At 45.7% G+C, this 144,179-nt stretch overlaps 3 protein-coding genes across 4 annotated transcripts in view; 1 reads left to right on the forward strand and 2 right to left on the reverse strand.

Annotated features, from left to right (window-relative positions):
- USP49 (ubiquitin specific peptidase 49) overlaps positions 1–15,452 on the reverse strand; it is a 126,313-nt gene extending 110,861 nt beyond the window's left edge. Inside the window, exon 1 of one of the 2 annotated variants that reach the window (XM_082247041.1) lies at positions 15,331–15,452. The gene's annotated coding sequence lies outside the window, so the exon portion shown is untranslated. The remainder of the gene's footprint in view (positions 1–15,330) is intronic. The other variant, XM_082247042.1, reaches the window with a different exon arrangement.
- Positions 15,453–29,071: 13,619 nt separating this feature from the next.
- Positions 29,072–78,095, reverse strand: MED20 (mediator complex subunit 20). The gene is made up of 4 exons (XM_082244733.1): positions 77,970–78,095; positions 62,046–62,200; positions 50,674–50,927; positions 29,072–29,490 (listed from the first exon to the last, which is right to left on the reverse strand). Exons 1-4 carry the CDS (start codon positions 77,981–77,983, stop codon positions 29,272–29,274), a joined length of 642 nt encoding a protein of 213 aa, XP_082100859.1. The 5' UTR covers positions 77,984–78,095; the 3' UTR covers positions 29,072–29,271.
- Positions 78,096–78,246: 151 nt separating this feature from the next.
- Positions 78,247–101,274, forward strand: BYSL (bystin like). The gene is made up of 7 exons (XM_082246783.1): positions 78,247–78,546; positions 83,536–83,698; positions 87,075–87,213; positions 95,483–95,616; positions 95,713–95,873; positions 96,606–96,708; positions 100,797–101,274. Exons 1-7 carry the CDS (start codon positions 78,288–78,290, stop codon positions 101,143–101,145), a joined length of 1,308 nt encoding a protein of 435 aa, XP_082102909.1. The 5' UTR covers positions 78,247–78,287; the 3' UTR covers positions 101,146–101,274.
- Positions 101,275–144,179: the final 42,905 nt, after the last annotated feature.

Genomic DNA, 144,179 nt, shown 5'->3' on the forward strand with positions numbered 1-144,179 from the left:
ACTTTGCTGAAAACGGAAATGTACAGTTATATAATATATATATTATACACACGTGTGTGTGTGTGTGACGGTATGCAAGGTGAGGTAGTAGAAATCGGTATATTTCACCTCACATACGTTCAGTAATAAGAGACTAAACCGGAATCCGAACCGGGTTTTTCCAGCCTCTGTGACAGGCTAGGTTCCGGTCCAGAGATTGTGGGTCACTTGAGTCCATGCTCAGATGGACTTTAAGGCTGCATGCACACTTGAGCGTAGCGTTTTACCGCGTTTTTACTGCGATTTTCAGGCGTTTTTGGAGGCAGGCATTGACATCTATCAAAAACGCTGGTAATCAGCCCAAAAAGAAGCTCATGTACTTTTTTCAGCTACAGGCATTTTGCAAAACGCTCAGATGTGAACAGGGGCCATTTAAATGAATGGGGTTTTACTTGTTGGGTGTTTTGGAACGTTTTTTTTAGCGTTTTTGGAGCTGAAAAACACTCAAAACACCCAGGTGTGAATGGAGCCTTATGCCTCGTACACACGTACCGAACGATCGGCCGTCTTTTGTCCAGGGCTGTCGTGTCTGTTGAAAACTGCAAAAGACTGCACACGAATTTTGTCGGCCAACAACAGCCGACTGCAGAAGTGATGTCATGTGATGGTTAACTTTCCTTGTCTTTTTTCTTTTCTGAGCATGCCCAGTCTTGCTAATCTGTTGTCTGTCAGCCGAAATCTGTACTGACTGGTGAACAATCGGCCGTTCTGGTGTTGGCCAACAAAAATTTTAATGCTTGCACGACAAGATTCTTTTCAGCCGAAAGTGCACTGTCGGCTGTCGGAAGCATCATACTAACAAGCCGAAAATCGGCCAATCGGTCGAATATTTACGGCCGACAATCGGTACGTGTGTACGGGGCTTTAATGAACAGGAAGAGAGTACAGAAATGCTCTGGCCTGAGACTCAGAAGGGAATCTGAGAGAGGAGCTCTTTTTGGACTTTAAAAGAAAAGGTTTGCTTTACCATAGGTTTTGTGGGTGATGGGGACCAGTCCCACACTGTATGGTGAGGAAAATTCCTGTATAGTTTAGCGCCGGACGGGAAGGATTTATTTTGCGGTTTTGTTTTTTCATATTTGCAAACCTCTGCTGAATAAAGCTGGCAACCCACCAGACTTAAGAAAATACCTGCATGCTGGCCTAAAGCCCCGTACACACGTACCGATGGTCGGCTTACAAATGTTCCTCTTTTCTCCCCGGGATGTCGGTGTCTGCTGAAAAGTGCAAAGACAGCACAAGGACAGCACAAGAATTTTGTCCGCCGACTGCAGAAGTGATGTCATGTAATGGTTAACTTTCCCTGTGTTTTCTATTTTCTGAGCATGCCCAGTCTTGCAAATCTGCGGTCTGTCGGCCGAATTGTGTACTGACAGGCGAACAATCGTCCGTTCTGGTGTCGGCATACAAATATTTTCATGTTTGCACGAAAGACTTTTGTCCGCGGATTGTGCGCAGACATCTGTCGGAGGCACCATACTAACACGCGTACAATCGGCAGATCCTTCGTCCACCGACGTTTGTATGCCGACGATCGGTACGTGTGTACGGGCCTTTATTTTCCTGGAAAAGGTGATCCCTGTGAGCTAATCTCCCACAATATATATATATATATATATATATATATATATATAAATAAATTAAAAAAACTTGTATTATATTCGACTTTTTAGTTAATAGTTTTTAAAGCACAAGAAAAGCTCAAGAAAAGAAAAAGAAAAAATGCATTGCTTTAAATTCTATGTATGCCTTCACAGTGGTCTGTTGCGCTTCAATTGCGGTGTAATGCACCCCCCCTATTGAAAATACAGCAAAAGCGCATTCGTGTTGTGTCACATGACCTATGAAAATTACGACAAAATTGCACCCATTTTTGGTGGCCGTTATCGGCACCTTTTTTTTCTATTAGCAAAATGTTGATAACCCTATTTTCAGCCAATATATTGGTGCATCCCTAGTTTTCTAACACGTCCCTCCTGAAACAGCTGAATTTTGATCAGTGTATGGCAAGGTTAAAGAGCATGGCAACCCAACATTTCATATTTCTGATATGTGCCTGCTGTACCATGTACTTGTATGAAAATTTATCCTGTTCTCTTTGTGTTGCTTCCTTTGTGTGAAATCCCTGGTGTTTCTGCCAGTTTTCTCTGCTTCCTTGTTAAAAACTGACCACACTAGGCATGCAGGCACAGCGTGGTTATTTCTCTAGCTACGCTGGGAACTCAGTCTGGTCTTCTTCAATGATCAGATTTGTCCTGCCCCCCTCTTCACTGTGAAGATCAGTGTACTGTTGCTTCTTCTCCCCCTACCTCTTATGCAGCTGAGAACAGGGGGAATGTAATGGCATATATATATATATATATATATATATATATATATATATATATATTAAAAAAAAAAAATTATATATGGGGTGGGTGGGGGCGGTCATTTATAAAAGTTTTTTTTTTTGCGTTTTCATTTCTATTTTAAATTGAAAAGGTTGTTTTACAGGGGCCAGGCTTTACAATCACTTTACAGCCACTTTAAATAGTTTGATTAAGGGTCCTTTCACACGAACGACCGATCAGATCCGCCTGTCAGTTTTTCAGGCGGACCTGATAGGATGCTCCATGCATCCTTATGGAGCAGCGGATGTCAGCAGAGACATCTCCGCTGACACCCACCGCTATCCGCTGCCGATCCCGTCCGTGAAATCCGGACGGAAGGAAACCCTATTTTCCATCAGTCCAGCGGATCGGATGAGAACAGACAGGTGGTCCGTTCTCATCCGATCTCCCCATAGAGGACAGCAGGGATCTGACAACTCCATCTCCGCACACAGAGCGGAGATGAAGCTGTTATCCGCCTGCTCAGCAAGGATCGGCGGATCGATCCCCGCTGAGCACAACGGACTCCATCGGCTGATGCGGACCATGTGAAAGGACCCTTAGCCAAGCTGGTCAAAACTAACTAACTATTTCCAACACTAACAGGTGCGCTGTATACACTGTGTGTAGCTTCAGCTACATACAATATACAGCACTGTGTTCCGTTCCATGCCCAGAACAAAATGGTCTCAGGCTTAGCCATTCATAGGCAGCTCTGTATTTCTGAATGAATACAAAGCTTCCTCCGATTGGCTGAGATCATGAATTCATCTGCCCACCTCTTCGTCTCAGCCAATCAGAGGAAGCTTTATATTCAAAGAAAACAGAGCTGCCAGCAATGGCTAAGCATCTCTAGGACTGACTCCGGTTTTGGTCCGGGTGTGAGATAGGAAGTCTGTCTCACAGCCGAAACCTGGCACTGTATGCAGCTAAAGCTGCATACAGTGCTGAGAGCTGCTGCAGCAGTTAGCGAAGGAACTAGTTTGTTTTCACCAGCTCGGTCTAAAACAAACTGTTTAACTTTAAAGTGAGAGGAAACATGGAGATCAGCTTAGAGCCGGTTCACACTGAGGCGATCCGACTTTGGGGGGGCGACCTGTGAAGTCGCGTGCACCGCAACTTTGGCGGGACTTCACATAATGGAAGTCAATGCAAGTCGCTCCGAGGTCGCCCCAAAGTAGTACAGTACCCTTTTTCTAAGTCGGAGCGACTTGTGTCGCTCCTATTAGAACGGCTCCTGTACTATTCAATGGACCGCGACTTGTCAGCCAATCTGAATGAGCTCTTAAAGTGTTAGTAAACCTAGGACCCTGCATTCACTATATCTGGGCCTTCACAGAACATGGAAACACAATTATATTAGTAAATATATACTGCTAAACACATTTTTACAGCAGCAGTTAGAGCATCTTGTGATTTGAGTGACCGGTAAAAGCTTGTAGGAGGAGTTTTCATTCTCCCGCGATTGTCCTATGAGAATGCAGAACCCGACCCTTTGTCTGAACAGTGCTGATTGGCCCTGTGCTGATCACATGCACTCTACCAAGAAAAAAGAAAAACTCTAGCCATACACACCAAACTGAAAATGTGCAGCCTATCCTCTGGCTCTGTAAATATATTGGAGTCCGTGGAAGGAGATGATCCGATGAGACAGGATCAAACAGCCTTTTTACACAATGCAGAGGATTAACCCCTTAACTTCCACAGTGAGTATAACAAGCATGCTTTACTGCCTGTACAGACTGTTGTGGATTAAGGAATACTTTAATATAGGGATAGGGTAATGTTAGATGGTCTAGCAGATTTAAACTGACTTGACTAAGAAATTTAAAGCTGAGCTAACAAATTAACTACTTGCCAACCAGCTGCCGTACTTATACTGCAGTAAGTCGGCTCTGTCTCGCGAAACGACATACCTGTACGTCCCTTTGTGAGACAGCTAGTGGGGGAGCGCACATGCACCGATTGGCCACAGGAGGAGCCAATCAGTGGGTCCAGCAGACGCAATGTCCACCAGGCACCTGCAATCGCTCCCCATGGAGACAGAACGGCGGTCTGCTGATGTAAACACTGCAGACCGCTGTTCTGTCAGTGATGAACACAGGGATCCTGTGTTCCTCCTATTTAGGAACACAGGTCTCTGTGTTCATTCAGCAACTCCCTCCCCCACACAGTTAGAAAGCACCCCTAGGGGGACACATTTAACCCCTTTGATCGCCCCTGGTGTTAACCCCTTCCCTGCCAGTGTCATTAGTACAGTAACAGTGCATATTTTTTAGCACTGATTACTGTAGTAATGTCACTGCCCCCCCCCCAAAAGTGTCAAAAATATCAGTTAGGTGTCCAATCTGTCCGCCACAATGTCGCAGTCCCGCAAAAAAAAAAAAAAAAAAAAAAAATCGCTAATCGCCACCATTACTAGTAAACACAAAATAAAAATTACAAATCTTTCCCCCAGTTTGTGGATGCGATAACTTTTGGGCAAACCAATCAATATACACTTATTGGGAATTTTTTTTACCAAAAATTTGTAGCAGAATACATATTGGCCTAAAATGATGAAAAAAAATTTGATTTTTTTTTTATTTTTTATTGGGAATGTTCTATAGCAGAAAGTAAAAAATATTGTTTTTTTTTTCTTCCCAGAATTGTCATTTTTGTTTGTTTATAGCGCAAAAAATAAAAACTGCAGATGTGATCAAATACCACCAAAAGAAAGCTCTATTTGTGGAAAAAAAAGGACATCAATTTTATTTGGGTACAGCGTTGCACGATTACCTTTTACAGCTTGTTTTTTCCTTTTGGGATGAAGGTTTTACATAAATAAATAATACCTTATATTGGTTTGTCTCAACCATCTAACTACCACTTTTGCTGGACATACACCCTGCAATGAATAAGATTTTCCAATGGATCTCTCCTGATAGGGATAAAGCCCCGTACACACGTACCGAATGTCAGCCGATCGGCCGTCTTTTGTCCGGTGCTGTCCTGTCGGTTGAAAAGTGCTAAAGACTGCACACGAATTTTGTCGGCCAACAACAGCCGACTGCAGAAGTGATGTCATGTGATGGTTTACTTTCCGTGTATTTTTTCTTCTCTGAGCATGCCCAGTCTTGCTCATCTGCTGTTAGTCGGCCGAATTCTGTACTGACTGGCGAACAATCGGCCGTTCTGGTGACGGCCAACACAAATTTTAAAGCCTGCACACCAGATTCTGTTCGGCCGAAAAGTCGCAGTCGGTTGTTGGAAGCATCATACTAACAAGCCTACAATCAGCCGATCGGTCGGTGGCCGAATATTTACGGCCGACAATCGCTACGTGCGTACGGGGCTTAAGTGACCTATAGCCGACAACCTAACTGATCGATATGCTTTCACGGGAATGCTTTCACGGGAAGTAGATTCAGAACTATTTTTGGAAGATCAGATCAAGTTATTGGACCTTTACTTTCACCATGCAAACTCACAACATTCAAATACTTAAAATTATGATTGGATTCATGACCACAGCATCTCAGTGCTGCCAAATAGTTAATATTTTCTGCCATGGTCAATTGACTTGGATAGATTGAAGCTGAAAAAAGTAAAAAAAAAAAATGATCCTAAGAGAAGTTCCGGCTATTCAATTGTTTGCAGAGTCTGTCAAATTGCACATTGATTGGATAAGAAGATCAAAAACATGGGTGCACCATAACATTATAATGTGTGTACAAAGAACTTTAGATCTACCACAACTATGAGGGCCTACCTAAACTAACCAATCAAGCTTTATCCAAAGCAGACAGGCCTTTTCACTATACTTGTTTGTCAATCTAAAAGAGATTGTGCAATCAGATTATACCAGGTAACAAAGAAAAAAACACCCTGCACAAAAAGGAAGAATTAAAGCCTCGTACACACGCAACGATTATCGGCCGACCGATCGGCCGTCTTTTGTCCAGTGTTGTTGTGTTGGTTGAAATGTGCCTAGACTGCACACAAATTTTCTCGGCCAACAACAACCAACTTCAGAAGTGATGCCATGTGCTGGTTTACTTTCCGTGTGTTTTTTCTTCTCTGAGCATGCCCAGTCTTGCTCATCAGATTTTTGTCTGCCGAAATCTGTACTGACTGACGAACAATCGGCCGTTCTGTTGACGGCCAACAAAAATTTTATAGCATGCACACCAGATTTTGTTCGGCTGAAAAGTCGCAGTCGGTTGTCGAAAGCGTCATACTAACAAGCTGAAAATCGGCCGATCGGACGTTGGCCGAAAATTCACGGCCAACAATCGTTGCGTGTGTACGAGGCTTAATGCTGTCACCACATCTTCACATCTAAGGCCCCATTCACACTTGAGAGTTTTTAGTGCTTCAAGTAGAAAATGGCTCAACAAGGCAAATCCCATTCATTCCAATGGCCCCTGTTCACACCTGAATGTTCTGTCGCCTGTAGTACATGAGCTTCTTTTTATCAAATTTGGCCCCATGGACTTCAATAGGAACTTATGAAAACGGTGCGACGTGTGACATTAACCTTTCGCTGCACGTTTTCTGTTCTAACCTCCCCCTAGTGCTTTATATTGGCTAAACAATCTCCATCTTTGACGCTCTTCCTCATTTTCTCCAGTCTACCTGTTTGTGACTTTCTCTCTTCCCAACTCGACTTGGTCATTCTTTCTGGGTACGTTACTCATATGGTAGTGCATTTTACACATGTATAAGATTGCAGCATTGTGATAAATGTGAGATTCTGTCTTCCGGCATATGAAGTATTTTGTACAAAATAATTTCTTGATTTCATACATCTTGCATGTATATTATTACTGTGTATTTTCCATTCAGAAACATTTACACTCCAGCACTCTGGACTTCATGACTCACACCCCTGATGAAGGGTTTCCCGTAACGCGTAGGGTGATAGGTGTCCTTTACAAGTCCGTGCTTCCATTTTCTCTGAATTAACAAGCATTTTATTATGTCATGTTATTGTATCGTGTCATTTTTTTCTATACAGTTGATTTTATGTTAATCTAATAAATTCATGTTTTAATAATCCAATTTTTTGGTGTTATTATGGCCTCTAAAGTCCCATTCCCTCAGGGGGGGGTTCTCCTTTTTCTATTGGCTAAACAAAAACACCTGAAGCTGAAAAAAACGCTTGTAATATACTTCTAAAAAAATAAACACACCAAAAAAAACACACACCACGCCTGAAAAATTGCTCAGCTTTAGGTGTAAATGCAGCCCAAGAACTGGTAAGCCTAAAAATAAAAACATTTTTGTTTTTGGATTTAGGCTAAGCTCACACTTGTACAACTCACGAGCTGTGGGTGGAAAATGCTGCTAAAGAAGTTCCAGACCCCCCCTCTTTTTTTTTTTTTTTAAAATTGTACTGCATGGAATCGTTGTGGCTGCATGTGGTTTTGTGCCCATGAAAGGGCGGGCATTTTGCTGATGCTTGTGGGTGCCATTAAGAAATAATGGCACCCTTGTGTCTGCTAAAGAGCAGCTCGTTTCACCTGCGGGTCTAGAACACGCAAGTGGTTTTGTGCAAAGTGTGAACCTAGCCTTGATACAGCTTGTGATAATTTTCTCATGCAACTGTGTTCACAGGCTTCTTTATCCCTAAAGAAAAAGAAGACTTTAAAGTTTCCAGGACAAGCTTTAACACATTATGTAAGGCTGGCCATACATTTTAGAATTTTCTTCTGAGGAGCATAAAAAGTCAGGCAGACCACAAGTTAACCACTTAAGCCCCGGGAGATTTTACCCCCTTCCTGACCAGGGCCTATTTTGCGATTCGGCACTGCGTGATTTTAACGGACAATTGCGCGGTCGTGCGACGCTGTACCTAAACGAATTTGACGTCCTTTTTTTCCCCACAAACAGAGCTTTCTTTTGGTGGTATTTAATCACCTGTGCGATTTTTTGATCATGCGCTATAAACAAAAAAAAGAGCGCCAATTTTGCAAAAATAATATTTTTCACATTTTTTTATATGAAATTCCCCCCCAAAAAATGTAAAAATCCACATTTTTTTAACATTTTCGGCCAATTTGTTTTATGCTACATATGTTTGGTGAAAAAAAAAAAAACACAAAAAGCGTATTTTGATTGGTTTGCGCAAAAGTTATAGTGTTTACTAACAAAAGGGAAAGATTGTCGTTTTTTTTTAACGCGTAAGGGCGGCGATCTGCGATTTTTTTTGCGGTACTGCGACATTGCGGCGGACAGATCGGACCCTTGACTGACATTTTTGACACTTTTGGGGTTACCAGTGACATTACTACAGTAATCAGTGCTCTACATATGTACTGTTACTGTAAAATTACACTGGCAGTGAAGGGGTTAACTTTGAGAGGGAGGGGTTATGTGTGTCCCTAGGGGTGTGATTCTAACTGATTGGCTGTGCCTTGAGGTGTAGGAACAGTGATCAACGGTCCTACATAGTAGAACCGTATGATCACTATTCCTACACAGGGGAGAATGACAGGCGGCTTGTTTACATCAGCCGCCTGCCTTTCTCCCTCTGCCCCGACAATCGCCGAGTGACCGGCGGACATCGGGTCTGCCGGTCACACGCGGGGGGGGGGGGGGTTAAACGATCACTGATATAGATTATATAACTGAGTAATAAAACATTGTTTTTGTAATTTTTTTGTTTCCTAAAGTAATAAGGCAATTTAAAACAAGTGTGATATTTGACACGGTTTTTGATTAATTAATGCATCAATATTTGGTTGGATGAAGGTAAAAAAGTTTTTAGAATGAAAATGATTAATTTTCACAAAGTCTGCTGCTCAGTGTTTAGTATACCATAGTAACATCTGACAAAAAGATCTAAAGTATAAATTACAAGCATTTCATTGTCAAGGGTTTTTATTGACAATTACATTTACAAGTTTATGCAGAGCCAATATTTGCAGTGTTGATCCTTCTTTTTCAAGACCTTTGCAATTCCCCCTGGCATGCTGTCAATTTCTGGGCCTCATCCTGACTGATGGCAGCCCATTCTTGCATAAATCAATGCTTGGAGTTTGTGGGGAGTTTTTTTTTTTTGTTCACCTGCCTCTTAAAGATTGACCACAAGTTCTCAATGGGGTTAAGGTCTGGGGAGTTTCCTGGCCATGGACCCAAATGTTCCCCAAGCCACTTAGTTATCCATATGGCAAGGTGCTCCATCATGCTGGAAAAGGCATTAACCACTTGCCGACCAGTCACGTTGACTGTACTGCGGCAAAGTGTCTCGTTATCGTCTGGCGACGTAGACATTCCCCTCTCTCGGCGGCGCGCTGCCGGAGGCTCGCTCCCGCTGTATTCAGTTACAGCGGGAGTCGGGCCAGGGGAGGAGCGGCGGCGGTAACAAAGCGGCGGTGTAAACAAAGCGGGCGGATCTCCTAAGTGACAGACAGGGTCAGATTGCAGGATTCAGCATAGCTGAAAATGCGATCTGTCCCTGTGTCACTCAGTCACCTCCCCCCACACACGTTAGTAAGCACCAGGCATACATTAACCCCTTCCCTGCCAGTGTCATTTTTACAGTAACCGTGCATATGTATAGCACTGATTACTGTAGTAATGTCACTGGTACCCCCAAAAGTGTCAAAAATGTCAGTCAAGGGTCCGATCTGTCCGCTGCAATGTCGCAGTCCCGCAAAAAAACAAAAATGACATAAATCTTTCCCTTAGTTAGGAAACGCAATAACTTTTGCGCAAACCAATCAAAATACGCTTATTGCGATTTTTTTTTTTACCAAAAATGTAGCAGAAAACAAATTGGCCTAAAATGATGAAAATTTTTGATTTTTACATTTTTTGGGGGGGGGATTTCATATTAAAAAAAAATTGTCACTCTTTTTTTGTTTTTAGCGCAAACTTAAAATCGCACAGGTGATCAAATACCACCAAAAGAAAGCTCTATTTGTGGGGAAAAAAAGGACATAAATTTAATTTGGATACAGCATTGCACGATTGCGCAATTGTCCGTTAAAATAACGCAGTGCCGAATCGCAAAATATGGCCTGGTCAGGAATGGGGTAAAACCTTCCGGTCATAAAGCGGTTAAAAAAACGCTCACTGAGAATTTTTTTGTCAAAGACATGTAGCTAAATGCATTTTGGCCTAAATATATGACAAAAATTGAATATATTGGATATTTTTTAACTGTCAAAGTAGAAAAATATTATTTTTTCAAAATTGTCGCTTTTTTTAATTAATATCGCAAAAAATGAAAATCGCACAGGTGATCAAATACCACCAAAAGAAAGCTCTGTTTGTGGGAAAAAAAGGACGTAAATTTCGTTTTGGGCACGGCGTTGCATGACTGCGCAACTGTCAGTCGCACAGTGCCGAATCGCAAAAAGTGGCCTGGACGTAAGACAGCAAAATCCTCCGGTGGTAAAGTGGTTAAACAGTTTGGTGACAAAGTTGCTCTCTTAAGAGGTTTTTATACCATTCTTTATTCATGGCTGTGTCCTTAGGCAAAATTTGGAGCAACCGCACACATGAATGGTCTCAGGATGCTTTACTGTTGGCATGACACAGGACTGATGGTAGCGCTCACCTTTTCTTCTCTGGATAACGTTTTTTCCTGGATGCCCCAAACAATCAGAAAGGGAATTCATCAGAGAAAGTGACTTTAACCCAGTCCTCTGCAGTCCAATCCCTGCACCTTTTGCAGAATATCAGTCTCTGCCTGATGTTTTTTCTGGAGAGAAGTGACTTCTTTGCTGCCCTTCTTGACACCAGGCCATCTTCCAAAAGTCTTGGCCTCGCTTTGTGCAGATGTACCCACACCTGCCTGCTGCCATTCCTGAGGAAGCTCTGCACTGGTGATGCCCCGACCCCACAGCTGAATCAACTGTAGGAGACGGTCCTGACGCTTGCTGGACTTGCTTGTGCGCCCTGAAGCCTTCTTCACAAATGCAGTGGAAATGTTTTTTTTTTATGGGATGAAATTAATTTGTATGCCAATTGCAATTCCTATGGTCATTATAAGGCCCCACACTAGTGTGACCTGTCCCGCGATTTTGGACCGGAAAAAAAAAAAAAAAAAAAAAAAAAAATAAATAAATCGCATGACAAGTCGTTTTCCATTATTTTCAATGAGCCCCATTCATATCAGTGCGTTTTGAAGTCGCACCGACTTCAAAGTAGTTCCTGCACTACTTTGCCACAATTTGATTGCGTTTTGAGCCATAGCCATTGCTTTCAAAATCGCGGCAAAGTCGCGTCAAAATTGCGCTGCAAAATAGCGGTAAAATCTCATCGCATAAGTGTGAAAGGGGCCTTAAGAACATTCTGGAGTATATAAAAATTGGCATCATGAAAACTCAGGCAGCAGACTTTGTGAAAATAAACATTTTTGTCATTTTCAAAATTTTAGACCATGGCTGTAGTAGCAATTCTCAATGAATTCTCAAGCTGCTCATGTGATAGTTTGGTTCTACTCTTGCCCTTCGTGTGCTTCATCCTTGCCAATAGTTGCTCACAAATATACAGTAGGTGCTGCCGAAAACGGAGGACGTGAATACGGCGCGATTGGGAAGAGTAGAAGATTTTTCTTTGGGAAGAAAAAAAAAAACCCATAAAAGTCCAGGACTTCTCCAGAGCTCCTCTGGAACACTCCATCTCATTATATCCATATATTATATTATATCATACTCAGGCCACTTTTACTTCTCTCTTCAGGGAAGTCTATCACACCTCCAACTAACTGGACTTTTATCACTTCCATCTGCTTATCCCCCACAGGTAGAACCTTTTGTACCCCTACTCCATGTAGTGTGAATGCTGTCCGAGTTGCATGCGGTTTCCCTCACTGCTCCTGTGTTGAAGGCTGAAAGCACTAGGACAAGCCTGGGTTCGCATAAGAGTGCTGGGGAAAACTACATGCAAAATCGGCCAGGAATTGGACCGCATTCCCGTTTAACCACTTGCCGACCAATTACATTGACTGTACTGCGGCAAAGTGGCTCGTTATCGTCTGGCGACGTAGACCTACGTCACCAAACATTCCCCTCTCTCGGCGCGCGCCCCGCCGGAGGCTCGCTCCCGCTGTATTCAGTTACAGCGGGAGTTCGGGCCAGGGGAGGAGCATAGCTGAACCTGCGATCTGTCCCTGTATCACTCAGTCACCTCCCCCCACACATATCAGTAAGCACCAGGCATACATTAACCCCTCCCTCTCCAATAAAAACTAACCCCTTCCCTGCCAGTGTCATCTTTACAGTAACAGTGCATATGTATAGCACTGATTACTGTAGTAATGTCACTGGTAACCCCAAAAGTGTCAAAAATGTCAGTCAAGGGTCCGATCTGTCTGCCGCAATGTCGCAGTTCCGAAAAAAAAAAAAAATAATAAAATCGCAGATCGACGCCATTACTCGTTAAAAAAAAACACCAAAAATGACATAAATCTTTACCTTAGTAAACGCAATAACTTTTGCGCAAACCAATCAAAATACGCTTATTGCAATTTTTTTTTACCAAAAATATGTAGCAGAAAACAAATTGGCCTAAAATGATAAAAAATTTTAAATTTTTACATTTTTTTGGAGGGGAATTTCATATATTGTTATTTTTTCAAAATTGTCGCTCTTTTTTTGTTTATAGCGCAAAAAGTAAAAAAAAAAAAAAAAAAAAAAAAAAAAAAAAAAAAAAAAAAAAAAAAAAAAAAAAAAAATCGCACAGGTGATCAAATACCACCAAAAGAAAGCTCTGTTTGTGGGAAAAAAAGGACGTCAATTTCGTTTGGGTATGACCGCGCAATTGTCAGTTAAATTCGCACAGTGACGAATTTCAAAAAGTGGCCTGGACGTAAGACAGCAAAATCCTCCGGTGGTAAAGTGGTTAAAACACATCTGATCCTTTGCAATGCGATTTGAGTCCATACAATATGAATGGGCTCATTCATATTGTAAAGCGCTGTGTAAGCTGTTGGTGCTATATAAATCCTGTAGAATAACAAAACTTTGCAAATTCTTAGGATCGCCACCAATACCAGTATAATAAACAGGGATGAGCTTGATCGTGTTTGTAAGTTGCTGATCCCGCCAGGAAGCCGACACTGCACTCCACTAATCACAGGCAGTGAGACATTTCCTGATCCGCAGCTGTGCAGACCGGGAAATGTCTCGCTGTCCGTGATTAGTGGAGTGCAGTGTCGGCTTCCTACATAGCAACTCGAACACGCCTGGGCTCATCTCTAATAATAAAGAGGCACTGTCAAATTTTTCTTCGACTGCATTTGTTTGCCAAGTGCAAATGCATTTTTATTTTTTTACAAAAATCAACATTTTTAAGAAAGTTTACGATTCTGTTTTGGGCCCCAATCATTGCTGTCTTGGTTGGACACTCCTGGTATACATAGTAAAGCCCCGTACACACGTACCGATGGTCGGCTTACAAATGTTCCTCTTTTCTCCCCGGGATGTTGGTGTCTGCTGAAAAGTGCAAAGACAGCACAAGGACAGCACAAGAATTTTGTCCGCCGACTGCAGAAGTGATGTCATGTAATGGTTAACTTTCCCTGTGTTTTCTATTTTCTGAGCATGCCCAGTCTTGCAAATCTGCGGTCTGTCGGCCGAATTGTGTACTGACAGGCGAACAATCGTCCGTTCTGGTGTCGGCATACAAATATTTTCATGTTTGCACGAAAGACTTTTGTCCGCGGATTGTGCGCAGACATCTGTCGGAGGCACCATACTAACACGCGTACAATCGGCAGATCCTTCGTCCACCGACGTTTGTATGCCGACGATCGGTACGTGTGTACGGGCCTTAATACAACAAACAATGCCCAGCCAGTGTCTGTGTACTGGACGCGGTACTAGCTGTCTCATGCCTCGTACACACGCAACGATTATCAGCCGACCGATCGTCCGTCTTTTGTCCAGTGTTGTTGTGTTGGTTGGAATGTGCCTAGACTGCACACGAATTTTCTCACCCAACAAGAATCTACTTCAGAAGTGATGTCATGTGTTGGTTAACTTTCCGTGTGTTTTTTCTTCTCTGAGCATGCCCAGTCTTGCTCATCAGATTTTTGTCTGCCGAAATCTGTACTGACTGACGGAAAATCGGCCGTTGTGTTGACGGCCAACAAAAATTTTATAGTCTGCACGCCAGATTTTTTTCGGCCGAAAAGTCGGAGTCGGTTGTCGGAAGCATCATACTAACAAGCCGAAAATCAGCCGATCGGACGTTGGCTGAAAATTCCCGACCAACAATCGTTGCGTGTGTACGAGGCATAACTTCGGCGTTTCTCAATGCTGCCGGCGAATTGTCATTTCCGGGGGGGGGGGGGGGGGGGAAATCACCTTTACGGACCAGGTTTAAACTAGAGCATCTAATTAAATCAGGCCACCATCTTAGTTGTGACATCTGATATTGAATTCCTAAATTGCAGACTGTCCATTGAAAAGTTTCCATGTCACACCAAGGCCTAGTCCCCCCAATCACACCAGAGTCCATGTTTTCTGCTCCCCAACACTGTAGCCACTACAGATCCGGATGGGGGGGGGGGTGTAATATTAGTGAAGAGGACAGATTTGGATCTATGACATCTGGGCTGTCAGCAGCCAGGACATCTGTGCACACAGAATGACCACAATCCTGCTTTTTACAACACTCTCTGTGTTGTGTAGTCACACTGATATATTGATAGGGATCTAAGTAGGGACACAACAAAGCAGCCCGCTTAAAATCCCCCCAACTGGACAGAAACACACACATATAGACTTCTGATCTCCAGCAGCTGATAATGAGAATTCATCAGCACAATGACGATTGAGTATGAATACCTGCACTTCTGTCTTTGTATTATTTACATGTGCCTGTATACAAAATCTGTGTGTGCCTCCCCCGGTACCACCTCCTCCGCTCCTCCCCTCAAACCCCCCCCTCCACCATCCGCACCCCGCCCCTCTTGGCCCGGTACCTGCTTGTCCGGTGCCCGCCCCTCTCCTTCCACCTTGTCTCCGCCTCATGTCTCCACCGATGCCGCTCTTTATTCCGTTATTCGCAGTACACTCGGCCTGTCACCCGGTTGTTACCGCACAAGTCTCCGCCCCCCCGGCTCGCTCTCCTGTGTTCCCATAGGCTCCCGCCGCCGGCGCCTGTCCCCTCCGCCACCTGTGATTGGAGGAGAAGGCCGCCGGTCAAAGCGTCACCTCCTTCTTCCTCCACGTTCAGCACACGCAGGCCGTGCTCTGGGTATTATTTCGGATGTGCGCTAAGTGCGTAACAAAAGTGGCGGACATCCCTTCCGGGAAGCGTAGCTCTGTTTGTGAATACGGACGGCTGTGGAAAGTGTGGTTGAGCCGCAAAAGGGTAAATAAGGTTGCTGGAGACAAAGGACTCTTAAAGGCGCAGACTGTTCTAGTTTGGCATTCAAACAAGCAGACAGCTCTCTGTTTGTTTACCACTTAAAAAAAGAGTGAGGTATGGAAAAGAGCCTGATACGAAAGTGGCCAGTCGAGTTTGGTTACTTTAGTTTTGCTTTGCCAGACACAGCTGAGAGCTTCTGGAAGGTTCACTCTACAGCTTGTACGTGCGTTTTTCATTTGTGCGAAAAATACACCTAGCAGCGCAATTTGACGGGTCAAATCGGAGTCTTCTGCCAAGGATGGGAGCGTCGCCGACTTCGCGGGGCCGCACCAATTTCCAAAAGTAGTTCCTGCGCTACTTTTGACGACTTCGGGGGCGACTTCAATATACATCTGTGCATGAACCCGCACAGATGTCTTTCAAGTCACCCTAAAATGGTGGGAGAAGTCACACAATTTCAAAGCCGCGTTCAATGTGAATGAGGGCTTATACGCATTTTCAGGTGTTCTTATTGAAGTCTATAGGGGCCAAAACATCCAGCTGTGGCCCCAAGAACTTAACTACCTCAATACTGGGCACTTAAACCCCCTTCCTTCCCAGGCCAATTTTCAGCTTTTAGCGCTGTTGCATTTTGAATGACAATTGCGCGGTCATGCAACACTGTACCTAAACCAAATTTGTGTCATTTTTTCCCCACAAATAGAGCTTTCTTTTGGTGATATTTGATCACGCAAGGTTTTTTTCTTTTTTGATGCACAAATAAAAAAAGCCCGAAAAGTTTGAAAAAAAAAAAGTTTTTTTTGTTTGGGTTACAAAATTTTGTAAATAGATATGTTTTTTCCTGCACTGACGAAGAGACACTAATGGGGTGGCACTGATATGCACTGATAGGTAGCACTGATATGCAGCATTGGTGGGCACTGATAGGCAGCGCTGATGGGCACTAATAGGCAGCACTGATGGGGGACACTGATAGGCAGCACTGGTGGGCGGCACTGATAGATGGCAATAATGGGCACTGGTGGGCAGCACTGATAGGGAGGGAACCACCGGCAGGCTCTCTGAGCCCTGAATGCCATCCCTGGTGGCTCTAGTGGCAAAGCCCCCCCCCCCCCCCCCCCAGGGCTGCACTGGCAATCAATGTTCTGATTACCAGCACAGACCCCCCCCCCCCTGTGATCAGAGAGTAATTAGAAAAACTCACTGATCCCCTTACTGCAGCACAGATCATCTTCTTCTCCTCACTGACAGGATCTGTGTGAGGAGAAGAAGAGATCAAAGCCGTTACAACGGCTGTATTTAAATTACATGACAGCTGTGATTGGACACAGCCGTCATGTGATCAGGAGGGCCAATCACAGGGCTTTCCTGCCGCATCTTGTTGCTCTGTGTCCGAGGGACACAGGCACATCGAGATCGCGCCGCTGCGCGTGCCCGCGGCAGCGTGATCTCGCTCCTTCTCAAGGACGTTGCGGAACGTCCGATCAGAAGGACGGGACTCCCACGCGGCCGTATATGTACAGTGGCCGGGTTGCAGGTGGTTAATGTACACCTGTTCACACCTGCAGCACGATGCTCAGGTGTGAACAGAGGCCATTCGGTATAGCAGAAACCCTGATGTTGAGCATTGAAGCGACTCAGAAAACGCACTGCAAACAGCCTAGGTGTTAACTGGATCTTAAAGGGTAACTCCACTTTCATGAGGAAAAACATAACAAATAAAGAAGAAATATAGCGTGTACAATTGCGACACAAGTCATTTGTAATTGAATGTTACTAAAAAAATACCTTTCCTTTTACATAGTTAGTTTGAAAAAAGACAAGACCATCCAGTTCAACCAATAAAAAAAAAAAAAAAAGAAAAAAACAACCATACAATCCCATATACACAATCCTATACCCACAGTTGATCCAGAGGAAGGTGAAAAACCCCAGGAAGCATGATCCAGTTTGCTCCAGCAGGGGAAAAAGTTTCTCCTGATCCCCCAACAGGCAATCGGATATTCTTAGTATCAACGTTTCCTATAAGCGCCGGTTCACATTACCGCGACGCTACTTGCAGGGGCGACCTCGGAGCGGCCGCCACGGACTTCATAACATTGAAGTCTATGGCGGTCGCCTCCTGGTCGCCCCAAAGAAGCTCCGGATCCTTTTTCTAGGTCGGAGCGACTTGTGTCGCTCCTATTAGAAAGGGTCCGCAGCTTCCCTATGGGAGGCGACCTGCGGCGACCTGTGATACTCCCCCCCTAACGTGGAGTCTAGAGATCTGGTAAGCTCACATCCTGTTTATTATCACGGTGGAGGTGCAACCAATTGGAAATTCATCTAAACAATCACATTTCTTTGGATATTACTTCAATGGACTTTCTTTTCATCTGTCACTATGCACTTTAGTGTTCAAGCGCTATATTGGTTTATTTTTTAATGATTTACTTTGAAATTCATTTATTTAGCGCTGCAATTGTTATCATGTATGTTTTTGCACAATCGGTTCTGTTGTGATATTGCAAGCAGCTTTATTTCACTTAGGTTATCACCTGTGCAGTAATATTTTTTACTTTTTGCTGAGGAGAAACGCGTGTTATTAGTGTTGTGGTGTGAACAGGGCACATAGGGAAGAATTGCTTGTTTCTTTCTTTTTGTGCTCTCGTACAGAAAAACTGTTGTCACTGTACATGATGTGAACAAGGCCTTAATTGACACTGGGTGGGAACTGACTAACTGCCACTGACCACACCAGTGACACTAAGATAGTGATCAGTGCTAAAAATATACATTGTTACTGTACTAATGACACTGGCTGGAAAAGGGTAACATCTAGGTCGATCAAGGCCTAATGCCCCGTACACACGTGCAGATTATCTGCAGACTTTTGTCTGCAGACTTACCTTTTCTATGTAGTGCAAGGGCCTGCCGGATTGCATACAAATTGAAAGTGTTTAGGTTTGACCTCATATTATATGGTTTTGGTAAGTCTGCAGACAAAAGTCTGCAGATAATCTGCACGTGTGTATGGGGCATAACACTCTGTAATGTGTTTACTGTGTCCTGTTTTCACTAAGCAATGTTCCAATTTTTACTCCCTGCACATGTGGATCTGGAAGAAAGACGCAACATACAGGTTTGTGATTGTGCCTGTACAAGCCAACTTGCCACAATAAATGTACTGCAGAGGGTTGGCAAGCAGTTAAAGTAGCTGCTGAATTTTAATAAAAAGGACACTTATCAGTCCAGGGATCCATCCTCACCGGGGCCGATTCCTACACATTTACTGTGGCACATTTACTAGTACCTAGTACATTTACTGTGGCAGGTCGACTCATACATGCACAATCATGTACCTATATCTCACACCCTTCTTCCGGGTCCGTTCACGCGAACCCGGAAGACTGTGCTGTCATTTGCTGCAGCACAAGCCAATCAGTGGGTGCCGGTCAATGGTAAAAGCAGCACACAGTAAATACACTAAATATTCTTAGGCACACATTTAACCCCTTGCCAGTCAGTGTCATTAGTAAAGTGACAGTCTATAATACTATCACTGATTACTGTATTAGTGTCAGTTAGTGCCAGATTTTCCACCACATCACAGTCCCACAAGTCACTGATCACCACCGTTACTAGTATAAAAAAAACAAACAGTTTGTATCCCATAGTTTGTAGACGCTGAGCCTCGGTTCACACTAGGGCGACCTGTGAGGCGACCTGGTCGCCTCACAGGTCGCCTCCCATAGGGAAGCTGCGGACCCGTTCTAATAGGAGCGGTCCAGAGCTTCTTTGGGGTGACCAGGAGGCGACCGCCATAGACTTCAATGTTATGAAGTCCGTGGCGGCCGCTCCAAGGTCGCGGCACGCTGCTCGCACCGCGATCTCGGAGGTCGCCCCGGGAAGTAGCGTCGCGGTAGTGTGAACAGGCGCTATAACTTTCATGCAAACCAATCAATATACACTCATTGGGATTTTTTTCTTACTAAAGACATGTAGCAGAATACATTTTGGCCATAACGTATGAAGAAATGTGATTTTTTTTTTTAATGGATATTATAGTAGAATATTTATATATTATATATATATATACACACAGATTTATATATATATATATATATATATATATATATATATATATATATATATATATATATATATATATATACAGTGGGTACGGAAAGTATTCAGACCCCCTTAAATTTTTCACTCTTTGTTATATTGCAGCCATTTGCTAAAATCATTTAAGTTCACAAGTACACATAGCACCCCATACTGACAGAAAAACACAGAATTGTTGACATTGTTGCAGATTTATTAAAAAAGAAAAACTGAAATATCACATGGTCCTAAGTATTCAGACCCTTTGCTGAGACACTCATATATTTAACTCAGGTGCTTTCCATTTCTTCTGATCATCCTTGAGATGGTTCTACGCCTTCATTTGAGTCCAGCTGTGTTTGATTATACTGATTGGACTTGATTAGGAAAGCCACACACCTGTCTATATAAGACCTTCCAGATCACAATGCATGTCAGAGCAAATGAGAATCATGAGGTCAAAGGAACTGCCTGAAGAGCTCAGAGACAGAATTGTGGCAAGGCACAGATCTGGCCAAGGTTACAAAAAGATTTCTGCTGCACTTAAGGTTCCTAAGAGCACAGTGGCCTCCATAATCCTCAAATGGAAGACGTTTGGGACGACCAGAACCCTTCCTAGAGCTGGCCGTCCGGCCAAACTGAGCTATTGTAGAAAGTCAACCATCACTGCAGCCCTCCACCAGTCGGGGCTTTATGGCAGAGTGGCCCGACGGAAACCTCTCCTCAGTGTAAGACACATGAAAGCCTGCATGGAGTTTGCTAAAAAACACCTGAAGGACTCCAAGATGGTGAGAAATAAGATTCTCTGGTCTGATGAGACCAAAATAGAACTTTTTGGCCTTAATTCTAAGCGTTATGTGTGGAGAAAACCAGGCACTGCTCATCACCTGTCCAGTACAGTCCCAACAGTGAAGCATGGTGGTGGCAGCATCATGCTGTGGGGGTGTTTTTCAGCTGCAGGGACAGGACGACTGGTTGCAATCGAGGGAAAGATGAATGCGGCCAAGTACAGGGATATCCTGGACAAAAACCTTCTCCAGAGTGCTCTGGACCTCAGACTGGGCCGAAGGTTTACCTTCCAACAAGACAATGACCCTAAGCACACAGCTAAAATAACGAATGAGTGGCTTCACAACAACTCCGTGACTGTTCTTGAATGGCCCAGCCAGAGCCCTGACTTAAACCCAATTGAGCATCTCTGGAGAGACCTTAAAATGGCTGTCCACCAACGTTTACCGACCATGTGATATTTCAGTTTTTCTTTTTTAATAAATCTGCAACAATGTCAACAATTCTGTGTTTTTCTGTCAGTATGGGGTGCTATGTGTACATTCATGAGGAAGAAGAATGAACCTAAATGATTTTAGTAAATGGCTGCAATATAACAAAGAGTGAAAAATTTAAGGGGGTCTGAATACTTTCCGTACCCACTATATATATATATATATATATATATATATATATATATATATAAATAATATAATTTTTTTTTTTTTTTTAACGAAAAAAGACCTAACAAACAATGGTGATCAAATACTGCCAAAAGAAAGCTCTATTTGTGTGGAAAAATTGATATACATTTCGTTTGGGTACAGCATTGCATGCCCACGCAATTACCAGTTAAAGTAGCACAGTGCTAAATAGCAAAAATGGCCTGGTCATGAAGGGGGTAAAATCTTTTGAAGCTCAAGTGGTTAAGTGAAGCCAGCTGTGATTCTTTGCAACTTCACAGCCGGTTTCCCACTGCACATGCGCAAGCTATGCTGTGCTTTTTAAATGGTCCCGCAGCCTTCTGGGACCTGTCACGAGTCCAAGAAGGCTGCGGGCAAAGCGAGGGAGCTGAACTTCTGCTCGGATCACCTAGGCGATCTGAGTGGGAGCAGGTATCTATCAAACCTAGGTACCCACTTCCAAAAAAAAAAATTGATTGTGCCAAATGTGGTAGAGGAAGGGAGAGGAGGACATACCTCCCCTTTAGGCTCCACTCCCACTTCTAGGAATTTGGACGGGTGCATCATGAATACAACTTTGGCTTAAAACATATGATAATGATAATGGTCAACTGTTGCATTTTATAACATTCAGGTACAACTTTCATGCAACTTTTAAAGGGTTAACATTGAACTCTATGGCCCTCAAATTTCATGAAAGCCATAACAACTTTGAAGTCGCTGCAACTTTAAGTCACACATATATGAATGGTTATCATTGGAAAACATGGGGAGCGACTTGTCATGCTACTTTGATGTCAAACATTGCATGACAAGTCACACAAGTGTGAATGGAGCCTTATACTCACCTTTCCTCCAATAGTCCCTTTTACACATCTGCATCTTTTCTGTATGCCAGTTTTTGGCCATCTTCATCAGATGGTGCAGACTGTCATCACTCATGCACAGGAAGGCATCATTCCGGCACACAGGGAATAGGCCAGCCACTATAGGCTGAGCTGCGCATGCCGGGGGACACTGCGAACAGGCAGGTAAGTATACTTTATTGCAGAAGAGACAGTGCATATCTCTTCTGTAATATAAAAACATGCCTGCTCACTATGAAAGCTGAACTCCACGATAAATATAAATGCTCCTATGCAGCAAGGGTTAAATGCTCATTTAGTTCCAAGGGGCTGCTAAAAAGACTTTTACTTACCCAATCCTCCACTACCACAAGATCCTCCAGCATGTAAGACTGGTTCCCACAGACACCTCCCCCTTATGCTCCAGTGGTGGGATGCCCCATAATGTCCTTAAATATGATGCAGGGCCCAAAGGCTTGTATTGAATTTGGGGATGCTGAGGAACAGTCCATTGCTGGAGTGTAGGGGAGTAGAGGACCAGCTGCTGGGGGAGTCTATGATCAGGAAGAACTGCTTTTTGTGGTCCCTAGACTTAAAGTGAATGTAAACCTAATTCATGAAATTTGACCTGGCCACATATACAGTATCTGTCATGTGTTTACCTAAGTCCCCTGGCTTTTTTCTACTCTGTTCTTCTGTTATCAGCATGATAACTTCTGACAAGTTCTCCAACTGAGCTAAAACCAGGCTGATCTTTGTGTGGAGTGGGTGCTATAAATCGATTAGCAGAGAGCTGGTTTATTCACAGCACAGCTCTTCCTGTTTCTGCCTATGTGGAGAGAGGGTGTGCACCTTTCCTCCAAATAGCTGTCTCATAGTGTATGGCCAAACATCCCTCCCACAGGGGAATCAGGAAGAGAAAATTCTAATAGGAGGTGCACTTTCTAAACAGTTTAGAAAGCTGAAGACAGCACATATACAAATAAAACGTATGTATGGAGAATTGTCTCATCTCCGTGTATCACCTGAGTCTGTTCACTTCACTGGGTATATGTGAGGGTTTACATCAGTGTTTCTCAACTCCAGTCCTCAGGCAGGGCACACTAACAGGCCAGATTTTTTAAGTATTACCTTGGGGAGATGCAGACTAGAATACTGCAATCACTGAGCAACAAACAATATCACCTGTGATGTATCTCAGTTTTCTTGCAAACCTGGCCTGTTAGTGTGCCCTGCGGACCGGAGTTAAGAAACTGGTTACATCCACTTTAATAAAGCGGATCTTCACACTGAAAAACAACTTTCCTCCTCTCAAACCCCGCTCCTCTACACAAATACGTACCTTTTTTTTTTTTACTTTTTACGATGACTATTTTTATTCCTTATGTTACTAGCATTCGTAAATAGGATAGGAAAGTATATCATATTACCTTGTTTTAAAAAAAAATAATTTATTTACATTTCGTCAGTTACTTCCTGGTTTTCATACCTAGGCAAATGATGTCATACATTTCAAGAGTCTTCAGGAGGGGAGGAGAGGAGGAGGGGTTTTCTCAGCTAACCATACCCTTTTGCCTGCATACCTGAGCTGAGGGTGGATGGATTCCAGGAAGTAAACTCTACATGAATTATTTGCCCTTACTCGTGCTGGCCACACCCAGAAATGCTAGGGGGTGATTTTCAAAAGGTTTTCTCAACAAAATAAAGCATGGAGACATGAATGGATGGGTGAGTTTGCTTTGAATATAAAAAGTGTATTAATTAGTGTTTTGGGTTTGTGGTGCTCAGATGCAGTGTAGTTCCGCTTTAACCTTTTTTCATTGCAGAGATTTTGGTCCTGCCCCACAGACGAATGACATGCTCCCTGTGCCTCCTGGGATATTCACGTCACATATCTGTTTCATAAAAAGGAGGGAATTTAAATGGAATCAAACGTGGAAACTAAAAATGCTAACAGGTAAGATTTATATGACAGGAGACCAGACTCTGCTGTCATAACTGATTCTCTCTATTTGTAAGCATTTGTGTACTTTGAGCCGCACAGCATACATTTAGTGCACAGCTCTGTGTCGTGACAATGTGACTCCCGTGCGCATGCACAAGGGTGACAACATTGAAGTCCACCCACTCAAGCATGCAAAGAGTTGGAACCTGGAAGGAGGATCAGAAGATGCAAGCGCCAATGACAATGACCGGAGTGCTGACACTGTAGCACTGGAGATGATCTTCTGCCAGGTAAGTCTGCCATAATGTGCCATTATGCTTTGCATACTGGCAGATTGTGATTAAAATCTCCTGGGAGCTCAGTTGTTTGGGGGAAGGTTTAATTTCATTTTAAGAAAGTTTTAAAGCTACTAGATTAGCACAACGGCAAGGCAGCGAGCATTTTCAGCACTAGTAGTCTACTAATTTCTCTTAATTCATGTCTCTCAACAGAGTCAGGGCATTATAAAAACGTGATCATACCCTGGTTTAGGCATTGATAGCTGGCTAGCTGGGCTGGGCTAGTAACGCCCCTTGCACATTGGGTTTCTAGCCCATGTGCGTAGAATCCTAACATTTCCCAGGAGGCACAGGTGCAGCATCCAGCCCCACTGCCTGCAGCCTGTCAAAGTCTATAGCAGGTTGAAATATGCTATGGTTGAACAGGGTAGGACCAAGTGGTACACATGTTTAAGACCCTATGTATTCAAAAGCAAATGCCTGGAGCACTGGTATTCTGCGTTTCTGGTATTTGTTCCTGAATCCATAGGGTATTGCTCAGAGGTCTCTCCGAACCTTAAGTGCACTATCAATCCACCTTAACAGGCATACCACACAACAGGTTGCAGGTGTACTAAACTTTATGGATTTCACTGACAAAATAATTATATGCCTTGTCTTAGCGATGACTTTGAGTTATGAAATTATTTCAGAACTAAAGTTAAAGCTCCTAAAGAGCACACTGCCTTCATTGGGTTAAGTCCCTGCTTCATTGAATATTTGGAAAAAATGTCTGAAGCCATGCTCTTTAGCTGTATTGGCCTAGTGTGTGCATGTAAGCCTATTTCCCCCATGGCACCGATGTTGGTTCACCTGCTCAGGCTGCTATGGATGCGTGACTGGCTTGCAGATAATACATCCACTGACCTTCTGACCTTGTCGTCTGTCAAGAGATAGGGTCCTGCGCTTGACACTATCATTAAAAATGGCACTGGTGGTCAGAGTATGCTTCTGCCTCAACACAGATCATCTGTGGAAGGGTGAATGACCTGCCTCTTCTTACATCTACTACAGCACATACAGCATTAGTAGCATGCAGTCAATCTTATCTCCCATGCAAACCATGGGGCTTGAAGCTAGAGGTCCTTTAACCTTTGTTCATTTTCTGCATTAAGGTGTGCCCCCAATCATGTCTTGGTGGGTTTGCAGTTGTGCCATACTCTTTCCATTTTTGGATGATGGATTGAACAATGATCGGTAAAGATGTTCAAAGCTTGGGGATTTTTTTTGAGGAACCCGCCAGCAACTTTAAAAAAAAAAAAAAGGCAAAAATGACTTTTATTTATTTTTTTAAGCGGCCCCACAGCTCCTCCCGGAGGTCAGGCGCGCGCTAACAGACCCCCACAGAGAGGGAGAGACCACCCTCATAACACACTGTCCTCCAGGCACTCCCACTGGCCTCCACAGCAAAAAATCGACCACAAAATGGCTGAAAACGGGTGTGCCAAGATGGCCGCTCCCATAGAAGCAGACAGAGGCTACAACAAAATGGCAGCCCCGCGAATCGCAGGCCACAGGGGGACCCCCCCAAACGCCCATCCACAGCAGAAAACCCCACCAAGGGCCCCCCCCTGCAGGATCAGTCGAGCGCCGCGGACAGCGCATTCCCAGGCCCCCCATGCGGCCTGCAAACTAGGCCCCCACCTCAGGTAGGCCCAAAGAGTCCCCCACGTGGGAGGGGGGGTAAGGTGGGGTGGTGGAGAGGAGGGGGGTCACAACAGGACAGAGGGAACCCAGGAGTGTGAGGGTCCGACCATCCCAGAGAGAGGGCCCGCGTCCACCCCAAAATCTGCCAGGGAAGGGGGGGGGGGGGACGTTTGCTTACCATACCGGGAACGCAGGCCGGCACCATCTCATGACAGGACCCCACGCCACCAGAGTAGGGGGGCTGCCGGCCAAATAGGAACGCTGCAACATCAGCCTAGACTCTGTCGTGTGCGTCCTGGCGAGACGTTTAACTCGCGGGGCCAGTCCCCGTCCAGCGGGACCATGTCGCAGCCGACCCAGCACGGAGCTAAGGCCTGCAAGCGCTCGGAAAAAAAAGACTAGCTAAAAAAAAAAATCTACATAAAAAAAATTACTTCTATGCCAGGACCAAAGATCCCAAGCAAGGAACTAGGTCCTTAATCCTGACTAGACAGATTAAAACTGGCATCCTATGCAGGAAGAGAGAGGGTATACCCTCCGGGACTGCCCAAAGGCATAGCCAGAACTTTTTTCTGCCTAGTGTCCTACTCTTGTAGGGGGCAGTATTACCCTACTGATATGAATCAGAGAGAACTGTGTCCGTCAATGAACGATAGAGAAAATAAATTTACGTTTTTGGTTTTAACATGACAAAATGTGGAACATTTCAAAGGGTATGAATACTTTTTCAAGGCACTGGACATACACAAAAAAACAATAATACAGTAGTGTTCCAATATTGACCTTGAGCACCAACTCACAATTTGTGTGTGGTCACTGTAACCAAAAATACCAATGGATATCATGGATAATTATTGCATGGGTGAGAGAAGAGGGAATTATCTTATTACTCCAGAATATTTGCACACCTAATGCTTCCTGATAAAAGTGCACCTACAGGAATTGTATTTGAAGGACTGTAATAAATACTCAAACTGAAGATGTCAAAGTTCATTCACTGAAGACGAATGTGGCATACAGTATATCTTATGCAGCGTATTCATTTCCAGTTATGTGAGGAAATCACTATGTGAACACGTTTGCTGTGAGTTAGAGTTGTAACCAGGAATGATCAAAATAGATGTCACATAGCATATTAAAGCATTCTGTCATATAGATCACAGTGATAAGGAAATTGCAGCAATATGCAGAGGTGCAAGCAATAAATACACGCTCTGTTGTATTTAATAGCATTTGCAGGAGTTAGCAGGTAATTATTGAAGCAGATTGTGGCAGAGTACAGAAGTGCCAGCATAAAAAAAAAGGCTGAAGTAAATGGGTTTGAAGAAGTTAGTAGGTAAGCAGGTTAGTAAACAGTAAATGCAGTTTGAGCAGCTTATCTCCGTTCATGAGACTGGGGGAATATATATACTGAATGTGAGCCACTGTATGAGCTTTAGAGTCAGTGCAGTATTTAAATCAATGGAGCATCAAGCTCATAAACTGTAAAACTGGTAGGTGTATCAAGGGTTAAATGGATCTGTGTGCTGGGAGCAAACAGTGGCCTGGGCCTGCCAGGGATAGCAAGTGCACAGATAAGAGTCTGGACAAGATATATACACTGTCACTCGATTTAGACACGGGAGTCTGTGTAAGGAGTAAATACCAGCTCACCAGACCCGATCCTTTGATGTTCATCTTCACCGCTGCTTCAGATTTCCTCCTTAACACCCGCCAAATCCCTAAGACCTGCTTTTCCCAGCCACCTTCACTTACCCTTCCGCTGCTGCCCACTTTCAAAACGGACCATAGCTGCAGTGTGCTAATCCCGCTATTAACTCCCTGCGGGGGCCCCCTACTGGCCCTGCCCGAGTGCCAGAATGGTCAGTCCGCCCAAAACGGGCCCAAACGGAGTGTAGTGGCTTCAGTCATCCTCACTGGGGCCACCCCACATAGTTTCCGACCAGTAGGCCGCAAAGCCACGGCCTAAATATTAGGCACGGACCCGTAGTTGCTAAACCATCCGCTCCCCCAGCCCAACATCTGCAGCGGGGAGCCCAGAGGACATCCCTGCCCTAGTCACCAACCCCCAGGGTGGCGTGGAAACCTGCTTAACCTCCCGTTGCGCACCAGGAAAAACCCGGCCAGCAGCAACTCCCAACAAGCCCCCCTTAAGAGCATGTGGCAAAAGCCGGCTCATAACCTCACCGGGGGGGGGGGGGGGGAGAGGGGGCCCACCACAAAACCCTCCAGGGGAAGAGGGGGTATAGCTACTTACCATACCAGGAACAGGGTGGGCATCAATCTTGAAAAACCACCGCTTAATCGGAATGTGGGTGGCTGTTGGCTAGGAGGAACGTTGAATCTAAGGCGAGGCCAGGTCGTATGCACCCTTGCGAAACGTTTAACTTGCAGACCAGAGCCCGTCCAGGGCTATGTCAGGGCCGACCTAGTGCAGAGCTGAAGCCCGCACGCGCTCGCTGGCCAGACGGGGGGACCCTCTGGATCTAGATTATCCAATCCGACGCCGAGTCCGGCAGTTGATTGTAGAGTCTCACAGGAACAAAATAACAAAAGATAGGAAAAAATTAATCTTAAAAAGGAAAAAAAATTGCCAGGACTAGAGATCCTAGCAAGGAATTAGGTCCTTACTCCTGACCAAGCAGAAAAAGACAGAGTGCCTATAGCTGAGAGTGGGAGTATACTCCCTGGGACTGCCCCATAGGCGTAGTCAAGCTTTTTCCTGCCTAGTGTCCTACCCATACAGGGGGCAGTATAACCCATAGGTGAAGATGATAAGGAGCTGTTTTCGTCAATGAACAAAAGAGAAAAACAAACAACCAACCGCAATTTAGGAACCTTAAGGTTCAATTTTAAGAAATCCTTGTTGAATTCCTGGAGAACACTAAAAGGTATCACAAAAAGCCTGAGACAAAACCTAAACTTAAAATGTCTCTAAGCACCAAGTCTCATAAACCATATTAGTGACAAATTACTATTTTTAAGGTTAGGATTTCTTGTTCAAGTGATTGGTTGAAGTGATTTGAGAACCAAGTGGTAATGAGGTTCTGAGTCAGTAACATCTGTTCAAATGTAGAAGACTTTATTTCAGCTAACTTAACCAGGTGTCCAAGCTGGTCTTCCTAGGTCCCATACATTAGATCATCAGTCTTAAGGAAATCGTCATTTGCTGTTTAGCACATATCCAAGAATACAGAAGAGCATGGAGTAACAGCATATTTGTCCACATTCCAGCATAAAAGTTAGATGGCTGAGACCCTGTCATAATCTCATTCCAGCAACTGTACCCTGCTGTTGCTTGCGGATCTTGTTTAGGAGCTCCATGTACTGCATCATAGTGTCTCCAGGGGTGTAAAGTGCATCATGTTTGGCACTAAAAACAGGGGGAACAGATGGAGCATGACTGCCCATAAACATCTGCATAAATTCCATCATGAGGTTCCAGCAGTCACCTGGCACAGCACAGGGACAGTAATCCACCTGGGGAAAAAAACAAAATAGTAGATGAGTTATAATCATGATCCTTTACCATGTCTACTTAAATATGCAGTGCATAATAGGATTTAAAAGATCACACTAAATCTGTTCTTGGAGTTCGTTTAGGGATACAAGATTCAGAGAAATTTGGGTTATACGGCTGTCTTGGACACTGGCAAACAAAAAACAAGCAATGACCAGGCTGGTATAGCCCTTCCCACTCCCAGCATACAGTGCATCCGGAAAGTATTCCCAGCACAAAATTCTACAAACAATACCCCATAACCACGACGGGAAAGACGTTTGTTTGAAATCTTTGCAAATGTATTAAAAATAAAAATTGAATTAAAAAAAAATAAATCACATGTACATAAGTATTCAAAGCCTATGCCATGACACTCAAAATTAAGCTCAGGTGCATCCTGTTTTCACTGATCATCCTTGAGAGGTTTCTACAACTTGGTGTCCACCTGTGGTAAATGCAGTTGACTGGACATGATTTGGAAAGGCAGACACCTGTCTATATAAGGTCCCACAGTTAACATGTCAGAACACAGACCAAGCCATGAAGTCCAATGAATTGACTGTAGATCTCTGAGACAGGATTGTATGGAGGCACAGATCTGGGGAAGGATACAGCAAAATTTCTGAAGCATTGGAGGTCCCAGTGAGCGCAATGGCCTGCATCATCCATAAATGGAAGAAGTCTGGAACCACCAGGACTCTTGCTGGAGCAGGCCGCCAGGCAAAACTGATCGATCAGGGGAGAAGGGCTTAGTCAAGGAGGTGACCAAGAACCCGATGGTCACTCTTCCAGAGCTCCAGCATTTCTTTGTGAAGAGAGGAGAACCTTCCAGAAGAACAACCATCTCTGCAGTACTCCACCAATCAGGCCTATATCTTAGAGTGGCAAGACAGAAGCCAATCCTCAGTAAAAGGCACATGACAGCCCATCTGGAGTTTGCCAAAAGGCACCTGAAGGACTCTCAGACATTTTTTCAGCCTCGCTAACTATGTAACTATGAGAAACAAAATTCTCTGGTCTGAATGGTAAGCGTCATGTCTGGAGGAAACCATGCACTGCTCATTACCTGGCCAATACCATCCTTACAGTGAAGCATGATGGTGGCAGCATCATACTGTGGGGATGTTTTTCAGCGGCAGGAATTGTGAGACTAGTCAGGAACGAGGGAAAGATGAATGCAGCAATGTACAGAGACATCCCTGATGAAAACAGAGCGCTCTGGACCTCAGACTGGGGTGAAAGTTAATCTTCCAACAGGACAACAACCCTATGCACACAGCCAAAATAACAAAGGAGTGGCTACGGGACAACTCTGTGAATGTCTTGAGTGGCCCAGCCAGAGCCTAGACTTTAACCCAATTGAACATCTCTAGAGCGATTTGAAAATGGCTGTGCACTGATGCTCCCCATCCAACCTAATGGAGCTTGAGAGGTCTTGCAAAGAATGGGAGAAACTGCCCAAAAATAGGTGTGCCAAGTTTGTAGCATCATACTCAAAAAGACTTGAGGCTGTAATCGGTGCCAAAGGTGCTTCAAAGTATTGAGCAAAGGCTGTGAATACTTATGTACATGTGATTTGTTTCCCTTTTTATTTTGAATAAAATCTGCAAAGTTTTCAAACTTCTTTCACGTTGTCATTATGGAGTATTGTTTGTAGAATTTCTGAGGAAAATAATGAATAGAATCCATTTTGGAATAAGGCTGTAACAGAACAAAATGTGGAACAAGTGAAGCGATGTTAATACTTTCCAGATACACTGTACCTGGATTTTGTAACAAAGCAGTGCCAAGAGCATCACAAACACAGAAGGGTTGGATCTGTGTCCCTTAGTAAACTCTGAGAAAATAATTTTACAGTGAGTACAAAAATCTCCTATTTTCTTGTTTTGTTTTGGTGCATCTAAAAAGGAAGTGTTACGATATAACCAGAATTCAGTAAAAATCTAAAATATTTCTGCGCTAAATAAATGTGAATAAGGTGATAGAAAAAAGAAAAAGCTGCTAACCAGGCCCCGGAAGAAGTCAACCTATGACGAAACTAGTCGGGTGGTTCCAGACGTGACGAAGCCACGCACCCAACATTCGGTCCGAGCCTCCATTGTATCTGCGGGACGCCGCAGCCTTGTCTCTGCCTATGCTATATGCCGTTACACGCTGCTGACATGTCCTTTTTATCTAGTAAGTGCAATTTTAAATAAACAGTGTCATAATTTTAAACGGTATCACGCTATGTGCCCCTTTCTTTTCTCCTTGGGACCATATATGGGCTATATTCTCATGATAACTCTCCATTATACCATCATTGGAGCCTGGTCCCTACATATGAGAAGTGTATTCCTGATGAATCCTTTACCTATGATATCTGCCTGTCTGTGATTGTCCATATGCCTGAAGACCTTAAGGGTCTGGTAAGCAGCTCATTGTATTAATTACTCACGGGTGATACAAGGATCGTCCTATTGGATTCTATTGGGACTATTTTGCCATCTTCTTCTATTCTTTTTGAGCACATTATTTCCATTTTTTCTTTGGACTGTTTTAATATAGAAATTTTTTATATCATCTATGGAATTTTTTCACTGCTTTTCATGAGTGGGATTTACAACATTTTTGAGTTTTATTATTATATATTTTTTGGTTTCACACGCCAATTGTATATGCATTAGCGCTACACATTTGTATATATATATATATATATATATATATATATATATATATATATATATATATATATATATATATATAAAACCAGAATTGACTGGATATCTTAAATACGGATAATTACCTCTATACACTACATTTCTGAATGCAACAAAAATATCTCCGAGGGTTATTACAGTTTAAGAATCAGGTCCCTGGTTTTCCATTTTCTGAATTATTTTGTCAAACCTATTTGAACTGGCCAAAAGGTATAGAATCGTATAGTTGAGAATATTTTTTTCACACACTAAAATCACATCTTATTGCACATTTTCCATCTTTATATGAAATCTGCCTGTGAGTGGATCCACTGTTTAAAGCTGGTTTTTGCAACCCTTTGTTTGCGATCCACCTGTGGACTGCATGCACATGACAAGTGGATGGCAAACAGATCCCCAGGTTGCCGACACTGTGTTCTTTCCCCGACAGCGGGGTGGGGAAAGCCTCTGAAATAGCTAGGGAAAGTTTGGGCTTGTGGCCGAACATGCCTGAGCTCTTCCACTGACTGCAATGCGTGCCTCTACCTGCCCTCTCCCTCCTATCCAGCCAAGGCACTTGTGGGTGATATGTGAGAGGAGGGCCAGTGCCAGTGGGGATCTGAACATGCAACTCTGTAGTGACAGCTTCCCTGCGCCACTCTGCATAAGTAAAAAAAAAAAAAAAAAAACTTTTGTACCTTACTGACCCCCCCCCCCCCCCAATACTATACCCTCCTAACCCCCCTGCACCATGCCTTCCTCCTGACCTTTTTGAACCATGTCCTCCTGACTTCCCCCCATAGTGTCATCCTGGGCCCCTGCACCATACCCTCCTGACCCCTGTACTCTGCACTCTTGAGCTCCCAGTACCATGGCCTTCTAGCCCCCCTAATACCATACCCTCCTAACCATCCTGTACTGTTCTCCTGTTCCCCCCAGTACTCTGCCCTCCTGAGGTCCTAGTACCGTGCCCTCCCCCCCCCCCCCCACACACAACATACAGTGCCTTGCGAAAGTATTCGGCCCCCTTGAACTTTGCAACCTTTTCTTTTTATCATCATTGGTCATTTAGGTCAACATTGGATCATTCAGAGATCCTCACTGAACTTCTGGCGAGAGTTTGCTGCATTGAAAGTAAAGGGGCTGAATAATTTTGCACGCCCAATTTTTCAGTTTTTTATTTGTTAAAGTTTGAAATAGCCAATAAATTTCGTTCCACTTCATGATTGTGTCCCACTTGTTGTTGATTCTTCACAAAAAATTACAGTTTTACATCTTTAGGTTTGAAGCCTGAAATGTGGCAAAAAGGTTGCAAAGTTCAAGGGGGCCGAATACTTTCGCAAGGCACTGTACCCTCCTGACCCCCGTCTTCTGCCCTACTGATCCCTATACACTGCTCTTCATACCGCTGACCTCTGTACACTTTTTCTTTATCCTACTGACCTATGTACACTGCCCTACCTAGTGATGACCTCTGTACACTGCCTTACCCTACTACTGACCTCTGAACCTTTGGCACCAGATTTTGCATCCTTCGGTTTTATTACTTCCTGGTTTCCATGCCTAGACAAATGATGTCATACATCCCAGGAGTCTTCAGGAGGGTTTTCTCAGCTAAGCACACCTTCCTGCCTGCATGCCTGAGCTAAGAGGAGAAGTAATTTCACAGCAAAATAAAGCATGGAGACATGGATGGATGGCGCATTACATTGATACCGGGTGTTACACTGAAGAAGTGGAGTAGGATAAAAGGGAGACGTCATTTGTTCTGAATATCTCATATGCTCATATGACTCCGTGAGTCTACCACTATTGACCTGTTTTATGTGCATCCACTCCTGAAGAAGTAAGCGGTAGCTCATGAAACGCGTTGAATTTTAAAGATGCCTCTGTACCATCATGTGTCAACACAATTGTAATCTTCAAGCATGTATTATACCATGTAATTATTACTAATCAATTTGGCATTTTTTCTATGCACTTTGTATATGAGGATTATCCTGTTTACTTTTGAATGAATTCAGTCAATATGTTTACTTCTCATTGGCCACCAGTGTTCACCTCATTTAAAGTCCCACGGCTAAATCCTCCTCTGTTGCATATGTTTATAGGGATGGAGGTGTGTCACTGGCAGGGCCGTCTTTAACTCAGGTCAAAAGGGGCATCTGCCCAGGACCCTGGTATTGTTGGGGGCCCAAAGCAGCTTGCTCCTGGAGCCCGTGCTGCCCTCAAATAGCTCTTCTGGTTTAGCAGTCACAAATATAGCTGTCCCGTCCTCCCCTGTTTTCTCTTCCAGGCAGGTTAACACAAGCGGACACACTGACAGGGAAGAAGCACAGCTGTGGGCTTTATGTGTAGAGCCGGCTCGTCCTGTCAGGGAGTGAGTCAGAGCAGCTCGCCGTGCTCCCCCGCCCCCACCCTGCCTCTCAGACATCTATAGCACAGAACAGAGTGAAGTGTTCTGGCTGTATGCTACAGATCTGATAGGTTGAGACTGCACTGTGTGTGCTGGAAAAAGAGTGCGCACACACATAACAGAATGGTGCAGCATCGCTGTGAGGATGAGAAGGAGGGGGGTGAATTTGTTTTTAAATACTTTACCACCGGAGGATTTTCCTGCTTTACGTCCAGGCCACTTTATGCAACTTGTCACTGTGCGACTAACTGACAATTGCGCGGTCATGCAACGCCGTACCCAAACGAAATGTACGTCCTTTTTTTCCCACAAACCAAGCTTTCTTTTGGTGGTATTTGATCACCTCTGCGCTTTTCATTTTGTGCGATAATAAAAAAAAGAGCAACAATTTTAAAAAAATAACAATATTTTTCTACTTTGACAGTTAAAAAATATCCAATATATTCAATTTTTGTCATATATTTAGCTACATGTCTTTGACAAAAAAATTCTCAAAGAGCATATTTTTAACCGCTTTAAAACTGGAAGATTTTACCCCATTCCTGACCAGGCCATATTTTGCGATTTGTCACTGTGTTACTTTAATGGACAATTGCGCGGTCCTGTGACGCTGTACCCAAATTAGATTGATGTCCTTTTCCCCCCCCCACAAATAGAGCTTTCTTTTGGTGGTATTTGATCACCTGTGCGATTTTTACTTTTTGCGCTAGAAACAAAAAAAGAGCAACAATTTTGAAAAAATAAATATTTTTCACATTTTTTTTTTTTTATATGAAATTTAACATTTTAGGCCAATTTGTTTTCTGCTACATATGTTTGGTAAAGAAAAAAAAAAAAAAAAAAATCGCAATAAGCGTATTTTGATTGGTTTGCGCAAAAGTTATCGCAGCTACTAACTACGGGAAAGATGTCATTTTTATTGTTTTTTTTTTTTAACTAGTAATGGCGGCAATCTGCGATTTTGTTTTGCGGGACTGCGACAATACGGCGGACACATCGGACCCTTGACTGACATTTTTGACACTTTTGGGGGGACCAGTGACATTACTACAGTAATCAGTGCTATAAATATGCACTGTTACTGTAATAATGACACTGGCAGGGAAGGGGTTAACTTTATTGGTGATCAAGGGGTTAAATGTATGCCTGGTGCTTACTGACGTGTGTGGGGGGAGGGGATTGTGTGACACAGGCACAGATCGCAGGTTCAGCTATGCTGAATCCTGTAATCTGTCCGTGCCTGTCACATAGGAGATCCGCCCGCTTTGTTTACACAAGCGGGCGGATTTCCTCACTCGGTCCCCGACGATCGGGGAAGAGCGGCAGTGATCACCGCCTCTCCTCCCTTGGTCCGACTCCCGCTGTGTCTGAATACAGTGGGAGCGAGCCTCCGGCGGCGAGCGCACGCCGCCCAGGAGGAGAGGAGTCCAGCGACGTAGGTCTACGTCACTGGACGGAATCGAGCCACTTTGCCGCAGTACACTCAATGTGAGCGGTCGGCAAGTGGTTAAAAGAGGTGAGAACTACAAAAGGGGAATACAGAGGTGGTTGTGGAAAAGGGGGGGGGGGGGTTCAGAGGTGGCTGTGGACAGGGTGGAGGGTACAGAGGTGGCTGTGGTACAGAGGTGGCTATGGCAAGGTGGGGGGGGGGGGGGGTACAGAGGTGGCTGTGGACAGGAGGGGGGTCCAGAGATGGCTGTGGTACAAAGGTGGCTGTGGACAGGGGGCATACAGAGGTGGCTGTGGACGGGGGGGGGGGTTTAAGAGGTGGCTGTGGATGGGGGGGGGGAGGGGGTTGTACAGAGGTGGCTGTGGATGGGTGTACAGAGGTGGCTGTGGACAGGGGGGTACAGAGCGTGTGTTTGTTTTTTGAGGTGGGGAGCGAAGTTGCATGTGTGGGGGGCCCAAGAAAATGCTTTCCCAGGGCCCAAACAATATTAAAGACGACCCTGGTCACTGGCAGCACCAGACCTTTCATTTTTAATTATTACTGACCTCTGTACACTGCCCTACCATCCTACTGACCTTTGTACACTACCCAACATCCTACTGATCCTACTGACCTCTCTTCACTGCCCTACATACTATTTAATAAATAAATATAATACATCAGGCAGTGGGCTTGTACGGAGATAATAATAACATAGAAGCATAGTAATATAGCAGTAATTATTGTACATCAGTACATTGGAGCCCACTGCCTACAAAAAGGTACAAAAATGGGGGAACGGTAAAAGAAGGGGGGAAAATGGGACTTTAAATGAAGTGTGAGGACATGCAGTTGGTAATAATTGTTTAGAGAACATTGATAAAAAATAAAACAGGTTTATTATTACATATAAACTTGTGTAACATTGCATCAATTGCATAGTACATGCATATTGTATTGGCAGATCATGGTACAGTACAGAGCATAATATCGAAAACACATGATGTAATAGACTTGTACATAGGTTCCTTGGTAGCTATGGGTACATATTGTAGAATCCAAATCGTAGTAGAGTAGATGCATCGATAAAAAGCTCGACGCGTTTCGTGGACATGACCACTTTATCAAGAGCAGGTGCATCATAGAATATATATAAATATACAGCAGTAGAATCAGTATGCAAGACTAAGAGAACATCATGTAGCTTGGGTCAAGAGGGCAAACCAACTGCATGTCCTCACACTTCATTTAAAGTCCCATTTTCCCCCCTTCTTTTACCGTTCCCCCATTTTTGTACCTTTTTGTAGGCAGTGGGCTCCAATGTACTGATGTACAATAATTACTGCTATATTACTATGCTTCTATGTTATTATTATCTCCGTACAAGCCCACTGCCTGATGTATTATATTTATTTATTGCTTTGTTATGATATTCCCCTCATATTCAACATGAATAGGGATGGAGGCATCTTGCCCCTACTAGGTAGAGCCTCATTTAAAGTCCCACCTTCTGAACCTCGGTTCAATTCTTTGTTTAATGATTTAGGGATGGAAGTGTGTGGCTGCAGTTTGGTTGTAATGTCAGGCGGTTTGCCTGCATTGTATTCCCTATTGGCTTTACAGCTGGTCCTATCAATATGTGTACAGTGACATGTTCTGTTTTGCTATAATTTGGTCCTATCAGATAGGCATTGTTCCATGCCGGGAGCTGCGATGCGCTCTGGCGGCCCCCCTCCTCCCCCTTCGCCCTGTTTGGACGCGGGCGATGTGGGCGGTCCTATCACGGCGCATCGGCGTCACGCCATCACTGCCGCACGCGTGACGTCTGTTGACGCCACTACGCTCGGCACGTGATTCCATCTCGCGCCCCTATATGGGGAGGATTGTTCGCCGCCTTCCGGGATGATGCTTTGTCCGGGAGGCGACGACTTCCTTCCCACTGCAAGCGTGGACGTGACGCTGGGAGCTCAACCATGACTGACTCGGGTACTTGATTTGGACACTCCCCCCCCCTTTTTGTTCACTAGCTTTTCTGGTCTCACTCTCATTATTGGGTCTCTTGGCAGTGGTACTCTTTCTATGTCAATGCCTATTGGTTCCTATGGTACTCCATACCTATCTTCTCTATGTTCACTTTTTCCCCATACTTATCACCATACCTCTTTGGCATAGGCCACTTACATCACTGTTTTGGTATCCTACCTTTTTGTAAGAAACCTTCTTTACCTATCATTCTTTAAGTCACACTACTATTAATGTCACCATTTTTTGAATATTTATTCATATTTTTGTACTCACCCCTACAGATTACTTTGGTGACTGCTATTTTGAAACCGCCCCCTTGTTAATATCTTGGATACACTTCCTCTCTATGAATGTCCTCTTGATGTACCCCATGTGGCTGCTGGTTGGACTCCCTCAGCTCCCGGTGTGGACATGTTGCCCTCTTGACCCAAGCTACATGATGTTCTCTTAGTCTTGCATACTGATTCTACTGCTGTATATTTATATATATTCTATGATGCACCTGCTCTTGATAAAGTGGTCATGTCCACGAAACGCGTCGAGCTTTTTATCGATGCATCTACTCTACTACGATTTGGATTCTACAATATGTACCCATAGCTACCAAGGAACCTATGTACAAGTCTATTACATCATGTGTTTTCGATATTATGCTCTGTACTGTACCATGATCTGCCAATACAATATGCATGTACTATGCAATTGATGCAATGTTACACAAGTTTATATGTAATAATAAACCTGTTTTATTTTTTATCAATGTTCTCTAAACAATTATTACCAACTGCATGTCCTCACACTTCATTTAAAGTCCCATTTTCCCCCCTTCTTTTACCGTTCCCCCATTTTTGTACCTTTTTGTAGGCAGTGGGCTCCAATGTACTGATGTACAATAATTACTGCTATATTACTATGCTTCTATGTTATTATTATCTCCGTACAAGCCCACTGCCTGATGTATTATATTTATTTATTGCTTTGTTATGATATTCCCCTCATATTCAACATGAATAGGGATGGAGGCATCTTGCCCCTATTAGGTAGAGCCTCATTTAAAGTCCCACCTTCTGAACCTCGGTTCAATTCTTTGTTTAATGATTTAGGGATGGAAGTGTGTGGCTGCAGTTTGGTTGTAATGTCAGGCGGTTTGCCTGCATTGTATTCCCTATTGGCTTTACAGCTGGTCCTATCAATATGTGTACAGTGACATGTTCTGTTTTGCTATAATTTGGTCCTATCAGATAGGCATTGTTCCATGCCGGGAGCTGCGATGCGCTCTGGCGGCCCCCCTCCTCCCCCTTCGCCCTGTTTGGACGCGGGCGATGTGGGCGGTCCTATCACGGCGCATCGGCGTCACGCCATCACTGCCGCACGCGTGACGTCTGTTGACGCCACTACGCTCGGCACGTGATTCCATCTCGCGCCCCTATATGGGGAGGATTGTTCGCCGCCTTCCGGGATGATGCTTTGTCCGGGAGGCGACGACTTCCTTCCCACTGCAAGCGTGGACGTGACGCTGGGAGCTCAACCATGACTGACTCGGGTACTTGATTTGGACACTCCCCCCCCCTTTTTGTTCACTAGCTTTTCTGGTCTCACTCTCATTATTGGGTCTCTTGGCAGTGGTACTCTTTCTATGTCAATGCCTATTGGTTCCTATGGTACTCCATACCTATCTTCTCTATGTTCACTTTTTCCCCATACTTATCACCATACCTCTTTGGCATAGGCCACTTACATCACTGTTTTGGTATCCTACCTTTTTGTAAGAAACCTTCTTTACCTATCATTCTTTAAGTCACACTACTATTAATGTCACCATTTTTTGAATATTTATTCATATTTTTGTACTCACCCCTACAGATTACTTTGGTGACTGCTATTTTGAAACCGCCCCCTTGTTAATATCTTGGATACACTTCCTCTCTATGAATGTCCTCTTGATGTACCCCATGTGGCTGCTGGTTGGACTCCCTCAGCTCCCGGTGTGGACATGTTGCCCTCTTGACCCAAGCTACATGATGTTCTCTTAGTCTTGCATACTGATTCTACTGCTGTATATTTATATATATTCTATGATGCACCTGCTCTTGATAAAGTGGTCATGTCCACGAAACGCGTCGAGCTTTTTATCGATGCATCTACTCTACTACGATTTGGATTCTACAATATGTACCCATAGCTACCAAGGAACCTATGTACAAGTCTATTACATCATGTGTTTTCGATATTATGCTCTGTACTGTACCATGATCTGCCAATACAATATGCATGTACTATGCAATTGATGCAATGTTACACAAGTTTATATGTAATAATAAACCTGTTTTATTTTTTATCAATGTTCTCTAAACAATTATTACCAACTGCATGTCCTCACACTTCATTTAAAGTCCCATTTTCCCCCCTTCTTTTACCGTTCCCCCATTTTTGTACCTTTTTGTAGGCAGTGGGCTCCAATGTACTGATGTACAATAATTACTGCTATATTACTATGCTTCTATGTTATTATTATCTCCGTACAAGCCCACTGCCTGATGTATTATATTTATTTATTGCTTTGTTATGATATTCCCCTCATATTCAACATGAATAGGGATGGAGGCATCTTGCCCCTATTAGGTAGAGCCTCATTTAAAGTCCCACCTTCTGAACCTCGGTTCAATTCTTTGTTTAATGATTTAGGGATGGAAGTGTGTGGCTGCAGTTTGGTTGTAATGTCAGGCGGTTTGCCTGCATTGTATTCCCTATTGGCTTTACAGCTGGTCCTATCAATATGTGTACAGTGACATGTTCTGTTTTGCTATAATTTGGTCCTATCAGATAGGCATTGTTCCATGCCGGGAGCTGCGATGCGCTCTGGCGGCCCCCCTCCTCCCCCTTCGCCCTGTTTGGACGCGGGCGATGTGGGCGGTCCTATCACGGCGCATCGGCGTCACGCCATCACTGCCGCACGCGTGACGTCTGTTGACGCCACTACGCTCGGCACGTGATTCCATCTCGCGCCCCTATATGGGGAGGATTGTTCGCCGCCTTCCGGGATGATGCTTTGTCCGGGAGGCGACGACTTCCTTCCCACTGCAAGCGTGGACGTGACGCTGGGAGCTCAACCATGACTGACTCGGGTACTTGATTTGGACACTCCCCCCCCCTTTTTGTTCACTAGCTTTTCTGGTCTCACTCTCATTATTGGGTCTCTTGGCAGTGGTACTCTTTCTATGTCAATGCCTATTGGTTCCTATGGTACTCCATACCTATCTTCTCTATGTTCACTTTTTCCCCATACTTATCACCATACCTCTTTGGCATAGGCCACTTACATCACTGTTTTGGTATCCTACCTTTTTGTAAGAAACCTTCTTTACCTATCATTCTTTAAGTCACACTACTATTAATGTCACCATTTTTTGAATATTTATTCATATTTTTGTACTCACCCCTACAGATTACTTTGGTGACTGCTATTTTGAAACCGCCCCCTTGTTAATATCTTGGATACACTTCCTCTCTATGAATGTCCTCTTGATGTACCCCATGTGGCTGCTGGTTGGACTCCCTCAGCTCCCGGTGTGGACATGTTGCCCTCTTGACCCAAGCTACATGATGTTCTCTTAGTCTTGCATACTGATTCTACTGCTGTATATTTATATATATTCTATGATGCACCTGCTCTTGATAAAGTGGTCATGTCCACGAAACGCGTCGAGCTTTTTATCGATGCATCTACTCTACTACGATTTGGATTCTACAATATGTACCCATAGCTACCAAGGAACCTATGTACAAGTCTATTACATCATGTGTTTTCGATATTATGCTCTGTACTGTACCATGATCTGCCAATACAATATGCATGTACTATGCAATTGATGCAATGTTACACAAGTTTATATGTAATAATAAACCTGTTTTATTTTTTATCAATGTTCTCTAAACAATTATTACCAACTGCATGTCCTCACACTTCATTTAAAGTCCCATTTTCCCCCCTTCTTTTACCGTTCCCCCATTTTTGTACCTTTTTGTAGGCAGTGGGCTCCAATGTACTGATGTACAATAATTACTGCTATATTACTATGCTTCTATGTTATTATTATCTCCGTACAAGCCCACTGCCTGATGTATTATATTTATTTATTGCTTTGTTATGATATTCCCCTCATATTCAACATGAATAGGGATGGAGGCATCTTGCCCCTATTAGGTAGAGCCTCATTTAAAGTCCCACCTTCTGAACCTCGGTTCAATTCTTTGTTTAATGATTTAGGGATGGAAGTGTGTGGCTGCAGTTTGGTTGTAATGTCAGGCGGTTTGCCTGCATTGTATTCCCTATTGGCTTTACAGCTGGTCCTATCAATATGTGTACAGTGACATGTTCTGTTTTGCTATAATTTGGTCCTATCAGATAGGCATTGTTCCATGCCGGGAGCTGCGATGCGCTCTGGCGGCCCCCCTCCTCCCCCTTCGCCCTGTTTGGACGCGGGCGATGTGGGCGGTCCTATCACGGCGCATCGGCGTCACGCCATCACTGCCGCACGCGTGACGTCTGTTGACGCCACTACGCTCGGCACGTGATTCCATCTCGCGCCCCTATATGGGGAGGATTGTTCGCCGCCTTCCGGGATGATGCTTTGTCCGGGAGGCGACGACTTCCTTCCCACTGCAAGCGTGGACGTGACGCTGGGAGCTCAACCATGACTGACTCGGGTACTTGATTTGGACACTCCCCCCCCCTTTTTGTTCACTAGCTTTTCTGGTCTCACTCTCATTATTGGGTCTCTTGGCAGTGGTACTCTTTCTATGTCAATGCCTATTGGTTCCTATGGTACTCCATACCTATCTTCTCTATGTTCACTTTTTCCCCATACTTATCACCATACCTCTTTGGCATAGGCCACTTACATCACTGTTTTGGTATCCTACCTTTTTGTAAGAAACCTTCTTTACCTATCATTCTTTAAGTCACACTACTATTAATGTCACCATTTTTTGAATATTTATTCATATTTTTGTACTCACCCCTACAGATTACTTTGGTGACTGCTATTTTGAAACCGCCCCCTTGTTAATATCTTGGATACACTTCCTCTCTATGAATGTCCTCTTGATGTACCCCATGTGGCTGCTGGTTGGACTCCCTCAGCTCCCGGTGTGGACATGTTGCCCTCTTGACCCAAGCTACATGATGTTCTCTTAGTCTTGCATACTGATTCTACTGCTGTATATTTATATATATTCTATGATGCACCTGCTCTTGATAAAGTGGTCATGTCCACGAAACGCGTCGAGCTTTTTATCGATGCATCTACTCTACTACGATTTGGATTCTACAATATGTACCCATAGCTACCAAGGAACCTATGTACAAGTCTATTACATCATGTGTTTTCGATATTATGCTCTGTACTGTACCATGATCTGCCAATACAATATGCATGTACTATGCAATTGATGCAATGTTACACAAGTTTATATGTAATAATAAACCTGTTTTATTTTTTATCAATGTTCTCTAAACAATTATTACCAACTGCATGTCCTCACACTTCATTTAAAGTCCCATTTTCCCCCCTTCTTTTACCGTTCCCCCATTTTTGTACCTTTTTGTAGGCAGTGGGCTCCAATGTACTGATGTACAATAATTACTGCTATATTACTATGCTTCTATGTTATTATTATCTCCGTACAAGCCCACTGCCTGATGTATTATATTTATTTATTGCTTTGTTATGATATTCCCCTCATATTCAACATGAATAGGGATGGAGGCATCTTGCCCCTATTAGGTAGAGCCTCATTTAAAGTCCCACCTTCTGAACCTCGGTTCAATTCTTTGTTTAATGATTTAGGGATGGAAGTGTGTGGCTGCAGTTTGGTTGTAATGTCAGGCGGTTTGCCTGCATTGTATTCCCTATTGGCTTTACAGCTGGTCCTATCAATATGTGTACAGTGACATGTTCTGTTTTGCTATAATTTGGTCCTATCAGATAGGCATTGTTCCATGCCGGGAGCTGCGATGCGCTCTGGCGGCCCCCCTCCTCCCCCTTCGCCCTGTTTGGACGCGGGCGATGTGGGCGGTCCTATCACGGCGCATCGGCGTCACGCCATCACTGCCGCACGCGTGACGTCTGTTGACGCCACTACGCTCGGCACGTGATTCCATCTCGCGCCCCTATATGGGGAGGATTGTTCGCCGCCTTCCGGGATGATGCTTTGTCCGGGAGGCGACGACTTCCTTCCCACTGCAAGCGTGGACGTGACGCTGGGAGCTCAACCATGACTGACTCGGGTACTTGATTTGGACACTCCCCCCCCCTTTTTGTTCACTAGCTTTTCTGGTCTCACTCTCATTATTGGGTCTCTTGGCAGTGGTACTCTTTCTATGTCAATGCCTATTGGTTCCTATGGTACTCCATACCTATCTTCTCTATGTTCACTTTTTCCCCATACTTATCACCATACCTCTTTGGCATAGGCCACTTACATCACTGTTTTGGTATCCTACCTTTTTGTAAGAAACCTTCTTTACCTATCATTCTTTAAGTCACACTACTATTAATGTCACCATTTTTTGAATATTTATTCATATTTTTGTACTCACCCCTACAGATTACTTTGGTGACTGCTATTTTGAAACCGCCCCCTTGTTAATATCTTGGATACACTTCCTCTCTATGAATGTCCTCTTGATGTACCCCATGTGGCTGCTGGTTGGACTCCCTCAGCTCCCGGTGTGGACATGTTGCCCTCTTGACCCAAGCTACATGATGTTCTCTTAGTCTTGCATACTGATTCTACTGCTGTATATTTATATATATTCTATGATGCACCTGCTCTTGATAAAGTGGTCATGTCCACGAAACGCGTCGAGCTTTTTATCGATGCATCTACTCTACTACGATTTGGATTCTACAATATGTACCCATAGCTACCAAGGAACCTATGTACAAGTCTATTACATCATGTGTTTTCGATATTATGCTCTGTACTGTACCATGATCTGCCAATACAATATGCATGTACTATGCAATTGATGCAATGTTACACAAGTTTATATGTAATAATAAACCTGTTTTATTTTTTATCAATGTTCTCTAAACAATTATTACCAACTGCATGTCCTCACACTTCATTTAAAGTCCCATTTTCCCCCCTTCTTTTACCGTTCCCCCATTTTTGTACCTTTTTGTAGGCAGTGGGCTCCAATGTACTGATGTACAATAATTACTGCTATATTACTATGCTTCTATGTTATTATTATCTCCGTACAAGCCCACTGCCTGATGTATTATATTTATTTATTGCTTTGTTATGATATTCCCCTCATATTCAACATGAATAGGGATGGAGGCATCTTGCCCCTATTAGGTAGAGCCTCATTTAAAGTCCCACCTTCTGAACCTCGGTTCAATTCTTTGCTACATACTATTTACACTGACCAGAAATCAGAGAAGATAGCCAGGCCTGAAACTAGTCAAAGAAATTAGCCTGCCATACCAGATGTTCTGCTTTCATGATAAATTCCAGCATCAGCCTTGTGAGGGTAACCACTTACTCCCCAGATATGAAAAAAATATATAGTGAATGAAAATGAATGCCTAGTTTCTCACTGAAGCTAAATTTTATGGAAGGCTACATTTATATTTCTACAGTGACAATAGTTTTATAAGATTTTCCTAAGTTTTCTTTATGCTGTCTTTACTTTTCATTGGGGGCTTGCTAGTTAATTTCCCTTTTTGTTTTCTTTTCTTTAATGGGTGTGTCAGTACTTGTAGTTCATTCATGTACAGAGTGTGTACACTTGCTGTTTTTTTTAGCTGCTATAAAATGCATTGTAGTTATAATCCCACAGTTGAAAGTTTGATCCTCAGATCAAGCTTTTTTTTTATATTAATCACACCTCAGTTAAAACTTCTTGTACGATTGTAGGCACATACTGTAGATGTGACAAAAACATCCCCCAGTCACCCCTTTGTCTCCGAAGACCTTCAGAATGATTTTAAATGGAGCAATAAAATGTGTCCTGAGGTCATTTGCTTGGGGGGAGGTGGGGGGTTAGAATGGCCAAAGTCTACAGATGTACCATAGGAACTGTACTTGATCTGAAAGTGGTTGTAAAGCCTTAGGGCGTTTTTTTTGTTTGTTTATATCTTACTATGCATTAAGGTTAAAAAACCTTCTGTGTTGCATATGTCCCCCCAGCTCCCCCTTATACTTACCTGAGCCCAACCCTGATCCAGCAATGTACATGAGAGCAGCGGCCCTACCCACTCTGTCTCTTCTCACCTTACTGTACAGATCGATGGCTTCTGCTGCTGCCAATCAAATTCTATGATGGGGCGGGGCCTAGTCAGCCTGTCTGTGTCAATGGACACAGACTAGGCAGCCCAGGAGCAAGCCTGCACAAGTGCCCCCATGGGACAAAGCTACCTATAAGGGAGCTCGCAGAAAAGGAGGAACCAGGAGTGGAGGCAGGGGACAGCAGAAGATGAGGCTCAGGGCTGCTCTGCAAAACCATTGCACAGAGCAGGCAAGTATGATATGCTTGTTTTTTTAAAGGAGAAAATAAAAATGAACCTTTAGGCCTCGTGCTCAGACCTTTTAGCAGCATCCGGCGTTTTCTTGGTTTTTTTTTCAGCTACAAAACAACAAAAAAACGTTATAAGCTTTAAAGAAAAACCCTAGGGCCAGCGAGCTCTGTCCATTGTTTAGCAGAGTTTTTTCTTTTTAAAGGCCGCCAGCACCCTTAACCAACGAGTAGTAGGTTGATTTTACATTCAGTTGCCAGCGGGGAAGCCCACTGGCAGCTGATGACTCATCTGTTGTAAAGGACGAGTCGGGCGGCTTCCCAGCCCCCTTTTCACTGGTTGTGAAGGACGCCACTGGCCCCGCTCCTTAACACTGCAGGTACTAAATGTAGCTGACACACTAGGCTTTGGGTCCTCAATAGGCGGACTCCGGGCCGCGTCCGGACCCAGAGGCGCTTAGGTCTGGACCGCGGTGGTCTGTGCTGAAACTACCTATTTCTTTTATCACTGGTTGCTAGATCACCAGCCGCCCGGTGTCTAGCAATTAGTGATGTCACACGCCCGCCGCCCAGCATTCACAGCAGAGGAGGAACTTATTCCTCCTCGCGCTTAAGCACCCCCACCGTGCTGCATTCCGGGAGTTGTAGTCCCCCATAATAGTCCGTGGACACATGGAGTTGAGGGAAGCCGGGCTTCGGCAGCAGGCGGTGAAGAGACATCTACTCAGGGCACTGTGCAGCCACAATGAGAGACTGCACCTGTCAAATTCAAGCTGTGATGTCGGGAATGGGCGGGACTGCTATCCAGACACGCCCCCTGTGTCAAGCAACACATGCATAGGGAAGAAGGAGAAGGAAGATATGGCAGCCAGCAACAGAAAGGTATTTTATAAAGGTAATCATGTGGGAAGATGGGGGACCTTTGGGGAAGATGAGGGCAGAGGAGAGGTGTGTGTGTTGCAGAGGTTGTAGCAGCTGGGAAGAGGTGCAGTACAGAGGCATTTACGTACATTCGCTACTATGGACAGATTGGTATGGCACTACTCCCGATTTTAACATTGGCCTCAATGAGAAATCTTGGTCAGCTTGGTAAATCACTACTCCCAGTTTTAACATTGGCCTCAATGGGAAATCTTGGTCAGCTTGGTATGGCACTGCTCCCTATCTAACAAAGGTGTCACCTTTCACACCACATTTTTTTGTGTGTAGTTCAAAAGTTTTGGGGAATACCTTTTTTTGTTGTTGGTGTTCTGCATTTGGAATTTGACGGTCACTTTTCCGGACCTCGGACTGAATGAAAAATTGGTAAGTGGACCTTTCAATTTTATATTGGAGTACCCCTGCACTAGGCTAAACACTGCTTAACGCTGGAAAGAAAGCGCTAAAACATTAGCGTTTTTTGTCCTGTGTTTTTAGGCTCTATAGACACTAGGGTTTTTTTAAGATCCTAGAATCCGTTATTAGCATTTTTTTCTGCTCCTAGAAGCTAAATAGTGTTATCCTATGTGTCCATGCACATTACTTTAGGCTATTAGCGTTTTTTGAGCTTCAGTGTCTAGCAGCAGAAAAAAATTGTTGTAAAATTTCTTGGAGCGTTTTTATAGCTTTGTTTTTTTTTTTAAAGGAACTGCAAAAAACACAAATAAAATGCTACCGCAAAAAGCTATTACCAGAATTTTTTCCCACTTTTTTTAGCCTAAAAAACGCTAGTGTGCATGGAGCCTTAAAGCACTTTTTAGCTTTTTAGTGTGCAAGAGGGCCCAATGATACTTGAAGTGGGATTATTGATTGGATAGCTTTTTACTCAGATTAAATACAGACTAGCCTTTCTGTCATTTTGGTCCTGCACAAGACCCTATCTTAAATGTACCATGCTTTTAATTATATCCCTGAGGAAGTCAAGTGATTGTGACGATATGTATTGGAGGAGTTGGGTGATAGAGGACTGTGTTTGTGGAACATAGGAGGGCATACAGGAGCTGCTGCCCCATCGGATGATTTTTTAAAGCGCACTGTCTCAAGTTTTATTGTAATTGGTTATTATGCAATAAATGGGAAACCTTTATATACTACTACACAATGTGAGTGTATCTTTTATACTGAGGGGACGTGGAGGAAAGGAAGTTCAGACAAAGCCAGCTCAGTGAGGAAAGTGGAACAAGAATGAACAGCTGAGGACCCCGGAATTAACCCCAGCAGGGAAAGGTGTTTTTAGACCTAAAAAACAGGTCTAAACTGGAGGGGAGCGCAGTGGTGAAAGGTGGCAAGAGTCACTGCACAATTGTATTAACTGAAATCCACAAGGATGAAGGTGGAAAAACTGTGGGATATGAGAAGCACATTTAAAAGGGAAAAAATATTTGAAAGAAAAAAAAGCACCACTATTTGAAACATAGTCATTTGGGACAGTCACATTTGTTTTGTTTTACTGTACACAAGAAAGTTTGTCACTGAATAATGATTGCTGTTTTGTGGTTTGAAATTGAGGTTTTGGTTTAAAAACATTAATTGGATTGCACATGGATAGGCATTTTTGATTTTATTCTAAATTATTACCATTGTGTTATAGCTGCATGATTAAAGATCACAATTCTTGGCATAACATCATCTTTCACCTTATAAATAAAAATCGGGCTAACTTTAGTTTTTTTTTTTTTTTTTAATTCATTGAAGTGGATGTTTTCCCCAAAAATTTGCTTTTGAAAGACTGCTGCGCAAATACAGTGTGACAGAAAATATTGCAATGACTGTCATTTTATTCTCTAGGGTCTCTGCTAAAAAATATATATATGATGTTTGGGGGTTCAAAGTAATTTTCTAGCAAAAAATACAGATTTTTAACTTGTAAGCAACAAGTGTCAGAAAAAGGCTTAGTCTTTAAGTGGTTAAACTGACCTCATTTGCAGACCAAAGTTCATCCCTTTGATCTAAAAGAACCAAATGATACAATGTTTCTTTTTATCTCAAGCTGAGCAATGTTGTGATAAACTTTGCTGGCTGCCTTTTTTTTCCCCATAGCTATGAGCAGAGAACGGCTCTGCACTTGTTCAACATGAATCGTGGAAATGCCGGATTAAGATCGTTCGGGGAGTTGAATCGCAATTTTTTAACGATTAATTGTGCAGCTCTATATTGGTTGTAAGAGTACTTTGGTGTGATGTCTAGGTCCACTCATACTTCTAAACACTATACACGTAGCAAAAATTGATAATTCAATGAGATGGCTGAAAGCGCAAAAGGGTCCGTAGAGAGTCAATATCAAGTCTTTTCTATATTTGATTTTTTGCCCTGGTCATCTGCCAAAGAAATGTGATGGGCAGTTTGGGGCACTGGAGCCATAAACCTTTGTGGGACAGGAAGCTGATCAGAAAAGTCCAGGGATGCTAGAAAGGTAGATCGGGATTCTATGATTCATTTTTTTTTTTTCTACAGTAAATGTAATCTTTTCAAGATCAAGTGCCAGAGTGAGTTTTTTTTCAGGACAAATGTTTTGCTCCCCGTCAGGGCCAGCACAGAAAGGGGCAATGAGCAGAAGACAATCAAAATTAATTTTAATTTGTAGTGTTCCTCTGGAGATCAAATGCTATTCTAGTCTCTGAAACAACATATTACGCAAACATTGCCTAAATAAGATTACACGGTTGGCCACTTCTGTAGTATTATGCTTCTATGGAAATGCTAAATATCAGATCATGTACACAATGCGTCATTTTATGTAGATGATTGGCTTACTACATCAGACAAAATGTTCAGCTAAGCATCTGCTTTACGTTCAAATACCATGTGTATCAGTGCTTCAGCTTTGATCTTCTAGTTCACTCCCAGAATAGAAGCAGATGTAAGTGGACATACTGCATGATGGGGTTTACAAATTCTGGATGCACATCTGTATTTAGTGATCTTGTGTGCGTACCCCGATCAGCTACTACAAAACAAGGAGATTGTAGCTAAACTAGAAACATGTTTGACATTACAGTATCTAAATTTAATTATTTAGCTTGACTTCTTTTGAAGCATCCTTATTGGATGGCAAATTTTGTCACAGAAAACAAAGTCTTTCAATAGAAGAAATTCAGATGTACTTACCTCCACAGATATTCCTCGACCACTCTGTCCCATAGTGACTGTACCAATCTTGATAAGGAAATCACAATACTGGTAGCGTGTCCCTCTTGTCTCCATCTTATTAGCCTTTGCGTTTTGAAAGAATCCTTTTAATTTAATCATAAGTACGTCAAAGTTTTGGTCCGCAACCAAGCAGGGTCCATTCTCAAACAAAGCAAATATACTGAGTGGGTGTTCTGAACTGTGCATAATGTATAGGAGCTTCCCGGGTTGACCTAAAAGTGATTAGAAAAATCCCTGTGAGATAAAACCCAATACAATGTGCCTGGTGTACTAGTACTAAACAGTATAATCCACCTTTTGTCATGCAAGTTTAAGAAGTTAGGAAAAGTACAGTAGATATACAAAGTCTACACACCCCTGTAAAAATGCCAGGTATTAAAATGTGACCTGTAATATGTGAAGTCAATTAAAAATTTAACAAAATAAAATTGTTTACTGGAGGAAATAAAATAACGTGGATGCATAAAAGAGTACACACCCTCTTATAATTATATAATGACCTATAATCTATGCAATTCAAAGCAAGCTGTAATCTTTAAAAGGGGAAAAAAATTTTTTTTGATACTTTGTTGAAGCACCTTTTGATTTGATGACAGGATTTAGTCTTTTGGGGTAGGGGAGTCTAGAAGCATATCACATTTTACCTTGGGAATCTCTGATCACTCTTCCTTGCAAAAGAGCTCTAATTCTGTTAGATTGTAAGGGCATCTCCTTGTGTGTAGCCCTCTTCAGGTCACACCACAGATTTTCAATTGGATTCAGGTCCGAACCCTGGCTGGGCCATTCCAAAACTTTGATCTTCCAGGGAAGCTATTTTTTGTTGATTTGGAGATATGCTTTGGGTCGTTGTCATGCTGAAAGGTGAAATTCCTTTTCATCTTTTTATCAAAGGCTTGAAGGTTTTGTTCCCAAAACTAACTGATATTTGGAACTGTTCATAAGTCCCTCCATCTTGCCCCAGTACCAACTGGGGAAAAGCAACCTGAAAGCATAATGCTGCCACCAATATGCTTCCTGTGAGTTTGGTATTTTTTGGTAATGCATGGTGTTGGTTTTGCTGTTTTGTCTTTTGGAATCATGGCCAAAAAGTTCAAAATTGGTCTCATTAGACCATAACACATTTTTCCACATGGTTTTGGCAGACCTGATGTAGGGTTTTGAAAAACGAAGCTAGGCTTTGATGTTTTTCTTAGTAAGAAAAGGCTTATGTCATGCCACCCTACCCCACAGCCCAGACATATTATTATTCATTTACAGGTACTTCTATAGCTCCATCAATTTATACAGCTATTTACACACACACATACATATATATATATATATATATACACACACACACACACACTATATATATTATATACACATACATATACATACATATATACACAGTGGGTACGGAAAGTATTCAGACCCCCTTAAATTTTTCACTCTTTGTTATATTGCAGCCATTTGCTAAAATCATTTAAATTCATTCTTCTTCCTCATGAATGTACACATAGCACCCCATACTGACAGAAAAACACAGAATTGTTGACATTGTTGCAGATTTATTAAAAAAGAAAAACTGAAATATCACATGGTCCTAAGTATTCAGACCCTTTGCTGTGACACTCATATATTTAACTCAGGTGCTTTCCAATTCTTCTGATCATCATTGAGATGGTTCTACACCTTCATTTGAGTCCAGCTGTGTTTGATTATACTGATTGGACTTGATTAGGAAAGCCACACACCTGTCTATATAAGACCTTCCAGATCACAATGCATGTCAGAGCAAATGAGAATCATGAGGTCAAAGGAACTGCCTGAATAGCTCAGAGACAGAATTGTGGCAAGGCACAGATCTGGCCAAGGTTACAAAAAGATTTCTGCTGCACTTAAGGTTCCTAAGAGCACAGTGGCCTCCATAATCCTCAAATCGAAGACGTTTGGGACGACCAGAACCCTTCCTAGAGCTGGTCGTCCGGCCAAACTGAGCTATCGGGGGAGAAGAGCCTTGGGGAGAGAGGTAAAGAAGAACCCAAAGATCACTGTGGCTGAGCTCCAGAGATGCAGTCAGGAGATGGGAGAAAGTTGTAGAAAGTCAACCATCACTGCAGCCCTCCACCAGTCGGAGCTTTATGGCAGAGTGGCCCGACGGAAGCCTCTCCTCAGTGTAAGACACATGAAAGCCTGCATGGGGTTTGCTAAAAAACACCTGAAGGACTCCAAGATGGTGAGAAATAAGATTCTCTGGTCTGATGAGACCAAAATAGAACTTTTTGGCCTTAATTCTAAGCGGTATGTGTGGAGAAAACCAGGCACTGCTCATCACCTGTCCAATACAGTCCCAACAGTGAAGCATGGTGGTGGCAGCATCATGCTGTGGGGGTGTTTTTCAGCTGCAGGGACAGGACGACTGGTTGCAATCGAGGGAAAGATGAATGCGGCCAAGTACAGGGATATCCTGGACAAAAAACCTTCTCCAGAGTGCTCTGGACCTCAGACTGGGCCGAAGGTTTACCTTCCAACAAGACAATGACCCTAAGCACACAGCTAAAATAACGAAGGAGTGGCTTCACAACAACTCCGTGACTGTTCTTGAATGGCCCAGCCAGAGCCCTGACTTAAACTAGAGCTGCACGATTCTGGCCAAAATGAGAATCACGATTTTTTAGCTTGGAATAAAGATCACGATTCTCTCACGATTCTCTGTGTAACAAAAAAAAAATTGGGATAACTTTACTGTTGCGTTTTTTTTTTTATTCATTAAAGTTTATTAATTGCGTTTGAAAGACTGCTGCGCAAATACAGTGTGACAAAATATTACAACAATCGCCATTTTATTCTGTAGGGTCTCTGCTAAAAAAATATATAAAATGTTTGGGGGTTCTAAGTACTTTTCTAGCAAAAAAAAATGATTATAACTTGCAAGCAACAAGTGTCAGAGAAAGGTCTAGTCTTTAAGAGGTTAAACTTCCTTTTTCCCTGGCAGAGGGAAGGAAAAGATACAAATGTAATCATTTTGTTTATAGTTACTGGGAGACTTTAATGCTGATAGGCGTTTGCGGGAGGAAAGATACAATGTAATCATTTTGTTTATAGTTACTGGGAGTTTTCCACAGCTGTTTTCTCTGCTCACTCAGCTATGCAAAGAATCGAGAATATGTCAGGTTTAGATCGTCAGGGGGGGTGAATCGAGATCGCGATTTTCATACGATTAATCGTGCAGCTCTAACTTAAACCCAATTGAGCATCTCTGGAGAGACCTAAAAATGGCTGTCCACCAATGTTTACCATCCAACCTGACAGAACTGGAGAGGATCTGCAAGGAGGAATGGCAGAGGATCCCCAAATCCAGGTGTGAAAGACTTGTTGCATCTTTCCCAAAAAGACTCCTGGCTGTATTAGATCAAAAGGGGGCTTCTACTAAATACTGAGCAAAGGGTCTGAATACTTAGGACCATGTGATATTTCAGTTTTTCATTTTTAATAACTCTGCAACAATGTCAACAATTCTGTGTTTTTCTGTCAGTATGGGGTGCTATGTGTACATTCATGAGGAAGAAGAATGAACCTAAATGATTTTAGCAAATGGCTGCAATATAACAAAGAGTGAAAAATTTAAGGGGGTCTGAATACTTTCCGTACCCACTGTATATATATAATACATACATACACACACATATACATACACACATATACATATATTTTTATTTATTCGACAGTCACATAAGTCCCTGCCCTCAAGGAGCTTACAATCTAAAGGTCCCTAACTCGCATTCATTCACACACACACCGATTTAGACAAGGGCCAATTACCCTACCAGTAGGTCTTTGGAGTGTGGGAGGAAACTGGAGTATATAGGATAGGTGTGTGAACCTCTACTGTTGTAGTCAGCGCCCAATAGGCTTAGATGTAACGCGTATAGGGGCGAAGCCTTCCCTGCTGCTCGGTGTATCCTCTCAGCTGTGCGATCTCATTGTTACAAGCATGACTCCAAGTGGCTGTTTGTGAGAATATTGATTTTAATAAACGGCTGTTACCAGATTATCCGCACGGAGAGCATTAGATTTCTTTTTGTTTCTTTGCTTATGTGGTGATCTCTATGTGCCCTGTGTGAAAGCGGCACCATCGCTGTTACCTTGTCCCTGTGCATCCGTCTGAGACCTCCTTACCATTTGGCGACATCTGCCTGTGACCCCAGAAGGGTAAAAAAGCTGTTTTTGACTCAGTGTTCTGGGTCAAATCTTAAGGTGAGAGGCTTTGATCTCTGGTGGCGGTGGAGTGAAGCACAATATCATATATTAATCACGTCTGTGGTGGCCATTACTTTGAGGATTGAAATGCACCTATTTATGGACATTTAATTTCATGGTTTTGAGTGCATGCACATATTGATTTATTGACACTTATTTATTTTCTGATTTTTTTGTGTGATATTGGGAAGCACTTATGATTTAAGGTCATTGAGTTTGCTTATTATTTACACATATTGTCATTATACATATAATTTTTTTTTTTTACATATTCACTATTCATTTTTCTGGCGCAGCACCTGTTTGTTTTGAATTACTTATATTGTGGAAGTGGATAAGGGCTCTTTCACACGGGCGGTCCGATCAGATCCGCCTGTCAGTTTTTTAGGCGGATCTGATCGGATCCTCCTTGTATCCCTATGGGGCAGCAGATGTCAGCGGAGACACCTCCGCTGACACCCGCTGCCATCCGTATCCGATCCTGTCCGTGAAATCCGGACAGATGGAAACCCTATTTTCCATCCGTCCTGGGGATTGGATCGGATGAGAGCGGATAGGCGGTCCGCTCTCATCCGATCCCCCATAGAGAGCAGCGGGGGCTGAGACACCTCCCTCTCCGCTCTGCAAGCGGAGACGGAGCTGTCATCCGCCGGCTCAGCGGGGATCGCGGATCGATCCCCGCTGAGCAGCACAGATCCGCCTACGGAGGCGGACCGTGTGAAAAAGGCCTAACACTATCTGGTGGTGGCTGCCGGATATTTTTTTCAAAAAAACTTTTTTTTATTTATTACACATAACTGCGCTGATAGCTTTTTTGCACATATGTGTGTGAGCCGCTAAGGCTGTATGGGGACAAAGTCCTGTGCCCACTGCTGCGAGTGCTGGCCGGGAAGAGAGCTAGTCTATGCTTCAGGAAATGGTAGAGAGTGACTGGGTGTCTCGGGAGCCACACTTCAAGTCAAGACCTGCTGTATGGTAGTGAGTTCACTTAGGAAAGATTAGGTCTTGTCTATTTCTGCATTCATATAAGCTGTACTATATGGGTAGTGGCTGCACTGGGGAGCAGTATTACACCAATTGACCCATTCCGAGTTTCCAGGGATGTGAACCTTTGTTTGGCCTCCTTATTTAGGGAGACCGTGGTCCACACACTGGTGGGTTTAGTGAGGAGAGTCTGGTGCCACCCTACTTCATTGACATGCTGGCAATTTTAGGTGGATTTGCATTGTTGTGGGTGTGTGTGGGCATGCACACGTTTATATCACATATTTAGCACCACTAATTGTCATCCATCAGAGAGACACTTGTCCCGTAAGGACAACTTTTTGTTTGTGGTCATCTCAACCCTCCCTTTAGGACAAGGACAATTAGGTCCTTCTTGAATTTGTTCTGGTTTTTTACTGGTTTTTCATTAATTTTATTTATTTAAAAATCAGGACAGGTAGGCGATACGTACTTATTCATCTGTCCCCCATTTTTTTTTTTTATTAAAAGTCATATCACCTTTGGCCTTTTTTTATATATATTTTTACATACATACATACATACATACATACACATATTTTTTTTTTATTATTATTATTATTATTAGGATGGATTTTTTTTTTATGTTATATTAAATTTGTTCTTTTGATTTTAGGATCCAGGAAGAATATGGCTTTAAGATATTATACAGATATGAATGACCCCTATATTTTCTAATTCTGCAAGAATGCAGTGAGACTGCCATGTGTTTACTCCTGGATTAGCCCCAGTTGGTGCATATCTTTATTGGTAGGGAGTGACAGTGGTTAACTAATATCAGGTCCGCCTCTGCTGCTCGCCACCCATACCATCTATTACAGCCTAGCTCCTAGATGAGACCGGATATGATGCTGCCAGATACCTGGAAGTGACGTATATGCCGGTGGAACGCAGATCAGCCCACACTTCCGAATCTACGAGTGTAGAGTGTGCTCCACCAATGTTAAAGGCGGCTTGTAACCGCGCCATAGGTTCCACCAAAGTACTTCTGTTATGCCGGTGGGGATTGGCAGCATCAACAGCAGCTTTTTTTGCAACTCCAACAGAGGAACCATATATATATATATTATATATATATATATATATATATATATTTATATTTATATTTCAAGGAGGTAACAGTGGGTACACTGATGGGAGCCTATTGCTTGGATAAAAAATACTTGATGTCTCGTATCTCACACCCTCACATTTTTGTAAATATATTATAACTTTTAATGTGACAACAATGAATAAATGACACTGCTACAATGTAAAGTAATGCGTGTACAGCTTGTATAACAGTGTACATTTGCTGTCCACTCAAAATAACTCAACACACAGCCATTAATGTCTAAACCGCTGGCAACAAAAATGAGTACACCCCTAAGTGAAAGTGTCCAAATTCGGCCCAATTAGCCATTTTCCCTCCCCGATGTCATGTGACTCATTAGTGTTACAAGGTCTCAATGTCCAAATTGAGCCCAAAGTGTCAATATTTTGTGTGCCCACCATTATTTTCCAGCACTGCCTTAACCCTCTTGGAGCTGGTGGATGTTAGAGACTTTGCGCTCTTTCACCTTCCGGTTGAGGATACCCCACAGATAGGGTTTAGGTCTGGAGACATGCTTGGCCAGTCCATCACCGTTACCCTCAGCTTCTTTAGCAAGGCAGTGGTGGTCTTGGAGGTTTGTTTGGGGTCGTTATGTTGGAATACTGCTCTGCGGCCCAGTCTCTGAAGGGAGGGGGGATCATGCTCTGCTTTAGTATGTCACAGTACATGTTGGCATTCATGGTTCCCTCAGTGCCGGCAGCACTCATGCAGCCCCAGACCATGACACTCCCACCACCATGCTTGACTGTAGGCAAGACATACTTGTCTTTGTATTCCTCATCTGGCTGCCGCCACGTATGCTTGACACCATCTGAACCAAATAAGTTTATCTTGGTCTCATCAGACCACAGGACATGGTTCCAGTAATCCATGTCCTAATCTGCTTGTCTTCAGCAAATTGTTTGCGGGCTCTCTTGTGCATCAGCTTTAGAAGAGGATTCCTTCTGGGGGCGACAGCCATGCAGACCAATTTAATGAAGTATGCATCTTATGGTCTGAGCACTGACAGGCTGACCCCCCACAGCTTCATCGTCTGCAGCAAAGCTGGCAGCACTCATACGTCTATTTCCCAAAGACAACCTCTGGATATGATGCTGAGCATGTGCACTCAACTTCTTTGGTCGACCTTGGCGAGGCCTTTTCTGAGTGGAACCTGTTCTGGTAAACTGCTGTACAGTCTTGGCCACTGTGCTGCAACTCAGTTTCAGGTACTTGGCAATCTTCATATAGCCTAGGCCATCTTTATGTAGAGCAACAATTCTTTTTTTTTTCAGATCCTGAGAGGGTTCTTTGCCATGAGGTGCTATGTTGAACTTCCAGTGACCAGTATGAGAGAGTGAGAGCGATAACATCAAATTTAACACACCTGCTCCCCATTCACGACTGAGACCTTGTAACACTAATGAGTCACATGACATCGGGGAGGGAAAATGGCTAATTGGGCCGAATTTGGACACTTTCACTTAGGGGTGTATTCACTTTTGTTGCCAGCGGTTTAGACATTAATGGCTGTGTGTTGCGTTATTTAGAAGGGAACAGCAAATATACACTATTATACAAGCTGTACACTCACTACTTTACATTGTAGCAAAGTGTCATTTCTTCAGTATTGTCACATGAAAAGTTATAATAAAATATTTACAAAAATGTGAGGGGTGTACTCACTTTTGGGAGATACTGTATTTGTATGTACTGAAAACTGTTATATTATGGTTTTGTATATTGCATGTTATTTCCTGAGGGTGAATGTTGATCTGTGATTGGACCCTGGAGCAACACACACTACCATTGATGTATGACGGGCTGGACCTACCAATGAGGGTGATCCAAATTGCAGATACAAATGTATGGTGGGTCATTTGTTCTTTTGGCCCAAAGTACAATATGAACAAGTTGCCTCCAGGACTGCTCCAATAATGCAAGGAGACCAGATGGTGTCTGTGATGGCTAGGCTGATGCGTTTCAAGCAGTGGCGGCTGGTGCTCCAAATTTTTGGGGAGGCGCAAAAAGAAAAATGTAATAGGTATTGCTTCGCGGCAAAAACGCGGTCATGGTAAGGGCATGGCACAGGTCATCGTACAGGAGATGGTATAGGCATGGCACAGGTCATGGTAAGGGCATGGCACAGATGATGGTAAGGGCATGGCACAGATGATGGTACGGGCATGGCACAGGACATGGTACGGGCATGGCACAGGACATGGTACGGGCATGGCACAGGACATGGTAAGGGCACGGCATAGGTCATGGCACAGATGATGGTATAGGCATGTCACAGGTCATGGTACAGGAGATGGTACGGGCATGGCACAGGTCATGGTACGGGCATGGCACAGGTCATGGTACGGGCATGGCACAGGTCATGGTACGGGCATGGCACAGGTCATGGTACGGGCATGGCACAGGTCATCGTACAGGAGATGGTACGGGCATGGCACAGGATATGGTACGGGCATGGCACAGGACATGGTACGGGCATGGCACAGGACATGGTACGGGCATGGCACAGGACATGGTACGGGCATGGCACAGGACATGGTACGGGCATGGCACAGGACATGGTACGGGCATGGCACAGGTCATGGTAAGGGCATAGCACAGGTCATGGCACAGATGATGGTATAGGCATGTCACAGGTCATGCTACAGGAGATGGTACGGGCATGGTACAGGAGATGGCACAGGTCATGGTACGGGCATGGCACAGGTCATGGTACGGGCATGGCACAGGTCATGGTACGGGCATGGCACAGGTCATGGTACAGGAGATGGTATAGGCATGGCACAGGTCATGGTAAGGGCATGGCACAGATGATGGTATAGGCATGTCACAGGTCATGGTACAGGAGATGGTACGGGCATGGCACAGGTCATGGTACGGGCATGGCACAGGTCATGGTACGGGCATGGCACAGGTCATCGTACAGGAGATGGTACGGGCATGGCACAGGTCATGGTACGGGCATGGCACAGGTCATGGGCTGGCTCGCTAACTCGACTCCTGTCCTGTGACTCCACACTCTGTGAGACGTCCACAGTGCGCTGCTCCTCTCTCTTCACTCTGACGGCGGCGGGAACCGGCGGGAAGGTGACGGAGTCGGGCGGTGACGGTGAGTGACTGCCGCACGCACCGGCACCGCCCCCAACGACGTCAGCCAGGATGTCCTGAATGATTGGTCCAGGCTGGAGTCTGGACCAAACACAGCCAGGACAGGACTAGTGAGGAGTGTCGGGCGCATTGCTCTGCGCCCCGGTGACACCCAGAACGGCCGCTAATCGGCGCCTCTGCCTGGCACCACGTGGGATGCCAAACCCCTCCCCCCATAGCCAGCAATAGGTCCGGCGCCCATAGTGGACTTTACATGGTAATTTTTTTTTTCTTTGAAGATGATTCCCCAATCATCTGCGCCCCTGCGCCCCCTATCGACCGGCCGCCACTGGTTTCAAGTGAAAACCCTCTGCTGGAAGTTTACTAGTTAGTTAGTCAGGAAGTTTACTTCAAGCATCAACTACCCTTTCAGTAAAATTATACTTTGCTGGCGGGGAAATGCTGGTCATGTGGGTACTGCTGGAAGAAGCAGCGGCTGCAGTAGAGTGCAGAGCCGCTGCTTCCTGTAGGACTCCTGTCACAGGCATTTCATATCACTCTGCCTGTGACAGAGCCAGAACTATCCAGGAAGCAGCGGCTCTGTCACAGACTGCAGACATCCTAAGTCTCCTGCAGCAGCCGGGAGATCGCACAGCACCTGCAGCCTAGTGCGTGCCCATCCAATGCAGCCTAAACAGTGCCCATCCAATGCAGCTTCACCAGTGCATGCCCATCCAATACAGCCTGATCAGTGCCCATCCAATGCAGCCTCACCAGGGCAAGCCCATCCAATGCAGCCTGACCAGTGCCCATCCAATGCAGCCTCACCAGTGCGTGCCCATCCAATGCAGTCTGCAATGAAGAGAGAGGAGAGCCGCAGAATTACACAGAGCGGGGAACTCCCGCTTACCCGGTGACCGCTGTCCTACAAAGTCCTGCCTCCTGGACCAGCTCCTATGATAGATGTCACCAATGTGCTATCATAGGAGCCGGTCCAGGAGGCGGGCTTTATATGACAGCGGCCGCCGGGTAAGCAGGAGATCCCCGCTCTGCTTGTAATCTGGCCACGCTCTCCTCCCTTCCCAGGCAGCCTTTGCCTATAGTCAGATGGTAGCTGCTGTGGCCGTGCCCCCCGACACGACTTCCTTCCTCCCCAGCAAAAAAAATTAAATTGTCAGAGTGGGCAGTGGGCCACATTGCCTGCAGTTCCGGGCCACATGTTGGACATGCCTGCTCTAGACTGTACATATTAAGTTCCTGAAGTTGCTCTCGATAGGTTTTATCCCCCAGACCTTTTACCTTTTTTGTTACCCGTCCCATGCACAAATAGGGTTCATAAAGACAAGGATGAGGGAGTTTGAGGTAGAGGAACTTGACTGGCCTGCACCTCAACCTGACAGAATACCTTTGGGATGAATTATAGTGGAGACTGCAAGCCATATCTTATTGTCCAACATCGGTGCCTGACCTCACAAAATGTGCTTCTGGAAGAATGGTCAAAAATTCCCATAGACACAATCCTAAACCTTGTGGACAGCCTTTTCCAGAAGAATTGAAGCTGTTCAAGCTGCAGAGTGTGGGCAAACTCAATATTGAACCCTACAGACTAAGACTGGGATGCCACAAGGTGACATGCAAATAATTAGACTTAACCCATTGTAATCCAGCACATTTTAGTAAATGGCTTGAAGTCCTGAGGCTCAGCTTTAAAGTATACATACAGTACTTTGCTTCAACTTGCAGAAAAGCAGTGACCCCCTAAAAAATGGAAACAGGTATATGGTGTCTTACATATTCCACTTGTCATACAGTATATATTTACCCACATCTGTAATCAGGGCACGTTATTCTAAAGCAAAGGTTAGAATTATTGAGCATCTTTCTGTACCTGTCGTTCCAACATTGGCCCCTGCGGTGTGATATGTCTCACAGTCCACATAGAATGTTCCTTGCTTCTCTGCTCCCAGCTGCTCCAGCCTGCGAGTAAGAAGTTCCACAGTCTGCTGCACGCTCTTCCCTTCTGCTAAAGGAACTTGAGCCACACTGAGGGAAAACACAAACAAATTTTATCATTTATAAGCATTAAAAACTGCTTTAGTACAAGAAGAATGCACAAATTATATTGCCTGACTGTAAATATCACAAGAATATAAAAAATGAAAAGGAGAATGTAGAATTTTTGAGAAAAAGTGGCTAGCCCAACAAGTATAACCACTCCAATCATGATTCAGTTTCAGATTCAGTAGTAGAAGTGATCCTAAGACGGAGGTGGGACTTGTTTCCTCTACAGAAATTCAAGAAAAGGATTTTATGGTCAAACAAAATCTGTTTTCGCCATCATTCATTAAAGTGGTTTTAAAGGCTAATTATTTTTCTTTTTAAATAACAAACATGTTGTACTTACCTGTTCTGTGCAGTGGATTTGCACAGAGCAATCCCGATCCTTCTCTTCGCTGGTCCCCTGCTGGTGCTCCTAGCTTTACCCTCCTCCCGAATCGCTGCTCTATCTGGCCATTCAGAAACAGAGTACAGCTCGACCCCACTCTTGTAGGTAAGTGCCTACAGAACCAAATTAAGATCCCACAGGTAGACATAGGGGTGAAATTATATAAACTACACCCTATAAAAAAGGCCTTTACCAAAGAATGAGATCTTTTTCAAATCATGCAAAAAAACAGTGAGCCTCAAAAGGCCTACAAAATAAAGCAGTTACACAGCTTGGATTCCTCCCAATAAGGAGCGACAAAACATAGAAATACCAAGTATAGTATTGTTGGACTACGCAGAGCCCAAAGGATTTCCATCCGGTCCTACTTACAGTGTAAAGAACAACCACACAAACACACATACAACACTTATACCCCCACCACCTCCCCCCTAATAATAAGACAGGAGAGCTGAGAAGCCCAGAGCATGGTATTAGCAAGCCAGCAAAAGAATGAGATCTTTGATAGTACTCAAGGCCAAATGTTGATCCAAACTGAATGGGAGAAAAGTCAGAATTTGTCTCACAGAGTATTTCCTGGAATTAAACTTCACTGCCTCACAAAAAGCTACATATGCTTTCCAAATGCCACAGTGAACCTTGCAAGCAGTGGATTTCCTGGGTTTGATGAGTGTAACAGATAGGCGCTATCCTTTAGTATCTGGGCTGCAACAGCTATGCTGTCAAAGCCAGCATCTGTGAAGCAGGGTGGTAAGCAGGTCCTTGGGACAAAAAAATCTGGGCGATTTGAAAAAGCCCACTAGGAGCCTGCAAGGAGCCCAATAAGGTCCAGTTACAACTTCAGTGGAGCAAACGAGGAAGGAGTTTCAGAGGAGGAAAAGCATAGAGAAGGTTGAACTGATCCCACATAGTCACCAGAGGACCCACTGCTATATCTAGAGGATCACTGAACCCAGAGACAAACCTGGAAGCCACGTCCACTTCCAGCTTCCCCCACTTGAGGGAGAGGTCTTAAATCACCTCCGAGTAAAGAGACCAATCCGTGTGGTTGTGAGGTTCAGCTCATAGTTTCAGTATATTGACTCGGGAGACAGGTTTCCTCTGGTAACCAAGTCCCCTGCACCAATAGGGTGTCCAAAACTCTTCCCCAGCCTGTCAGGCTGACATCTATCATGAGAATCTTCAAAACCAATGGAAGCAAGTATTTCCCCAGGGGTGGGTTTGTGAGCCACCAAGCCAGAGATAACCTGGTCCTGGGTGTCAGGCAAATCTGCAAATACAAAGGTTAGATAAACAGCCACCAAACATACCAGAAGTTATGTCTTTGCAGCAAGTAGCTTTTGAAAAAAAAAATGTACATCATTGTAGGGTAAGGATAAGGCTGATTCGATCAGGTCTGCCTGTCAGTTTTTTAGGTGGACCTAATCAGATGTTACATTCACCCCAATAGACCGGCAGATGTAAATCTCCGGTCTAATCCACTAAAAACAAACCTCTATGTAAGTGGACTGGAGGTGATCAGGTGTAAATAGACAGCGGAGTCTGTTTATACCCGACCAAATACAGAGGAGCGCGGGCTCTGTCCGTGTCCATTCTGAATAAACTGAGGGGACAGAAACCTGTCATCCGCCCGCTCTGCTCTGATCAACAAGGGATCAGTGGCCAGATCCCCTGCTGATCAAAACAGATGGTGCTCGTATGAAAGGAGCTTAAAAAAGGAGCAGAAATTGGAGATTATATATCTAGCCCTATGTTTTCCTGAGGTGCATTGCTGCTGGGTTAGACTAAAGAAAACAATGTAAGTTTCAATAATAGAAAATACCTTTTTAAAAATGCATTCTTAACAATAAAGGCAAGTGTATGCAAGTAAACCTACCTATTTAGACACTAAAGATATGTAACATTGCACCTTTAAAAGGGCCACTATAGCAAAAAAACTGAATTTTTGTAAAATCTTACCGTAAAATTCCTTTCTCTGAGTCCTCTGACAGTCGTCGCCCACTCATACAGTCATCACCAATGGGTATTGACCTCTTATCCATAGGAGCAAGCTAGGCAGAAGACTTGTTAAAAACAAAGCAATTTACATAGACACACCTATGGGGGCTGTCCCACTGGTCCAATACCCCCCTGCAATCAGCCATCCCAACTCAGTTTGGTAGCAAGCAGTTAAAGTCCAAAGAACCCCAATAGAGGGGCGGCGACTGTCAGAGGACTCAGAGAAAGGAATTTTACGGTAAGATTTTACAAAAATTCCATTTTCTCTTACGTCCTCCTACAGTCACCGCCCACTCATACAGTCTTCACCGATGGGATGTCCCAAAGCAGTGTAGACATGAGGGGTGGGAAACGCAACCGTCAGAAAAGGCAACGCAGCACCCACAGCAGAGAAAGGAACCTTACGAGAACAGAAAGGTATCCTCCAGTAACATAAAAGCGCAACTGGAGCAATAACCCAGGAAAGCAAATAAACAAGGGGGAAAAAAGACAACCCCAACAGTCAGGGCTCTGCAAAACTAGGGTCCCCTTAAGATACTGCCGAACACAGAACTTTGCGGCCAAAAGAGGCATCTGCTGATGCCAGAACATCAAGTTTATAGAACTTTGAAAAGGTGTGCACAGACGACCAAGTTGCAGCCTTGCACACCTGGGCCACCGAAGCCTGATGCCGGTAGGCCCACGACGCACTCACCGCTCTGGTAGAGTGCGCCTTGACAGGGAGGGGCGGAACCCATTCCTTAATCGAATAGGCCTGTACAATCGTCTGTCTGATCCATTTTGAAATGGTCGCCGCAGACGCAGCCATACCCTTCCGAGGTCCCTCAGGAAGGACAAAAGAGAATCCGACTTCCGAAAGGATTCAGTGGACGACAGGTAAACCCTGATCGCCCTGACAACATCCAAGGAATGAAAAGCAAACTTCTTAGGATGGTTGGGATTCGCACAGAGCGAAGGCAAAACAATGTCCTCATTAAGGTGAAAGTCAGATACCACCTTTGGAAGGAAAGACCGGTTAGGTCGTAAAACCACAAGCCCGCCAACTCCGATACTCTGCGGGCAGAAGTGATCGCCAGTAGAAAGGCAACCTTCTTAGACAGCAGAGGCAAAGAAATTTCCCTGATGTTTTCAAAAGGGAGAATGTTGTAGAATGGACAGAACCAAGTTCAAGTCCCATGGAGGTAGAGACGCCCTCCGAGGAGGGGGCCAAGTGATGCACACCTTGAATAAAGGTGCGAATCAGAGAGTTAGACGCCAAGGGGCGCTGAAAAAGAACAGCCAGTGCAGACAACTGGCCCTTAATCGTGGACAACGCCAGGCGTTAAAGCCAGCGACTGTAAAGCAGGATGGAAGATCGGTCCCTGAGACAGTAGATCGTCTCGTAACAGGAGCCGCCATGGAGGCTCGACGTCTAGTTGAATGATGTCCACATACCAAGACCGGCGCGGCCAGTCTGGTGCCACCAGAATCACCAACGTTGGTTCCGAGACCAACCTGCGAAGGAACCTGGACAACAACTGAATCGGAGGAAAGGCATACAACAACTGAATCAGAGGAAAGGCATACATTAGACGATATCGGTGCCAAGGCACCACCAGCGCATCCGAGGCGTCTGCCAGAGTATCACGCATCTGTGCCACGAACCTTCCCACCTTGTTCTTTAGCCGGGACGCGAACAGATCCACGTCCGGGGATCACCATTTTGCACACAGCATTTGAAACACCTCCGGGTGCAGGGACCATTCCCCCTGGTCCAGGGTCTGGAGGCTCAGATAATCGGCCTGCCAGTTCTCCACACCCGGAATGTGAACTGCCGAGATCGCCGGGACGTGAGTCTCGGCCCAAGACAGAATGCTGGTCACTTCCTGGGCCGCCCGGGCACTCCTGGTGCCCCCTTGGTGGTTGATGTAAGCCACCGCAGTGGCATTGTCCGTCTGCACCCATACAGAGCGGCCCTGAAGACGATCCGACCAATGTAGCAGGCACAGCCTGATCGCTCTCAACTCCAAGATGTTGATCGGTAGAGAGGACTCCTCCGCCGACCAAGTGCCCTGGGCAGACAGGTTGCCCAGGACGTCCACAGCAACGGCCGGAAGGATTTTCCCTCCACTACAGCCGGAGACTGGAGCCACCACAGAAGATCCAATCTGGTTTGGCGACTCAGAGACACCCTCAGGTCCAAGGACTGAGGATGCCTGTCCCAACTGGCCAGGATCTTCTCTTGGAGAGCCCGCGTGTGAAACTGAGCAAACGGTATCGCCTCGAAGGCTGAAACCATCAATCCCAGGGACCGCATACAGGTCCTTAGCGACGAGGACTCATTGTCCCTGAAGGACCTGACCTCGTTCTGCAGGGTCCGGAACTTGTCCTCCGGCAGAAACACCTTCGCTTGGGCGGAGTCCATGACCATTCCCAAGTATGGGACATGAACCGAAGGAGACAAAGTCGACTTCTGAACGTTGATGGTCCATCCGAACAACCGTGGTGGACAGATCGCGCATCAGGCTCTGACTGGCACTCGATCTTAACAGGAGATCGTCCAGATATCCCAAGACCGCAATGCCCTGTGCCCTCAATAGGCCCAGAACAGGAGCCAGAACTTTGGTAAAGACCCTTGGAGCTGAAGTGAGACCGAAAGGTAACGCCACGAACTGATCGGAGGTACCTCTGATGACCCTCGAATATGGGGATGTGTAAATACACATCCTTCAGGTCGATGGAGGCCAGGAAATCTCCCGGACTCAAAGAGGCCACAACCGAGCGGAGCGATTCCATTCTGAACTTTTGAACGCGCACAAAGCGGTTCAGAGCTTTCAAGTCCAGAATCGGACGCACCTTACCCTCCTTTCTGGGCACAGTGAACAGATTCGAGTAAAACCCCCGAAATCTGTCCCGATGTGGCACCAGGACGATTACCCCCTGGGCGAGCAGATCCTGCACCGCCCGATGAAGATCTTGCAATCGATCTGGGGTCAAATGAAGATTTGAGGGAAAGAATCTGTCCGCCGGTCGCGAAAAAGGAATTCGATCTTGTAACCCGATCGAATGATTTCCTGAACCCACCTGTCCGGAATCCGGAGCAGCCAAGGTTGGAGGAAACCGCGCAGACATCCCCCCACCCCTGAAACGGGTGAGGGCGCCCCTTCAGGCAGTGGCGGACTGGGCCGCCGCACCAACCTGGGCGGCTTTTGGCTTGCCCGCCCAGGGTTTTCTCTGGCCACCCTGGCCCTTGAAGGGTTTCCCCTTGCCCTGCGCCTTGAAGGCACGAAAGGGCCCCTGGTTTGGTTTAAAGGAGGGGCCCCGCTTACCACGGAAGAACTTACCCTTAGGATTCTGGGGCAACAGAGTGCTTTTGCCGCCAGTGACACCCTTAACCAACTCATCCAGGGATTCCCCAAAAAGGCGAGACCCCGCATAGGGGATGTCGGACACCGTTTTCTGGGAAGTCTGGTCAGCAGACCAACTTTTCAGCCAAATCAGGCGACGGTTAAGCACCGCGACACTGGATAGGTGCACAGCTAACGGGGCCTCATTTAGGGCCGCATCGCACAAGTACATGACCCCTTGATAAATCTGGTCCACCATCTCCAGTGTAGTAGGGGGAGCAGAATCAGCCACGAGGGTGCGTCTAAGCCAGGGCTCGACAATCCCTGGGCGCCAGATCGCATTTGTGACTAGAATTAGCGACCTGGCGCCTGGGGTGCCCTGCAGGAGGTGTCCTGTCCCTTTTGCGCCCCCACCTCCTTCCCCCAGTGCACGGACTTCCGCGCCGTCTGAAAATTGAGGCCCCGGCTTTTTGGCCTTCTTCTGTGAGATGAGAGAGGCTGGGGAACTGGCGCCCTCTTGTGGTGGCCGGGAGTAATGCCTGTTCTCAATGCCTTTCAAACAGGAGAGGAGAGGGAAGTTTTTGCAGGCTTCATCTCTCTGTCCAGTTACCTTTGCTTAAAGGTAAGTGGACAGGGAGTAGGGTTATTATTATTAATTTATTTTTTAAATTTAAAAAAAAATAAATAATATTTTTTCTTTTTTTTTTTTCTTCAATTATTATTAAAAAAAAAATGATATATATATATATATATATATATATATATATATATATATATATATATATATATAATCGTTTTTTTTTCCTCATCACCGTGCCACAGCCGAAGGCCCCTTCCACAATTTTGTCAGTTTTTCAGGCAGACCTGATCGGACCCTTCATTCTCCTCTATGGAGCAGTAATCTGCCGCCATCTGATCCTGTCTGCCAAAAACAGACGGATGGTGGTTCTATTTTCTATCCATCCCGTGGATCGGATCAGATGGCATCAGATGGATAGAGACAGACAGTCTGTTTCCATTCAATTGCGCTATAGAGGAGAGTGGGGTTCTATCCGTTTTATTAAATAAAGCTTGGTTGTTAGTTTAAAAAAAAAAAAAAAAAACTGGCTTCTAACTTTTTTAGCTGGCTCCTAGATTTCAGGCAAATTTGTCAAGCCCTGGTCTAAGCACCTTGGTCCAATCCGCCACGGCTTGAGCCACCATTGCAGAGGCCAAGATAGGTTTTAGCATGGAACCCGCCACCATGTAAGCATGGCGGGCAAGAGATTCCAGCCTCCTATCCGTAGGATCCCTAAAGATCGGAGAATCCTCGGTGGGTACTAGAGTAGCCTTGTTTAACCTGGCCACAGTGAGATCCACAGTAGGAGCCACACACCAGCCCGAATCAGTAGGAGACGCAAAGGGGTAAAGAAGTTGAAACATTTTGGGCACCACAAAAGTGCGCTTTTAGTTACGCCATTGTTCATTCACAGTTGCGTGATACTCAGCGGGGCAAGGAAAAACCTGTGCCGCCTTACGGGATCTGCGTGTACCAAAAGAAGACACTATCCCCGGAGGATTGGGCTCATCCTCTAAATGCAGTGTTTCCTTAATGGAAAGGATCAGCACATCTATAGCTGCGCGGTCCTTGGCCGTCCCAGGGGGGGGGAAGCATCCACCCCCACAACCTCCGCCTCCCCCTCAGACTGAGAAGAGCGAGACCCTTCAAGGGGCATGCTACCTACGGCAACCATGTCAGACTAAGAATCAGATTAAAAAGAGAGCCTGAGCCTAGGCCTTTTTCCAGTACGCTGTGCGGACATCAGAAAATCCACTTTTGACGTCAAAGTCGCAAGTGCAGCAGACAGAGTAGTCAGAGCAGAGGATTCAGAGGACCCTGAACCCTCCACCAAGGCTGGGGGAAATTTGCAGTCCTGGGACTCCATAATAAAAAACTTTTTTTTTTTTTTTTTTTTAAAGTACTAGCCCTTTAAGCGCACCGCGATCCCCCACAGTACACCGCTATGAGGGACTATGCAAAACGACCCCCCCAAACAGGAATAAGCTGACAGCCAGAGGTATTACCACAAAAAAGACAGCCAAACAGACCCCACAAGTGTTACCTACACGCCTGCCGATCCCCTCTATGCAGAAAGAGGAAGTGATGTCACCGCAATAGGCTGAACTAGGATTTTAGACCAAGGAAAAATGGTTGCCCATAGAAAGTAATGGGAGGCTTCGGGAAAATGGACACCGACATGTGCTCAGCAAAAAACACATTGCCACACACAAGATGGCACCGCAAGGCGCCAAAACACACTACATACACTGCTGTACAAGCGCCCACAGTGAAGCCAGCATGCTGCCCACACACCGCACGTGTCTGCACCTCCAAAAGCACCAGAAAGTGACATAGGAGAGGGACCCCCACAAACCCACATAGCGTACCAGCTGTGAGAGAGCCCCCGCAGGGACCGGGATCAGGGAGCCCAAAAACGCACAGACATGAGGGGATAACACAGACACACAGGATTGCCAGCCCAAAACAGAGGCCCCACACAGAGTGTACTTACCGTACCCGATGGCATGGGGTGCCTCTCCATGACGGGAAACCTCCCACCCTCAGATGGCAGGGGTGCAGTCAGCCAAAAACGCAGGACGCTAGCAGTGCACGGAGAACCGTGGGGTGATGTCCAGGTGAGGTAGCCACCTCGCAGGCTGCATCCCTGAGGACAGGGATGGGTCATTTGCGAAGCCAGGGCGAACACATAGCCCGCTAAATGCTCGATGGCGGGCTGGGATTCCATAAGGCCCACTGTCCTGGAACACCAGGACGACCAGTGCGACTCCCAGCTCCGCAACGCCTTCATCGTCTTGAAGAAGTGACTAACTAAACGCTGATAAAATAAACAGCTTGTAGTGCAAAGAAAAAACACATATTTCAGAAATAAAATCATAAAAACAGAAGAAAAGGCTGAGACTGTAGCCCCAGCACAGGGAGAGCCTATCTCACTCCTAACTAGGCAGAAGACAAACGGAGTTGGGATTGCTGATTGCAGGGGGGTATTGGACCAGTGGGACAGCCCCCATAGGTGTGTCTATGGAAATTACTTTGTTTTTAACAAGTCTTATGCCTAGCTTGCTCCTATGGATAAGAGGTCAATACCCATTGGTGAAGACTGTATGAGTGGGCGGCGACTGTCAGAGGACGTAAGAGAAATATTGTTTCAGGTAGCTGTGTGTGGTTGATACTTGTAAGAAAAAGTATTTAGTATGCGATTGTCTTTTTTTTCACAATTCTTTATTGATAAATTTCCCCACGTTTACATTCATACCGAGCCGTTTAACATACACTTGCCTTCAATTTGTACTTGTATACTACACCATGGGGCTTTCTTTGTTTTGAGCATCCAGATTGGACCCGCATCCGGAGGATCCTCCTGAGGTTTGCCCATCCAAAAAGACTGAACCCCGAAGTTTGTTTTACCTACTGTTACATAGTTAGTGAGGTTGAAAAGACATCAGTCCATCCAGTTCTACCTATGATGTGTGTGTGTGTTTGCTGTTAACCATACATTGTATACCCCTCTATGTTGTGGTCTTTAAGGTGCCCATCTAATAGTTTTTTTAAACCATCAATGCTCCCTGCTGATACGACGGTTTACGGAAGAGAATTCCACATCCTTACTGCTCTTACAGTGAAGAACCCCCTGCGTATTTTAAAGGTTAAACCGCCTTTCCTCTAGTTTTAGTGAGTGGCCATGTGTCTTATTGTATTCCCTTTCTCTGAATAGGTTTTTCCATATGCTAGGTTTGCCAGTACAATATTTGTACATTGATATCATATCCCCCCCTCAATCGTCTCTTCTCCAGAGAGAATAAGTTCAGTGCTTGTAGTCTTTCCTCATAGCTGATGTCCTCCTTTCCCCTAATTATTTTTGTTGCCCTTCTCTGGACTTTCTCCAGTTCCAGCACATCCTTCCTGAGGACCGGTGCCCAGAACTGGACAGCATACTCCAGATGTGGCCGGACCAGAGTCTTGTAGAGTGGGAGAATAATCTCTTTATTTCTGGAGTGAATCCCCTTTTTTATATATCCCAGTATTCTTTCCTTTGCTTGCAGCGGCTTGGCATTGAATGCCACTGCCAAGTCTGTTGTCTACCAGTACCCCCAGGTCCTTTTCCATCCTAGACTCACCCAGAGGTTCCCCCCCCTAGTAGTGAGTAGCTTGCTTTTTGGTTTCTGGCACCCAAGTGCATTACTTTACATTTTTCAACATTAAACCTCATTTGCCATGTAGTTGTCCACCCCATTATTCTGTTCAGGTCCGCTTGTAAGGTTTCCACATCCTGCCCAGAAGATATTGGCATGCTTAGTTTAGTATCATCCGCAAATACTGAGATTTTACTCGATATCCCCTCCTCTAGATCATTTATGAATAAATTAAACAGGATTGGCCCCAGAACAGAGCCCTGGGGGACCCCACTTTCCACACCCGCCCAATCCGAGTACTCCCCATTAATCACCACCCTTTGCACTCTCCCCTGGAGCCAGTTCTCTATCCAGGTACTCACCTTATGGTCCATACCTACCTTCCTTAGTTTGTACAGTAAGCGTTTGTGGGGGAACGGTGTCAAAGGCCTTTGCAAAATCCAGATACACCACATCCACTGGCTTACCTTTATCTAGGTGGCAGCTCACTTCATCATAGAAGGTTAATAGATTGGTTTGGCAAAAACGATTTTTCATGAATCCATGCTGATTACTACTAATAATATAATTTTAGACTAAAGTCTTGTATGTGGTCCCTTAACATCCCCTCAAAAATCTTGCAGACTACTGATGTTAGGCTGACCGGCCTATAATTACCCGGGATATATCTCTGCCCCTTTTTTAAATATTGGTACCACGTTGGCTTTTTTCCAATCAGCTGGCACCATACCCGTCTGTAAGCTATAAAGATCAAGAATAATGGTCTGGCAATCACCTGGCTGAGCTCTTTAAGAACCCTTGGGTGCAAGCCATCTGGTCCCGGTGATTTATTTATGTTAAGTTTCTCTAGTTTAGTTCTAAGTCTATCTTCTGTTAGCCATGGCGGTATTTCCTGAGGTGTGTTGTTTAGTTTGGCCTTACAAGCTGGGTTAGTGTAGCCCCCCAATTCTTTTGTGAAGACCGAAGAGAAGAAATTATTTAACACTACCGCCTTTTCCCTGTCCTCTGTGGCCAAAACTCCCTTATCGTCTCTTATGGGGCCAATGTGTTCTGGCCTCGCTTTCTTACTGTTTATATACTTAACCACTTGCCGACCGCCGCACGCCGATCTACGTCGGCGGTCAGCCCCTCACAGGCAAAGTGACGTAGGGCTACGTCACTAGCTTGTGAGGGTCTAGGGAGCGAGCGCGCGCCGCCGGAGGTGCGCTCCCGCTCCCGCGTGGTCACGGACCCCCCCGCGCGTGTGACCGGCGGACCCGATGTCCGCCGGTCACTCTGCGATCGGCGGGGGAGAGGGAGAAAGTCAGGCAGCTTGTGTAAACAAGCTGCCTGTCATTCTCCCCTCTGTATGAGAGCTGATCATATGGATCTACTATGTAGATCCGTTGATCACTCTGCATACAGCTGAAGCCACAGCCAATCACAGTAAGAATCACACCCCTAGGGACACACACAGCCCCTCCCTCTCAAATAAAGTTAACCCCTTCACTACCAGTGTATTTTTACAGTAACAGTGCATATATATAGCACTGATTACTGTAGAAATGTCACTGGTAACCCCAAAAGTGTCAAAAATGTCAGTCAAGGGTCCGATCTGTCCGCCGCAATGTCGCAGTACCGCAAAAAAAATCGCAGATCGCCGCCATTACGCGTTAAAAAAAAAAACAACAAAAATTACAAAAATCTTTCCCTTAGTCAGTAAACGCAATAACTTTTGCGCAAACCAATCAAAATACGCTTTTTGCGATTTTTTTTACCAAACATAGGTAGCATAAAACAAATTGGCCGAAAATGTTAAAAAATTTTGATTTTTACATTTTTTTGGGGGGGAATTTCATATTAAAAAAAAGGGGAAAATATTGCTATTTTTGCAAAATTGACGCTCTTTTTTTGTTTATAGCGCGTGATCAAAAAATCGCACAGGTGATCAAATACCGCCAAAAGAAAGCTCTGTTTGTGGGAAAAAAAGGACGCCAAATTCGTTTAGGTACAGCGTCGCATGACCGCGCAATTGTCCGTTAAAGTCACGCAGTGCCGAATCGCAAAATACCCCCTGGTCGTTTAGCAGCCAAATCCTCCGGGGCTTAAGTGGTTAAAGAATTTCACTCATTTTACTCTCTTCCGCTATATGTCTCTCATGTTCTATTTTAGCCGCCCTGATTTTGTCTTTACATTTTTTATTACACTCTTTGCAATACTTGAATGCTGCCAATGACTCCTCAGCCTTGTATTTTTTTGAAGGCCTTTCCTTTAGCACTAATATGCATTTTTATGTTGGAGTTAAGCCACCCAGGGTTTAGTTTTGCTCTTTTAAATTTATTTCCCTTTGGAATGCACTGGCCAATCCCCTTGTTAAGTATGCTCTTGAAGCACTCCCATTTTTCCTCCGTGTTCTTTGTTCCCAGGGTTCTATCCTATTTGATATTTTCTAGCAGAGAGCGCAGCTTTGGGAAATTGGCTCTTTTGAAATTCAGTGTCCTTATATTGCCCTTGTGTTTCCTATTACTGTAATTAATACTGAAACTAATTGACCTATGGTCACTGTTTCCTAAGTTGTCCCGTATTTCTATATCCGTGAGCAGGTCTGTATTGTTGGTAATCAGTAGGTCAAGTACCGCATTGTTTCTTGTTGGTGCATTCACCATCTGACCCATGAAATTGTCCTGCAAAACATTTAGGAGGAACTGCCGAGCCTTGGCTGAATGCGCGGTTCCTTCTGCCCAGTCTATATCTGGATAATTAAAGTCCCCCATTATAATGACATTTCCCGTCCTTGCTGCCAATCCTATCTGTAAAATGAGGTCCGCCTCCCCCTCCTCCCTCTGGTTGGGGGGCCTATAGCATACGCCCAATATTACCTTCCCCTCAGTGCGTTCCCTTTGAAGTTCTACCCATAGGGATTCTGCCTCGTCCATAGCTCCATTATTAATATCATCCCTCATATTTACCTGTACACTGTTCTTAATATACAGACATACCCCTCCCCCTTTTTTACCTTCTCTATCTCTGTGATAAAGGGAATACCCCTGAATGGTCGCCATCCAGTCATGAGAGCTGTCAAACCAAGTCTCTGTTATCCCCACAAAATCTAAGTCCTCCTCAAACATCAGCAGCTCCAGCTCTCCCATTTTGTTAGCCTGGCTTCTGGCATTGGTATACAAGCCTCTTAATTTTGACCGGTTACATATATCCTCATTTGATGTTTTAAGGCTGCTCTTGTGATTTTTCCCCATACCCACCCTGGGTTTAGGAGCTCCAAACACCCTACCGCTAATGTCCCCATTTGTGCCCTCTGAATCTTGCTTTCCACTGGCTAATTCTACATCTGTACCCTCCCTCCCATCACCTAGTTTAAAAGCCCCTCTAACCTTATGGCCATCTTCTCACCCAGTACGGCTGCACCCTCCCCATTTAGGTGCAATGCATCCCTACCAAAGAGTCGGTGGCCGACTGAAAAGTCGGCCCAGTTCTCCAGAAACCCGAAACCCTCCTTACTACACCAGCTCCTCAGCCACTCGTTAACTTCCCTAATCTCCCGCTGCCTCTCTGGTGTGGCTCGAGGTACAGGTAGTATTTCGGAAAATACTACCTTGGAGGTCCTAGTCCTCAACTTAGCTCCTAGGTCCCTGAAATCGTTTAGGACTCTCCATCTTCCTCTGCCTATGTCATTGGTACCCACGTGTACCATGACAGCTGGGTCTTCCCCAGCCCCACCCAGTAACAGTAATCTGTCCACCCGATCCGCGATGTGCCGAACCCGAGCGCCCGGTAAACAGCAGACTGTTTAGCGCTCACGGTCTTTGTGGCAGATTGTACTGTCTGTCCTTCTAATAATGAGTCCCCTACCACCAGCACCTGTCTTTCCTTTCCCTTTCTCCCGGCCTCACTGGAGGAGTTCTTCCCCTGGCAGCTAGGGGGCTTCGCTCTGCTCCAGCAATGCTGGTCCCTGACTGGTTTCCCCAACATCACGCAACGGGGCGTATTTATTGGGGTGCTCCAGCCCAGGATCAGCCTCCTTGCCTTGTCCCCTTCTACCCCTCCTAACCGTCACCCCTCTACTCTGCTCTGATGCCTGCACCTCCAATACTCCACCCACCTCTGTGCAGGCCCCAGCCTGCGTCTGACTGGTACGATCCCAGCTCTCCTTCGGTATGGACATTCGTCTCAGTGTTGCCAGCTGCCACCCTAGATTCAGGACCTGAGCTTCCAGGGAAGCAACGTGCTTACATTTTGCGCATTTGTATTCGCCCTCGATCGCATCATCGAGGAAAGCATACATACCACAAGATGTACACTGAGTCGCATCTCCACACCCACGGGGCATTGTATCTACTAATCTAATCTAATGGGGATTTAGTAATTAAAGTCTGTCCTGTGTGGCTGTTTCCTGGCTTCCTAACTCTACCTTCTCACCCTCTGGTACTCCGCTACACTCACTTGACACTCAGTTGAACAACACTCACAATCGCACAGCCCAGTCAGACGCGCAACACTCTCAGTCGCGCAACACTCTCAGTCGCGGTCGTACTGTGTGTGTGGAGATCTTCCCTGCCTGCATTTAATACCGATACTGAGGGGGAAAAGGGTGAGTGCGATACCTAGTGCATCTCACAGGTACTAGCACCTTTGTCACTAACCTCAGTTATTCCACCACCTTTTTCCTTTGCACCAGCACTGCTCCCAGCACAGTAAGGTAAAAAGGTTTACCTTTGTTTTTGGACAACACTTTTACTTTGATTTAATACCCGCACTAAAATTGCACCTTTTTGAAATAAATAGATCTGCGCCTTATATTTGATATGTTTCACATTTATTTCTAGCACTAAGCACTTTCCTGGGCATATATATATATATATATATATATATATATATACTCTTAGCCCAAATACAGATCCTGCTATTTTGCACTTGCACTTTATTATCACTTGCGAATTTATCTATACTCCTTATATTTTATGTTTACCACCTACATACACCTATAGGATCTAGTGCAATACACTTTTATAACAGGTAGCGCCAATACCAATCCTTTCACACCCCTCATTTTACCTGCCGCAGTATAACTGTGGCGGGCCGTCGTAAAGCAGTTAAAAATATTTATGAGCGCTGCAATTTTATATTTTGACTTTATCTGAGATTTTGTGCTGATCTTTACTATCGTTTTTATTAACTAAATATACACCACACTTTTAGGCCCCGTTCACACTGGGGCGATCCGACTTCCCGGGGCGACCGCGGAGTGGCCGGCACGGACTTCATAACATTGAAGTCAATGCAGGTCGCTCCGGGTCGCCCCAAAGAAGCTCCGGACCCTTTTTCTAAGTCGGAGCGACTTGTGTCGCTCCTATTAGAACGGGTCCACAGCTTCTCTATGGCAGGCGACCTATCAGGCGACCAGGTCGCGCCAGTGTGAACGGGGGCTTAAAGTTATTATCCAATTAATTGAAACAATAATCGGCCAACTAATAAATTATAAAAATAATGGTTAGTTGCAGCCCTCACAATAACACAGGGTTGGTGGATGGGGTAATCCATTCATTTTTCTTTTGATCAGCCTAGTAAACCATCTATGGGCAGCCCTGGGGTGACCTTACACACTGCAATCTGATTGCTCAATCCTTGTACAATCTCACTGTAATAGAAGAACACACTTATACAATCCAATCAGTGTCTATTCCAATTTCCCTACATAGTTAAACTACATAATTGATGATAGAGTGAAATAAGATCAGCCAAAGCCTTCCAGTTAGCACTGAATACAAGTAGATGATGTAAACGAAGAACCATCCAGAACAGATAACCCGGGGCACACACCCCTTACTATTCACAGCAGTCTCTTGTATTTACTCACCATGTTACCCCCATGTCGGTCTCTCCAGAAGGCGCCTACCAATGTCGTACGTCGCATATGTACAAACGTAATGAATTTAAACATGAGCCATAAGAAAAATTGTCTGCGGAGCCCGATGTTAATGTTGGCGAGGTGGCCATTTTCATGAAGCCTCATCTAATGACGAACGTTTACTGTTGTCTATCACAACATGGCGGAAGTCAGAGACTCTTCCGCTCTGACAAATCCATCCTCAGTATTTGCGTTCCACCAACTCGAGTGGGGCTGTAAAGACACTCGGCGCATGCGCAGTAGCAGCTTGTCAGCACGTGTGTAGATATGCCCAAGCAGCGCAGCTCCCGGGGCTCGGCTCCCCGTCATGCGGCGCTGGCCGACCAGATCCTACAAGATGGGGCGGTCAGAGTCACGAATAGAAGCAAGAAAAGAGGGCAAGGGGACGAGGACACGCAGGAGGAGAGCTATGTGGACGAGAAGCTGTCACGGAAGATTCTGGAGCAGGCCCGGCTACAGCAGGAAGAACTGGAGGCCGAGCATGGACCGGGAAGGCAGGACGCTAAGCAGAAGACAACTGTCCTCGGTATGGCCTAGTCCATGTACTACTGATCGCCTCTAGTTATCCCATCACTCATCTCTTCAGAAAAGTACTTTTATTTCAGTGTAGGGGGGTGCTTAGAAGTATATAGTGTCTGTCCTCTCCAGGAGACATTCCACCATTGTCAGAGACTTAAAGTTCCAGTCATTTAAAGCAGAGCTCCACCCAAAAGTGGAACTTTCGCTCATTTGCTTCCTCCCCCCCCTCCGGTGCCACATGGGCACCTTTCAGGGGGGAACAGGTACCTGTTTTTTACAGGTACTATTCCCCACTTCCGGGAGACGGTGCCGCGGCGCCCTCCCTCTGAAGTTTGCACCCCCCTCCTTCCCCCGCCACCGAGCCAATCTGAATGCGCACTTCGCGCATGCGCAGTAGGGACCCGCCCGTGAAGCCGCAAGGCTTCACTGCCGGGTTGTCTGACCAGCAATGGCGGCGGCAGCACCCGACAGCCGATGGAAACATCGGCTGCGGTGCCGACATCGCTGGACTCCAGGAGGCTTCACTGCCGGGCTGTCTGACCAGCAATGGCGGCGGCAGCACCCGACAGCCGATGGAAACATCGGCTGCAGTGCTGACATCGCTGGACTCCAGGACAGGTTTTGGCCATTCACCGCTACGTTACTTTAATGGACAGTTGCGCGACAATGTACCCAAAGAAAATTGATGTCTTTTTTTCCCCACAAATAGAGCTTTATTTTGGTGGGACTTAATCACCTGTGCGATTTATTTTTTTTATTTTTTGCGCTATAAACAAAAAAAGCGACAATTCTGGAGAAAAAAAAAAAAAAAAAAAATATATATATATATATATATATATATATATATATATATATATATATATATATATATATATATATATTTTTTTTTTTTCATATTCTGCTATAAAACATTCCTAATAAAAAAAGTAAACTAATTATTTCATCATTTTATGCCAGTTTGTATTCTGCTACATATTTTTGGTAAAAAAAAGAAATCCCAATAAGTGAATATTGATTGGTTTGCGCAAAAGTTATCACATCTACAAACTAGGGGAAAGATTTGTCATTTTTTATTTTGTACTAGTAATGGCGGTGATCTGCAATTTTTAGCGGGATTGCAGCGGACAGATCGGAACCCTAACTGACATTTTTGACACTTTTGAGATGACCAGTGACATTACTACAGTAATCGGTGCTAAAAATATGCAGTTACTGTAATGATACTGGCAGGGAAGGGGTTAATCCAGGGGTGGTCAAAGGGTTTAGTGTGAGCCTAGGGGAGTGTTTTCTAACTGTATGGGGGAGGGACTTGTGAAATGAACACAGAGACCTGTGATCCAGGTGCTCTGTGTTCATTCCAGAGAGACAAACGGTCTGTGGTGTTTACAACAGCAGACCGTCGTCTTCTCTCAGCGGGTGTCCGGCGGCAATCGCGGTCGCAGGTCTCGTGGATCGGCTTCACTGCTTTCTAATGGGGGCTGAGAGAGGACGACGGGCAGCTTTTGTAAACACAGCAGACAGTTGTTCTCTCGGAAATGATCACAGTGCGCCTGTGATCCTCCTATATAATCAGTATATCTGCAGCGGGCTGTCAGCAAGTGGTTAATAAAAACAACCTTTCCTTTTCAGTCTGCAGCCACTGTAGTTTTCTGTAAAATGCAATATGGCAACCTGCAGACGTTCTCTACACGATTGGAGTACAGAACGCCCCCAGAAATGTAATTTCCTACTTGTTTGACTCAATGATTTTCTCCAAAGTCTGCATGAAGATACAAGTCAGATTTTCAGCTCCCCCTGTAATAGGTATTTCAGTGAGCTACTCCCTAAAAGGTTAATATTTCTAAAGGGATGCACATACTGCAACTTTTCTCAAAACACTGAGAGTTTACCAGCTGATTATAACAAATCAGACCCTTTCATTCAGAATCCATATCCAAATGATGTGAGACAAACCGCTTGAACCAGGTAGGAATCTGCAAAGTTTTCTAAAATCCCTTCAATGTACAAAGATCACCCAGAGGGGATTGTTTTGGAGGTTTTTTTCCAGCAAAAGTGGAGGTACTCTATTAAGTGGAACTATAATGGTCTGACATCCGCAAAGGGTCCCAGTCTTCAGTTGTCTTGGCTGGTGTTGGATGACGTAACTCCTGTGTTGGTCATCTTGGTACACAAGGACGGTGTTGCCAATGTACATTTTTGAGCCGTGCATGCGCAGCTCAGTTTACATAGCACAGAGGACAAAGCAAGTAGGTTTATTTTATTGCAGAGAAGACATTGCAAGTCACTTCTGTGATTAAAAGCTTGCAAGAAGGCACTTTAATTCTGCCTTTAGTCCCATTTTTATTACCTGGCTGCCATGATGATCTAGCAGCTTTAGTACCCTCTAGTGATGCACCGAAATGAAAATTCTGGGCCGAAACTGAAACCGAAACTGCAGGATGCCCTTGGCCGAAAACCAAAAATGACTTTTTCCCCCAAATTTTTTTTAAAATAGATAGAAGAGAGGCATACACCAAAAACAGGCAGCGACGTACACCTGTCGCTGCCACCCTGTCACAGTATATGTACTGTGATGGATTGGCAAGAGGTTAATTGAATTACCAATGGTATTTGTATTATGCAGCATGAGGGGGTTAATGTATTGCCACTGCTGTGCATTAGTGACCGACCAGTGGCAGTTAATTAACCCCTTTGTGCTGCATTAGTGCAACCAGTATCAGTGTTAATTAACACTGGTTGCACTGATACTGGTTGCACTAATGCAGCACAAAGAGGTTAATTAACTGCCACTTGTCAGTCACTAATGCATCAGTGACCACCAGTGGCAATACATTAACCCCTCATGCTGCATAATACTAATACAATTGGTAAGCTGCCTCAGCTCCCCCCCCCCCTCTGGCTCAGCGTCCCTCCCCATCCCAACGATTCAATCTCCTACTCACTCTGCTGAGTGCTCCTCCGGTGCCCTTCATTCAAAAGAAGCGCCTCTGGCCGGCGGCCCGCCTCCCGGTGATGTCACTACTACGATGTGTGTATGAATGAAGTGACACACCGGGTGGGAGGATGGGCGAGTGGCCGCTAATAACTATAACTATGTGAGCCTTCACTTCACTGTCAGCGGGACTGTGTGTGAATGAACTGACCTGACACCGGGCGGGGGGAGCGGCCGCTAATAACTATAACTATGTGAGCCTTCACCTCCCTGTCAGCGGAGATACATGCCTGACAGGGAGGTGAAGCGCTCGCATAGTTACAGCTATTAGCGGCCGCTCCCCCTGCCCTCCAGCCCGGTGTCAGGTCAGTTCATTCACACACAGTCCCACTGACAGTGAAGTGAAGGCTCTCATAGTTATATCGATTAGCGGCCGCTCGCCCGCCCTCCTGCCCGGTATGACACTAAATTCATACACACATCGTAGTAGTAGGGACGTCATTGAGAGGTGGGCGGCCAGCCAGAGGCGGGACTTTTAAAACGTGCGCTGCGCCCTCCTTCTTCCTCACGGCGGCTATTAATTTCGGCATTGTTAACCCATTATCGGCCGAAATGGGATAGGCTAATTTTCGGCCGATAATTCGGCCGAAAATTTCGGTGCATCCCTAGTACCCTCCAGTACCCTGGGTTACTGATTTTGCCTCAAATTCAACCTGAACTCTTGTTCTGCAAACTTATTCTATTCTTGTTTCAGTAAAAACACTACAGATATATATGTGGTCTGTAGGTCCAATTCCACTTTAAAGAAAGCCTGGTACCTGGCGGTCATGCTAATCCAATGGCTAAGAGCTGAGCTCTTCGTCTGGATGAGAAAAAAAAATTACCCTTGCAGTGGGATCTGCTCATTTTATAGTGGTTCTAAGGGCCCAAAAGGTGTGTGTGTGTGTTGTGTTTTTTTGTTTTTTTTTTCCTTATTGCATTCTAAGCACTAAGGTGAAAAGCCTTGTGAGTAGGGCTGCAACTAATGATTATTTTAATAATCGATTAGTCTATGGGTGACTTCACTTCCCAGGCATTTCCCAGCCGTTGGCTGTCTCTTCCACATAACATCCGATGTTGGAGACTGGACTGGATTGGCTACAGAAAATGTATACTGATTTTTGCTTTACAGGGTTAGATAGATTAGTCTTAGAATGTGTTTGCCGTTAGATTTAGAGATCGTTTTTGGCTGAACTTTCACTTAAAAAAAAAAAAAAGTGTTAACTGGACTGTATTATAATATAATCCATGACAGATATAGGCAAGTCGCTTGATGCAATCTACCTGCACCTGTTGTCACAAAGACATATTTAATAGCCGTAGCATGATTTGTATATCGCCTGTTATGTTGGGGTTAAAAAATAAAAATTAGCAATTTTATAGTATAAAAACAGCAAATATTCACTACTGAACAGGGTTAATTTAAACTTTGAAACTGTGGAAGTAATGATGTGTGTATGTATAATAGAATATATATATATATATATCTCTATCCTATACATAAGTATACCCAGACGCAGGATATACAAGGTATTTTAACTGGGAGTCAGACATGAAGGGTGGAGGGGGTATATAAATCTTTTATATTAAAGCATAAGTTCACCTTTTTTAAAAAGGATAGGTGGGGAGCTGGTCATGGAGGTTTCTACCTTAATGCATTAGGGTAAAAAAAACTTCTGCTCCTGCCCATGACTACATCTCCCATGAGGCATTACTCCTCACATTCACAAGCACTTACATGTATGAAGGGTGTGCGGCACTGTTTTTCCTAACATGTAAACAATGCATTCTGTATGCAAGCCAACGAATCGATTATGAAAATGGTTAACTATTTGAAAATTCATTTGTCAATTAGTTGTCCCCCCCCCCCCCCCCCCCGAAATGTAAGTGCAGCATGTAAGAAAGCTTTGTCTTTAGTTCCACTTTACATTATGCATTTGTTGGTATTTTACAGTCATTACTCTTTTTGGTAAAAAGCAATCATTTGCTCTCTGATCTGAACTTTTTTTTTTTCCTTGCGTGTAGAATATAAGAGTAAAGCTGAAAATTCAGACTCGGAGGATGAGGAATGGCCCTCCTTAGAGAAAGCTGCGTCTATGGATGCAGCAACCTATAATGAACATGTGGAGGTGAACCCTGAAGATGAGAAGGCAATTGCAATGTTCATGAGTAAAAACCCTCCAGTGAGGTGAGAACCCTTAACCACTTCTGGACCGGAAGGAATTGCTTCCTAATGACCAGGCCATATTTCGTGATTCGGCACTGCATTACTTTAACGGACAATTGCGCGGTCGTGTGACACTGTACCTAAATAAAATTGATGTCCTTTTTTTCCTACAAATAGAGCTTTCTTTTGGGGCTATTTCATCACCTCCGATATTTTTTTTTTTTTTTTCTTTGCGCTATAAACAAAAAAAGAGCGACGATTCTGGAAAAAAAACATTTTTCACATTCTGCTATATAACATTCCCCCAAAAAATTATTAAAAATCTAAATTTTTTTTTAACATTTTAGGCCAATTTGTTTTCTGCTACATATTTTTGGTAAAAAAAAAATCGCAATAAGCGTATTTTGATTAGTTTGCGCAAAAGTTATTGTGTCTACTAACTACGGGAAAGATTTGTAATTTTTCTTGTGTTTTTTTTTTTTTTTTGCAGGACTGCGACATTGCAGCGGACAGATCGGTACCCCTGATTAACATTTTTGACACTTTTTTTGGGGGGGACCAGTAAAAATTACTACAGTAATCAGTGCTAAAGATATGTACTGTTACTGTAATAATGACACTGGCAGGGAAGGGGTTAACACTGTGGGTGATCAAGGGGTTAAATGTGCACCTAGGGGTGTGTTTCTAACTGTGGGGGGGTGTGGCTTGTGAAATGATCATAGAGACCTGTGTTCCTATATAGCAGGATCACAGGCGCTCTGTGATCATTCCAGGGAGAAGAACAGTCAGCTGTGTTTATAACAGCTGCCCGTCCTTCTTTCTCAGTGGGGGAACGATCGCGGGTGTCAGGCGGCAATCGGAGCCGCCTGCCCCTTGCATCGGAGTCCCCGCTAACGAGTGGGGGCAGGAGCACGGTGGCGTGCGCTTGCCCCTAGCTGCAGGCGTATATGTCGGTTTGCGCAGGAGCGGCTACCTGCCGCAGTATAACTGCAGCAGGCGGTTTGCAACCGGTTAAAAAAATAAAAATAAAATAATCGTAAAATCTATTTAAAATTTACTGTTGAAGAACACGGATTCCTGGGGAAGATTTATAATCTCCTGTTTTATCACATTTATGCCACATTGGCGATATTTGTACAGCATCACGTTCATTTGTATATTATAACCATTTGAGGACACGTCTCTTGGTATCCTAAGGCTGGCCATACACTATACAATTTTCTTGTTCAACTCTCCTTTAGATTTACCAAAACCATGTAATATAGGGTCAAAGCTAAACACTTTTAATTTGTATGCAGTCAGGCAGGCCCTTGCACTACATAGTTTAAGGTAAATCTAAAGGAAATTGAATAAGAAAATTGTATAGTGTATGGCCAGCCTAAGGGTGGTTCACACCACAATTCCCGCTTTTCTGCATGCATGTTTTTAATGTGTTCGTGTGTTTATGATGCCTTTTTTTCCAATCTTATTTTTTTTTTTCTTTTTTTTTTTTTTCATCTTTAGAACATTTTTAAGTGTTTTTTGCCCCATTCCATAAAGAAAAAATGCAGCATGTTCCACTATTGACTGTACTAGAACGTACTGCACTGGTATAAACTAGGACCTTCGGAATACATGGAAAACCCTGTGCATGCATTTTTAATGCAGATTAAAAAAGCACTGCACTTGGTTTGAACCAGCCCATAGCACGTGAAGTTTGTGAGACATTTACTCAGACAACAGAGGGTTGTAGTCAATGGAGAACATTCAGAACAAGGTCATGTTACCAGTGGGGTACCTCAGGGATCTGTACTGGGACCAATTTTGTTTAATATCTTCATAAGTGATATTGCAAAAGGCCTCGATGGTAAGGTTTGTCTTTTTGCTCATGACACAAAGATATGTAACAGGGTTAATGTTCCTGGAGGGAAACGCCAAATGGAAAAGGGTTTAGGAAAACTAGAAGAATGGTCAGAACTCTGGCAACTGAAATTTAATGTGGATAAGTGCAAGATAATGCACCTGGGACGTAAAAACCCAAGGGCAGAATATAGAATATTTGACACAGTCCTGACCTCAGTATCTGAGGAAAGGGATTTAGGAGTAATTATTTCAGAAGACTTAAAGGTGGGAAGACAATGTAATAGAGCATCACGAAATGCCAGCAGAATGCTTGGATGTATAGGGAGAGGTATAAGCAGTAGAAAGAGAGAAGTGCTTATGCCGCTGTACAGAACACTGGTGAGACCTCACTTGGAGTATTGTGCGCAGTACTGGAGGCCATATCTCCAGAAGGATATAGATACTCTAGAGAGAGTTCAGAGAAGAGCTACTAAACTAGTACATGGATTGCAGGAAAAAACTTACCAGGAAAGGTTAAAGGACCTTTAACATGTATAGCTTGGAAGAAAGAAGAGACAGAGGGGATATGATAGAAACTTTTAAATAACCTTCCTGCAGAAGTGGTAGCTGCAAATACAGTAAAGGAGTTTAAGCATGCATGGGATAGGCATAAGGCTATCCTTCATATAAGATAGGGCCAGGGACTATTCATAGGATTCAGATATATTGGGCAGACTAGATGGGCCAAATGGTTCTTATCTGCCGACACATTCTATGTTTCTATGTTACTCAGTGGTTGTAAACTTCAGTTTTTTACTTGTACCTATAGGTAAGCCTATCATAGGACTTGCCTATAGGTACTGTAAATATCTCCTAAATGTGCACGGTTTAGGAGATATTTACTATATATAAATATATAATATATGCATCTGATGACGTAATTGGCGCATGCGCTGTGAAGAAACAGCCACCTGGGCCGTTCCTTTAGAATCCTGTGTGATAAACATGCGCAGGAGTTACCGTCACACTCTGGAGTCTGCGGACCCGGAAAAAAGATGGAAGCTGCCTCGTTTTCAGGTAAGTTTCACATAATGTACTAGTATGCGATGCATACTAGCATATTATGCCTTTACCTTGCAGGTCAGAAAAAAAAAAAGGCACCCAGTGGTTTACAACAGCTTTGGAGCAATACTATGATTATCTACCATTGCTGACTTGTTTTTGGATACTTTGAGGTCACTGATGAAGAACAGGTAAGAGTATCAGTGCTTCTGGGTGTTGAAGGTGAGCATCTCAGAAAGTATTGAAACCACTGGATCAGCATGAAAGCCAACAATAGCCAATAGACACAGACTCCAAAGCACATATGAAACATTGCCTGACGTTTCTCAGATGTTTTCAAGTTCAACTTTTGCACCAAGCCCCATTTCTTTGATGTAGTTGTTTTGTGGCTGTTGCATACAGCTGCAGCAGCACCATAATGGCAACAACAAAAAAGAATGGTAATGACAGTCTAAGTATTAATGTTTTTGTAGCATATGATCTCATAATGGGTATCCTCTTTGCTGTTTTGTAGACGGACTCTTGCTGACATAATCATGGATAAAATAACAGAGAAGCAAACAGAAGTGGAAACGGTGATGTCGGAGGTTTCTGGAAGACCAATGCCACAGTTGGACCCTCGAGTGTTAGAAGTGTATAAGGGAGTAAAGGAGGTGTGAATTCCAAAAAAATTTAAAGCAAAACTAAACCTTCCAATACTCCCCTCCAGTGATGTGATGCCCATGCAAGTGCCCTCACAGGCACTGACCTCTTTTCTCTGGCTTTGGCCATTTTGGTTTGCTGGGCCAGGATGATGTAACTCTTGTACATGTGCACAGGAGTTCTTCCGTCCCAGCACTGAAAGATGCCGAGAATATACACTCGGTGTACAGTCTAATGCACTTCATGAGGTTAAAGGCAATAATCCTTCCCACTTGCAAGTTTTTCAGTTCAGGGACGCTTCATTTTAGCCTGTTGCCACCTGTGTAACACTCCCACACGCTACACACATACATCACTGGGTGACCAATGTTTTTTGTACTGAGACACCGAGTTCCCAACACCGAGACCAAGCTGTCAAAGACAGCTCTTGATCTCTGTTAAGAATCGGTAGCCGCCAGGACTGGCTTGCAAATTATGTGACCACTGTGACAGCTAATTCTTCCCACCCCCTTGGTATTCAGAACCTTTTAACCCTTACTTTGCCAGAGCCATATTTGCGTTTTTTGCACATATGTTTAATAAATTATTTAAGGCCTGAAGATTACACAAAACCCCCAAATATTATATTTTTTCTGAAAGCAGACAAACTGGAGAATAAAATAATGGTAGTTCCAATTTCTCTTTCTTCCACCAATAGACGTAGCTGCTGCTTTAACAATTTCTGGACCAGAAGATTTTCCCCCTTAATGACCAGGCCCTATTTTGCGATTTGCCACTATGTTACTTTAATGGACGCTGCACCCAAATAAAATTGACGTCCTTTTTTTCTCACAAATAGAGCTTTCTTTTGGTGGTATTTGATTACCTGTGCTATTTTTTTTTTCGCTATAAACAAAAAAAAGTGACAATTTTGAAAAAAAAAAATTTAGGCCAATTTGTTTTCTGCTACATATTTTTGGTAAAAAAAAAAAAATCGCAATAAGCGTATTTTGATTGGTTTGCGCAAACGTTATTGCATTTACAAACTACAGGAAAGATTTATGTAATTTTTATTGTTTTTTTTTTTCCTAGTAATTAGTAATGGCGGCGATCTGTAATTTTTAGCGGGACTACGACATTGCAGGGGACAGATCGGACCCCTAACTGACACTTTTGGGGATACCAGTGACATTACTACAGTAATTGGTGCTAAAAATATGCACTGTTACTGTAATAATGCTATTGGCAGGGAAGGGGTTAATACTGTTGGTGATCAAGGGGCTAAATGTGACCTTAGGGGAGTGATTCTGTGGGGGGGTTGGGCTTGTGAGATGATCAGAGACATGCGATCCTATATAGCAGGATCACATGGTCTCTGTGATCATTGCAGGGAGAAGGACGGACGGCTGTGTTTACATCAGCCGACCGTCCTCCTCCCTCAGCGGGGAGAGATTGCTGGTGTCAGGCAGCAATCGGAGCCCACTAGCTCCTCCCAGACAAATTACGTATATATACGTGATTCTCCCTCTAGGTGCCACTCTGCCACGGTTTATATACAGTAAGCGGTCGGCAAGTGGTTAAATCAGACGGCTGGGTAATAAGCCCCTCCTACTAGGAGTGACCAGGTAGAGCCAAAGGCTTTGACAACACGCCCAGTGGGGCGGGGTCCGTGGGTTATTACCGCTGGCCTCACCGTTGCATTTTCAGTTTCAGCTCCCTGCTGGGACCTTTTTGTCCTAGCTCCGTTTTAAAAGTTTTAAAGGGAACCTTTTTTTTTATTTATTTTTTATTTTATTTTTTGTTGCTGCTGACTCCAGTTCCTGTGGAATACCGGCTGGGTTTCGTACTGGCTATATGGAGAGCCTTACGGTCTCCCAGTTTGTGCCAGCGAGTGCTTGCAGACCATAGCTCCGCGCTGGGTCTCCATAGCGACTATAGTCTCATGGACGGGGGACTGGCCTGCGGGTGAAGCACCCCGCTGGGACACACACACCTGGCATTCCAGTGTCGCAGCGTGCCCCTTGGCCGACAACGCCCTCTCTGCGGTGCAGAGGCAGTCTGTCAGTCAGGATGGACGCCCACCCTCAGCAGCGTGGTCCAGTAAGTACAGTCCCCCCGTCCCCCCATCTGGTCGTCTGGTTAGCGGGCCTGGGGCGGACGTGGGCTCCTCCATAGGTGATTAGGACCCTCAGGTACCCATACCTCCTACCACCCTCCTCCACTATGAGGGGTCACCTGGGACCTTCCCCTCCTACCCTGGGCTCCGGATCCCCAGGACACTTTTACTGGGGGTCCCCTACGTATGTCGTTTCAGGTGCTATACCGGGTAGTGGACAATGGGGGGGGGAGGCCTTGGAGGGGGGTACATGGTTGCGCCTCATACCACTACCTTTGGGGGGGGGGGGGGTTTTCATCTGCCGTGATGACCCCCACCATGGCCTCCAGGCTTGTTAGTAGAGTAGGCCTCAATAGGCCCAAGGTCACGTGCTCATCGGTGCGAAGCCACCATTTTGCCGTGGCCTGCAGCCTTAACAGGCCTCCGCAGCCTGCCTGGGTATCCCTATCACTGTATTGCCGGTGGCCATTTTGCTGAAGCCAGAGACAAAACAGCACAGGAGCTTCTGGCTCTTGTGGGCAGGGGCGTTTCCTTCTACCTTCTCTTCTCCATGCTGCTTATGGACCTTGCTGTGCTCTCCATGTGGTAACTACTCTAGAGGAGTTTAATTACCCTGGCCTTCACCTTTTCATCTTCAGAGGGGTTTCAGGCCTTTAGGGGGCTTAGGATTATCGCCCGGAGTAGTGCTGCGTGCATCGCAATCACCTCTTAAAGGCGCAGTGCACACCAGTAGCGGCGGACTTGCTGGGACCTGTGGTGCCTTTGTAACCTCACTTAGCCTCAGGGGCGTTAATATTTGGTGATTGGGCGCTGATTGCTCCCTCTTAGGCCATTGCTCCTGTTTATAGGAGAAGCTTCTGTTTATAACCCCTTGCGGTGCAGGTTTCCCCGTTTCCCTGTCTGCTCTTTACATTCTTACTGTGCAATCCTACTGTTTGGCCATATGTCTAACACGGATTCCCCAAGTTTGTCTGCGACCCCGCCCGATGTATCATTGGGGCCCGCTTCTGATTCTCATGATGTGACTTTGTCTGTGATTCAAGAAATGTGCAGAAAAATGGACAAAGTTATTGCGGCAGCATTTACTAAGAACGGCCCTCGCCTGTCTCATCTCAGACCTCCGATTCTGAGGCCGATATGGTCGCCGGCGACGCAGACCCCTTCTTGGAGGATGCGTCCCCTCATTCAGACTTTTCTGATGCGGAAGAGGATGTTTCCACACCTGCCTTGGTACAGGAAAAGGTGCTGGTAGATGCTTTGATATCCTCAATGAGGGACACCCTAAAAATCAAAGATGCGATTTTTAAATCGCAAAGAGCCTTGGTATCCTTTGGATCCCTTAGGGCAAAGAAATAGGCCAAGGTTTTCCCATTTCCCGAAGTCTTGGTGGAGGAACAATGGCGGCGACCTAATTGCACGCTTGCAATTCCCAAACGTTTGGTTAGACGCTACCCGTTTGAGGAAGAGATCTTACGCAAATGGACGGTCCCCCCTCAGGTGGACTCCCAGATATGCTGTATTCACAAGGCTACGGTTTTACCGGTGGCAGAATCCTCACCTCTCCCTAATCCGGTTGACAGACGTATTGAGGTCTTATGCTGACACCTGTATACGGTAGTGGGATCTATTATCAGGCCTGCCCTGACTACCATTCTGGTCTCTCAGACTGTTTGAATGGGTAAAGGCTCTGAGAGAGGCACTGACGGTAACCCCGTTACCGTCATCTACCCTGGAACTCGCTGACCAATTATCGCAGACTCTGCAATTTGCATGCGATGCTACCTTGACGTTCTTCCGCTCGCGGTCAGAGCGTCAGTGGCAAGTTTGCTCATCAGATGTGCGATCTGGCCTTAAGTCCTGGTCGGCCGACCAGGCTTCTAAGAAGCTTTTGGCGGATCTTCCCTTTCAGGGTGACCGCCTTTTTGGTTCCTCCTTGGATGACTTGATCAAGACGGTCACTGGGGGAAAGAGCACACTCCTTACTCGACTAAGGGGGAAGTCTCCCTCGCGTAACCGAGGTTCTTCCTTTACAGCCCAGAAGCGTCTGGTTTTCTGCGACATGGTCGCAAAAAAAAAAAAAAAAGCAGACTTCAGGCGGAAAAGGATTCTGGAAACGGTGGGCTGGTAAGCAGAAATCCTCTGCCCCCAGCACCTGCAAGCAGACCCCTTCTGCCTGAAGGGGTGCCCCCACCCACTTGGGGTGGGGGCACCCCTTCAGGCCCACGTCCACCCACGTGGGGGGACGTCTGTTTCTTCCCGGATCCTTGGACCTCACTGTTGCACGACAGGTGGGTCCACAAGGTAATTCAGTCCGGGTACAAGATAGTTTTGTTCCCGTCCGCCAGACAGAATTTTTTCCCTCCAATTTTCAGCTGTCCCCAGACCGCCTTGCGGGGCTGTAGGAAGCGGTTCGGCATCTGCTGTCACAAGGCGTGATTGTACCAGTTCCTCATCGGGAAAGCTTTCGAGGGTTCTATTCGAACCGGTTTACCTTTCCACGGAAGGAGGGCAAATTGCTACCGATCTTGGACCTCAAAACTCTGAACCGCTTTGTGAGTGTCCAGAAATTTCTCATGGAGTCCCTGTGGTCAGTGGTGGCATTCTTGCATCAGGGGGACCTGCTGGCCTCGAGCGATATCAAGGATGCCTATCTCCATGTCCCTCTTTGCCAGGGTCATCGATTCCTCCGCTTCGCGGTGGGCAAGGACCATTTTCAATTTGTGGCGTTACCATTTGGTCTCGCCTCTGCTCCCAGGGTCTTCACCAAGGTGTTAGCCCCTATCCTGGCTCTGCTACGACAGAGAGGAATAGCGATTCTGGAGTACCTGGACAATCTTCTCCGAGCGGACTCGTCTGTGACATTGGAACAGGATTTGGAGGTGACCATTCACACTCTGAAGCAGTTCGGTTGGAATCTCAACCTTCAGAAATCTGCCCTGGTTCAAACAACCAGACTGGAGTATCTAAGGATGATCCTAGATTCAGCTTCGGCAAAGGTATTTCTACTTCCTGTGAAGTTACAGAAGTTAAGGGAAGTGATTCTGTCGCTGCTGGCTTGCGACCTGGTGTCTCAGGTCATCTATGCAAGTGCTGGGCCTGATGGTGTCCTTCGAGGCAATACCATAGGCTTAGGCCCACACGAGACTTTTGCAACAGGAGATCCTTGTCAAATGGGACAAGGATCCTCTATCCCTGGACAGTCTGATCCGTTAGAGTCTGAGATCCAAGGACTCTCTGAATTGGTGGCTCAGCTCTCCGAATCTTCTCCACGGGGAATCCTCCCTTCCAGTATTCTGGGTAGTTGGTGACGACGGATGCCTGTCTGACCGGTTGGGGGGAGCTGGGCACCCTGAATGTTCAAGGGACCTGGACGTTGGAAGAGTCCAAGCTTCCGATCAACGTTCTGGAACGTTGAGAGCAATCAAGTTGAGCCTGTTCTACTGGACGGACAATTTCAAGGGGTGTTCTGTCCAAGCGAGTCCAGTCTGACAATGTCACTGCCGTGGCATATGTCAATCATCAGGAGGGCACCAGGAGTGCCGTGGCGGCTCTGGAGGTAGCTGATATCCTGAGCTGGGCAGAGGACTACGTCCCTGCCCTATCCGCCGTGTACATTCCTGGCGTAGACAGTTGGCAGGCAGACTACCAGAGTCATCAAACCCTGGATCAGGGAGATTGGTCCCCGCATCCACAGGTGTTCCTCCAGCTGTGTCTCCGGTGGGGAACCCTGGATGTGGACCTGTTCGCCTCCAGACAAAACAAAGGTTTCAAAGTTTGTGGCTCGATCCAGAGATCCTCTGACTGATGCAGTAGACACCCTGGTGGCTCCTCTGGAGCCAGTACGGGCTAATTTATGCGTTTCCTCCACTGAAACTTTTATCTCGCCTGCTGCGCAGGGTCGAGTTGAAGGGGGATTCTGGTAATTCTGGTGGCTCCTGATTAGCCCCGGAGATCCTGGTACGCCGACGTGATCTTCCATCCTACTTTACAGTCGCTGGCTTTAACGGCTTGGCTGTTGAGAGAAAGGTGTTAAAGGACAGGGGTCTGTCCAATTCTGTGAATCCCTACCTTATTCAAGGCTAGGAAGTCCACTTATCAGAAGATTTATCATTGTACGTGGAAAGCGTACATTGCTTGGTGTGAATCGCTGAAGCTAAATTCTAGATCCTTTGCTACCAGCAAGATCCTGACCTTTCTACAGAAAGGGGTTTACCAACGTTTAGCGTTGGGCACTCTTAAGTGTCAGATCTCGGCCTTGACAGTGTACTTCCAACACCCTTTGGCTACGCACTCTTTGATTCGTACGTTTCTTCAGGGTGTTTTCCATTTGACTAAACCCCCCCCCCAGGAGGTCTCCCTTACCGGTTCTTCAGAAATTTCCTTTAGAGGACATGAGACACATTTCCTTGCTCGCCTTGTTGCAGAAAGTTGTTTTGGTAGCTATCACCTCCGCGCGCAGGGTTTCTGAACTAGTGGCGCTATCTTGCCGCTCTCCTTATCTGGTAATACACAGGGATAAGGTAGTGTTCCGGCCTAATCCGTCATTTCTTCTTAAGGTGGTTTTAGACTTCCATCTGAAAGAAGACATAGTGCTTCCGTCACTCTGTCCAAAACCTTCACATCCAAAGGAAATTGCCTTGCATTGCTTGGATGTGGTTCGGGCGATATGGGTGTATCTGAAGACTGAGTCCTTTCGTAAGTCGGACTTTCTGTTTGTGAATACGGATGGACCCCGTAAGGGTCAGGCTGCATCTGCGGCGACCATCTCTCGATGGATCAGACAGACGGTGGTGAAGGCGTATTCTCTTAAGGGCAAGGTTCCTCCTTTCCCTGTCAGGGCTCACTCAACACGGGCCTTGAGTGCCTCTTGGGCTTTCCACCACCAGACGTCAGTGATGCAGGTTTGCTAGGTGGCCACTTGGTCGTCTGTACATATGTTCACCAAGTTTTACAGAGTGAATGTGTTGGCATCCTCGGATGCATCCTTTGACCGCAAGGTTTTGCAGGCCGCAATTTAAGGAGCAGTCTACATTTCCTTCTCCTTTGTCTACAATTGAGCCCCAGTTGTTGCTTGATTGGGCTCCATCTTATATGGTTGGCTATGTTTGCCGTGGGAATTGCATTCTTTTAAGTTTGTCCTTTCCCCACCCCTCAGTGGTTACTGCTTTTGGATGTCCCATCCGTCTATGATTTAAAGCAGCAGGATTCTGGATTTTACGGTAAGTAAAAAAATCCCCTTTTTTTTTTTTTTTTTTTTTGTCCCCCATTATTACCTCAAAGGTCTAGGAAAATTCAGTAAAAAAAACACACCAAAGTAAATTTTAGGGCAAACAAACGCAATAAACTACCCAAATTATTGCTAAAACATAAGAAACGAGGTTGCGCCGAGTAAATAGATACCCAACATGTCAAGCCTTAAATTTGTGTGCGCCCGTGAAATGGCGACCACATTCAGTACCCTATATTTTCTGTAGGCTATGCTTCAAAAGCCCCCTATAGGTCATCAGTTTAGTGTTGCTGAGGAGGTCTAGTGCTAGAATTATTGCTCTCATTCCGGCATGCGCAGCGATATGTACCGTGTATCGCAATTAACGTTTTCACGCGTAGGCTCCCCGACGCATGCGTATATTTAGGGGTGGGGGGCCCTAATTTTTTGGTGGGGAATTTTATATGCTTGGGTGTAACTTTATTTTAAAAAATGTTTATATATATATATATATATATATATATATTTTATTATTATTATTTATATAATTTTATTATTTTTTTTTTTTTTTTTCTTAGTGTTACTAAACCCAGGACCCTGCATTTCACTATATCTGGACTCCCACAGTACTGAGCCCCCCCAGCCACTGGAACTTGCCATTTTGGTCTCGGTGCAAGCGGAGCCTGGAAAACATGACGGGCATCGGTCCCGGGGGTGTGTGTGAGCAAACGGGCTTTTACCTGACAGGCAGGAGTCTGCCTGTCAGTTTCACACACAATCCCACTGGCTGCAGCCACCAGATTGTGTGTGAAATCCCCCAGATGTCAGGTCTGTACGATGTATGGACCAGGCAGGTAAAGAATTAAAGGGACCCTGGAGAGAGGTTAAAGAAAATGGCATTATGAGTTTTGTAGGAACATGCATTTTTTTTTTTTTTTTTTTTTTTAAGATTTGCATTAATGTAATTTTCTATTTTTAGGTTCTTTCAACCTATCGTAGTGGCAAGCTCCCTAAAGCCTTTAAAATAGTTCCAGCCCTAGCAAATTGGGAACAGATCCTGTATATTACAGAGCCTGAGACCTGGACTGCTGCAGCCATGTATCAGGCCACGCGGTATGTGTTTTTTGTATAAACATCCAAACCACATTTTTTTTCATTAATATTGAGTTATGTCTAGATCTAATGTACTGTTTCTTATGATCCTACCAGCATCTTCTCATCTAACTTGACAGAACGTATGGCACAACGCTTCTACAACCTTGTTCTGCTTCCACGTGTGCGAGATGACATTGCTGAATACAAGCGCCTTAATTTTCATCTTTACATGGCTCTGAAAAAAGCATTATTCAAGCCTGGTGCCTGGTTTAAAGGTACTGTATGTTTACAAAGAAGCCTTTGTATGAAGGTTGAACCAGTAGCAATATTTCAAGTTTTGCATGACAGGAGAGTGTCATCGGCTCAATGGTACTGGTTCACACAGCTCCGGGGCGACCGCGGTTTGCACTGGAAAAGGGTCCTGTGTGTCTTTTTGGGTCTGTTTCAGGAGCGAACTCAGGCAAAAATTCAGACCTGATTCGCACCTGAAAGGGTGAACAGACAGGCAGCCCCAGGCACAAACCCACGGCCGCATCAGTGTAAACCCGGCCCTATTGTTTAATTTTCAAACCTTAGTGCAGAAATGACATTTGTAAGCTGATCGTAAGCCTTTGGGATGGGGCTTTTCGGCACACTTTCATTTATCCATTCCAAATGTTTAGTAACTGAGTGATAGGCTTCTGTTTTGTGATTATCCGTTACAGTGGTAGGAAGTTTTTAGTTTTAATTTTTAAAAATCTAAAAACAATAAATGCTAACGCTGTGCTTTTCACACACCATTCTCTAAAAGCCTTTACCCAGTATGTTTGTTACTGTGTACTCTGGTCATTTATTAGGAGTGTCTAAAAATGTCTGCAGTCATGATACCTAGATGCCATGGACTTTGCAGGATGTACATAAATATGGTAGAAAAACATCAAATCAAAGTCCAAATTTTTCCTTTTAGGTTGCTTATGTATCATATCATGTGAGAAAAAATACCAAATAAAGCTGCTTTTGTTTTTAAGGAATCCTCATACCACTTTGTGAGTCTGGGACATGCACCTTGAGAGAAGCTGTGATTATTGGAAGTATTCTTACAAAATGCTCCATCCCTGTACTTCACTCCAGGTACCTGCCTTAATTCTTAGCCAGATGACTAGAGACAGTAAAACAATGAATCTGTACTCATCCTAAACATGTAATAGTACTTGCATAGTTGCCATTTGCAGTAACTAATGCATAATGTAAGTAAACAAAGACGGTTTTTAGGCATTGTTTCAGATGGACTAGAGCTTGAATAGGACTAGAGCAAGCTTTAGCAAAGCATTTGTTACCCACTTATGGACCAGGCCTATTTCTGACACTTGTTGTTTAAGTTAAAATCAGTATTTCTTTGCTAGAAAATTACTTAGAACCCCCAAACATTATATATATTAGTGCCTTGCGAAAGTATTCGGCCCCCTTGAACTTTGACCTTTTGCCACATTTCAGGCTTCAAACATAATTTTTTGTGAAGAATCAACAAGTGGGACACAATCATGAAGTGGAACGAAATTTATTGGATATTTCAAACTTTAACAAATAACTGAAAAATTGGACGTGCAAAATTATTCAGCCCCCTTAATTTAATACTTTTGTAGCGCCACCTTTTGCTGCGATTACAGCTGTAAGTCGCTTGGGGTATGTCTCTATCAGTTTTGCACATCGAGAGACTGAAATTTTTGCCCATTCCTCCTTGCAAAACAGCTCGAGCTCAGTGAGGTTGTATGGAGAGCGTTTGTGAACAGTAGTTTTCAGTTCTTTCCACAGATTCTCGATTGGATTCAGGTCTGGACTTTGACTTGGCCATTCTAACACCTGGATATGTTTATTTGTGAACCATTCCATTGTAGATTTTGCTTTGTTTTGGATCATTGTCTTGTTAGAAGACAAATCTCTGTCCCAGTCTCAGGTCTTTTGCAGACTCCATCAGGTTTTCTTCCAGAATGGTCCTGTATTTGGCTCCATCCATCTTCCCATCAATTTTAACCATCTTCCCTGTCCCTGCTGAAGAAAAGCAGACCCAAATCATGATGCTGCCACCAGCATGTTTGAGGTGTTTTTTTTTTTTTTACCTTCATGCATAGAAAAAAAAGTTGAGACTTTAGAATCACTTTAACCACTTGCCGACCGCCGCAAGTACATATACTGCGGCGGTCAGCCCCTCACAGGCAAAGTGACGTACCGGTACGTCACTAGCCTGTGAGGCTCTGGGGCGCGCTCCCGGACCCCCCCCCCCCCGCGTGTCACTCGGCAATCGTCGATGGAGAGGGAGAAAGGCAGGCGACTAGTGTAAACAAGCCATCTGTCCTCCCCTGTGTAGAAACAGTGATCATACGGTGTACTGTGAAGGACCGTTGATCACTGTTCCTACAGCAAAAGCCACAGCCAATCACAGTTAAAATCACGCCCCTAGGGACACACACCACCCCTCCCTCTCAAAAAAAGTTAACCCCTTCACTACCAGTGTCATTTTGCAGTAACAGTGCATATGTATAGCACTGATTACTGTAGTAATGTCACTGGTAACCCCAAAAGTGTCAAAAATGTCAGTCAAGGGTCCGATCTGTCCGCCCCAATGTCGCAGTCCCGCAAAAAAAAAAAATCACAGATCGCCGCCATTATAAAAAACAACAAAAATTACAAATCTTTCCCTTTGTTAGTAAACGCGATAACTTTTGCGCAAACCAGTCAAAATACGCTTTTTGCAATAATTTTTTATTTTTTTTAACCAAACATATGTAGCATAAAACAAATTGGCCGAAAATGTTAAAAAAATTTGATTTTTCCATTTTTTTGGGGGGGAGGGGGGGGGGGGTTTCATATAAAAAAATTTGAAAAATATTGTTATTTTTGCAAAATTGTCGCTCATTTTTTGTTTATAGCGCATGATCAAAAAAATCGCACAGGTGATCAAATACCACCAAAAGAAAGCTCTGTTTGTGGGGAAAAAAAGGACGTCAAATTCGTTTAGGTACAGCGTCGCACGACCGCGCAATTGTCCGTTAAAGTCACGCAGTGCCGAATCGCAAAATACCCCCTGGTCAGGAAGGGGGTAAAATCTTCCGGGGCTTAAGTGATTAAGCTTTAGGTCTTCAAAGAAAAAAAAGGCAGTCCCGATATGAAGTTGTTAAACCTAGTGTATCAGATGTATATTTTTAGTTAAATACACTCAAATTTACTAATTTTAGTACACACAAACACTATATAGCAGGGGTCTTCAAACTATGGCCCTCCAGCTGTTCAGGAACTAAAATTCCCATTATGCCCAGTCTTGCCTGTGAATGTCAGAGTTTTACAATGCCTTCATGGGATGTGTAGTTTGAAGATGACTGCTATATAGTTATTTTTTAAATGTAGGTGATGTTGTGCCTAGGATATGCCTCCCAATTGCACATGCCCATAAAACTGCAAAAAATACAGACTAATATTGTCCATAGGTGACAATTTTAAAGCTTTTACAGAGTTAACTGTAAACGGCCATAGAATGTTTGTTTGCTCTTCAGCTTTCACGACAATAATGGTGCATATGTCCATATTTACGTTATCATATGTGCACAGAAGTGTTCAGAGCTCATAACTAGGGATACACCGATTTTATGTTTTTTTCAGGACTGATACCGATCTATTGGTTGCAACGTATCGGCCAATATTTTGTACATCCTTTGTCAGGGTCCGAGACTAGTCTTCTCCTCCTCCAACTATTAGGTGGTGATGCCCATGCAAGGGTAAAATGATGTCACCTAGCATAATTCCATTTCAAAATGTTATTGAATATGCCACTCTCATAATGTACAAAAGATCTAAGCAATTCCACATTACCAGATCTTCATCTCTCACCCAGTTGGTGAAAGATGAAGCGGTATCGGGTGGGTGGGAGCTGGTGAGGGACAGAGCGGTATTGAGTGGATACTGAACGGAGCGGTATCACCCGGGTATCACTTACGGCAAGTGGGTGAGAGATGCAGATCTGCTAATGTGGAATTGCTTATATCTTTTGTACATTATGTGAGTGGCATATTTAATAACAACATTTCTAAACGGAATTATGCTATGTGACATAATTTTACCCTTACATGAGCAATACAGGCGATCCCCGGGTTACAAACATCTGACTTATGCCCCGTACACACGTGCAGATTATCTGCAGACTTTTGTCTGCAGACTTACCTTTTCTATGTAGTGCAAGGGCCTGCCGGATTGAATACAAATTGAAAGTGTTTAGGTTTGACCTCATATTATATGGTTTTGGTAAGTCTGCAGACAAAAGTCTGCAGATAATCTGCACGTGTGTATGGGGCATTACAAATTACTCCTACTTACAAACGGAGAGAGACAACAGGAAGTGAGGAGAAATCTATCCATAGGAAGAGAATTTCACTCCTGTAAGAGTTCTCATGGGAAAATGGTGTCTCAACTGAAGCTTTATCTAAGTTTCCACATCAACCCAAAATTTTCAAAATTCAGTTGTCACAGGGACAGAAAGTGAGGTGTGAAATCTTCTGCACAGGGGCATAGACAGCAAAACAAATGGTACAGGGTGTTAACCATTCCTTATGCTATCCAAAAAACGTAAAAATGTGTTCTTTTGGCTGTAGCTACACTTAAAAAAATGTACCTGTTCTGACTCAAAATTCGACTTAAGAACAAACCTACAGACCCGATCATGTTTGTAACCCGGGGACTGCCTGTATTTGGAATATCAGTAATATCGGCCATTTCTGGGACCGGTCCCGATATATCTGCAAAAGTGAATATCGGCCCGCCGCTAATCAGCCGATCCCTACTCATAACTAAACAGGTGCAATCAGCCAGTGATACTTGCCATGGAGGTCTTGGGCACCCAGGAGTGACCTAAAAGTGCAGGACACAAGGGGGAGGGGGGGCAGCACTTTTTGCTACATATAGATGCAATCAAGCAGCTTTGGAGTTGTTGTTTATTCTGTTTGCAATGGAATCATCTAAGATTTAAGTTGACCCTTATGGCAGATTATATATTTGTGGGGTTCTGGAGTATTGAAAGCATTTTCCCACATGGATTTATCAAATCCGCTTGACAGATTCTTCTGATGCAACTATTCAATCTTTATAACATGTCATCAAATGTTATATCCACACTCTGTTTTCCCAGTTTTGCAAAGTTTAATTTCCAATTCTTTTACCTCTACTTTTTCTAGTGCTGCAATGCTGAAGATAGCAGAGATGGAATATAATGGAGCTAATAGTATTTTCCTGAGACTGTTGATTGATAAAAAGTATGCTCTTCCCTTCCGAGTGCTTGATGCCCTTATCTTCCACTTTCTGGCCTTCCGCTCAGACCGGAGAGAGCTCCCTGTGTTGTGGCATCAAAGTCTTCTCACACTTTGTCAGAGGTACAAGGAAGATATGTCATCAGAACAAAAGGAGGCTTTACTTGAACTTTTGAGAGTCCACAACCACCCTCAAATATGTAATGAAATTCGCCGTGAGCTGATAAACTCTAAATCCAGAGATGTAGAGGTCACAACACCCATGGGCATGGACTGAAACCTCAGTGTGGAGCAAGCGTGCCTCTATGAGCTATTAGAGTATGTACTCAGAAGTCTTTTATTTCAGTCTTTGATATGTATTTAATCTTCCTACATTTTACCTGTTAACCATGTAACTGGTTGGCACTGTTTTACTAGTTTCCTGCTTTAGAAATCCAAAACTTTGAAGTTCTATTTCTGCTGGCTTTTGTCCTTCACAGTCAAGCTAGTAGGAAGCAGATGAGAAAATGTCTTTCATTTTGTTTTTAATCCTCTTGTTTTGTCCAGAGACCAAACAACTAGAAAGTTGGACTGCAAACTGAATTAAGCTGCAGGAATTGATTTAAAGTATTAATACTTATTCATGACTGAGTAAAGGATAAAAATACCAAATTATAATTGTGTTTGCGTTTTTTTTTTTTTTTACCAGTTAATATTCTTGCTTTTTAGAACCATCTGTATGCATGCAGCCTGTGTTGTGAATTATTTATAGAGGGCAGTAGTATTGTACAGGTTTGCAGTTCAGATCATAGCAAAATCTCCCCCCAAAAAGTTGATTTTTTTTTTTTTTTTTTATGTTTACCTATTTTAATATGCTTGATACATATTTTAAAAGGTTTAGCTATGACTAAAATTCTAAGATCTTGAATTTAATGTTATGTATAATTAGAGCAACTCCACTTTTGTGTGGGGGGGAAAAAGAAAAACATATCTCCTGTAGGCTTGTGACGGTATCAGATTTTCATGCTGCGATTAATTGATTAGGGTTTTGCCACGGTATACGGTATTATCACGGTATTCTATTATTAAATTTAAATTATTAAATTTCCACCTCACTTCAATTTCATTGCTGAATTTAGGGGCTTTGGTTCACTTATGCACATTATTATATAGTCAGTACAGACTCTGTGAACCAGGCCTAAAATAGGTCATCAAGCAGTGTCTGGCCTACCTGGTGATAACTGGCGCTCGGCTCCGATCCGATGGCCTGGTCATTAAGAGGGCAAATCTTTGTGGTCCAGAAGTGGTTAAACCTGCAGGAGGACCGGTGTTTTTATCTATTAATGACTTTACTATTGCTTTAGGCCTGGTTCACATGTATGCGGGTTGGTGGTTCACATGTATGCGGGTTGGCGGTTCACATGTATGCAGGTTGGCGGCCCACATTAGCACAGGCATAGCAGGCCATTGATTTGAACGGGCTGCTATGGCCCTTATTTTCCGCAGAAAAAAGGTGCATGCAGCATTTTTTTAAAATTCAGTGGCCTTGAAATCCATCCTGCTTTTGCACCATGCGACTAACCTGCAGTTCCTGCTCTGGCAAGCTTTCTGCATTTTTTGTATACGTGGGCACGGCATTTAAAAACAGTTTGCGTGTGCAGCAACGGCAGGTAAGTCGCATGGTGCAAAAGAAGGATGGATTTCATGGCCACTGCATTTTTTTAAATTCTGCATGCACCTTTTTTCAGCTGAAAACGCAGGCATAGCAGCTCAAGCCCATTCACATCAATGGGCTGCTATGCCTGTACAAATGTGGGCCCCCAACCCGCATACATGTGAACCAGGCCTAAAGCAATAGTAAAGTCATTAATTGGTTAAACCTGCAGGAGGACCGGTGTTTTTATCTATTAATGACTTTACTATTGCTTTAGGCCTGGTTCACATGTATGCGGGTTGGGGGCCTCCTTTCTCTGAAGATAGCCAATAGGCGGAAACGCGTCAGACAGGAGGCGTGCCGTCACCACGTCGCTCGGGACCCGGGCTGCAGCCGGACCCAAGCTATACAGGAATGAATCCCTCATCGCTCCATAATACTAATGCGGAGTTTTTTCTGATATCATGTAAGTGCAATATATTTTTAATAAAGTACACCTATAAGGGTAATGCACTATAGCAGTATTCTTTTTACATGTTATACTGGAATGCAACGATCTTTCCAAACGCTTTGAACAAGCGGCTGTCAGTGCCATCTGAATACAAGGTCTGATTCGTCTGAGAGCTGCGTAACAGTATCTGGTATCCATATCCATCAGAGGCTGTCAATACCAACTGGATACAGAGACACACTTGTTTGAGAGGAGTATAACAACGCATGTTATCTCTATCCATCTGGTAAGAAGCCCAGCGGGCCACTTTGAACGCACGGTGGGGATCACCATTGTTTGATTTTAGAGCACTGGGATCGTTTAATTTTGCTAAGGAGAGCACTTACTTTATTCCGTCCGGTAAGGAGGAATTCCAACAGGTGGAGGGAATTCAAGTCACCATTTGTTTTCAACACCATCTGTCACTTATCACATCACTGAAGATTGTTTAATATCGACACGTTGGTGTCTTGGGACTTTTTTCTTTATACACTATTGTATATTGTACACATTGCACCCATATTCTTTGTTTGATTTTGAAGGTGTATAATTTATTGGTTGCAAATTATTGCACAGTTATCTAGATATAGCGCACCACTTCATCACACATTTAATTACATTTTTATCTGGGAGCAGCATATCACTGATCAGCGCACTTTTCTTTCACACATATATATATTAGAGCTGCACGATTATGGCCAAAATGAGAATCACGATTTTTTTTAGCTTGGAATAAAGATCACGATTCTCTCACGATTCTCTGTGTAACAAAAAAAAAAAAAATTGATTACTGTTACGTTTTTTTTTTTTTTTTTTTTTATTCATTAAAATCTATTAATTGCGTTTGAAAGACTGCTGCGCAAATACAGTGTGACATAAAATATTACAACAATCGCCATTTTTTTTCTGTAGGGTCTCTGCTAAAAAAATATATAAAATGTTTGGGGGTTCTAAGTACTTTTCTAGCAAAAAAAAAACTGATTTTAACTTGCAAGCAACAAGTGTCAGAAAAAGGTCTAGTCTTTAAGAGGTTAAACTTCCTTTCTCCCTGGCAGAGGGAAGGAAAAGATACAATGTAATCATTTTTGTTTATAGTTACTGGTGTTAGCTGTGTGAGTGAATGAGTCATCCAGCTCACTGAAATGTATCAATTCACAAGTCAGACCCAGGAGCAGAGAAACTCGGTATTTTAAAAATGCCACAATAACAATACCGTGGCTATGCAATACCGCGATATATCGAATTACCGAAAACCGGCATATGTCTAATCTCCTGATCAATGTACATTGCAGGGATTTTAACAAACTTTGTTGTAGATTCCTCCCTTTTGTTGCTCTGAAGAAATAGCTGTTTCACTATGTCCTTTGGGTACTAACTCTGAATGGGAGTGTGTGATTCATTATAATCAGCTGATGCACAATCACTGGGAAATTAACCACTTGACCCTCAGTCCAATTCTGACATCCCTCATGTAAAAAACTGGATTTTTGATTTACCGTAAAATCCTTTTCTCTTAGGTTCATTGACGGACGCAGTCCTCTGATGCATATCAGTAGGGTTATACTGCCCCCTACAGGAGTAGGACACTAGGCAGAAAAAATGTTCTGGCTACGCCTAAGGGCAGTCCCAGGGGGTATACCCTCTCTTCCTGCTTAGGATGTCAGTTTTGTATCAAAGCAGTGTCAGAGAAAACAATACCAACTCAAAATAGAGGGGCGGGTACTGCGTCCATCAATGAACCTAAGAGAAAAGGATTTTACGGTAAGTCAAAAATCCAGTTTTCGCTATCCTTCATTGAAGGATGCAGTCCTCTGATGCATTAGGGACGTCCCAAAGCAGTACCACAAAAAAAAATGAGGGGTGGGAACAGCAGAAAAAAAAAAAAGTCCCCAAGGCTAGACACAGCCAACCAGGCAACACGGGACAAGATTAGTAAGATGAGGCCCACCTGAAACAAACAGTAAACACCCTCAAGAAAGGCCAAAAAAAAAGCCCCCTAAACAGCAGCCTGCAAAATTTTGCGGCCAAAAGAGGTATCAGCCGATGCCAACACATCCACCTACTAAAATTTGGTAAAGGTGTGAACAGACGACCGGGTAGCTGCCTTGCAAGCCTGATGCGCCCGAGTAGAATGTGCCTTAACAGGCAAAGGTGGAAACTGACCCTTAATTGAATAAGCCTGCACCACCGTCTGATCCATCTGGAAATAGTCACAGCAGACGTAGGCAGCCCTTTCCTTGGGCCATCCGTGAGCACAAAGAACGAATCTGACTTATGAAAAGACTCAGTAGTTGCCAAGTACACCTTGATTGCCCAAACTACATTCCGAGTATGCAGAGGATATTCCTTAGGATGTTTCGGCTGAGGACAGAAAGATGGCAATGCAATGTCCTCGTTAGGTGAAAATTAGAAACCACCTTCGGAAGGACGGATCTTGACGAAGTACCGTCTCTATGAACCACCGTACAGGGAGAACGACAGGACAAAGCCGCCAGTTCCGACACCCTGCGCGCAGAAGTGATAGCCACCAAGAAGGCCACCTTCTGGAATAGGGTAAGCAGGGGAATCTCCCGAATACTTTCGAAAGGAGGCTTCTGGAGAACTGACAGCACTAAATTAAGGTCCCAAGGTGGTAAAGGAAGTTGCACCAGAGTTACCAAGTGTCGCTCCCCCTGGATGATTTTACGTACCAGGAAATGGGTGGCCAAGGGGCCTTTGGAAGAAAATTGCCAAGGCCAATACCTGTTCCTTGATAGTACTTAAGGCCAGCTTTTGATCAACTCCCTGTTGGAAAGCCAAAATTCGAGCCACCGAGTAAGAGAGAGGGGGAACCCCAAGAGACTCACACCACGCAATATAAGACTTTCGCGTACGATAATAAATCTTCCTAGAAGTCGCTTTCCTTTCTTTAAGCAAAGTGGGAATCGCGGAAGCAGACAATCCCCTGTCCTTCAGCACCTGGCTGTCAACAGCCAAGCTGTCAAAGCCAGGGACCGTAAAGCAGGATGGAAGATTGGCCCTTGAGACAGTAGATCCTCTCGAGAGGAAGTCTCCAAGGAGTGTCTGCGACTAGCCTGACCAGGTCGGCGTACCAAGCTCGGGGGGGGGGGGGGGCCAGTCCAGATCCACAAGAATGACCAGAATCCCTTCCATCTCGATCCTGCGAAGAAGTCTTGGAAGTAACTTGAGGAGGAAAGGCATACATCAGCTGATACTGACCTCAAAGGGCCACTAGCGCGTCCGCCAGAGGGTCCCGCGAGTGGGCCACAAACCTCTGCACTTTCCTGTTGATTCCAGACGCCAACAGATCCACGTCTAAAGTGCCCCAACAAAGGCACAACTGCTGGAACACCTCTGGATGTAGGGACCATACCCCTGCATCCAAGGCCTGTCGACTGAGGTAATCCGCCTGCCAATTTTCCACTCCTGAAATGTGGAGAGAGCTAGAACAAGGCGCTCTGCCCAACGTAGAATGCCTGCCACTTCCAAGGCTGCAAGGACACTCTTGGTGCCTCCTTGGTGATTGATATAGGCCACACCCATGGCATTGTCCGATTGAATGTGCACTGGACATCCCCTCAGGGGCTCGGTCCAGTGGACTATGCAAAGTCTGATCGCTCTCAGCTCCAAGACATTGATCGGTAACCTGGATTCCTCCAGGGACCACACCCCCTAAGCAGAGAACCTGCCTAGGACTCCTCCCGACCCGGATAGACTTGCATCCGTGGTGACAATTGTCCAGTATATAGGGAGGAAGGATCTTCCTTGCTTGAGCATCGGGGTCCAAAGCCACCAGATCAGGGACTTCCTGGTCACCAGAGTTTGAAAAGGATTTCCCTCTGGAGGATCCTTGTGTGGAATTGAGTGAAGGGAACCGCCTCGAAGGACGACACCATCAGTCCCAGAACTCGCATTCAGGTTCGAAGGAACGACCATTTGCTGGACAGCAACAGCTGAACCACAGTCTGAAGTTTCAAGAGTTTTTCCAGAGAAAGAAACACCCTGGCTGCGGACGAGTCCAAAGTCAGGCCCAGATAGTCCAGTCTCGTGGAAGGGACCAGAGATGACTTCCGAAGGTTCAGAATCCACCCGAACTCCTCCAGAGTTCTCATGGTGATTTCCAAATTCATTGTCAGCACCTTAGGGGACTCGACACGGAGAAGCAGATCGTCCAGGTAACCCAGGACCGATATCCCCCGCTGCCGTAGCAGCGCCAAAACCTGACCCAATGCCTTTGTGAAAACTCGAGCGGAGGCGAGACCAAAGGGTAATGCCACAAACTGATAGTGATCCTCTCCCATGGCAAAACGGAGAAACTGTTGGTGACCTGCACAGATTGGGATGTAAAGGTAGGCATCTTTGATGTCTATGGAGGCCAGAAAATCCCCTGATGTAGGGAAGCCACCACCGTGCGAACCAAATTTATCTTGAATTTCTATGGAACCATTCAGTGCCTTCAGGTCCAGGATTGGACGCACCTTGCCTGCCTTCCTGGGAACCGTGAACCGGTTGGAATAAAAACCCTGAAATTTCCACACATGGAACCATCACCCTTTGTTGTACCAGGTACTGTACTGCCCCATAGAGCACCAGCAAGTGATCTGGGTACAGCCGTACATTGGAGGGGAAAAACCTTACCAGAGGGATGGATCGAAACTTGATCTTGTAACCGGACCTTATGAACTCCTGAACCCACCTGTCTGGGATCTGGGCCAGCCACAGGTCCAAGAACCGGGGAGACGCCCCCCACTACAGATATGGGTGAGGGCGCACCTCCAGGCCAAGGAGGTCTTGTCCGCTGGCCTGGAAAAAACAGACTTGTTTGCCAGACCAGGGTCGCTTGGAACCACCCGAGGGAGTCTTGAAGGACTTTGCCTTATCGACTGCCCCCGAGGGATGAAAACATTTTGGGAGCTGAAAAGGAGGGACTCCGTCTGCGACGAGGGTCCCTACCCTTGTTGGCCTGTGGAAGAAAAGTACTCTTCCCCCCCCCGTGAGACCCTTAATGATGCCATCCAGGATAGCGCCAAACAGGAAATCTCCTTGGAATGGGAGATCCGTCAAAGTCTTCTTAGAAGTTTGATCCGCAGACCATCACTTCCGCCAAAGTATACGGCGGATAACCACCGCCAAGACCGACAGTTGGCCCAATAAGGGAGCAATGTCTAGCACGGCATTGCAAACAAATTGCAGCCCCTGCACCAGCTGGTCCAACAGCTCCCAAATGGCAGGAGGGACTTGCTTGCCCTCCAAGTCAAGGCGTTGTAACTTCGCCCATTCAGTCAATGTCTGTGTGACAAGGGCAAACCTAAACACTGGTCTCAGTGCAGTCCCCGCCAGGGAGTACATATTGTAGACCACAGCCTCTGCCTTCCTATTCTCTGGGTCCTTATTCCAGTGGCGTAATCCCGTCCTTTAACGATAGCCTTATTCAGTCTGGAGACCGGTGGATCCACCTTGGGTGGCACAGTCCACTTCTTTACCAGAGACTCCTCAAAAGGGTAGCATCTAGCAATCTGCTTAGACATCCCAGGGGAACGTCTTGGATTCGTGAGCATGTTGGAAAAAAAGCAGGAAAGGGAAAAATATTTTCCGCCCTGGATGGCTTGTGAGTGCCAAACGTAACCTGTGCCCCAGGTGCAGCCGCATCCTCTAATTTCAGGGTCTCATGCACAGAAACAATCAGTGCGTCCACCAGCACCTTCTTGCGTGGCAGTGGAGGTAGCGATGTCATCTTCACTATCGGAGGTGACAGGGTGTGAGGTTGCAGACATGGCAAGGAGACCAGTGTCTGTCAGACTCAGAATCTGAGGCACCAGATGGGGCAGGGGTAGGCGGAGGGCGTTTCTTAGCACCTCGTCCTTTAAAGGCCACCACTACCTGGGACACAAATGCTTCCAGAACTGCCAAAATTTGCCTCGGTAGATAGCTGAGTTCTGGAGGGCCCTGTGGCCTCCAAGAGGGGGGTCAGGTGGGGACACGTTATGCAGGGTCCATGTTGTCCCAATATGCTACAGCACCCCCCCTCCCCCGAAGGTCAGGCAACGTGCTGAAGACCCGTCCCAAAATGCAGCAGCAGGTCCCGAACGTCTGCACATGTCAGCAGTAACTCTCCAAAAGGAAATGAGCTCAGAAACTGCCCAGGGTAAAGGGAGGGGGCTCCACCCACAGAACAACCGAACTCCCATGCAGTTTCCTAGCAGAGAATCCACCGTAAAATGGCCGAACCGGGTGTACTAAGATGGCCGCCGATCTCTGCAGCACATGTGGCTACTAGAAAAAGGTGGCCCCGCACGGCGAGCGGAGCATCCGCTGAGGAGGATCCTCAGGGGGACCCCCAGACTCGAGCGTAATCAAGCAGCAGGTGGGCCCTGTAAGTACAGACCGTGACCCCCCCCCGCACGATCGTTAGGCTGCCCCGCCGCTGGCACAACCCCCCCCCCCCAATCCAGCCTGAGAAACGTGGTCCCAGCCCACGGAAGTAGACCCAAAACAGCCCCCCCACGGAGTTGGGGGGGAAGGATAGAATAGGGGGTGCATGATAGGACAGAGGGAAACCTGGGCTTGTGAGGGTCCGACCGTCCCAGGGAGAGGCCTGCATCCACCCCAAAATCTGCCAGGGGGGGAACATTTACTCACCATACCAGGAACACAAGGGGCGCTACCTCCTGACAGGACCACTCTCCGCTGAAGTGGGGGGCTGTTGGCCATATAGGAACGCTGCGACTCCGGCCTAGACCTGGCGAGACGTTTATCTTGCGGGGCCAGTCCCCGTCCAGTGGGACTATGTCGCGGCCGACCCATCACGGAGCTAAGGTCTGCACGCGCTGGCTGGGGTGACCACTGGATCTATACATCCAGCCCGTCGCCCAGATCCAGCATAGTTGCTTGTAGAACTCTCTCAGGAAAAAATCCGGCGAAAGCTAGCTAAAAAATTATCTACAACACTTTTTGCCATGACCAGAGATCCCAGCAAAGAACTAGGTCCTTACTCCTGGCTGGGCAGATTAAAACTGACATCCTATGCAGGAAGAGAGAGGGTATACCCCCCTGGGACTGTCCATAGGCGTAGCCAGAACTTTTTTTTTCTGCCTAGTGTCCTACTCCTGTAGGGGGCAGTACAACCCTACTGATATGCATCCGAGGACTGCATCCGTCAATGAACGATAGAGAAACTGGATTTTTGTCTTACTGTAAAATCCTTTTCGCTGCGGTTCCCTGAAGGACACAGCTCCATGTCTTTTAAACCCTTGGGCTTATGCTGCTCTCTCTTCAGGAGTAGGACTAGGCGGAAACAATTTTGTCTACACCCCAAAAACAGTCCCAGGGGGTATACCATCATATCCCGCTATAGGACTTCAGTTTGTAACAAGCAGTGTCAGAAGAATGCATAACTCAACAGAGGGCGGGTGCATTGTATGTCGGTGAACCTCACAGAAAAGGATTTTACGGTAAGGCAAAAATCCAGTTTTCGCTTTCGTTCACTGACGGATACAGCTCCATGTCTTTTAGACCCTTGGGATGTCCCAAAGCAGCATCAACATGAGGAGTTGGAAAAACACAGCAATAAATATAATTCCCAACAGGGCTAAACATAGCCAACCAGTTAAAACAGGAGCTCAACAAGGAACAACTGGAGCTCACCACAAGGAAAAAAATAAACCCTCAAGAGGCGGGAGCCTCTGCAAACGCAGCCTGCAAAACTTTGCGGCCAAAAGCAGCATCTGAAGATGCAAGTACATCCACCTTATCAAACTTTGTGAATGTGTGTACAGACCACTGACGCCTGATGATGGAAGGCCCAGAAGGCACTAAGCGCCCTTGTACAATGCGCCTTGACAGGGAAAGGAGGAACCTGACCCTTAATAGAATAGGCCTGCACCACTGTCTGCCTGATCCATCTAGAAATGGTCACAGCAGATACGGCCTGCCCCTTACGAGGTCCATCCGTAAGAAGAAACAAAGAATCGGATTTCCGAATTGCCCTGACTACATCCAAGGAATGTAGAGCAATTTCTTTAGGATGTGTAGGCTTAGGACATAAGGATGGCAACACAATATCTTCATTCAAATTAAACCCTGAGACAACCTTAGGAAGGAACGCCTGACAGGGTGGCAACACCACCTTGTCCCTATGAATCACCAAGTAGGGTGACCGACAGGACAACACAGCCAACTCCGACACGTGACATGCGGAAGTAATAACTACTAAGCCACCTTCTGCGACAGAGTGAGCAGAGGAATTTCTCAAATATTTTCAAAAGAAGGCTTTTGAAGCACCGACAAAACCAAATTGAGATCCCACAGAGGTTCCAGGGAACGCCTAGGAGGAACCAGATGGTAAACTCCCTGCACAAAAGTGTGAACCAAGGACTTCACCTTTGGAAAAAAAATAGCCAAGGTGGAAATCTGGTCCTTGATGGTGCCCAGAGTCAAATTTTGATCTACACCCAATAATAGAAACTCCAACAGGCAAGACACAGAAAAGGAGCGGGGAGAAACCTGCCGCGACTCACACCAAGTAATGTACACCTTCCAAACTCGATGATAAACCTTCCTGGAAGTAGATTTCCTAGCCTTCAACAGCATAGGAATCGCCCACTCCGACAGCCCTCTGTCTTTCAGCACCTGGCTTTCAATAGCCAAACCCTTAAAGCCAGCGCCTATAAAGCAGGAGGGAAGATTGGTCCCTGAGAGGAAGTTTCCAAGGGACGTCTGCTACCAGGCTTGCGTACCAAGACCGGTGAGGCCAGTCTGGTGTCACCAGAACTACTGGTATTCCTTCTACCTCGATTCTGCGTAGCAGTCTCGACAGAAGTTGTATTGGAGGAAAGTCATAAATCAGACGATACTGACCCCAAGGGGCCACCAGGGCGTCTGCGGTGTCGGCCAGAGGATCCTGAGACCTTGACATGAACCTCTGCACCTTCCTGTTAAGACGGGAAGCCAGCAGGTCCACATAGGGGGTCCCCCACCTTAGACACAGTTGATGAAATACCTCCAGGCGAAGAGACCATTCTCCCGGATCCAACGTCTGGCGACTGGGATAGTCCGCTTGCCAATTCTCTACTCCCGGAATGTGCAGAGCAGAGAGGGCCGGAACATATTGTTCTGCCCACCTCAAGACGCCGGCCACTTCCCAGGCTGCCAGGGCACTCTTTGTGTCCCCTTGATGATTGACATATGCCACAGCCGTAGCATTGTCCGATTGTATCCGCACAGGGCATCCCTGCAGATGATCCGTCTATTGAGACAGACAAAGTCTGATCGCCCGGATTTCCAGGATGTTGATCGGCAACCTGGACTCCTCCCGAATCCAGACACCTTGGGCTGAACGCACTCCCAAGCCACCTCCCCAATCCAGACAGACTGGCATCCGTGGTGATTACAGTCCAATACAGGGGAAGAAAAGATTTTCCCAGACTAGGGCCGGGGAGCAGAGCCACCATAGGAGACTCCCTCGAACCTCCGACTCAACAGGATCAGATTGTCCAATGATATTGGATCCTTGTTCCATTTGATCAGAATATCCCTTTGCAAAGGTCTGGTGTGGAACTGTGCAAACGGAACCGCCTCGAAGGTGGAAACCATCAGCCCCAGCATTTGCATGCAAGTCCTGAGTGACGATCGATGGTTGGACAACAGGAACCGAACAGCATCCTGTAGCTTCAGAAGTTTTGTCTGAGGAAGAAACACCCATGTTGACGCTGAAGCCGAGGAAGACTCTCCACGCAGAAGCAGATTGCCCAGGTAACCTAGTACCGCAATCCCCTTCTGCTGTAACAAGGCCAGCACAGGGGCCGACACTCGAGGAGCTGAGACGAGACCAAAGGGTAATGCCATGAATTGAAAGTGCTCCTCGCCCACTGCAAAACTAAGAAAACGCTGATGCCCAACAGATATTGGAATATGAAGGTAAGCGTCCTTGAGATCGATAGAAGCCAGCAGATCTCCTTAATGAAAGCTACTACTGTGTGGATGGACTCCATCCCAAATTTCTGAACCCGCACAAAGTGGTTCAGAGCCTTGAGATCCAAGATCGGATGAACCTTACCTTCCTTCCTGGGAACTGTAAACAGATTTGAATAAAAACCTTGAAAACGTTCAACTCTGGAACGGCACAATAACTCTTTGTACTAACAGGCCCTGCACTGCTCCGTAGAGGCCCTGTGGCCACTCTGGAGACAGGCGTAAGTTGGAAGGAAAGAAAGAACCTTGCCGTATCGAAAATCGATCTTATAACTGAACCAAATCAGATTGTGAACCCATTTGTCCTAAATGAGCGAGGTCCACGGATCCAGAAAGAAGCGAAGCTGTCCCCCCACCCCAAACGTGGGTGGGGGCGCCCCTTCAGGCCGAGGAAGGCTTGTCTGTGGAACCAGAAGTGCCCACTTTGGAGTTACCATTCCAGGGTCTCTTGGAGCCTCCTGCCGAAAAGAAGGGACCCCGCTTACGGTGAGGTTCCTTGCCCTTAGCAGCCTGTGGAAGCAATGTACTCTTGCCTCCCGTGAGGCCCTTAATGATCTCTTTCATAGAGGCACCGAACAGACGGTCACCTAGAAAAGGAAGATCAGTCAGCACCTTTTTGGAAGCCTGGTCAACTGACCAGTACTTCAACCAGATCATGCGGCGAAGGATCGCAGCTGTCAGAGAAATCCTGCTGGCCAAGGGGGCCACATCTAGGGATGTATCACAAATATGCTGTAACCCTTGGATCAACTGATCTGCCAGGTCTGCCAGCTCAGAAGGGTGTTGACTCCCCGCAAAATCTTAGCCCATTCCGTTAAGGTCTGGGATACCAAGGTGATGGCAAACACCAGTCTTAAAATTGAACCAGCCACGGTGAAGAGGTACCGGACCAGTGCCTCGCCTCTTTTGTCCACGGGGTCCTTAAAAGACAGGGAATCCACCACCGGCAAAAGTGTGGCCTTATTTAGCCTGGAAACCTGAGAATCCACCGACAGTCGAACCGTTCGTTTTTTGAGAAGAGACTCCTCAAAGGGATATCTCCTAGCAAAACGCTTAGGTATTTCAACCATGCGTTTCGGGAAACCCCACTGACTAGTGACAATTTAGTCAAAATAGGCAGGAAAGGGAAACACTTTGGTCACCTTGGACGATTTGTGGGTGCCAAACTACACCGGCTTCGCCGACTCCTTCAACTTTAAAGTTTCCCGCACTGACACAATTAGGGCCTCCACCAGCGATTTTTCAAGCGAGGCTGCAGAGGAGGACGACTCATCCTCACTATTGGAGCACTCAGCATGCGTGGACGCAGACCCAGTGGGCTGACTTTTGTCTGTGGCGACCAAATCCACCTCATAATCTGAGGAAGCAGAGGATACAGGTGAAGGTGCTGCTTGCCAGGCCTCCTTTGCAGGGCCATATCTACTTTGGCTACTAGCGACTGCAGAGCTACCGTCATGGCTGCCAGGGCAGACTGGGACCCAGAGGCTCCTGCAGCTTCCAGGAGTGGATCGGGTGGTGAAACGCGCTCCACAGGCTCCATGACCACAAAGGGTTAAATACAGCTGAGGAAGGATATATACCCCCAGAGACTGGAGAACGCCAAAACAGTCTGCCACACTGCTGGAAAGAGGAAACGCTTTCCTGACACTAGAGGCCCCTGCAGCCTCAGCACTGAATCAGACTACTGGAAAATGGACGCCATTAAAACTCTATGGGGAAACCAAAAACATAGCCGCTGGAGTACACAAACATGGCCGCCGAAGCCGGGAATATAGAATCCACGGCAAAATGGCGGCACCACGCGGCGCTGTACAGGACCCTGGACCCCAGGGAAAATTTCAGCGACCCCCCCCCGCAGCACCCAGGTACGGACACCCCCTACAGGGGGCCGACAGCGGAAACACCCACCGCTCCTCTGCCCCAGCACAATGCAGCCCCCCTCCCCAAATTCACCCATGCCTCCAAAAGGGGCCAGGGGGTAGATAAGGGCACCTACTCAGGGGGAAACCCCGCAAAAGGAGAAGGGGGAAAAACACACTAGGGAGGAAGGACACAGCACAGAAGGGTCCTACCATCCCCAGGGGGGGGGCCCGCGACCACCCCAGCAATTCTGCAGGAAAGAAGGGGGGGGGGGACACTTCTCACCATACCACGGTCATCAGGCGAACGTCACTCCCAGCAGTCCACTGCACCAGCTTGGAATGGAGGTGCTGCGGCCTAAGGCACACTGCGACTCTGGTCGTAACTGCTGTCGTGACCAGGGCTATATGACCTCGTGAGGTGTTTCACCCTCTGGTCAGCCCCCATCCAGTGGGGCTATGTCGCGGCAAACGCAGAGCTAAAAGTTGGGTCGCGCTCGCAGGCCAGACTGGGAAGACCGTAAGGATCTAAGATATCCAGTGCATTACCCAATCTGGCTGTTGGTTGTAGTTCACACAGGAACAGTTGATTGTAGTTCACACAGGAACAAAAATAATAAAGAAAAAGTAAAAAAATGTATTTGAATGGGAAAAAATGTCAGGATCGCAGAGAGACAAGTCCTTACTCCTGACTAGGCATAAAAACACTGTTTACTGTTTAGGTATTGCGCTGATTATTATTATTTTTTACCCATCTTTCATGCAGTTTTTGCAGTGAATTAGCAGCAATTACTTATCCCTAGATTGGCTTAATACACAAACCTCTTAGGTCCTGGGCGCTTGATTACTCACCTGTATATTCTATAGGGACAACTTTTTGTCTTATATCAGCAGCCATGGACATCTTTGGTTATATGGATAAACGTGATGTCAATTTGGAAGAAGTTTTTAGTTCCACTAAGGAAAGAACAGGCATAGACCTAGATAGTAATTTTAAGCAATTGAAACACTTAATGAAAAAACAAATTAAAATCTGGTGGGACATTAACACACAAGACCTTTACATAAAAGAAGGTATCGCTCCCAGAAGATTGAGATGGGACATACCAGCCTATGATGGCCTCCAGGAAAAGGAACTAGAAGATGAATGGCTAAATTTTTTTAATAAAATTAAAGCAAGGCTCCTTGAGTTAATTATAAAAAGAAGGCAGACTAAATTAAGAAAGTTAGAAACCAGCATTAAGGATTTAAAGAACTTACTATCTCCACTAGTTAATACACAGGAGTATATAGACAAATCAAAGGCGGTACAGGAGTATGTGACAAAAATTGATAAAGAGACTAAATTCAAAAAGGTGAAAAAACACCAAGGAGATAACGAGAAAATTCTTCCAAGGGAAGTGAACCTTCTAGATCCCATGCATGTATCCCATACACGTAAAAAAAACACCACAGAATAATTTGTCTAGGGTCCAGTTCCAGAAGGAACAAGATAATACTGTTCCCCCGGAAACACATAATCAGAGATCAAGAGACCAGGTGAGATCCCCCGATCATTACCATGTATATCCCACAACACATTCCCCCTACAGAGGACACAGGGGTGCTTTAAACTACTAGGAGAGGAGGGTATCAGAGAGGGGGGTATCAAGATCAATACATGAGAGGAGGGACCACTTACAATCGGGGCCAGTACCAGGGGGACTATTACAGGGGAACAGGACATTACGGGAACAATTGGACACAACAACAGGAGTACAAACAGGAGAGAGACAGAATGGAGGAGAGACCACAACAAGGGAGAGGAAGGAGACAGAAAAATAGAGAGACAACTAGGTGCCGGCATTTTTAATTTAGGTAAAGTGATTTTAACTGAATCGGAATTGAGGATTTTAGATTTAGGTTTGAATTTTATCCCTCATGTGAACATTAATAAATTTGATGCTTACATTGATATACAGAAGTTTGTACAGAAATTAAACATAAAGAAATTTGTGGAATTAAATAAAGAGAATTTTAATAACAACAAGAATATGGATAATGTTTATAAACACAGCGGATTGGATTGGAATGAGTCTGTGTTTAACCCCAAAAGCAAACAAAGTGAATTTTTAGATGTTTTTAAAAAAATGGTAGAAAAGGATCTTAAAACTATTAACACGAAAGACATGGAAAATATAGATTGTTTAAAGAAATAGAAAAAGGGATTAAAGAATTAGAAAAAAGAAAGGATATCATCATTCATGCCACGGATAAGGGAGGAGCAATAGTTATTTTGGATAACAAGATTATAATGAAGAAATGGCAAGATTACTGGCGACGAAGGACACATACAAGAAACTTCCTGGGAACCCTACACATAAATTGAAGCATGAACTAAAGAAAATTATCAATAAAGGTAAAAAAATAGGCATTCTCACAGACAAATAAGCAAAGTATCTGATCCCCAAAGCACCTCGAGTACCCACTATATATTATCTGCCCAAGATACACAAAAATCAGAAGAAACCTCCGTGCAGACCTATAATAAGTGGGATCGATTAAATTTTTTCCAGGATCGGTGAATGTATCGATCTTTACTTACAAGACATTGTGGTACATAATCGGTCCCGTTTAAAGGACAGTGGAGAATTGATTAAAATACTAGAAGAACATTCAGTTGGAGAAATATGCCTTATGGCAACAGTGGATGTGAATGCTTTATATACAAGCATTGATCAATGGGCCCTAAGAAGTAAAACAGATTTAAAAAATAAACAAATTGACTTTATCCTTGAATTATTGAACTTCGCCATGAAAAAGAATTATTTCTGGTATAGAAAGCGATATTACCAGCAATGCAAAGGTTTAGCTATGGGGGCTAAAAATGCCCCCAGTGTAGCAAACCTTGTAGTAGCCAAGTGGGAGGAGGAAGAAATATATGAAAAATGGCCAGAGATGGCGTTTTATAAATGCTACATTGATGATATTCTCATTTTTGGGAAGGAACCCAGAGTAATCTGGAATATTTTCTTCAAGAGCTCAATGATAATAGGTATGGCCTGAGTTTTACAGGAGTATTCAATAAAGAAGTACATTTTTTAGATCTGGTTCTGTTTAAGACTGAAGGTAGAATAGATACTAAAACCTTTTTCAAAGACACTGACCGGAACAGTTACATACCCACCATCAGCTGCCACCACAGAAGGTGGATCTACAATACACCCAGGGGCCAATTTACTAGGATCAGGTGTAACTGCCTTTTTGATAAAGATTTTTTTACCCAAACTGATTTGCTAACAGAAAGATTTCTGGAGAAAGACTATGAATACAAACTCTTGGTTAATGAAAGAAATAGAATTTTTCAAAAAGTGAGTTGTTTAGGAAGAACAAGGAGAAAAGTAACATGGAGGCTGTAATATTATCAAAGTATACAGCGCTTGACACAGTAATCTCAATCTCAGCAAAAGCTTAAGATAAAGGTGAGCCCATACAAACTATATGTAATTCCATAAATCACTTAGTAATGAAAGTCCATATAGAAAAAAGGAGTCCAAGAGGAATTCCCGCAGACCAGGTGGTAATTATAGAGATAAAGCCTCAACCAAACACCAATAAGTGTGGCCTCTTACCAGAGTTGAATGATCCCCATTACATCTGTGTATCCATTGGGGGTCATAAGGATTTCCTGTAAGGCGTGCTGAGATCCCTGTAATGGGGATCATTCAACTCTGGTAAGAGGCCACACTTATTGGTGTTTGGTGGAGGCTTTATCTCTATAGTCAAGTGCTGTATACCTTGTTTTTATTTTCTTATAGTTGAGGTTTTACAACTGTTTTATACTAGCAGCTGATACTTTATCTTTGTAACCTTATCTATCAAGCGCAGTGTAATTTGTTTTTATATCTGTAATATTATCACCAATTATAACCAACAATCAAAGAAACTAGAAAAAGTGATAAATAAGTATTGGCCAATACTGTTACAGGATGAAACCTTAAAGAAGATCATCCCTAAAAGACCGAAGTTTGTTTATAGAAAAAAATAGAATTCGTAATAAAATGGTCCATAACATATTGGACCCTCCTCTGTCACGTACCTGGTAGAAGAGCCTGATACGATGAGGAAGGCCTCTCTTACACCTCTGACTCGGGGCCCCTGATAGGGCAGACAGGTAGCACAAGAGTGCAGAGTGGCACGAGTGCCTATTGGTTTTGATAGTAGCTTAGCCGGACGAACTGTCAGGATCAAGCAGGGGAAGACTGTCGGTGGACCGCAGCGGAGCAGGAGTGCCGTATGGACACCACTGGACAGGAGCAGGCTGAGTCTGTCAGTAGGTTGCAGCAGAGCAGGAATGCCGGATGGACACCACCGAGCAGGAGACAGGAGAAGGCCGAGTCCGTCAGCGGGTTGCAGCGGAGCAGGAATGCCGGATGGACACCAGTGGAAAGTAGGCAGAGACTAACAGCAGGCAGTCCAGCAGGGTATTCGGCAGGAACAGGGTCAGGCAAACCGGGTCATACACTGACAGAGGGCTCAGGTGCAGATGTACCGGCAGAAGCGTGGTCAAAGACAAGCTGGGGTCAGTGCAGGCAGAGTTCAGGAGAAGTCAAGGCAAGCCGGGTCGATAACAGTAATCAGATGCAGGTTTACAGGTAGCAGGTATACACAGGAACGCTGTAGATAAGACAGCACTGAAGCACAGCACAGGCTAAGTTTAAATAGCCCCCTTGATGACAGTACAAGCAACAGGTGCATGCACTTGAGCAATGGGCGTAGCCTATGCACAGCAAGCTGTCTAGAAGAACCATTCTGTCTATGGGAATGTCCTTCCTGACATCCTCAGACAATCCAAATGTTCCCAGACATGAAAGGGTTTGTAAAATGTAACCAATGCAAAGCATGAAGAACAACGAAAAAAGGTAAACCAAGAAATTTATAGCGAATAATACCAAGAAAGAATATAAGATCAACTCTTTAACCACTTCAGCCCCGCCCTCCGTACATTTACTGCGGCACTCTGCCACTGCTGGGCAAAGCGACGTAGCCCTACGTCTCTCGCTCAGGAGACTCTAGGGGGCGAGCCGTTGGCGCGCTCCCGCCCATGCTCGTTAGCTGGGGAGCCAGCGCGTGTGACCGGCGGCTCCGATGGCCACCGGCCACTCGTGATCTACCGCAACAGAGAGAGAAGGACAGACGGCTGATGTAAACACAGCCGTCTGTCATTCTCCCTGAAGTGATCACAGAGTCTATGTGATCCTGCTATATAGGATCGCATGTCTCTGTGATTACTTCACAAGCCATGCCCCCTGACAGTTACAATCACACCCCTAGGGACACTTTTACCCCTTGATCACCAGTACAGCTAACCCCTTCCCTGCCAGTGTCATTTTTACAATAACAGTGCATATTTTTAGCACTGATTACTGTAGTAATGTCACTGGTACTCCCAAAAGTGTCTAAAATGTCAGTTAGGGGTCCGATCTGTCCGCCACAATGTCGCAGTCCAGCAAAAAAAAAAATCGCAGATCGCCGCCATTACTAGTAAAAAAAAAAAAACAATAAAAATTACATAAATCTTTCCCGTAGTTAGTAAACGCAATAACTTTTGCACAAACCAATCAAAATACTCTTATTGCGATTTTTTTTACCAAAAATATGTAGCAGAAAACAAATTGGCCTAAAATGTTAAAAATTTAGATTTTTACATTTTTTTTGAGAATTTCATATAAAAAAAATTTGAAAAATATTGTTATTTTTTCAAAATTGTCGCTCTTCTTTTGTTTATAGCGCAAAAAATAAAAATCACACAGGTGATTAAATACCACCAAAAGAAAACGGAATTTTTGTAAAATCTTACCTGTAAAATTCCTTTCTCTGAGTCCTCCGACAGTCGCCGCCTCTTCATATTCGTCACTAATGGGGTTATTGACCTTTTCTCCGTAGGAGTGCTAGGCAACAGAATATATTAATATCAAAGCTTTTAGCATATCCCACCCCCAGGGGGTGGTCCCCTCAGTCAATACCTCCTTGCTTCCTGCATACCAACTCAGTTTCAGTAGAATAGCAGTAGAGTATACAAACAAACCCCAAAAGAGGGGCGGGGGCGGCGACTGTCGGAGGACTCAGAGAAAGGAATTTTACAGGTAAGATTTTACAAAAATTCAGTTTTCTCTTACGTCCTCCGACAGTCGCCGCTTCTTCATATTCGTCACTAATGGGGACGTCCCATAGCAGTGTAGACATGAGGGGTGGGAAAACAGCAGCCGCGCCTAAAGCAACACAATACCCACATCAGAGAAAGGAACCTTACCAAAGTAAGAGAACCAACTGGGCAACAGGAAAACGTGCTCAACAGGAGCAACAACCCAGGAAAAAACAAGTAACTCAGGGGTAAAAACACCCCAACAACCAAGGGCCCAAACAAGGGACCCTAAGGCACCTCCGCACTAAGGACTTTACGGCCAAAAGAAGCATCTGCCGATGCCTGAACATCCACTTTGTAAAATTTGGAGAAGGTGTGAACGGACGACCAAGTCGCCGCCTTACACACCTGGGCCACAGAAGCCCGATGATGACAGGCCCAAGACGTACTCAGAGATCTGGTAGAGTGCGCCTTCACAGGCACGGGAGGAACCTTCCCCTTCAAAGCATAGGCCTGCTCAATGGTCTGTCTGATCCATTTGGCGATGGTAGAAGCCGACGCCGCCATGCCCTTCCGAGATCCCTCAGGAAGGACAAAGAGAGAATCCGACTTGCGAAAGGATTTAGTCGACGACAGGTAAACCCTGATCGCCCTAACAACATCCAAGGAATGTAAAGCCACCTCCTTCGGATGCTTAGGCTTCGCGCAAAGCGAAGGCAAGACAATGTCCTCATTGAGGTGAAATTCAGCAATTCTCTTTGGAAGAAAAGATGGGTTAGGTCGCAAGACCACCTTATCCAAGTGAATCACCAAGTACGGAGACTTGCAAGACAAGGCCACCAGCTCCGACACCCTGCGAGCCGAAGTAATCGCCACTAAGAAGGCAACCTTCTTGGACAACAAAGACAACGAGATCTCCCTGATATTTTCAAAAGGAGCATGTTGCAACACGGACAGAACAAGGTTCAAATCCCATGGAGGCAAAGGCTCCCTCCTAGGAGGGACCAAATGTCGCACCCCCTGAACAAAGGTGCTAACCAAAGAGTTAGACGCCACAGGACGTTGAAAAAGAACGGCCAGCGCAGAAATCTGACCCTTAATCGTGGCCAACGCCAAACGCTGGTCCACGCCGTTTGAAGGAAAGCCAATACTCTCGACACCGAGTATGAGCGAGGGGAATACCCCCTGGACTCACACCAGGCAAAATACGCCTTCCAAGTACGGTAGTAAATCTTCCCTGAAGAGGCCTTCCTGGCCTTGATCAAAGTGGGAATGACCTCAGGGGAAAGGCATACATCAGACGATACTGATGCCAGGGCGCCACTAACGCGTCCGAGGCGTCTGCCCGAGGATCGCGCGTCCTTGCCACGAACCTTTCCACCTTGTGATTTAGACGAGACGCGAACAGGTCCATATCTGGGGACCCCCACTTCGCGCACAACATCTGGAAGACATCCGGGTGAAGGGACCATTCCCCCTGGTCCAGAGTCTGGCGGCTCAGATAATCCGCCTGCCAGTTTTCCACCCCCAGAATGTGAACTGCAGAGATCGCCGGGACGTGCGCCTCGGCCCAAGACAGAATGTCAGCTACTTCCCGAGCCGCCCGGGCACTCCTGGTGCCCCCTTGGTGGTTGATGTAGGCCACCGCTGTGGCATTGTCCGTCTGCACCCGAACTGGACGGCCCTGAAGCCTGTCCGTCCAACGCAGAAGACAGAGATTTTTCGCTCGCAATTCCAGAATGTTGATCGGAAGGGAAGCTTCCTCCTCCGACCAAGTTCCCTGGGCGGACAAAACGCCCAGAACACCACCCCAGCCCGACAGGCTGGCATCCGCGGTGATCACCGTCCACGACAAGGGACGAAAGGACTTGCCCCCCGACACCGCCGGGGACTGGAGCCACCACAAAAAACCCCTTCGGGTGTGGCGGCTCAACGAAATCCGCAGATCCAGAGATTGCGGACGCCCGTCCCACACGGCCAGGACCTCCGCCTGAAGCTCCCGTGTGTGAAACTGGGCGAAGGGAATCGCCTCGAAGGCCGAAACCATCAATCCCAGACACCTCATACACATCCGGAGGGACGAGCACTGATCGTCCCTGAGGGACCTGACTTCGCACCGAAGTGTCCAAAGCTTGTCTTCCGGCAGGAAGACCTTCGCCTGAACAGAGTCCAGAATCATCCCCAGGTAGGGAAGACGAACCGACGGACACAACGTCGATTTTGGAAAATTTATCGTCCAGCCGAATTCCTGCAGAGTCTGCATCGTGATGGACAGGTCGTTCACAAGACCCTGATTGGTCGCGGACCGAATCAGGATATCGTCCAGATACCCCAGGACAGAAATGCCCTGGGCCCTCAGTAAAGCCAGAACCGGCGCAAGCACCTTGGTGAAAACCTGAGGAGCCGAAGCGAGACCGAAGGGCAACGCCACAAATTGATAATGATCCTCCGCAATGGCAAATCGAAGGTACCTCTGGTGACCCTCGAAAATGGGGATGTGTAGGTTCGCATCCTTCAAGTCGATGGAGGCCATGAATTCCCCCGGAACCAGGGCAGCCACCGCCGAGCGCAGGGATTCCATGCGAAACTTGCGAACCCGCACAAAGCGGTTCAGAGCTTTCAAGTCCAGAATCGGACGTACTTTGCCCTCCTTTCTGGGCACAGTGAACAGATTGGAATAGAACCTCCGAAATCTGTCCCGATGAGGCACCGGAACCACCACTCCCTGGGCCCGCAGGTCCCGCACCACCAGGTGCAGATCCTGCAAGCGCTCTGGAGTCAGCTGAAGGTTTGAGGGTAAAAATCTGCCCGCCGGCCGAGAGAGAAACTCGATCTTGTATCCAGATCGAACGATTTCCTGAACCCACCTGTCCCGAACGCGGTCCAGCCAGGGTTGAAGAAAACCGAGCAAACGTCCCCCCACCCCAGAACGGGTGAGGGCGCCCTTTCAGGCCGCATTGTTATGGGCAGCGGATCCGGACTGGCCGGACTTCTGCTTACCCGCCCACGGCTTCTTCAGGGAGCCTTAGCCTTTGAAGGGCTTGCCCTTAGAGTGCGACCGAAAGGCACGAAAGGACCCCTGAGAGGGCCTAAACGAAGCATTCTTCTTACCACGAACAAACTTATTCTTGTGAGATTGGGGCAAGAGAGTGCTCTTACCCCCAGAAATACCCTTTATCAGAGTATCCAAAGATTTGCCAAAAAGGCGGGATCCCGCGTAGGGCAAATTTGCCAGAGTCTTGCGAGAAGATTGGTCAACATTTTAACCATATCAGGCGACGGTTCAAGACCGCCACACTAGAAAGGCGCGCCGCCAAAGGGACTAAATCCAAGTCCGCATCACACAAATACATGACACCCTGATGAATCTGATCCACCATAGCCACAGTTGTCGGCGGGGCAGAATCAGCCACCAGAGTGCGCCTGAGCACCTGCGTCCAATCCGCAATAGCCTGGGCTGCCATAATGGAAGCAAAAATAGACTTCAGCATAGAACCAGCAACCGTATAGGCATGACGGGCCAGAGATTCCAATCTCCTGTCCGTAGGGTCCCGGAACACCGGGGTATCCTCAGCAGGGATCGCAGTTGATTTATTCAAAATCGCCACCGCGTGATCCACCTGAGGCGGTACACACCAACGCTTATCAGTAGCCGGTGTAAAGGGATAACGCAGCTTGAACCTACTCGGCACAGCAAAAGGCTTTTTCAAATTGCGCCATTGCTCATCAACCGCACGCTGAAATTCCGTAAAGCAAGGAAAAAACCTGCGATGTTTTGCGTTTCCTCTGCGTCCCAGAAGAGGACAACAAAGCAGGAGGACATGGTTCATCCTGCAAATGCAGCGTTTGCTTGATAGAAGCAACCAACTCATCCATGAGTGCAAGCTCTTCAGACGAGCCAGGGGGAGAATTATCAACCCCTTCCACCTCAGCCTCCCCGTCAGACCCCACAAGGTCCAGGGATGAGTGAGACCCTGAGAAGGGCACTCCAGCCATAACAGCCCCATCGCCCTCTGAATCAGAGGAAATAGACACCCTGGGCCGTTTTGTGGATCGATCAGCCACCAGAATCTGCACCTGAGAAGCCAAGTTTGCCACAATAGTGGCCAGATCAGCCCCCTCGGGGGAAGCAGCAGCCCCTTGGCAGCCCACCAGGGTGGGAGGAAACTTGCAATCCTGAGAATCCATGCCCCAGCAAAAAATGAATAAAGGGTACTGCCCCTTTAAGATCGCGGCGAGCGCTGCCCACCGCACCCACTGAACACACTGACCCCCACAGGGATAAGAAACTGGGCAAGGAATACAGGAAAAAAGGAGATATAAAACCTGGAGAGCTCACACAGGCTGCTGCACCGATCGCTGTCCCAGAGGAAAAGGAAGTGATGCAAGACTGACCTCTCCTATGAAGCCTCTGTAAGGCTACACAAACATGAGGACAAAACCCTGGGCAAAGAGAACATGGCGCTGACATGTGGGATCGATCGCCGCTCAAAATGGCGGCGTTTGGCGCCAAAAACGTGTGCAGTACCTCACAGGACCTGCCACCATCATTTTTGCCCCAGAAAAAATGGCGGATCGCCGCAGCGATCGCCGCACAGCATGTCTAAAATCTTACTGCTTCATATGACACCCAGCAGAGCGGGAGAGCCCCCCCCTCACAGCCCACACACAGGCAGCAAGTGCACACAGGAGCTGACAGGGAGCACAGCAGCCACACAGACATGCAGGGTCACACAGTCCCAGACTGACACCCAAAAAAGACAGGTCCCCACATAGAGATACACTTACCAGTCCGGATGGCGTGGGGAGCCTGCTCCAGCGAACAAAACCGCAGTACTGAGGACAGGGAGTGTCGCAAGCATGACGCAGTGGAGTTGCGGTGCGAAACCGCAATGGCGTCCAGTGAGGTAGCCACCTCACCAATAGCATCCCTGCAGTGAACAGGGATGGGTCGTTCAATGTGCCAGGGCAAAACCTAAGCTGAACGCTCGATGGCAGGCTGGGAAGCCCCTGGCCCTGAGCCCTGGGATCCAGGGTGGCCAGACTGAGACCCAGCTCCGCACGATCATCTTCATCAGAAGAACTAACTAATGCTGGAAATAAACAGCTAAGTAAAAGAAAGAGAAAAAACTTCAAATAAAATCAAAAAAGAGAAAAGTGGCTGAGACTAAGAGCCCCAGCACAGGAACAGCCTGCACTCCTGAGCTAGGCATATGAAACTGAGTTGGTATGCAGGAAGCAAGGAGGTATTGACTGAGGGGACCACCCCCTGGGGGTGGGATATGCTAAAAGCTTTGATATTAATATATTCTGTTGCCTAGCACTCCTACGGAGCAAAGGTCAATAACCCCATTAGTGACGAATATGAAGAGGCGGCGACTGTCGGAGGACGTAAGAGAAAGCTCTGTTTGTGGGAAAAAAAGGACGTCAATTTTGTGTGGGTAAAGCTTCACACGACCGCGTAATTGTCCGTTAAAGTCAAGCAGTGCCGAATCACAAAATAGGGCCTGGTCATTGAGCAGCCAAATCCTCCGGGGCTAAAGTGGTTAGTCACATGCGAATCCACCCACGTGGTATATGTTTTAGAATGTCGTTGCCACCTACAATATGTAGTAAGAACAACCAGACAATTTAAAGTCCAAATAGGTGAGCATTGCAAAAATATTAAGAAAGGATTCGAAAAACACAGCGTTTCCAGAAATTTTAAATTTAAACATAACCAAGACCCGAGTGTACTCTCCTTTTATGGTATTGGCAGGATAAAAGAGAACTGGAGGGGTACTGACAGACTGAAGGCAGTATCACAAAAGGAAACGGAATGGGTATATAGAATGGATACTTTACATCCACAAGGATTGAATATCGACATCAATTTAAATAGTTTTTTTAACTAATTATTAATGATCAGACTATAGAGCATGGGTGTCCAACCTTTTGGCTTCTCTGGGCCACATTGAGTGTAGAGAAATTTTCTCGGGCCGCATATAAAATATATACTATAGTTAAGGTATATAAGTAATAAAATGCTGCTGCGCCGTTCCCGCGCCGCCATGTCCCCCACACTAATTTAACACAATTAGAGGATGATCAAATGAAATGGAATCAGTATACAGAGGTTTACTTCTTCTGAGCGATAATAAAGGAACACTCTAACCAGCATGACCACTTCAGTGATTTGAAGTGGTCATGGTGGTAGGAGTCAGAAACACTGCACATGCTCCCCCTCCCCTCTGAGGCAGCCTCTGCCTACCATTAGTTGGCAGCTGCTGTGGCCGTGCCCCCGACCCGACTTCCTTCCTCCCCAGCAAAAAAAAAAATTGTCAGGGGGCAGTGAGTCGCATTGCCTGAGGTTCCGGGCCGCAGGTTGGACATGCCTGCTATAGAGCTTTACATCCACTTCCAGAAAATATTTTTATATAATATATGAATAACACACATCCTTTCTACTATTTTTATAATACTGTATTTATTTTATGTATCTTCCCTTTTTTTTTTTTGGTATGTAGCACCCTACAGGTAGGTGCTAGGTAAAATAAATAGTGGGCCTTGTCTGCCTAACAGCAGGGCTGTGATTTGTTAGGTAGGGTGTCAGGACTTCCAGATGTGCCTACTGAGGGGAAAAGTATCCCCACTGGGTCCTGTGAGAGGTTTCTCATAGGGCAGTGTGGGAAGCCCAATCAGGGGACACATCCCAGCTTGTAACTACCCCAGAAGGCAGATTAGGCTACAAAAGATTCTGGGAGTGGGTATAAGTTTGGGGGAAGTGCGTGACAGGTTGTCTTTGGTGGGAGCAGAGTCCCAGGAAGGAGAGTGCTGCTGTCTCTCCTCCTGTCTGAGGAAGGTGAATGTCTCTGGGTGTCACCTGAGTATCCAGAGAATGCTGAATTGAGCTGAGGGCAGGGCCGGTGCTTCCACTAGGCAAACTAGACAGCCGCCTAGGGCGCATTGCAACCTAGGGGCGCAGCCATGAATCGGCACTCTCTGTCCATCATGAATGATCCTTGTGAGCTGAGGGGGCGGCAGTGGGGGAGAAAGAATGGACAGAGGAAGATGCCAGGTGTCTGGGGCAGTGGCTGAACTTCCAGGCCCTGGCTTTCCCCCACTGTTGGGCCCAAGAGGCAGGAAGGGAGCCCACAGGAATGCTGCCTGCATGATGATCCTCTTTGGCTGGAGCTGAGTGGTGTAAACCCTGGGCAGGAAGTGACTCTCTGCACTGAGCTGGTGGGCAGCCGTTCATTTCCCTGGGTCGGTATTAAGCAGGGAGCGGAGGAGAGCGGAACCTGACCCCAAGCTTGGCACTCGAGGGTGGCACCTTTACTGGAGCAGAAACGACGAGGCACCGGAATGGTCTGAGGAGGTTGGGGATTAAGGACGAGTTCTCTGATTGCTGCTTCTCCCTTCACCAGGAGCCGGTTGGAGCTGTGGTGAGCACTGTGGTCCAGAAGAGGAGCATCCTAGGAGAAGGAATCAGCAGGATCAGGATCACGGTGGAGGGCAGAGTGCGGGCCACTCTCTTCATACCGGCCAGTGAGTGTCCCTAGAACAGGGGGTCAGGGTCCCTGGGTTTGACATGGAGGTTCCCTGGTGTAAAAGGGAATCAGGGTCACCAGGTGTGCCATGGGGGGTAGGGGTCACCGGGTGTAACAGGGTTTCGGGGTCACCAGGTGTGCCATGAGGAATTGGGGTCCCCGGGTGTGCCATGGGGGATTGAGGTCTCCAGGTGTGACATGGAGGAACATATGGGTCCCCAGGTGTAACATGGAAAAATATCAGGGTCTCTGGGTGTGACATGGAGGAGCATCAGGTGCCCCTGGTGTGACATGGAGGATCATCGGGGTCCCTTGGTGTGGCATAGAGGGACATTAGGGTCCCCAGGTGTGACATGGAGGAATATGGGGGTCACTGGGTATGACAGCATAACAGAGGAGCCAACAGATCAGGGTCACTGGGTATGACATAAAGGAGTTTTTAACCCCTTCCCATTTTATTTTTTGGGGGCGGGGCCCAAGTAGCTGGTCTTGCCTAGGGCATAAAATAGTCTAGCATCGGCCCTGGCTGAGGGGATCCGGTTTGCCGAGAGCCTGCGGAGAGAGAGAGGGGTCCAGTCCCAGGAAAGCCTACACAGGTCGTGAGTACTGAGGATTGCCCCTGGGGGTTCGCCTGAAGTTAGAGGGTACCACTCCGAGGTTCTGGGATCCAGTGTCAGCTAGCTGTATAGGGAGTACCTAGGTTGAGGACCCTGAAGTTGTAAAGGGGGCACCAGCAGTCTGGGCCCTAAATTGTACAGAGAGTGTCAGTAAAGCGACAGTTACACAGAGTTCTACAATATACTACCTCAAGCTGTAACAAGCGGGGGGCAGTATTTAGTGACTTCCACAGCGCAGCAGTGTCAGGAGTTCTACAGCTCTAAGTCTTGGATCTACAGGACTATAAGTCGGGGATTCAACACTTCTACCGTTATACAGAGTGTTCTCAGTGTCAGCGTTGGCTGGCGTCAAGGAAGCGCCAACGGGCATTTTTCAGTAACAAAGTCCCACATGTAATTAGTTCAAGCCTCAAGGAGTATCCCACTCATTCCCTTCTCCCATCCCCTTTAAATTAAATAAAAACCACAAACAAAGATGCCGGAGTTGTCGCTGCTTCAGTTGTCACACCCACGGCCGCAGCTCACATGGGCTGGAGGGGCCTGGAAACCTTGCTACAGGTATATTGATTACAGGTATACTGATTAAAACACATGTAATTCGATTTATAATCCATGCATGATTGGAAGATTTTTATCTCCACTCTTGTGTGTGATTATTTTTTTTGCCACATAGTAATACATTAGCTACATCACCTAAAATTGCATGTCAATGGTTATATATATATATATATATTCAAGAAACAGACATGCATATGTGCAGGGTGCAATTATGCATTTGCCAAGTTTCAGTATTTATTTACAGCTGTCTAAAATTTAGGGAGGTGATGGCATACATGGGATTTGAACTCATGCTCTCAGTGTTTATAGATAGGATCACTAACCACTAAACCATTGAGCTGAGCATGATTACCCTTGGATTATTTAGTCCAGTGGCGGCTGATGCTCAAAATTTTTTTGTGGGGGGGGGGGCGCAAACAGAAAAATGTAATAGGAATTGCTTTGCCTAGGTCGCAAAAGTGTGAAAGGGGCCTTCAGTAATTAAGGTATAGCGTGCCCCCTTTCAATGCAGAGAGACCAGCGCGCCCCCTTTCAATGCAGAGAGACCAGCGTGCCCCCTTTCAATGCAGCGAGACCAGCGTGCCCCCTTTCAATGTACAGTGACCCCCCTTTCAATGCACAGTGAGCAGCGTGCCCCCTTTCAATGCACAGTGACCAGCGTTCATGCCCCCTTCAATGCAGTGACCAGCGTACATGCCCCCTTTCAATGCAGTGACCAGCGTACATGCCCCCTTTCAGTGCAGTGACCAGGATACATGCCCCCTTTCAATGCAGTGACCAGCATACATGCCCCCTTTCAATGCAGTGACCAGCGTACATGCCCCCTTTCAATGCAGTGACCAGCGTACATGCCCCCTTCAATGCAGAGACCAGCGTACATGCCCCCTTTCAATGCAGTGACCAGCATACATGCCCCCTTTCAATGCAGTGACCAGCGTACAAGCCCCTTTCAATGCAGTGACCAGCGTACATGCCCCCCTTCAATGCAGTGACCAGCATACATGCCCCCTTTTAATGCAGTGAACAGCATGCATGCCCCCTTTCAATGCAGTGACCAGCATACATGCCCCCTTTCAATGCAGTGACCAGCGTACATGCCCCTTTCAATGCAGTGACCAGCGTACATGCCCCCCTTCAATGCAATGACCAGCATACATGCCCCCTTTCAATGCAGTGACCAGCGTACATGCCCCCTTTCAATGCAGTGACCAGCGTACATGCCCCCTTTCAATGCAGTGACCAGCGTACATGCCCCTTTCAATGCAGTGACCAGCGTACATGCCCCCCTTTCAATGCAGTGACCAGCGTACATGCCCCCTTTCAATGCAGTGACCAGCGTACATGCCCCTTTCAATGCAGTGACCAGCGTACATGCCCCCTTTCAATGCAGTGACCAGCGTACATGCCACTTTCAATGCAGTGACCAGCGTACATGCCCCCTTTCAATGCAGTGACCAGTGTACATGCCCCCTTTCAATGCAGTGACCAGCCTACATGCCCCTTTCAATGCAGTGACCAGACTACATGCCCCCTTCAATGCAGAGACCAGCGTACATGCCCCCTTTCAATGCAGTGACCAGGATACATGCCCCCTTTCAATGCAGTGACCAGCGTACATGCCCCCTTTCAATGCAGTGACCAGCGTACATGCCCCCCTTTCAATGCAGTGACCAGGATACATGCCCCCTTTCAATGCAGTGACCAGACTACATGCCCCTTTCAATGCAGTGACCAGACTACATGCCCCCTTCAATGCAGAGACCAGCGTACATGCCCCCTTTCAATGCAGTGACCAGCGTACATGCCCTCTTTCAATGCAGTGACCAGCATACATGCCCCCTTTCAATGCAGTGACCAGCATACATGCCCCCTTTCAATGCAGTGACCAGCGTATATGCCCCTTTCAATGCAGTGACCAGCATACATGCCCCCTTCAATGCAGAGACCAGCGTACATGCCCCCTTTCAATGTAGTGACCAGCGTACATGCCCCCTTTCAATGCAGTGACCAGCGTACATGCCCCCTTTCAATGCAGTGACCAGCGTACATGCCCCCTTTCAATGCAGTGACCAGCGTACATGCCCCTTTCAATGCAGTGACCAGCGTACATGCCCCCCTTTCAATGCAGTGACCAGCGTACATGCCCCCTTTCAATGCAGTGACCAGCGTACATGCCCCTTTCAATGCAGTGACCAGCGTACATGCCCCCCTTTCAATGCAGTGACCAGCGTACATGCCACTTTCAATGTAGTGACCAGCGTACATGCCCCCTTTCAATGCAGTGACCAGCGTACATGCCCCCTTTCAATGCAGTGACCAGCGTACATGCCCCCTTTCAATGTAGTGACCAGCATACATGCCTCCTTTCAATGCAGTGACCAGCGTACATGTCCCCTTTCAATGCAGTGACCAGCGTACATGTCCCCTTTCAATGTAGTGACCAGCGTACATGCCCCCTTTCAATGCAGTGACCAGCATTCATGCCCCCTTTCAATGCAGTGACCAGCGTACATGCCCCCTTTCAATGCAGTGTGCCCCCCCCCCCCCGAGACCAGTTCACTTACCTGGAGCAGCCGCGATGGCACCTTCTCTTCAGTGTCCCGGCGGCAGCTTCAATTCCCCGGCGTCAACGAGTCCTCCCGCTCCCGCCTCCTCCTCGGCCAATGGCATGGGGTTTGCCTATCAGACACGCTCCCTGATTGGCCAGGAGGAGGATCCGTGTGACAATAGCGAATTTTCATTCGCTATTGTCACACAATGGGTGGGCTCGGGACGCACTGCTCTGCGCCCCGGGTCCACCCTTTGCATCGCCCTATTAGAGCCTCTGGCTCTAATCAGATGATGCCAAAAACAAACAAAAGCCCCATTGAACTCCATGCGTCTGGCGCCCCTGCATGCAGATTAGGGGGCCGGCCGTATGGATAGGGGGGGCGGCGCCCCTGCGCCGCCAACGCACCGGCCACCACTGATTTAGTCTGATTTATGTTTCAATAGTTAACCACTTCCTTACAGGGCAGTTACACCCCCTTCCTGCCCAGGCCAATGTTCAGCTTTTTATGCTGTTGCATTTTGAATGACAATTGCGCGGTCATGCAACCCTGTACCTAACCCAAATTTATGACATTTTTTTCACACAAATAGTGATTTCTTTTGGTGGTATTTGAGCACTGCAAGATTTTTTGGCTGAAAGAAGACCTAAATGTTTGACCCCTAAAAAAATTTGTTTTTGTTTATGTAATAAAATTTGGTAAATCAATGTTTTTTTGTTGCACTGACAAGAATTGATGAGACTGCACTGGCAGGCACTGATGAGACACTAATATGCAGCACTGATGGACACTGATAGGTAGCACTAATAGGTGGCAATGATTGGCACTGGTGGGCAGCACTGATAGATGGTAATGATGGGCAGCACTGATGAGGAGGGCACTAGCAGACTGAGCACTGATTGACATCAATGGTGGCATGGGTGGGCATCCCTGGTGGCTCTAGTGGCATCCCCCAAGGGTCTGCACTGGTAATCAATGCTCTGATAACAAGCACAGACCCCCCACACTTACTTTGCATATGAATGCCATTTCTTCATGGCTGAAAGTGGCCCTCACCATGATTAGCCAGTTGATTGTGACCACTTCCTGGAATGTGTGCAACCCAATTTGGTGTCATTTCTGGTCCAGGGCGAACGCCTATGTGCCATTTGCAATTTATTTTAAAGGGATTTTGCTTTATTTTAAAAATGGTGCACACAGACAACTAAAATGTATTGGAAATGTTTTACCTAGGCCAGTGATGGTAAGCCTTAACTCCCCCCTAGATGTTTTTGCCCTACATTTCCCATAATGCTCATGTACTCTGCAGTGTAGGTGAGCATCATGGGAAATCTTGTTACAAAACACCTGTGTTGCCAAGGTTCACTATCACTGACCTAGGCCAACTAAAAAGGTGAGTCAGTCATGCATGAATACAGCGCTGTAGCAATCTTTTATTTAGTACTCATTTTATGTGATTTATTTTTTGGTTACATTCATCCACATAGGCTGAACGGAAATTTTGTATTATTCCTTTATTTATATATATTTTTAGCTAAATCTATACATACACACTTTTTTTAAAAATATTTCTTACAATTTGGCCCCACACCCCCCATACACACCCCCCCCCCCATACACACACCCATACCCTCCCATACACACACACACCCCCCCCCCCCCCATACACACTTCGCTGGAGTACAGGGACGGAGCCATACACCTGCTGCTGTACAGGGAGAAACCATACACTTGCCGCTTTCCAGAGACGGCCATAAACCTGCCGCTGTACAGGGAGAAACCATACACTTGCCGCTGTACAGGGACGGAGCTATACACCTGCCGCTGTACAGGGACGGAGACATACACCTGCTGCTGTACAGGGATGGAGACATACACATGTTCATACTGTACTGGCATTGCACACACACCAAAAATACAAGAAATGGATTACATTCAAAAGACACAAAAGATATCTGAATTACAAATATGAAGAAAAGAAAAAACCAGGAGCTATGTACAAATGAATACGCTTTATTGAACATGTATAAAACATCAGTAATCACTCAAGCAGGCAGGTGAAATGCCCCCCCCCCCCAAAAGAAGTATTCTTTATTTAAATTACAGTGCAAAGATACAACATATGATGAATAGATATAGAGCTTACAATATCCAACAGTCAAGCAAAATAAATTGTAGACACCTTAGTATTACGCATAAAACATACCCAACATACTTTTATGATTATTGTTTGCATGAGCCTACCTTTCCATTTAAACTACCATCAAATCACTAGAACATACAGCTACAGAGAGGCATGAAAATAAAAAAACACATGTATAGAGTGCAGAAAAACACACTTTGCAAAAACTATACAAAACATTTAGAGCATGAAAAGTATTCATCTAAAAAAATACACTTACTGCAATATGGGTCCTTAGGCATGCCAACAAACCCCCCACCCCCAAAAGCAATTTTCTCTTACGTCCTCCGACAGTCGCCGCCTCTTCATATTCGTCACATATGGGTTATTAGACTTTGCTCCGAAGGAGTAGCTAGGCAACAGAATATGTTAACAATAAAGCTTTAACATATCCCACCCTCAAGGGGTGGTCCCCTCAGTCAATACCCTCCTACTTCCTGCAACCATATCTCAGTTTTAATGTCTAGCTTGTCAGGAGTGGCTGGCTCTCTCTGTGCTGGGACTTTTTGTCCCAGACTCTTTCTTCTTTTTAATATTTTGTTTGAGTTTTTTTCTCTACCTTTACTTAGCTGTTATTTTGGTCAGCATTAGTTAGTTCTTCGGACGAAGAGGATCATGCGGACTGGGTCTCGGGCTGATCCCCCTGATCGCAGGTCGTGGGTCAGTGGCTTCCCAGTCTGCCATCGAGCGTTCAGCCAGGTAACGCTCCTGGCACAGTGAACGACCCATCCCTGTTCGGTGCAGGGATGATTGGTGAGGTGGCTACCTCACCGGACGCTGTGCGGTTTCTTAATCGCCATTGTGGGCGTCTTGAATTGCGACTCTCCCTGCCTCATGTGCAGCGGCTTGTTCGCCTGTGCGGGTTCCCCACGCCATGTGAGGTAAGTGTATCTATGTGGGGACCTGTCTGTCTGGGGGGGGGTCTCAGTCTGGGACTGTGTAACCTGCCTTTATTCACACTGCTTGTCTCCCTATCTCTCGGCTGCATGCTGTGGGCTGCAAGGGGGGGGGGGGGGAGCTGTGTGACACTGTGTGTGTCAGACTGGGCAGTGTGGGAAGCTGTGTGCTGTGGGGCATGTTTTTATGGCATGTTGGGGCATATACAGCGATCGCTGCGGCGATCTAACATGTATCCATATAATGGGATAAGCTTGTGTGTGTTTTTATGCACTATGGAGCGGCGATTTCGGCGCCAAACGATGCCATTTTACCGGCGCCCGCTCCGGCCGCATGGTTTACATGCACGGCGGCCATTTTCTTGTAGCCTCCATAGGCTTACATAGAGCGCCCTGGCAGCATCACTTCCTCTTTCCTGGAACACCGATCGAGGCAGCAGCAGCAGCGGGGTCTCCTCAGGTTTTATCCTTCTATTCCTGTTTGCCATTGCCTGTATTCAGTCTGTATATTCCCTGTGGGGGTCTCATTGTGCCTGAGTGTGGTGCGGTGGGCTGCGCTTGCCGCGCTTGCTAAAAGGGGGCAGTTAACCCTTGGTTGTCTGGCATACAGGGGCAATGGATTCTCAGGAGAGCAAGTTTCCCACAGTATTGGTGGAAAGCCAGGGGACCGCTGTTTCCCCCCCAGGGGGGGATTTAGCCACTATTGTGGCTGGCCTTGCTGCCCAGGTGCAAATGCTGGTGGCTGCTCAATCTACTAAACGGCCCAGAGTTGCTCTGTCCTCTGATTCTGAGGGTGAAGGTGATGGGGCTGTTCTAGCAGGGACCCCCTTATCGGGGTCCCGCTCCTCTCTTGATCTAGTGGGGTCTGAGGTGGAGGCTGAAGTTGAGGGGGTCGATAATTCTCCCCCTGGCTCGCCTGAAGAGCTTGCAATCATGGATGAGTTGATTGCTTCCATTAAGCAAACGCTGCGTTTGCAGGACGAAGTGTGTCCTCCCGCTGCCTTGGCGGCTTATGGGACGCAGAGAAAACGCAGGACGCCGCAGGTTTTTCCCTGCAATGCTGATTTTCAGCGCGCTGTTAAGGATCAATGGCGCGATCTGCGCAAACCTTTTGCGGTACCAAGTAAATTCAAGCTGCGTTATCCTTTCTCGCCTGCCACTGATGAACGGTGGTGTGTGCCTCCACCAGTGGATCATGCAATTGCGGTTTTGAACAAAGCCACTGCGATTCCTGCAGAGGGTTCCCCTGTTTTCCGTGATGCCACGGATAGGAGACTGGAGTCTCTTGCCCGTCATACTTATTCTGTTACGGGTTCTATGCTTAAGGCTCTGTTTGCTTCTCTCATGGCGGCCCAGGCGATCGCAAGTTGGACGCAGATGCTTAGGCGCGTCCTAGTGGCCGATTCGGCCTCGCCGGCGACCCTGGATATGGTGGATCAGATCCACCAGGGTGTCATGTATCTGTGTGATGCGGACCTGGACCTGATTCCGTTGGCTGCACGTGTGCACAGCGTGGCGGTGTTGTCTCGCCGCCTGGTTTGGTTAAAATGTTGGTCGGTGGACCAATCTTCACGTAAAACCTTAGCCAATCTGCCTTATGATGGGTCTCGCCTTTTTGGGGAGTCCCTGGATGTGTTGATTAAGGGGATCACCGGGGGTAAGAGCACTCTCTTGCCCCATTTCCCCAAGGCTAAGGGGGCTTTTGGGAAGAAGCATGCAAATTTTCGGCCCCCTCAGGGGTCCTTTCGTGCCTTTCGGCCGCACTACAAGGGCAAACCGTTCAAAGGCCAAGGTTCTCAGAGGAAGCCCTGGTCTGGGAAACAGAAGTCCGGCCAATCCGGACCTGCGGCCCATAACAGTTCGGCCTGAAGGGGCGCCCTCACCCAGTTTTGGGGTGGGGGGACGCTTGCTCGGTTTTCTTCAGCCCTGGTTGGCCCGTGTGCGGGACAGATGGGTTCTGGAAATCGTTCGATCTGGTTACAAGATCGAGTTTCTCTCTCGGCCGGAGAGCAGATTTTTTCCCTCAAATCTACAACTGTCTCCAGAGCGCCTGCGGGATCTGCACCTGGCGGTGCGGGACCTGAGGGCTCAGGGTGTGGTGGTTCCGGTGCCTCATCGGGACAGATTTCGGGGGTTTTATTCCAATCTGTTCACCGTGCCCAGGAAGGAGGGCAAGGTTCGTCCGATTCTGGACTTGAAAGCTCTGAACCGCTCTGTGCGGGTTCGCAAGTTCCGCATGGAGTCCCTGCGCTCGGTGGTGGCTGCCCTGGTTCCGGGGGAATTCATGGCCTCCATCGATTTGAAGGATGCGTACCTTCACATCCCCATATTCGAGGGGCATCAGAGATACCTTCGATTTGCCATTGCGGAGGATCACTACCAGTTCGTGGCGTTGCCCTTTGGGCTCGCCTCGGCTCCGCGGGTCTTCACCAAGGTGCTTGCACCGGTTCTGGCATTATTGAGGGCCCAGGGCATTTCTGTCCTGGGGTATCTGGACGACATTCTGATTCGGTCTGCGACCAGTCAGGGTCTGGAGAAGGACCTGTCTGTCACAATGCAAACTCTGCAGGAGTTCGGTTGGACGATAAATGTTCCAAAGTCGACACTGAGTCCGTCGGTTCGTCTTCCCTATCTGGGAATGATACTGGACTCGGTGCAGGCGAAGGTCTTCCTGCCGGAAGACAAGCTCAGGACTCTTCAGGAGGAAGTCAGGTCCCTCAGGGACGTTCCACACTCGTCTCTGCGGACGTGTATGAGATGTCTGGGATTGATGGTCTCGGCCTTCGAGGCGATTCCTTTCGCTCAGTTTCACACGCGGGGTCTCCAGGCGGAGATCCTGTCCAAGTGGGACGGGCGACCTCAATCTCTGGATCTTCAGATCTCGTTGAGTCATCGCACCAGGGTAAACCTTCTGTGGTGGCTCCAGTCCCCGTTGGTGTCCGGGGGCAAGTAGTTTCGTCCGATCTCGTGGACGATAATCACTACGGATGCCAGCCTGTCGGGCTGGGGTGGTGTTCTGGGCGTTCTGTCCGCCCAGGGGACCTGGTCGGAGGGGGAGTCTTCCCTCCCGATCAACATTCTGGAATTACGTGCGATAAGGCTCTGTCTTCATCGCTGGACGGACCGGCTGCAGGGCTGCCCGGTTCGGGTGCAGACGGACAATGCCACGGCGGTGGCATACATCAACCACCAAGGGGGCACCAGGAGTGCCCGAGCGGCTCGAGAAGTGGCCGACATTCTGTCTTGGGCCGAGACTCATGTCCCGGCGATAACGGCGGTTCACATTCCGGGAGTGGAGAACTGGCAGATCTGAGTCGCCAGACCCTGGATCAGGGGGAATGGTCTCTCCATCCGGCTGTCTTCCAGATGTTGTGCGCGAAGTGGGGTCTTCCAGATGTGGACCTGTTCGCGTCTCACCTCAACTACAAGGTGAAGAGGTTCGTGGCAAGGACGCGCGACCCTCGGGCAGACGCGTCGGACGCGTTAGTGGCCCCGTGGCATCAGTACAGGCTGATGTACGCTTTTCCACCGATTCAGTTGCTGTCCAGGTTCCTTCGCAGGTTACACTCGGAACGCAGCACGGTGATTCTTGTGGCACCGGACTGGCCTCGCCGGTCCTGGTACGCAGACCTCGTGAATCTGGCGGTCGACGCCCCCTGGCGTCTGCCTCTTCGAGACGATCTACTGTCTCAAGGACCGATTTACCATCCTGCTTTACAGTCGCTGGCTTTGACGGCCTGGCTGTTGAGACCGAGGTCCTGAAGGAGAAGGGTCTCTCTCCAGAGGTCGTTCATACCTTGATCAACGCGAGGAAGTCTTCCTCGGGAAAGGTTTATTACCGTACTTGGAAGGCCTATTTTGCCTGGTGTGAGTCCAGGGGGTTTTCACCCCGCACGTACTCGGTTTCCCGTGTGCTGTCTTTCCTTCAGACGGGTGTCGATCAGCGTTTGGCGCTGGCCACGATAAAGGGTCAGGTGTCTGCGCTGGCCGTTCTGTTTCAACGTCCCGTGGCTTCCAACTCCTTGGTTGGCACTTTTATTCAGGGTGTGCGGCATCTGGTTCCTCCTAGGAGGGATCCTTTGCCCCCCTGGGACTTGAATCTAGTTCTTTCTGTGTTACAACGTGCTCCTTTTGAACAGATCAGGGAGATCTCGTTGTCTCTGTTGTCCAAAAAGGTCGCCTTTTTGGTGGCGATCACTTCGGCTCGCAGAGTGTCGGAACTGGCGGCTTTGTCCTGCAAGTCTCCGTACCTGGTTGTTCATTTGGATAAGGTGGTCTTGCGACCTAATCCTTCTTTTCTGCCGAAACGAGTTTCGGAATTCCATCTTAACGAGGATATTGTTTTGCCTTCGTTGTGCACGAAGCCTAAACATCCAAAGGAGGTGAGATTGCACTTTCTGGATGTTGTTCGGGCGATTAGGGTTTACCTTAAATCGACTGAGTCTTTTCGTAAGACGGACTCCTTGTTTGTTCTTCCAGAGGGTCCTCGGAAGGGCATGGCGGCTTCGGCCTCTACCATCGCCAAATGGATCAGGCAGACCATTGAACAGGCCTATGCCTTGCAGGGGAAGGTTCCCCCTGTGCCTGTGAAGGCGCACTCTACTAGATCACTGAGTACGTCTTGGGCCTGCCGTCATGGGGCTTCTGTAGCCCAGGTGTGTAAGGCGGCGACCTGGTCGACCGTGCACACTTTCACAAAATTCTACAAAGTAGATGTTCAGGCATCGGCGGATGCTTCCTTTGGCCGCAAGGTTCTTAGTGCGGCTGTTCCATAGGGTCCCTTGTTGGGGACTCCTGGCTGTTGGGATATCTTTGTATTCCCTGGTTTTTTTGTCTTTTCCTGGGTTGTTGCTCCTGTTGAGCACTTATTTTTGCTGTTGCCCAGCTGGTTTCCTTCCTTTGGTAAGGTTCCTTTCTTTGATGTGGAGACTGCGTTGCCTTTCGGCGCGGATGCGTTTCCCACCCCTCATGTTTGCACTGCTTTGGGACGTCCCCATATGTGACGAATATGAAGAGGCGGCGACTGTCGGAGGACGTAAGAGAAAACGGAATTTTTGTAAAATCTTACCTGTAAAATTCCTTTCTCTGAGTCCTCCGACAGTCGCCGCCCCCGCCCCTCTTTTGGGGTTGAATGTATACTCTACTGCTATTCCACTAAAACTGAGATATGGTTGCAGGAAGTAGGAGGGTATTGACTGAGGGGACCACCCCTTGAGGGTGGGATATGTTAAAGCTTTATTGTTAACATATTCTGTTGCCTAGCTACTCCTTCGGAGCAAAGTCTAATACCCCATATGTGACGAATATGAAGAGGCGGCGACTGTCGGAGGACTCAGAGAAAGGAATTTTACAGGTAAGATTTTACAAAAATTCCGTTTTTTTTTTTTTTTATACCACTTCAGTCATTTCCATCCAGAGACTATTCAGCTTGGTGCTCATTAAATATCTCCAACAATGTCATACATCGTGGTATAGACTTAGCTTTTAATTAGTACTCTCCATTTCTTAAACTTCCAGATGCCCTCGGCATCTATCTCCTCTCTTTTTTTTATCCAGCATATAAAAGAAATACAGCTTACTTAGCCATAAACCTATACATTGTTTGCTACTTAGTGAAACATATTTATACGCATACAAATTACGTGCCTCCCACAATACCTCCTTTAGGGCACATAACAGTAGCCACAGTAGCTTCTGTTTACCTTTTCCTAGAGTCCCCAACCCATACATCATCATTTTCCATCCACTCACCCTCACCCCAATTATTTCCTTCACCAGGTCCTGACTCCTATTAATCACCTCTTTCGCAAATTCACACCCCCAAAACACATGTTCACAATCTTCTACACCCCCACAACTCTCTCTTGGACATATATCAGACACACACAAATCCCTTTCCCTCATAAACCACCTTGTAGCTAAGCATTCATGCAGAATCATCCAAACTATCTCTCTGCACATTAGTAACACCATACACATTCATTTTCTTCCATACTTCACCAGCCACTGATGCATTCACTTCTTTAAGGTTACATACATTCTCCCTCTCAAACAACCATTTTTTCACCCTCACTTTATCTCTTTCCTTTTCTCCTAATTCAGCCAACCTAAATTCCACCCTAAACTTTTCTAATATCCAGTAGTCACGTGCCACTACAAAGGCAACCAGCAACCTTGAGTCCCTTTCCAACCACCCCCACCTCCTAAACAACCAACCCCCCATAAATGCAACCATCCCAGCACACAACCCACCATTCTCCAAAATCCTCACCACACAAAACCAATACTGCAATAACAAAAATACTCCCACATTCGGAAAACTTAAACCACCATTACATTCCCGCCTACACACATACTCCCTCTTCACTCTTTCTATTTTGGACCCCCACAGAAAGGTAAACAATAGTTTATTAATTTTCCTTACTCTTATCTCCCCAGGAGGAAAAATATTACTTGTATATAAAATCAAAGGTAAGATTACAGCCTTAATAACTAATACTTTCCCATAAACTGATAGCTTTCGCAGACACCAAAACCTCAACTTCTTAGCCACCTTTTCTCCTACTTCATTCCAACACACTTCCCCCTTCATTCTTTGATCAAAAACAATACCAAGAATCCTTACTCCATCCTCCGCTCTCCCAATCTGATCATCCACACTTTCCACATGTCTCCCATACACACCCATGCTACACTTACTCCAATTCACACTCATTCCTGCGCATATACAAAAAATAGACAAAAGCAACTTCACCCTCTTTACACAAACTACCGACTGACATACTACCACCACATCATCCATATAACCCAAACATTTCACCGTCCCCCCTCCACTACCAGGCACCAAAAAGCCCCTCACAACCTTATCTCTCTGAATCATCCTCAACAGTGGGTCAATAAAACAAATGAAAAGAATAGGGGACAAGGGACACCCTTGTCTCACCCCTGATTTAATAAAAAAAAGCCCGCCCAAACCTTCCATTAACTAAAACCCGACTACTAATTCCCCAATACTTTAACCAGATGCTGTGGCACACCCATCCGCTTTAAAACCTCCCACAAAAAGCCATGATTGGCTTTATCGAAAGCCTTTTCTAAATCAAAAGATGTCAGGATAATCGAGCTATTCCTGTCTTTACAAAAATTAATCATATCCCTAATTAAGATTAAATTTTCTGAGCTTCTTCGACCTGGCACAGCACAAGTCTGCGTCACACTTCCCATCTTACTAATTACTAGACAATCGTCTGGCAATCATTTTTGCAAAAACTTTATAGTCAGAATTTAATAAAGAAATAGGCCTCCAATTCCGAACATCTTTTCTATCTCCCTTTTTATAAATTAAGACCACCACCCCCATTTTCATAGATTCAGACAAGGTACTTTTGCCCATTATACACCTAAACACCTCTACTACTTCCCCCTTAACAATATCCCAATACATTTTAAAGAACCCACTGGGTAAGCCATCACCCCCCGGGGTTTTATTCGCCGCCATACTTGCAACTGCTTCCCAAACTTCAGCCTCTTCCACCTCTTTCTGTAAAAAAAACCCTATCATCCTCATCTAGATTATCTTCCAACATATCAAACACTCTTGAATCAGACTCATCTACACACACTCCTTTATAAAGCCTTTCATAAAAATCAGTCACACAATCCAACACATCATCCCCTTTACATTCATTCCCTTCCTCATCATACACTGCCTCAAACACCCCTTTCTCACCACAAGCCTTCTTAAAGAAAAACCTAGAGCATTTTTCATCCTGCTCCAAATATTTAACTTTTGCTTGAAAAATAATTTGTTTTCCCCTTCTGGTTAGTACTTCCTTAATTCTTACCCTAACATGCTCAATTTCCTCTGCCATGTCAAAACCCATATTCCTAAATGAATATAATTGCAAACTAATATATCTCCTCTTTACACTGATATTTTTATCCCTACTTTTTTTTTTAAAAAAAAAACCTTAATTTTCTTTTTAATCCAATCCCACCACCCCAAAATATCATTAAAGTCCTTTTTCCTATGGACCCATCTATTATACAATTTATTAAATTGGGCTTTAACATGCTCATCCTGCAACAGTAAGCTATTTAATTTCCGTATTCCCGACCCTAAGTTAATGTCACCCCTCACACACAAATCCACATATACTGCAACATGGTCAGAAAAAACTACCGGTCTATGCCTGACAACAGAGCATTTTAAAGCCTCTGAAAACAAACATAAATCAATTCTGGACTTGGCTCGCCCACTCTCAGAAAAAAAAGTGAAGTAGGGGTCCACCAAATCCAGAACGATATGTGCATCATTAAGATGTAAATCCTGAATTATGCTATTCAAAATAGCGCTATTAGCATTCAGCTTAGCATCCACTGTTCCCACTCGATCTTTCAAAAATCGGATTGTATTAAAGTCACCCATAATCACACAAGGCCTCCTCCCCACTGCATGTAATTTCAACACCTCAAATACTTCAGGACGGTCCCGTCTATTCGCGGGAGCATATAAATTAAATAATCGAAATTTCTGGTTAAACAAAACTAAATCTGCCATAAGTAGTCTTCCAGGCACTAACACAACGTGTGATATGATGTGAATGTTCCTATTTGCGATGATAATACCCACCCCAGCATTCCTATTGTCCCCAACTGGCGACCAGATATAATCCACTACCCAGTCCGGAAGTTTGGGCGGCCGATTAAAGAAACATTCCTGCAGGCAATAAATGTCTCCTCCATTAACTTTCAGATCTTCAAGAATAACTGCTTGCCTAGCAGGAGACCCAAAACCCCTCACATTGAGGGACACAAACTTAATGCTCATTCACATAATGTGCGTTATTTACCCCCAGTCTCATCACCTGTGCCAGAAAAATGACATACATTGTTCAAAGCGACA

The sequence above is a fragment of the Pelophylax lessonae genome, assembly GCF_965119305.1.
Source record: "Pelophylax lessonae genome assembly, chromosome: 2".
Taxonomy (NCBI): Eukaryota; Metazoa; Chordata; class Amphibia; order Anura; family Ranidae; genus Pelophylax; species Pelophylax lessonae.

Excerpts from the sequence above, each read along its gene's own strand:
- MED20 (XM_082244733.1), bottom strand. Across the intron at positions 50,928-62,045 it reads GGCCAATGTTGGAACGACAG|GTCAACCCGGGAAGCTCCTA; the intron begins GTACAGAAAGAT and ends AATCACTTTTAG. Across the intron at positions 29,491-50,673 it reads GTCGAGGAATATCTGTGGAG|GTGGATTACTGTCCCTGTGC; the intron begins GTAAGTACATCT and ends TTTTTTCCCCAG.
- BYSL (XM_082246783.1), top strand. The coding sequence starts at position 78,288 with ATGCCCAAGCAGCGCAGCTCCCGGGGCTCGGCTCCCCGTCATGCGGCG. Across the intron at positions 78,547-83,535 it reads GCAGAAGACAACTGTCCTCG|AATATAAGAGTAAAGCTGAA; the intron begins GTATGGCCTAGT and ends CCTTGCGTGTAG. Across the intron at positions 83,699-87,074 it reads AGTAAAAACCCTCCAGTGAG|ACGGACTCTTGCTGACATAA; the intron begins GTGAGAACCCTT and ends GCTGTTTTGTAG.